The following is a 142,490-nucleotide window of genomic DNA, read 5'->3' as shown; positions in this document are numbered from 1 at the left end:
TAGCCCTGAATTACTTCGTAATTCGACGATCGTAGTTGATCTCTAGCTACAACTCTACGATCCCTAAATCAATCAGACTTGATGATCTTCCACATCAATTGTCCTATCCGACAAATTGTTCGCATTGTCACCTTGATCGAAGGACATCTCCTTCAACTCCTTCATCATCAACATAAAGCAACAAATAAATCATACCCACTGGAGTCGTACGAATAAAAAAAGAGGTATCAGACTTACTAACACGAAAACCAATACGGAGTAGGTAAGAGCTGAATCTGTCATACCATGCCCGAGGAGCCTGCTTCAAACCATAGAAAACTTTGTGAAGACGACAAACATACGATAGATGGGAAGTATCAACATAGCCAGGAGGTTGGGCCATGTAAACCTCCTCAGTTAGATCCCCATGAAGAAAGGCAATTTTTTTACATCTAACTGAAGAATGGACCATCCACGAGAAACTGCGATAGATAAAATAATAAGAATAGTTGTAGGCTTGACCACTGGGCTGAAAGTCTCATCAAAATCAAGTCCAGGTTGCTGGGTAAAACCTTGGGCAACCAAATGGGCTTTATACCTGTCAATAGTGCCATCAGGTTTGAGCTTGGTGCGAAAATTCCATTTAGAACCAACGATGTTCGTAGAGGGCCCAGGGGCACCAGAGACCAAGTACGTTGTTTCGTAAGAGCTTCAATTTCCATAGCACGTTGCCAAGGTATTGATTTACTAGCCATACGATATCCCTGCGGTTAGCAGACAAGGCAACATAAAAGCTGGAACCAGAAGAGCCAAAATTATCAGAATCATGGGGAGAAATAGGGTACCGAGAATATACCTGAGAGGGAGTCATGTCAACTAGTATAGCATCACGCATGATTGAGTCCATCAACCTGTAACCCTGAGGACCACACTTCGAGCTAGAATCTAATGAAATGGTTGGAGCAACCCCTCCCGTAAGCGAATCCGTCAGAGAATGCATGGGAACCGGAGTAATACCTGCCAAAGAACGAGGACCCATACCTAGAGGAGTGGCAGGAGTAGCACTGGAGTAATATCAGCCGCTCGGGTTAAGCCTATAATATCAGTAATTTCCTCTTTGGAGAGAGAACTATAGATGATCGAAAAAATAAGGCGATCTGTAGTTCACCAAGATTCATAGAGAGGATTAACAATTAACGACCTGTAGTGGAAGCAAGTGTGGGTTCCGGTGGAGGGACCGTATTATCAAGATGATGAACCAGACGTTGACTTTCCAATAAAGATAAAACCCGAGGACGCCATAGCAAAAAAATTTATGAATCAAGTTTTAAGTTGATCATAGAGCTAAGATGCGGATAAGATATCATAGTTGGTGTCGAGGGAGATAAAATAGCACTTGAAATAGAAGAACCGGGTGAAGATTCCATAGCAAACAAACTTAACAATAGAATAATGATCTCGGTTGGAGACAACCGGAAAAAAATAACAAGGATCGAACTCGTTAGGGAACGGCTCTAGATACCATAAAAGAATATGAATAGGTTTTGTGTGAGGAAAACCATTAACCTCCCTTGTATATTTATATTGTTAATAGTTTACATAAATATGTAATTGACATAAATAGCTATACATAAGAGAGGAAAGAAAATACATAAGAGAATAAAGAAAATACATAAGGTAGAAAATAGTATATACAATATATTGGAAAGAATCAAGTCCAATCTCATCCAAAATCTTTAGTCAATTATTTCCCGAATCTGATTATTATTACCATATTACTCGACAAGATCGAAGATTAAGAACTTGGAGGTTCTCTTCGAACCCCGTTCCTATTTTCATCAGTCCATTCCTAAAAATGCACCAACTTAGAGCTGCAAGATTCAGAGATTTGAGCCCACCACCATTAACAATGTTTGATATGCCATCTGGTTCAAGTTTACATGATTCAGCCTCAACAATAGCTAGGGTTTCTGAACACCCGCTGAAGCCATCACCATATACCTTTCTGCAATGTGAGATATTGACTTCACGAAGCTGACGACAGCGTTGTGAGAAAAAGTGTATTCCGTGGTCGGTAATGTCTTTACAGTGTGAGAGGTTCACATCTTCTAAGGCTGGACAAGATGTAGCCAATGACTCAACACTAATGTCTGTAATGTGGCACTTGTACAGACTTATGGATTTCAAACCAGAGCATCCAGAAGCCATAATCTCAATTCCGTCATCGGAAATGAGAAAACAACAATCTAGATTTAGTTTTTCAAGTGTTGATTCGATTGACTGCAAGCAGGCTACGCCTAAGTTTGTTAACATGATGCAACCAGATAGAGACACAGATTTAAGGTTCGGAAAACGACTCACTATTTTAACGACATGGAAAGAGTTAGCCACGAAAGGTCTTGGTGGTAGTGAAATGCTGCAACTTGAAATTATCGAACTCTTGAGATCTAGCGATTGACGAGAAACGTTATGAATCTCAAACCACCTCTTGCAAGTGAGACCAAAAGAATTCCGCTCTTCTTCAATTTCAATTCGTTTGAGAATATCAAAAAGGTTATCATCTTGGAGTTCCATGATTGAAGCTTGGTAACCTTTCCCAAAGTCGAGCTACAAGAAAAATACCTTATAATTAAAAAGAATCGCGGATATCACATGGAAACACCAAATTAAGCCCAATGTGAAAGTTTTCCTAGAGAGTCACTTCAAGAAGCCTTCTTTATTTGATAGATTTATTTACAGTATATCTTTTCTATGCGGATAGGAAGAAAAAAACAAAAAAGGAACGACATTGAGATGTATTTTTATTGGCCAATCATAACTGCTTCATAAGATCTATAATAGTCTTCTCAACAAAAAAAAAAAAAAAGATCTGTAATAGTCTCAAAAGGTTCAATTTACATACAGTATTTGACATTTTGAATAAGAGTCAAGAATCTTACGAAAATTAACATTCTGACATAGAAGATGCATAATAGATAATAGACATTCTACAAAAGCACTTCGCAACTAATGTACTAAAGATGCATAATAGATAATAGACATTCACTTTTAAGAATTTGAATATTTGAATTACCATAAAGACGGGGAGAGAGAAACAATAGAAAGAGCAAAAAAAAAGAATTAAGAGAGATACAACTAACCCTAGTAGAGCTTGGACGAAAAAGAAAAAATGAGTCTTCTGGATATTTCGTAAAAAATATAGGGCAAAACGGAAAAAATGACGACTAACTATTTAGACAAGCAAAAAAAATAATTCTATTCTTTGAATCAAAAGAAAAGACCAGTCAAGTTGCAAATAACGTTATATAGTAGTTATACAGTTTAAATCTGACTCATCTGAGTCGATTTTATCTGAATTTAAGTCATTTAGGTCAAAACTTATAATGCCAATGGTCAAAGTAGTCATTTCAGATCTATGAGTTCTTAGTATAGATGACTTATTTTATGTCTGACACGAATATAACAAAACCAATCTCACTGAATCACGAGTCAAATAAAAGTACAAAAAAATGTCTGATGTCCAACCTTAATAAATTCAAATATCAAACACAAACACCTCTTTCATCTTCACAATTAAGAAAATTACTGGCAGCATAACTCTCCTCTAAAAAGATAAAAACTCAAAATAAATACTCTGAACTATAGTGAGAGATATTAGTTACCATTTCGAGCCAATCAGTTTTCCCATTCCACACATTCCTAGATTGTTTCACTTGACCAACATCACTGTTGGCATGACATTTCCATTCTATAAAAAATGTGAAAGAAATTTTAGAAGGAATTTAGATCAAAACATATATTAGAATAAAATTCATTCAAAAGAAAATACATCGAAGAAAAATCAAAATCAGAGAAACTTGCCATCTTGTAACCACTTGGCCTCCTCTTTTTGTCTCTCAAACCATGGTATATGTATCATTTTGGATAGAGAATTTTTTTTTATGATGGCAGAGAAAGTGCTTATATTGTAGCTTTTTATATAGACTTGACGCCCATGGTTATCTCTCCAAACTACGGCGATGAGCCCCTAGTTTTGAAAACCATGGTTTTCAAGAAATATCTCTCGCGTTTGACATGGCTCCTTAGATTCTAGTTTCTAGAAATACCTCTCTTACTCAATGTGCCTATATTTTTATAAAATATTATTCATGTCACGTGACCCCAAGCATGTAGTTTCTAAAACACAATTTTTCAATCCTTGTGGTTGGAGGATCTTACTTAATGGAAAACTCTTCCGTTAAATTTTTTTATTTTGCTAAAATGTAAACTCTTCGTCTCATTCTAATTTTCATTAACCCAAAAAATGAAGTTAATATGTGCACTGATAAAACAAGATATTATATTCTTTTGCGAAAGAGATACGGGTAAGTTCGTTATAATGTGAAAGAGACATGACCTTTTCTTAATTAGGATTAGGGTCATAAATATTATAAGCCAATTAACTCCAACTTATAGCTGTGAGTGAATTCCCCAAATATTAACCCCCAATTAACTCCATGCCCCTTTCACAGATTTATTAAAAGTAATGCAGTTTTTGCATAACCTTAAAGTTATCCCGGCCGGCCGGCCCATTTCTCGAATTAACTGCAAATTATTTATACAAAGCCGAAGGTGTGAGAGTTCAAAATGAACAACTTAAACAAGAAGAGCGTGAGCAAGTATTGTTAGAATATATGAGTGTTAGAATATTTAGTACCACATTGCCCAATAGATAAAACTTCTCTCCTATGTAACTCCTTGTAAAGACTTATGTAATAGCTTAGGAAATTAATACAAATCATTACAATTTCTCTTTTCTTACAAGTATATATCATAGGGAGGACGAAGAAGAGACTGTTAGCAAAGCGTAAGAAAGTAAATGAGCTAGAGTGAAGGAGTGTCGTTAGAATTGAGTGACTAAAGAAGAGAGCCCAACCATTTACAACTGAAATTTTCATATTAGTCTGAACTCACTAAGAATGGAGATGTCAATGTCTTATTCGTCTCCAAGTTTTAATTCAAACGCAAATGTTTCAATATCGAATATCTCTATCTTTATATTAGAAAAGTTAGATGGAGCAAATTACTTCTGTAGAAAGCTCAAACGGAACTATTTTCGTTAGTACCGACCTTCACTCGTCTATATCTTCAGATGTTTTAGGATTCGCTATTGCTAGAGAGATTTGAAAATTCTTAGATGTGATGTACATAGAAGACAATATTAATCTTAGATCTCCTCATTACGAGAACAACTTCGTAACACTAAAAAGGGAGATTCAACAGTCAGTGATTAGCCAACAACCCTTGGCTCAAGTGGTAAGAGGTAAGTCTTCCAACTTAAAGGTCAAGGGTTCGAGGCACACGCTTACCAATTCAAAAAAAAAAAAAACAGTCAGTGATTATCTTAGAAAGATAAAACTATCTCAGATGCACATGTTGTAGTCAATGACAAAATTCCAGAGAAGGAATTATGTAGAATAGCCTTGAAAGGCTAAGGAAAATAATACAATCATCTCATCATAACCAACACATTCACCCTCAACAAAAAAAACAACACATCCAAGTTAATGAGGAGTGTTTATAAAGCAATACATTTATGGATCCATGGGTATATAGCCCAAAATAATGTTCAAAAAGAGTTTATGGTCCAATCTTCTCAAAAAATAAGTTTTTAGTCCTTTTGCACTATGGACCAAAAACCCTTAGTATATTAAACAATATACCGTCCTTGTCCCAAACTGAATTCCCGCGATTTTTTTTAATGCGGGGCCAGACGAAATTTTAAACGACATTTTGTACCATGATTTTTGGTTTTAAAAAGGAAACGAAATCATCGATTTTCTCTCTCATCGAATCTGTTTTGAACATGAAATCAATTTGCATGATTGGAGGAAATTAAATAGGAAATAGCGGATATTTTGAAATCAATTTTCTCTTTATAGATTTGGAAACCAAATCAATTTTCTCTCTTTACAGATTTGGAAACCAAACCAATTTTCTCTCTCTTACTATGTAACTTTTTTTCGATTCAAATCAATTTTCTCTCTTTACAGATTTGGAAATCAAACCAATTTTCTCTCTCTTACTATGTAACTTTTTTTCGATTCAAATCAATTTTCTTTCACTTAACTTTCAGATTTGAAAAGAGAATATTTTCTGGGGTCAATTAAGCGTGATTTGGGGGTTAATGTACAAAATTTATATATCACTTTTTCTCACTTAACTTTAAGATTTGAGAAAGTATATTTTTCTGGGAACATTACAACAACATTTGTTTTCGTTTTTACTCATACATAACCACACAACGAATACAAAATTATGAAACATGTTAGTAAATTATGTGAGGCAACCATCATTTGTCATGTATACAACGAAATTTATCAAATGCATATGCGTCATGTTCAATAAATTACACATAATTTCTATTAAATTACACATCGTTTACATAATTTACAAAAAAAACGTACAAATCTTCTCTAGTTCAGAAATGGTGCTCATTCATGTACTCTCCATTTGCAGTCTTGAACATTGCAAACAGCAGTTACACGTTTTAAATCATTTTTGATGAATTTGAAATCATCCCCTGTGTCTATACTATATTGTCGATGAGCATATCGAATGCTTTTGCATCACCAGGAAACAACTGATCAATTTCAATAAATATTTTATCCCAGTGATCAGATTTTGGTTTCGTGGTCTTACTTAATTGGATGATTCTGTAGGAAATTCCATAAGTAAAAGCAAAACTACAAAAAAAACATATACATTTGTCAACAAAACATATAATTTACTAGAAGCGACATGTATAATGGAGCAAATTATGCATATTGTTTGTTAAACTTCATAATGTGTTGGGAGACAAATAGAACTTTAGCTTGAATCACAAGGTCACTGTTATGTGAAAAAATATGTATAATGTGTAATAAATTACATATAATTTTTGGAACATTACGCAATGTTTACATTCTGTTACAGTATAATTGTACGAATCTTCAGCGGTTCAAATGTGTAAAGCGCGATAAAGTACATATAATTATTTGCACAATACACATTGTTTACATTCTGTTACAGTAACATCGTACGGAATCTTCTATGGTACAAACGTGTGATGATCAATAAATGCACATACTTTCATGCAAATTACACATCGTTTACATTTTGTTACAAAAAAACATACGGAATCTTCTCTGATACAAAATTGTGATGTTCAATAAAGTACACATAATTTCGTATAAATTACACATCGTTTACATTCTGTTACGAAAAACGTACATAATCTTCTCTGGATAAAAAATGGCATCGTTACCGGATCTGATATCAAGAGATGTTTTACACATCAAGATATGTAACTTAAATCTAATGAAAAATAAAATAATACACGGATACAAACATAACATAATCGAAGATAATGAATTAGTAAACAAGGATTTAACATTAACATCATAAATCGGTTATGAAGATCTTATAGAGAGAAAATCCTGAATAATGATGAATATTTGAGAAAATGATACAGAGATGAAATCGATTATAATGAAAATCATAAATATCTTTAAAGATGATGATGAAAAACATTAAAAAGAAATATTAAACTTGTTATTTTAACCTAAGAAGCAATTGTTGATATTAACAATGGTTCAAACCTGAATCTTTGATGATGGAAATCGAAATAAACGATGGAGGTTTCAGCTGCTCTAATGAAGATGAAGAAGATTTCTGAGAGTCAAAAATGATGGTTGATTAGATGATTCAGTTTTAGAGAGAGAAAAGAAACAGGTTTCCGTTATGGGGGATAATGAAGATAATGGTTACTTTGAATAGAAACGTGATTGGAGAGAGAAGGTGGGAGATAAAAATGGAAAAAGATATTTGGGGATTTCGAAGGTAAATCAATTTTTATATATAATGAAGGTTGGTTTAGGTATTATGATATAATATGTATTCTAGGGATTTGTGTTTTCTCTCTAGATGTATACAAATGGAATAGATATCCATTTACATTAATATTTGGGTTTAGAAACCCTTTAAAGGATTAAAGAGGACTAAATGTATGTTTAGGGCCTGTTTTTTGGACTATAAGCCCAAAAATTATACATTTATTACCAAGAAGAATTTTCAAGCATTTCTTTCCAGGACTACGGATTCGTCCCTTCTTGCTCAAACATGAATGTAGTCCATTCGGGGCTCAAGAGACTTCTTATTTTCTTTGCGTTTTTAAAATCGACTTTTATCCTCTATTCGGTCCTCCCTTTTACTTAACCTTTTTATTCCTCAATTTTTTCACTCGATCTGACTTTTTTTTTTTAATTAGATTTGTCTTTTTGGAACTCTTACTCCAAACTAAAACATATCTATTTTGTGAAACTCATATTAAGTATAAAAAAAATGAGATTTGTTAAATTGAATAAATTTTCTTCTCTCTAAATTTTCTATTTTGAGACATTCTTTTATAAGATTGAATAAATTGGAATTCACAAAGGTTGGTATTGAAGGAAGATGAAAATTTTGAATGATTAAAACCTAGGTAATTAAGAGAGAATATGTGGGGGACATGTAAATTTAATAACGAGATACAACATACAATAGTTAAGATTAGATGAGAGATATTGGATGGTGGAGGTTTCTAAATAATTTTGTCCAAGACACTTTCTAACTAAGCATCTAGGAACATTTATTTTGTCCTAGTCACATTGATCTGATTTGTAATATAGATTGAAAGTCTTCAGTTTTTTTTTTTCACAAAGATGTATAAAATAAAATTAGCTTTGAACCTTCAAAATGATCCGTATATTTGGAATAGATCCAGAACTCCACTGAATAGATGTATCTGGAGAACAATCGGTTCAAAGTTAATCCTCCCTAGCTAAATGCTGCAAACATCGTGTGGTTTTTGTTACTCGTGTAGAGTGAAGGTAGCCCCATAATCGCTTCATCCAATAGGTAACAACTACACACTACAAAAACACGTCACATTTGTAACGATCAAAACCGTTACAAATGCGGGAAAAGCCGCTACAAACAGTCATTTGTAACGGCCGCAAGTCGTAATAAAATAATCCAAACCGTTACCAAAAACCCCGTGGCTAATCCATCACCTTCCATGAAGGCCCATAGTTGTTACAGACTAAAAGAATATAGTAATTAGATATATACTAGGAACTTTTTTTTTTTTGATGAAGGGAGATATATACTAGGAACTTAGGCTTATCTAACCCACATGGATATATATTCGATTCCTACTAATGCAAATTTGGATACAAAGCACTTGCCATTTTTTTTTTTCTCTTTCGATTTTTTTAATGATTCCCGTTTTCTTATTTCTCGCAACACATTAAGCTTCAACTATTATTGGTTGGAGTTAACATAAAGTAATGACACCATATGCACTTAGTTAAACTGTTCACACAGTTTGTTTTGATGATTTTAATGATTCTCTTTTAATTGTATTTCTTAAAGACTTAGGGAAGTCTAAGTTAATATTATTAATTGATTTTTCGATCGATCCAACATATAATTCATAAGCCAAGTGGGCATAGTTTGATATTTAAGTAATCAAATATGTTATTTGGCTTGAAAAGAGGATCGAACACAATGCAAAAGCTGATGTGACTGACTTCTATTAGTTCGGACATGTGGAAAGAGAAACACCCAAACCAATGGGAGCCACCCACATAAGCTTTCGGGTTGTAATAGGCTCCTATTTTTAGGCCAAATAGCATTTCTTGTAAGTAATTTCCTTAACTCACAACTAGTATAAAAGGAGACCATGCTATCTCATACAAATCATATCACAAATCCTTCAATTACCGGATATTAAGTAATGGCTCCTACTCAAGTCTCTCGTACTGATTTTGGCCGTAGATTTGTTTTTGGTGTTGGTAGTTCTGCTTATCAGGTAATCTCATATCTACATTCAATTCTATCATCAGTGTCAATACTTGCGTTCCCTTTTTTTCCCAATTATTGTGTCCATATTTGTTTCTAGATCACTTGTATCAAACTCACTAGAACCTTTTTCTAGGTTGAGGGAGCTACAAAGGAAGATGGGAGAGGTGATAGTATTTGGGATGTTTTTCCAAGTTTGCCGGGTACGCTTCTCATTTTTATCGAAATATTATCAGCCACTATCATTTGACAATAATGTCTAAAGTGATTATTGTGGTCTCGTATAGGTGGTACAGGGAAAAGGATAAAAGATGGAACCAATGCAAATATTGCAGCGGATCAATATCATCGCTACAAAGTATTATCAGTTTTCTTCTCGTGCAATTTTACTAAAATGATTTTCCAATAATTTCTTGAACAAGATAGAGCCATGGAGCAATGACTATTTATTCCAATAAGACAATATGGCCATTAATTGCCGTACCTTCTTATTTAGAGATAAACTTGTCTTAAGATCTACCTCAATACACAAACTCATTTTAAAGAGAACTTACATACGTATATTAAAAAAGTAATATTTAGGGCATATTAAAAAGAAAACCCTATAATTGTAGCTATATAAAGACCTGTAAGGCCATTCTAGCATGCCCAAAAGTCATTTTATACTACCTCTATTTTATTTGTTGCTTTAATTACACGAGATAAATCTTAACAATAAACTTCTTCTACTGATATTCAATGCTTTCATTGAGATTCAATCTCCACATCACGCCATAAACCATTACCCATTGTCAAATTATATGAACACACCTTTTTGTGCTATGCAGGAAGATGTAGACCTTATAGCTCAACTTGGATTCAAGGTTTATCACTTTTCCATATCATGGTGCCGTATTTTTCCTGGTATACATACTAAATATCCTCTTAATTTTCTACTTATGTACATACAATTTGTGGTTACTTGAAAAACAACTTTACCCCCACAAATAATATCAAAAGATAAGATAAAAAATATTTGTTGGATTGAAGATCGAGGCTAGAGTAGCACAATAAACTTTAAATTATCCTAATAAAGTTGTATTTACCCAATTCTTAATTAATTTTCGCAGATGGTTCAGGGGACACTGTTAATGAAGCAGGAATTACATACTACAAGAATCTGATTAATGCTATAATAAGCCATGGTTCTTGCTTCTTACTCCTATATAATTCCTAATTTTATTAAAAAGTCGTCGAGTCAATGCGTCAAAAAGCACAAAATATCTTAACCTTTTTCATCATGTATTCACAAGGTCATCATGTCACTCTAATATTATGCAGGAATGACACCATATGTGACATTATACCACTGGGATCTTCCTAACAAGCTTCAAACTTCGATGAATGGATGGTTATGTTCCCAAATTGTGTAAGTATATGAAAAACTGTGAAAGCGGAGTGTTAAGTTTGTGGTCATCTAACTCAAAATCAATTAGCAATGAGTGGAGATGACCTATATATTATATTCTTGGTTGCTAGTTATGTAGGACTATTCTCACACTATGTGGCGTGGTTAGCCTAACACGTGTTTTTTTTTGGATGACGTGGAGCACGTGTGGCTTTTAAGCCTATCACATGTGGGTCTGACACTGATACCATGTTAAATTTGTGGTCATCCGACTCAAAACCAATTGAAAATGAATAGATGTATATTATATGCTTGGTTGCTAGTTACCCCTTCTCCCATGTGGGACTATTCTCAAAGGGAGAGAGGTGGAAAAAGGATGCCGATCAACTATATAAAATATATACATTAATTAATATTAACGCCGCGGACAACTTTATTAATTCATTGACAACTATAGGGATCGCTTTACAAAATATGCCGACACGTGTTTCGCAAGATTTGGGAACAAAGTGAAGCACTGGGTCACATTTAGTGATCCACTTTCAGTTGCAGTAAAAGGATATGGTACTGGAAAGCATGCTCCTGCTAGAACTGAAAAGCCCCTTGAGTACCCTTATAGAGTTGCACACCATATGCTTAAAGCTCATGCTTCAGCTGTTTCCCTATACAAGCAGAAATATAAGGTATTCCATATATATACCCACATTGAATTTTGACGAAAATAGATTTTCAGTTCTTATTTGTATAATTAGCATATAACTGTTATAGATACATAACTATTGTTAATTTCTACAAATTAGGACACTCAAAATGGTGAAATTGGAATCGTACTTCGATTTGAATTGGCGCTACCTAATTCAGATAGTCTCGAGGACGAAGAAGCTGCAGATAGGAGCATGAGTTTTCAACTTGGATGGTATATCCAGTCACTAACTGATTATATATTTTGAAAACATTATGAATCCTCGAGGCTCCGATTCGGAACAAGACTAGTCATTATATATAAATACACATGTTTTTGTAACTTTTGAACTTTGTTTTCGTGAAGGTTTCTGGATCCAATATTTCAAGGGGCGTATCCCAAATCTATGCAAGAGAAACTTGGGGCCCGCCTTCCCACCTTCACTGAGGATGAAAAAGCAAAACTTAAAAATTCCTTGGATTTTGTGGGCATTTATCATTATAAATCGAGATATGTTGAACATGAAAAAAACAGCAGGCACAACAATTTGTTCGTTCGGGAGCAACAAATTAGAAGAATCAGTAAGTAAATTACCAATTCTCGTATTTCTTTCCACTTAACCTAATCCGCAAGTGAGTATTCAAGAAAAAGAATGTTATTTGGTCCGAGCTTCTTGGTTGAGCATAATCCGAAGGATGACGTGGCGTGTTCTGATTTGAAAGGAAGCACGCCACGGATATCCTAATAAATCGTAATTACAGGGCAAATTAAGCCTATTTCCTTGTAAACTAGATTATTTTATTGTGTTTAATTTTTCAGGTTTAAAACGTTTGAAAAAAGAAAAGCGGGACATTTTAGTTCTTGGCGGGACGCAAAAGGTTGTGAAACATGTATCACGTAAATACAGCAAATTGCCGATATATGTCATTAAGAATGGTAGGTATATAGATGAAGCTAGTCTCAAGCCACATTCATGCATTCAACTAAACCATAATATTTTATTTTGTAAACTAGGAGATGAAGATAGTGCACCAAATCCTCTATATTGGATGGATAGAAGGAGAGCTTGCTTGCATGAGCAAGACCTTATTTCATTACTTGGGTTCTTGCAGAAGTAAGTATTCTACAACTATATTGAATTATACAATATCATTTATTTAATTTCTTTAACGAAGAAGCCACAATATTAAAATGAATATACACGTACTTATATGGACAGGAATCCGGCAATAAATGTGAAAGGGTACTTTGTATGGTCATTCTGTGACAGTTTCGAATGGAACTCTGGTTACACCAAGCGTTTGGGTTTGTTTAATGTGGATAGTAAGACTGGATTCGTCCGCCATCCAAAATATTCTGCCATCTTCTGGTACCAGTTTCTCAGCATGGAGCGCCCGCTAGACCCTGACAATGTTAAATACATAGGTAAGAATTTGTAGATCCTAGTTTCACTTTTGATCCATCTTAGAAGTATATATAATTATTAATTTTTCATGTCATTTCTCATTTTAATTAAAATCTAAATTCAATTGAGGCACTTTAGACGTTGAAGATACCAAGGGTTCGGGTATTGGTGAAGATGGGAGTGATGATGAAGACTAAACCTCATAAAAGTCATGGTCATGATGTGGATCGCTTTATAAAGACGTGTTTAACTCGGGATTGTTTTCAATCAGCATTTCTGTTGCTTTTATTTTCGTACTGGAATTGTATTTGGACTTTTATTTTGATGTTTGGTTGCTGTGAACTTACGTTTATTTTGAATTATCAAATGCTTTGTTTTTGTTTGTCTTCGCGGCGATATTCGCGGACCATATGAATGAATTGCATTTCTCGTTTCTCTTCCTTTTTTTGTTGAGAAAGTAGTGTTGATGTTGCTGACTCACAAGCAGTGGCGGACCCAGAAATTTTATACTGTGGCGGCACTTTTAGTTATAATAAAAAAATTAAATTAAATTATCCAAAAATCTAGAAGTAATGTTAAAGCGAGAGCTTTTTATATCTTATAACTACACTGCCGACTAACTCGACGACTGCTAACTTGTGAGTTGCGTAAATTTTAATTCAAAAAGAAAGAGTCCTTTGGTTTTGAAAATGATCACCGCAACTTATGGTTGTAAAAAAGTTAAAAAACAAAAAAACAGTAGACACAATTTAGAAAAAAGATTCAAAATATAATAATAAATTATATATACAAAATATAACAATATATGTACAATTAATCTTACATGTGTTTGAGTTTTATAAAAAAAAAAAATGTGTAAATTTTATTTGAAAATAAAGAAGACCCTTTACGTCTTGAATAATGATTACCACATCTTATGTTTGTAAAAATGTTTTTTTAAGACATTTGACGGAATTTAGAAAAAAAATAGTCAAAATATAATAATTTATTTATATAAATGAATAAAAAAGAAGATATAATACTATATAGAAAAATGACTTTAACAAAGTTAATGGAAGCCAACATCGAATGAACAAAGGAAAAAAATAAATTAAAAAAGAACTGATTTATAAGTAAGGGTTGAAAAGGAAAAGAGCTAAACGCTAACTAATAACAGAAGAAGGGGTCCACCACCCTTTGGTGTAACGGTTGAACACCCCTCTTAAGCCCATGAGATCGAATCTCGATGGAAGCAGTTGCTATCAAGATTTATCCTATGTAATTTTGGCTATAAATACTGTAATAATTTGTCGGGCTTTAGGCCTCTTTGTTTTTGGACTTTAGGCCTCTTTCATTCTTGGTTTAAATTAGGCGGTTATCGTACTTATTACATCTTCATAATGCAGCAATGCCTTAACAACTAACGTAGATCGTAGTCGAGTTCTCATTCAAAAAAAAAAAAAACAAAGCAAAAAACAAAAGGAGCATAAACGAATTTAACCAAGAAAACTAAATAAAAGTGAAGGAGAGGCACTACAACTGCCAATTAAGACATCTTGCGGTCTTAGGGGGCCTGAACTTCTACCTTTACTTTATTAATTGCTTAAATTACATGGGATAAATTTTGATGGCAAACTACTTCCACCGAGACTCGATCCCAGGACCTTAATGGACTTAAGAGGGAGTGTTCAACCACTGTACCAAAAGGTGGTGGACCACTAATGTCCAATTACAAATATCCATTAATTTTATTTGGAAATTAGTGATGCTCTCGTCTTTTCCACTTAAAGTACAAAATAATCCACCCTTATTATATATATTATTTTTTCTATTCCTTTCATATACCTAACCTAACATAACACTCTAACTTCAATCTTCCCTTGAATTCCTAATGAATTTGTAAGTTCAATTAATAATTTCTCTTTACACATTTTGATTGCTCATTCAGTTAATCATTTCAATTTTTATTTGCATTCTTTGAATGTACACGATGTAAATTAATATAAAAAAAATAATAGATATCAAAAGGTCTTCTTCGGAATTTGTTACACTTGGAAATATCAATTTTAACTTAAATAGATAACAATTGAGAAACTAAAAATTGAGGAATTGGGTTAACCATCCAAAATGAGGGAAGAAATAGGTTTCCCATCCTAGGTAGCCAAAAAATGAAAGGCAGGTCCAAAGAGTCAGGTTGAGGGAAAAAATGACGAAATGGCCCTTGGAAAACAAAGTATTTACGGTTCATGCCATCGAAAATTACAAAATTGCCATCGAAATTTTCTCGGGAAACGATTTTTTTTTCTGAAAAAGAATCTGACAACCCTGTCCATCAGAATCTGTACTGTTCAAAAATTTACGGAATTGCCACCAAAAAATTCCCGGGAAACGAAATTTTTTTGAAAATTGTCTGACGCACCGGGAAATTATTTTATCTACTGGAAATTTTCTTTTGTACTAGACACTTTTGTACCGGGAGTTTTTTTGTGAACGGGAAATTATTTTATTTACCGGAAATTTTCTTCTGTACTAGACACTTTTGTATCGGGAATTTGAAATTTCGTTTGAAAATTTCAAATTTTCAAAAAAAAAATTGAATTTTCTTGTGTACGAAAAATTGTTTTATTTACCGGGAAGAGATGGTTTGCTGGGCGGGAATTTGAAATTTCGTTTGAAAATTTCAAATTTTCAAAAAAATTTGAATATTCTTGTGTACGGGAAATTATTTTATTTACCAGGAAGAGATGGTTTGCTAGGCGGAAATTTGAAATTTCGTTTGAATTTTCAAAAAAATTTGAATTTTTTGTGTACGGGAAATTATTTTATTTACCATCCAGTTTTTTTTGTCAGGAAGCGTCAGCATGTCTCGTCCAAGGGAAAGAGGGGGATAAAAAAAAAACCAGGAAACAATGAGTTGTCCTGACATTTCGACTAGAAACTCATTTTTTGGCAAGGTTGGATTTATTTTGGTTTTACCCCCCAAAAATTGGACCTTTCACTCAAAAATCCCTAAAAATTTTACTTAGAATTTTACGATTTTTATTAGACAAAAATGATGGTTATGAAGGAAAAAATGGGTTAATTCCGTTGTAGCCCCTAATTGTGACTAACTTACCGTTTTGGCCCCATAAATATTCAACATTTATTTGGCCCCAAAGATCAATTTTTTTCAGGAATTACCATTAGGGGCCAAAATGGAATTAATTCCAAAACTTTTTAAAAAGCATAAACGCCACCTCATCTCTCTATTTCTCATTCACCTCACCTCCTCTCTCCTCCATCTCATCTCTTCTTCTTCAATTCACTTCTGACAGAAAATCGCCGGTCGGCAACCTCACCTTATAAAAAAAAATTCTTCATCTTCTTCCTTTCTCTCTTTTCTTTTTTCTTTCTCTTCTCTCTATCCTTTCTCTCTCTAAACACTCCAACTAAGGGAACCCCTTCGCCGGAGGTTTTGTTCATCAGACCTTGAAGATCTGACGAACCAGAATTTTGAAGGCTTGGTTCGTCAGATCTGACATACCTTCGAAGGTTTGTTCACCACATCTCGAAAATCTGATGAACCAGACCTCCGGCGAAAGAGTTCCCCTTCGTTAGACAGTTTAGAGAGAGAGAAGAGAGAAACGAACAAGAAGAGAGAGAAAGGAAGAATAATAAGAGAGACAAAGGAAGAAGATGAAGAATTTTTCTTTTTAAGGTGAGGTTGCCGGCCGACGACTTTCCGCCGGAGGTGAGTTGGAGAAGATGAGATGGAGGAGGTGAGGTGGATGAGAAATAGAGAGATGAGGTGGCGTTATGTTTTTTTTAGAAGTTTTGGATTAAATTCCATTTTGGCCCCCAAGGGTAATTACGGAAAAATTTAGTCCTTGGAGGCCAAATCGAAATGTCGGACACTTATGGGGGCCAAAACGGTGAGTTGGTCACATATTGGGGGCCAAAACGAAATTAACCCAAAAAAGATTAGAATTGAAGATTCATTGTCAGAATATCGGTGAAAGTAACATTAGAACAAAGAGATATGAGAAACCGAAAAAAAAAGATATAAAAACAATCGGATATTCCGAGACGTGTGAAAAACAGGCCAGCTAGTTTATAAAGGAGGTGGTACATGAAGTGCGAATCAATCATGGTGTGGAAACAGAGGATAGCTTCGGCTGAAGCCAAAAAAATGTTAAGACCATTGGAATATTTTTGTCCAACGTATCATGAAACCAACAAAGAATTGTAAATGGTAGAGCCTGGAAGCAGGTCAGATACTTATTAACACATGCGGCGCATTAGATGTTACATAAGGTTCAGAGCTATTACGAGGGATTTAAATGGAGACGTCAGTGTAATGGCAGCATCAGTACTTATTCACAATATATATTGGTGCATGAAATGCAATGAGTTAAGCTCAGCCCTCAACCACTACAAAAATATGTCACATTTGTAACGGCGTTTTGTAACGGTTTTCGGTGAGACTGTTACAAAAATATTCTTGTAACGATTTTCCGTTACAAAAAGGCAAATTATGTTGGGGGCGTTCTTGGCGTCTACATTAGTGGTTAACTATTCTGTAACGGCTTTTATAGAATAATTGTTGTAAAAAGCCTATTGTAGCGGCCCTCTATCGTTACAAATACATTTGCCACGGAGTTTTTTTAACGGCTTATGTTTTTGTTGCAACAGCAAGCAGCCGTTACAAATAACTATTTGTAACGGACTTTCTCATATTTGTAACGCTTTTTGCCGTTACAAATGTGCCGTATTTTTGTAGTGAACTTGCACTCAACATAAGTAGGAGACATATTAAAATAACTACTGACTCAACATTAACTGTTGCTCTCTAATAAGAGCCGCAATCCCCTTGGCAGAACACAAGAATTGTCAGAGGAATTAAGTCACTATGGATGCAATCGGGAGATAAATTAGGCAGCCTACTATCTCTCGAAAGTGCGACTCAATTCGGTGACCACTGAAATGTCGTCGGTGGCAGTACCAGAAGACATACAAAAGATACTGAAGGATGATAAAATGGGTTAATTAGAATCTAAAATTGGTAGACTTACTTTTTGTTGTTACAATTTTTTTTCATTTGTGTTATTCTTATCTAGTATTTTCTGCTTTACCTTTTTTCTTTTTTCTGCTTTAACTTTATGTAAAGGGTATGGTCCTTCAACTCATTAACAATTTCATATAGAAAGTGTATATTAAGGGTTTAGGGATAGCTCTAATATACCATTGAATAGATGTATCTAGCAAATAGTTGCTTCAAAATGAATCCTCCTTGGATACATGGGTCTTGGTTTATGAATCTCATGTGAAGTGAATATATGTCAAACAATTAGTTCTTTCATTTTAACAACTATTTCTATGGTGTGATGATTTTAGTAGGATGGTTATAGATCAATGTTTAATTTTAAGGTTGTTTGATTTTTACCATCACGGTTTTCTCGCCGCCGAGCTCAACGTCTCAGATGACAATGATAATCTCCGGCATATTTCTCTTTATGTGGGCGATTTCTTGGACTCTATGCCCCACTTTGAGTTCAAAGTCATGTTGTTCTCTGGTTATTAATCGATAAGTCGATTTCTCTCTGTCTTGGCTTGATTCGGACAGAGTTTCCTTTCTCTAACTTTATAGAGAGATAAACTATTAAAGAATAAAGATAAGTCAATATTCCTTCTTTCGGGCTAACCGAGATAGGTGTTTAATGTAGTCGAGGCAAGAATAAATTCTCTTTCCTTAAGACATTTTACACCCCCGTAACAGTACCAAACGTTAGGGTGAATGCCTTCGGGATACAACGACTAACCTTTCAGAATTTTAAGATGGTACTTCTATATTCTGAAAGCGGGCGAACCTTTGTCAGTATTATGAGCTCTTTGACTGATGCGGATGATCTTCTAGATGCTTTGGAAATTCAGATTTCACTCGAGACTTCTTTCTTCCTTTTCCAGATATTCTAGTCTATCCAGAACCTCTAGAAAATACTTCTTTAATTAGATATTCTAGGCTAACCAGAACCTCTAATTGTTAGAAGGGAAGAGAAGAAGAGAATGAATTGAATTGATGTTCTAGACGACCTATGAAGAACTTCTTTCTTCCTTTTCTAGATATTCTAGTCTATCCAGAACCTCTAGAAAATACTTCTTTAATTAGATATTCTAGGCTAACCAGAACCTCTAATTGTTAGAAGGGAAGAGAAGAAGAGAAGAGAATGAATTGATTGAAAATTGGAGTGGATTTGGTTGGTTTATATAGGAGTTGAATGGATGCATAGTGTCTGTTGGGTTAAAAGACATATGTGTTCGGAATTAGGGACCAAACAGGAAGTATAACTGATTGTTGAAGTCGGTTATAATCTGGGACGTCGGATCTGGGTGAAAATCTCGGGTGGAACGCCCACCGTCAGATCAATACCGAAATGTGCCCACAGATTTGGATGCGCGTGGTATTCGCTCAAACGACCCCTGATCTAACTTGTCCCGTTTGACGTTTCAGACCCTGACTTAACCGTTTTTTCACCCAAACTTCAAACTCGAATTTCTTATTCATCCGGAATCGGATTCGAGTAATTCTTTGCTCTAAATTTAAGAGCTCGACGAGACGAACGCAATGGCGCGTTCGGTTTCTGAATTTGACGAGTCGGGTCGAGCCAAAATTGGCTCCGATTCCAACAATCCCCCACATGAATGAAAATTCGAGGTTTACTATATACAAACATACTATACTGACATACTGACACTAAAAGAGCTCATATGCGGAACTTCGCTGCATCGGAAGAAGGTAGTCTTTCGACTTTGAACCTTTCCTAGTGAATAACTACAAGGTCTACAAGGACGGCAGTGAACTTATCGTCTTGAACTGAGTCCTGGAAATTGTAAACCTGAATAGCTATCACACAGCTAATCCCTTACCGACTTAGGTTCTCGGTTGTGTTCATTTCGGCCCTGAACATTCCCGAATTCATGTGTGCTTTAGAGAAGTCGGCCTAGACGACCTTCCCACGGAACCGGCATCAATTCACACACATATAGGTTATCCGTAATAAGGTATCCTGCTATACCTCACGTTAGAATCAAGTTCTAAGTTTTCGGATTCATTAAAAGCTTAATGCTTAGCCTCTCAATGCAGGCAACACTGTTATCATCCTAGGAATGGGTAAGAGATAGAAATCTCTTACAGTGTTACTGTCGAGTCAGGATATAGCTTCAGTTGCCCTTTGAACCTAGATCGTGGGATCTCCAGTCATCTAGGTAGGGTTTCACCATGCCTTTACTCATTTACTTTAGGCGTTTTTGCCACATTCCCCTTGATGATGCAATTTCAACTCTCTTGTTCACCCTTGTTCTTTACGGATCCGCCAGGTGACGTAGGATTGAGCATAATTAATTTATGCATTCCTTGAGAGCAATTGCTTTACGGTGCTAGTCTATTTATTTTGAATTCTCTAGACTTACCGTATTAGTGCCTACGCAACAACTACTTAGGTTTATTGCGTGCACTGGCTTCAATCACAAACAAATATCCTCCAGGAAGTTCACCTACTTCCTTTGCTTTCTCCAAAACAATGTATCCATCAAGGCCTTTAGGATTACATTATTGATCCAGCTATGCACGTCTGCCTCTGAGGATTTTGTGATATCGTAGCCCTTAGTGGTTTGTCATATCCACTGTTTTGTATCTGAGATTCGAGTGTTGTCCACATATCTTCGTTTTCTTTTATGATATGTACAACCAATTAATACGAGTCTGCTCAGATACCTAAGAACTATTTGTTACTATGATAACTCTTTCTTGAATTTGTTCAAATTCAAGTATTTATGCTTATCGTGGTTTTTGAGTGGTTATTCTACCATTCTCTGTCTAACCTTGCACTTTAGATTATCAATCATGAGTAATGATTCAATCTGGAAAAACATCGAATCATATCTTCTTAAACACTTTCTTATTCCTAACTAGTATTGTCTGTTCTTTTGAACAGATGATTCACGGTTGAATCTCGTTACTTAGTTTAGGATTAGGAAGAGAAGTTCTTTCCATTTGTGTTTTTCCCAGATTTGTTGAGTGAATTTGGACATTCACGTCATCACTTATATTCACACACTTGATTTCCGACTCTTGTCACAACTTAGTGAATATAACTATAGTTCTTAACTCAATTAAACCTTATTGACCAACATTCTTATTGGTTAAATCTGGTTTCCGAGGTACTCTATAATTTCCCTCTTTTCACGTCCATATGATGTTGTATCGTCAGGAGAATATAGAGACTTTTATGCCATTTATAATTGGCATTTTGGTTCCTTTTGGTTCCCCCCACATTTCAAGAGTATTTTCTCTTATTCGTCAATTTGGGTGGAATTTTATAGTATTCCATATAGGGTACTGTTCAGATATGTAACAATATCTGCCCCCACAGTTCTAGGGTAACCATTGGATTCTCCTCTTTAACAAAACTATTTTCGTACACAATTTCTTTAGTGTAGTGTCTTTAGTTTTGTTCTATAACATGATGATTTATGATCATTAAAACCTTGAGATATAATACAAGGCGAGTTTCTCGTTTAACTCTTTCTTAAGTTATATGTCTTAATCATATATACTCGTTTGATAGACTATGATCATCAAAGTTATCATTCATTATTTTGTCCTTTATCGTCTCTAGATTTCGTTCATACTCTTGAATTGAAAATCTTACCAAGACCCTTGAATTTACTATTCGAGTCACGTCTAGACCGAATGATGTAATATTCAACTTTACGTCTTATCAACCTTAATTCTCTTGTCTATCCAAGAAGATTAGGTTGTCATGAGGATTTATAAGGACTATTCTGTAATGATACAAAACTAGGGACCTCCTTACAAAGACTTTAAGGATTTATTTATAATAACTCCTGATCTTGAGATCTTTCAGCCAAGGTCCTTCCATTTAACATATCTGAGGATTCCTTGTAATTCTTAGACAGGCCTAAGGACCTTCTAGAGAATTATTTACCGCCTGAATATGTTATACGAAATAACTTACTTTCTCGAAGACAAGTTTAATTTCAGAATTTTGCATTCTTCGTCAACTTTGTATTCGAGAGTGTTTCACGGAATTTTTCATTATCTCAGACCGATGATTTCTTTCGAACAGTTTATCGTCTCGTAGCTATTTGTATAACGAGAACATTCTGTCATCGACCTTGTCTAACCGTTTAGGTTTTGACATTTGTCTTGACATACTTTTCCGCTAACTTATGCGGTTGTCATCTTCGATTTGTCATCGAATTGAATCTTTAGGATCATGTATTCATCATTGATCGCTCTATGTATTCTCGATATACGGTTTCACACCCAGTATTTATGTCGATACTTGGTGGTCAAGGTGTCGCTTAGTTTTTCGATGTCTCTGTTATCGAGAAGATATTTTAAGAGTCATCAACTAAGTCAACATTTGTGGTCACCATGGGTTGAACCTTATTTCTGTTCTTGGCTAGTAGTAGAATTTTAGTGAAATACTTCACAAAATTCATCGAGATTAGATTGATCATCGATTTTTAATCTCCACTGATCGAGTTTTATCCCTTCTAATGTTCTGTGCTTCCATTGTACCAAAAGAGTCGCCGTTTGATGAACTATGCCATTCTTGGCGTATATCTCGGCGAAGGGAGATTCATACTCTCCATCTCAGTCGTTTCTCAAAGCCTCAATCTTTTTACAAAGTTGAGTTTCTACTTTGATTTTATAAAGCTCGATCTTTTCGATTGCTTTATCCTTACGTGTTAGTAAGTAACAGAACCAAGTGGAGTCATCGATAAAGGTAATGAATTGCCTTTTCCACCTTATGTTTGAACCGTTCTTAGGTTATATGGTTCATTGTGAATTAAGTCTAAAGACTTTGAACAACGTTTTAGTCATTTTTGACTATACACATGTTTGACATGTACGTCTTGAGTAAATTTCGAGTTTCGGTATTTAACTCCAAGCTCATTAATGTCTTTAATGACTTATTATTCACATGTCCTAATCTTTCGTGACAAATATTGGAGGACTCAATAATATACGCATAATTATTAATTTTATTAATAATAGGTGCCTTCGGCATTACATGGGTAACATTTAATTGAAATAACCCCCCACATAAGTGGCCCTTTCCAATATACATCATTTTCTTAAATATGATAACGATATCTGACAGAAAGATTAGTCTGAACCCGTTCTCACTTAAAAGAGAACCAGAAATCAAGTTCTTTTGATTGTCTGGAGCATGAAGTACATCGGTCAAAGTCACCTCTATTTCGGAAGTGAATTTTAACACGATCTTTCCCCTTCCTTTGACTTGGGTGGTCGAGTCGTTTACCTTGAATAAGGTTTCTCCTTCGGCTACCTCTGTATAGGAAGAGAATAGGCTTTTGTCACTACAAACGTGATGATTTGTCTTAGAATCGACCCACCATCTCTGGTTGTTAACCAGGTTATCTTCATGTGCCTCTGCACAGAGGTTCATTTTATGAAGTAGATCAAACGCCTTTTCGAACTCAGTAATCATTAGACGGTGATTCCGATTTTCGGTGTCTTTTGCTAATGAAGCTTGGTTATCGGTTTTTTCCCCTTGACTGTCATATGTGGAGCGACAATCTTTGGCTAGGTGGCCTCGCTTTCTACATTTGTAGCATTCGACAGGCCTTTGCCTTTTCCTCGACTTGCCTCTGTTTTGAGATGGACCCTTCCGCTTCAGAGCGAAGTCAGTTCCTTTGAACATCTCTGGGTTTTCTCCGTATGTGGTGTTAGGCTGAAGAACCCGTAGGGTTGTTCTTGTTCTTGCCATTTTTTCTGAAACACACAGAAAATAACCCAGATCAAAATCTTACAACCAGAGAAATAATTGTTATGTAAAATGTCTTAAGATTGTTGTTCTCTGGTTATTAATCGATAAGTCGATTTCTCTCTGTCTTGGCTTGATTCGGACAGAGTTTCCTTTCTCTAACTTTATAGAGAGATAAACTATTAAAGAATAAAGATAAGTCAATATTCCTTCTTTCGGGCTAACCGAGATAGGTGTTTAATGTAGTCGAGGCAAGAATAAATTCTCTTTCCTTAAGACATTTTACACCCCCGTAACAGTACCAAACGTTAGGGTGAATGCCTTCGGGATACAACGACTAACCTTTCAGAATTTTAAGATGGTACTTCTATATTCTGAAAGCGGGCGAACCTTTGTCAGTATTATGAGCTCTTTGACTGATGCGGATGATCTTCTAGATGCTTTGGAAATTCAGATTTCACTCGAGACTTCTTTCTTCCTTTTCCAGATATTCTAGTCTATCCAGAACCTCTAGAAAATACTTCTTTAATTAGATATTCTAGGCTAACCAGAACCTCTAATTGTTAGAAGGGAAGAGAAGAAGAGAATGAATTGAATTGATGTTCTAGACGACCTATGAAGAACTTCTTTCTTCCTTTTCTAGATATTCTAGTCTATCCAGAACCTCTAGAAAATACTTCTTTAATTAGATATTCTAGGCTAACCAGAACCTCTAATTGTTAGAAGGGAAGAGAAGAAGAGAAGAGAATGAATTGATTGAAAATTGGAGTGGATTTGGTTGGTTTATATAGGAGTTGAATGGATGCATAGTGTCTGTTGGGTTAAAAGACATATCTGTTCGGAATTAGGGACCAAACAGGAAGTATAACTGATTGTTGAAGTCGGTTATAATCTGGGACGTCGGATCTGGGTGAAAATCTCGGGTGGAACGCCCACCGTCAGATCAATACCGAAATGTGCCCACAGATTTGGATGCGCGTGGTATTCGCTCAAACGACCCCTGATCTAACTTGTCCCGTTTGACGTTTCAGACCCTGACTTAACCGTTTTTTCACCCAAACTTCAAACTCGAATTTCTTATTCATCCGGAATCGGATTCGAGTAATTCTTTGCTCTAAATTTAAGATCTCGACGAGACGAACGCAATGGCGCGTTCGGTTTCTGAATTTGACAAGTCGGGTCGAGCCAAAATTGGCTCCGATTCCAACAAGTCATATATCATACTTTCCCTTATTGTCCTTTGAACCAAAGAAGTCCTGAACATTGCTTTTCCGGCCGATCGGAGGGAACGGAGGGGGCTCCGGTGGCCGCCACACATGTCAATTTCATACCTCCCCTTCTTTCTCTGGCTGACACGTATTACTGTGAATGGAATAGTCCCTCGACATGTGTTAGCTCAAAGACGACCTTGGGTCTCGCTTTGGACATCTGTTTGCATTATCTTCTGGGCCCAACTTAATTTCTTATTGGGCTTATATATGTTACTGTTTGGGGCACCCTTTTGACCCTGGGGCATCTAGGCGTGGGCTTTATTCCTGTTAGGCAGGCCGTATGATCCTGGTAAATTGGTTAGATATATTCCTCAAGTTACTATTAGAACTAATTGTTTCTCTAGAGCTGGTTACATCTCTTTAATGGCTCCTGGATATAAACTTGTTCGGTATTTGTCATGGAACACAAATGTATTCACACTCCCTCCACCTTTAGTAGCTTTGCTGCTCCTCTTTGCTGATTCAATCAGGTCTTTCGACTTGATCTGGATTAGCGACCCTAATCACCAGGTATTCAATCTTTCCTCCTCTGGCGGACAATTGGATATTATTTCTCTATCGAGAGAAGTCTGGAGGGTAACCCTGGAATCTGACGATTCCGAAATCTGGAACTTAATTGCCTTCTTTGGAGACATTAATTTCCTTTTTCACCCTATCTGGGAGGTGTTTTTCTTTGTGTTTCCGAGACAAATGTGGGCAGGTTTGCTTGAAAGTTTTATGAAGTGGCACTGGTTTCTTCAGACCTCACGCTTGATGTCGAATGAGCTGCAACTGACTTGGACTCTACTAAACGCTTACTTGTGGGATTCTGTTGCTACTCTTCTTCTTTTCATGAATGGTTGGACTGCTGCTAGATTTAAGACAGTTAGGCCGACGGCTTTTCATGTGGCCATGAGAGTTACAATTAGGAGGATTAATTTTATGTTGAGCTTTACGGTTTCTAGCTCCTTTGTTGTAACTTTTCTTTTCCATCTGTAAACTCCTGGTTTTATAAATAATACGATGTTTATGGTTGTCTCAAACAAAAAAAAAAAAAAAAAAAAAAAGAGGAGGAGCTATATAGTTAGGTAAATATAAAGGAACAATCCCAAGTTGTTTACCCTAAGGTTGATACCTCATCTAGTGACCACCTGGACACCTGGTCTCTTCCAACATCTACACCTTCATGAAAGCCCATAGGTTTGAGGACAAGAAAATACTTAATAATTTGGTGTACTAGGAAACTTGTCTAACCCACATGCATATACTGATATACATATTATATTTGTATGCATGCACCTCAATACAAGCTACTTTTTTTTTTTTTTTTTGTTAAAAATTCAATACAAGCTACTTGTCCATTGATTATTTTCTGCCATTTATATTGCGGTTAATTCTGTTTTGGTCCCTAATTTGTGATCAGCACACCGTTTTGGCCCACATAAGTGTCCGGTTTTTTTACGAAATTATCTTCAGAGGTCAAAATGGAATTATTTCTCAAAAAAGATTAAAGGCATAAAAGCTACATCACCTCTTTCTTTCTCCTCCACTTCACCTTATCTCTCCTCCATCACACCACCTCCTCTCCACCTCCTCTCCACCTCACCTTTCTTCTCGGAGAATGGTCGTTGGCCGGTAAAGAATTTCGACCCGGTCACCTTTAACCTAAAAAAAACTTCCCCTCTCTCTCCTTCTTCTTGCTTTCTCTCTCTTCTTCTTCCTCTCACTTCTCTTTCTTTACTCTCTCTCTCTCTCTACCTACTGTTCGGCGAAGGGGATCCTCCCCTTCGTCAAACCGTAGGTAGAAAGAGAGAGTGGTTAGAGAGAGAGTAAAGAAAGAGAAGTGAGAGGAAGAGGAAGAGAGAGAAAGAAGAAGAAAAAGAAGAAGAAGAGAGAGAGAGAGAAAGAAAGAATGATTTTTTTTATCGTCAGAAAATTCGCCGGTCTGCGACTTTCGTCGGAGAAGATGATGAGATGGACATACGACATGGATGTGAGATAATATGAAGGGAAAATGGTTATTTGGGTTTGAAATATTATCATAATAACTAAAAAAACCTAGATCTTTTCCTGTTAAGTACAAATTATCAAAATATTATGAGTATTAATAGGTCGAGTTTAAAATAATATGAGAAATTACTAATCAGGTCATTTTCAAATTATTTCATTCCTTAAATACCCCTGTTTATTAAAATCTATTCTCTCTCTCTAAAAAATCATATAAATTTTAGGGTTTTATCTCTTCTTCTTCACCGATTCTTCTTATTCTCCCATTCTTATTTGATTCTTGTTCTTCTTCTTTGTCTTCTTTGATTCTTATTCAAATTCTAACTCTCACCGAGTTCGTCAAATTCTTGGAATTCCGACAATTAAGGATCGGCATGAACACACTCTTGAATCCAAACCCTAATATCTCTTTCCCTTTCCCTTCATATGAAACCAGCAAACTCATAAATTTTACGAATTCCCGAAACCAGCAAATCTCTCTTCTGTTATCCACTAAGAAACACTAATCTTCAATTCGATGGAAACGAAGCTCGATACCAAGAGTAGCAATGGAGTCAACAAAGATTGATAAATTAGAGCTTCCTGAATGTAATCTTCGTAACCCTACAATTTCTACTTCATATCGTAATTCCGATTCCCCAAAGAAAATCAAACTCTATTGGAAGCTCAAGCTAGGGTTTGTACTGGACCTACTCAAACAAAGCCTCCAAATGAAGAACAAGCTTAAAAGGTTTTGGATACAATTCTCTGATCAGTTTTTTTTTCAAATTTCAATTAAAGTTATCATCTTTTTAGGTTTTATCTTTGTTTCTTAGTCATTTTGGTTAGTGGGTTCAATTTTGAATGAGTTTTATTTGTATCATTAGCAAGAGGAGAATTGAGAGATGATGAGAAGAGGTTTCTAGGGCTCAACTTGGACCATTTTTTGCTGCAATAACTATTGGATCAAATTGCTTTCCAGAAGCTACATAATGGGGTGAAGGAGAAAGGAATGCAATGAATGTTAGAATCGATTGTTAGTCTCTTACCAAGAGAGAAGAATGCAATGCCAGTTAGCTTCCCCTGTATGTTCCTAAAAGCAGCTATACATCTTGAAACAATGGTTTCCTGTCGACTCGATCTTGAGAAGAGGATAGCCCTGCAACTTGAACAAGCAGTATTGAGTGACATATTGATACCTTTAAATTCTTCTACCTTCACTTTACACCACAAATGAAATGAGTTTTATGAGGAAGAGAGCAAGGAGCAAAAGTAATTTTTCAAGAAGAAAGACATAACCAAGAAGGAATTGCAGTGGGTTCAATGGAGGATTGAAATGCTTGAAGTGCTGAAATATGTGAAGGAAGAGTTAGAACTTGAAGATTAATGAAGAAAGAGAAAGTAAGAAGATATTGAAGAAGGGTATTAGACATAATGAGAATGTGTTTTCTCTCTTTCATTGTGTGTATTTGTATGAGTTGTTTGTTTTATCAAGTTATTTTCCTCATATGAAACTCATTTTAGGGGTCCTTGATGTAGTTTTAAGTGTTTCTTAGATTTTGATTACTATCAATTTTCTTCAAATGAAACTCTCCTTCTTTGGATCGGTAATTTCTTGTTTGATCCCAAAATCCAATCCAACTTTAGGTTGGGGGGGGGGGGGGGGGGGGGGGGTTTCTCTTGTTGTTCAAGTTTGAATTGCGAGAATCTAAGGTCGTCTAAGATCAAATCAAGCGTTTGTCCTAACAAAAAACTTTTTGCAATCTGAGAAACTCAAGATTATATCCTCGATTTTTAAATCGAGTTTGCAAGATTTGCAACTCAAAATTATATTCTACAAAGCTTGCATATCATGTTTGCAATCCATATTTTGAAAATACTGTTTGTAGTTTACATTATGCAAATACACGTTTGCAGTTTATATTATGCAAACACACGTTTGCAGTTTACATTATGCAAACACACGTTTGCATAACAGATTGTTGCAAACACGTTTGCATAGCAGATTGTTGCAAACACGTTTGCATAACAGATTGTTGCAAACACGTTTGCAGAAAATCGTAAGGGAAAAAACGCCGTTTTTTCTGATTTTTTTTTTTGAAAAAAAAAAGTATTGAAAGTGGATCTTGTTAGAAAGCTAATGAAAAATCATTTCTAAATATATAATTTTTATAGAAATCCGACATCTCAAACAAAAGTTATATCGATTTAAAGTTCAAAGAAAAATAAAAGAATTTAGTTACACAAAATGACAAAAAAGAGTATTTTAGTATTTGCACACTTTTTGACCTGAATAATAATTTTCAAATGTTTTGTGTTTTTCTACTCATTTTCAATATTATTTTGACCTTTCTAGAAATTACCCCTAATATGAATTTATGAAGTGGTGGAAATAAGAGGAGGTGAGGTGGCCTTGTGTTTGTACAAAAAAAGTTAGAAATAATTTTATTTTGGCCTCCGAGGATAATTTCAAAACAATTTACCCTTGCGGCTAAATCGAACTGCCACACACTTATGGGGGGCCAAAACGGTGAGTTAGTCACAAATTGGAGGCCAAAACGGAAGTAACCCTTTATATTATTTCTCCCACCACATTGTGCTTAAATTATTGGCACCACATGGCACTTGGTTAAATTGTTCACACCATTTGTTTTGATGGTTTTAATGATTCTCTTTTTAATTGTATTTCTTTTAAAGACTTAAGAAAATCTAAGTCATCTAAGTCATATATTATTAATAGATTCTTAGATCAGGCAATTAATTCATTAGTCAAGTGGGCATAGTGTTGATCTACCAGAACTAATGTTGAGTAATCCGGTCGTTAAATCAGAAGAATAGATCTATACATACGGCGTGTGTCTGCCAACTTGCCAAAATATCAGCCGCCCTATGTGATGTATATAAGCTCCAAATAATATTTTTTTTTCACCAAGGTCAAACCAAGTTGCCACCACAGTAAGTCATTAACCACTCAAATCCGTATTTCCATGAAGTAAACCATTGACAGCAGAATTTCAAACTAGGAAAATGTTATTTAGTTGAGATTCCTGCTGGAACAAAGCCTACATTACAACGCGGTATGTGTGGATTTAATAGTGACCGTATGCGGGCTGCTGGCAAAAATCTCAGGCAAATTGCACCTCTATGAAAATTTAGTTTTGAATCAATATCCTGTCAAGGAAATGAGAAAAATGAAGCTGATGAGAGATAGCTTGTTAAGGGGTTATGGATGAACACATCATCTTTGAAATGCTTAATTTTACTTCCCTAAAAGATAATTTATAAGGCAACTCGAATTTTGCTCCAGCAACCGTGCATCTACTCCAAAATTCGGAAGTCACATGATCGAAAATCAACACACGAAATTATTCTTTTTTTAAAAAAAACATCAGCCAATGGTCTGAAGTTTAGAACTTCAATTATTCTGTTCTTCGAAAAATTTATACCCGAAATTACGATCTATTTCCACATGTTTAGTATGGTCATGTTGAATAGGATAGTATGCAATCTTAATAGCTAACTCACAATATAACTTCATAGATTCCGTACGAAAACAACCTAATTTCTCCATAAGCCTTTTCGACCGCAATAGTTCTTGAATTCTTTTTACTATTGTTCGGTGTTCAGTTTCTCCACAGTCACACAATAGGAAAAGTCCTATAGTTAATTAAACATATAGGAACAATCTCAAGATGTTTATCTTAGGTTGATACCTCATCTAGTAACCACATTGTCTCTTCCAACATCTACACCTTCCATAAAGGCCCATAGATTTGCAGACTAGAAAATACTTAATAATTTGGTTGTACTAGCTAGGAACTTGTCTAACCCACATGCATATACTGATATACTTATTATAGTCTTATGTACGCACCTTTGGATACAAACCCCTTGTCCTTTGACTTTTTCTTTTCCTTTCGGCCGTTATATTATTTCTCGCGACACATTGTGCTTAAATTATTAACACCACATGGCACTTAGTTAAATTGTTCACACAATTTGCTTTGATGATTGTCATGATTCTCCTTTTAGTCATATTTTTTAAAGACTTAGGAAACTCTACGTCATCCGAGTCCTATATTATTAATGGATTCTTAGATCCAACATTTAATTCATCAGTCAAGTGGACATAGTGTTGATCTACCAAAACTATCTAGATGTTGAGTAATCCTGTCGTAAATTCAGATGAGGAGATCTCCACATTCGCCGTGTTTGTCTGTCAACTTGCCAAAATATTAGCTGCCCTATGTGATGTATATAAGTTCCAAAAAAAAAAAAATTTCACCACCGCCAAACTCGAGTTGCCACCACAATAAGTCATTAACCATTCAATTTAGTCTTCCCATGAAGTAGACCATTGACAGCAGAAATTTAAAAAACTAGGAAAATGTTATTTAGTTGAGATTCGAACAAAGCCTGAATTACAACGTGGCATGTCTAGATTTAGTAGTGACCCTAGGCGGGCAAGAATCTCAGGCAAGTCCCACCTCTGTTAAAATTTAGTTTTAAATCAATATCTTGTCAACGAGATGAGAAAATTTTAGTTTAAATCACTTACTCAGAGCATCTCCAATGCAAAACTCAATCTTAGAGCATCTCCAATGCAACACTCAATCTTAGAAATTCTGAGTGCCACCTAGGATTTTTAGAGTTTTTTCTTAAAACTCATCTCCAATGCAACACTTTATTTGGATCTCTAAGATGATGTGTCGAGGATGGAATAGAGATATCTCAAGAGGACACTCCATCTCTAATTGTCCAACTCATCAATATTTGATTTTTAACCAATAGAAATCGAGTCTTCTATATTTTCTAAAATAACTAATTATTTATTGACAAAAATAACTATGTCACATAAGTAAATAAGATAAGTTTAGAGTTTTGCATTGGAGACAAAAAAAAAATTGAGGATCTCTATTAAGGCCACCTAGGAGTGAGAATCTCAAAATGGAACTTGACACATAGGATGAATAGAGATTTTTATGAGTTTTGGATCGGAGATGCTCTTACAAATTCGGAGTGCCACATAAGATTTTCTGAGTTTTCTTAAAAAATCATCTCCAATGCAAAACTCAACTAAGATCTCAAAGATGATGTGTCGAGAGTGGAATAGAGATATCTCAAGAGGACACTCTATTTCCAGAGTGTCCTCTTGAGATATCTCTAATTGTCCAACTCATCAATATTTAAATTTCAACCAATAGAAATCAAGTCTTCGTATATTTCCAAAATAACTCATTATTTTTTTACAAAAATAACCATGGCACGTAAGTAAAATAAAAGAGTTTAGAGTGTTGCACTGGAGACATACAAGAATTAAGGATCTTTTTTTTTTTTTTTTTTTGAATTGGTAAGCGTGTGCCTCGAACCCTTGACCTTTAAGTTGGAAGACTTACCTCTTACCACTTGAATTAAGGATCTTTATTTTCGACACTTAGGGGTGAGAATCTTAATTGGAACTTGACAAATAGGACGAATAGAGATTTTTTTGAGTTTTGCATTGGAGATGCTCTCATACTCACTCTTATCTATCTTCACGCTCGATCTCCCTCGCACACGACTTAAATTATTTGATCTTGTGGTGATCAAGTGAGAAGAAGAGATATATAGCTCTATTTATAACGGTCCTAGGATCATTTTAGAGGGTACAGGCAGATTCAAGATTTTCACTTAGGAGGTGCGGACTTATATACCTAATTTATTTATTTTTTGCAAACAAAATATTCGTTAATTATATTAATACATCAATAATTACAAATGCATTAACCTTTACGAGGGTTCATGTTTTGAAGTATTCTAATAATGGATTCATTGTCAATTTTTGTAAAAATTTCTTTTTCAATAAAGACTACTAAACTATCATTCAACCACAGATCACTCATCTTGTTTCTTAAACGTGTTTTAACTAGCTTCAAAAAAGGTCTTTCAATAGAAGCAGTTGTAGTCGGCAAAGTTAGTGTTAAAGTGATAAACAAATAAACTAAATGATATGCTTTATCTCTCTTAGTTTCCACCAATATTCTAGCAAAAGCTCCAATCCCATCTAAATTTGGAAAATCATCATTCTTTCTCATACCGTAAATGTAATTATCAAGCTCAGAAGTAAGTAGCATAGTATCAAGACCAATGAAGTTTGACGAATAAAATTGAGCAAGACGCATCAAATTAATTTTGTCGAAAAGGAAAAATCCTCTAGATGGACTCAAACATGCCATACAATAGAGCAACTTGGTACTCCTGAAACGAGCATTTAGTTCTTTCAGTTGAATATCAGTAAAGATATTTGGATCGAATGCCTTCAAACATAACATACATAAAAAAATGCCTATAGTGGGACTTGAACCCACAACCTCAAGCTCCCACTCGTTCGGGGAATTTGGCCAAAACTCCCTAAGAAATTATGACTTCGGTTAAAAAAGATACATCAAAGTTTTTTAGGATTCACCTCCCTGATGGCAATTATGTAATTTTCTATTTTAGTGAAAAGACCAACCTAACCCTAGTCTAAGAAAATACCTTGCAAACCCCTTGCACTGCCTTGCAAACACTTTGCACTGCCTTGCAAATATCTTGCAGAGCCTTGCAAACACCTTGCATGGTTTTTGCAAACACCCTTGGATAACCTTGCAAATACCTTGCAGAGCCTTGCAAACACTTTGCAGAGCCTTGCGAGCACCTTATATGACTTTTGCAAACACCTTGGAGTGCCTTGCAAACACCTTGGACAGCCTTGCAAATACCTTGCACTGCCTTGTAAACACTTTGCAGAGCCTTGCAATGAGCTTACAGTGCTTGAAAACAACTTGCACAGCCTTGCTATAATCTTGCAAACACCTTGCAAATAGTTTGCAAATTAGTTTTTGAATTGATTTAACATTGACTTTGTTATAAATTATTATATTTTTTCTAATAGAATGTTGTATTAAAAAACTAGCTAAAACCCCTACAAAATCATAATAGTCATTTTAAGCACCATCTTTTTATATTTCTTCGAAAAACTTCCAAAGCTTTCATGAAATTTTCAATTTGAAAATAAGCACTTATCATGATTGTCCAAGAACAAACATTCTCACGGGCATTTCATCAAACAACTTTATAGCTATTTCAACCAACCTAAATCTTGTATAACTAACTAACATTGCATTCCAAGCAACACGATCTCTTTCAAACATTTTATCAAACACATTCCTTGCATCAACTATACTTCCACAACTTCCATATAAATCCAACAAATAAGTTCGAACATAAACATCCAAACATCATAACTAACATAACAAAAAAATTATTTCAATCCTAAAGATTGAAAACTTGAAAATTGCAACTTTCTCTCTCTAGAATTCTTCACAAAGAACTAACTCAAAACCTTCAAAATCATCTTCAAACAACAATTAAAGAGATCCAATTACAAAAACCTAAAATATATTGATGACAAAAAAAATCAGGAAATCATTTTCGACCTTATAGAATCAACTCGGAAAAATCGTCCAATCCACCACGCTCGTTTGATTTTCTCATTGGTAAAAAACAACTTCGTAGTTTATTAGAAATTTGTTTTTTTGGTATTTTTCATTAGACAAAGGGTATTTCCGACCTTAAAAATGTGAGTGCCTACATGATTGTCCTCCAAGAACATTTCGAAAAGTTATTTGGGGCCTAGCTCTTTAAAAAAATGAGATGTCTTTTTAACCAAAAAAAATCTGAAAATTGGGCCTTCCGCCTAATTTCCTGTATAATATTAATATGCAAATATATCTATATAAAGAAATACTTAAATTGTTTATGGAGGGATCTGATCCCACAACCTTACGCTCATAAATGAAGTTTAACTCACAACATAACCACTATGCCAAGGCCTTCTTCATATCAATATCATACAAAATTAGATAAATATATATACATTTATATAGCCAAAATGGGTGAATGGTCCAAAAAGTACTACCCTAATGTGGGTAAGATCCACAACCATTTGAAAACTAGTTGCAGGTCCAACTAGTTATTAATGGGTGGGCCCAAAGACAAAAAGTACCACTATTTGTCTGTCATGCTTTATTAATACCCTTAATACCCCCATTCCCTTTATATCACCTATCTGTATCTCTCTCTCTCTCTCAGAAAATTTTCAACATCTTCATCTTTCTCTCTCTAAGAGATTTCTACAGGCTACAACATCTCTTTCTTAATGTCCTCTCTCTTAGAAATTTTTACAAACTCTCATTTTTCTCTCTTTCTCTTACATAATCCAAAAAATATCTACATCAAGTAATCCTATTCCAGATCTGTTTGGACTTGAAATTTTGGTGAAGATTCAGATGAAGTATTTTTCGGTTAATGGTGAAGAGTTAGATTGGTGATGTTTTGGTTTATGGAAAAGCAAGATTCGTTGGATGTGTAAGCAGTAAAGTTTGATTTTGTGAAAAAAACCAGATTCGTTGGATGAAAAAAAAACAGATTTCTAAATATATTCTGTGATTTTCTAGATTCATGGATCTTAAAACCCTAAAATCAAAATCTAGGGTTTCTAAAAACTTAAGCGAATAATAACAATCTTAAAACCCTAAATAAATTCTGTGATTTTTCTAGATTCATGGATCTTAAAACCAGATCATTGGGATCTAGAAGCAACAAATCTGGATTTTATATTTAATAATGAAGAAGTTTAGTTTGATTTGTGTGTCTATCTCTCTCTTGTATTTACATAATCTTAATCTAAATGGAAAAACTAAATCCGGATTTGGCGAGATCTAAAGCAACAAATCTGGATTTAAGGTTCAAAGTGCACTGAACATCTCCAGTTCTTTTAGAGATTGTACTAATTTTTGTTATATTTAACGACATAGATATACGTTTACGTATTGAAATGTAGTGTACATTCCTCAGTTCCCGCTACATTTTATCGTTCTCAATCAGTTTCTACGTTTCCTTGTTATGTGGAAGTTTATTGTACCTTTTTTAGTTTCCTTCGCCTTACATTTCTATATTTTTTCCTTATTTGTGAAGGTTGCAACGTGATATCTTAAGTCCTTTATCTTCAACTGTTGCAAGATCATCAGCGACAATGATTCCACAAGAACTGAATCGGCATACTAATTGTTGTATTCCGCATCTTAGAGTGGGAATTAAAAAAAGTGTGGTGCATTACTAGATTTACTGTACATTTTTAAGTTTCTGATTGTTTTTCCTTCTCAACTTTGTTCTAGGAATATGTCAATATTCTTCCCATACAGTTTTGTACAAAATTTCTTTATGTTTTCTGGGATACTACACCAATATTGTTTTGTCTCATAGGTATCCCTTCTCGTGTTCAAATGTATTGTACATTTTATACTTTCCAGCACATCTTACGTTTTGTGCTGAAGTTTACCTTTACACACATTAATTAGTTCCCTTTTACTAAACTTTGTCTCTTTTTGTAGGTCGCAAACTGATTTTTTCTCGAGAGATAATTGAAATTTAAAATTCTCTGTAACATTACTACACATCTTTTGTCTTGGAATTTTTTTTATTACCGCTATTATTGATTTGGGAGAGGATCGGGGGGTGCGGCTGCACCCCCTCGCACCCCCATGGATCCGCCCTGGTACAGGAGACTTGTAGAATTATTATTATTATTATTTTTTTGAGAATTCGACATCGATCTACGTTCGTCGTTACAAGGCATTGATGCATCGTAGAGATGTAATACGCACGATATATAACCGTCTAATTTAAACCCTAGAATGAAAGAGGTCTAAAGCCCGAGAGAGAGAGAGGCAGTGAGAGAGAGAAAATCAATAGAGAGAGAGCCCGAGAGAGAGAGGGGCATTGCTCCATGTCGAGTTACAGTGAGAGAGAGAGGCAGTGAGAGAGAGAAAATCAATAGAGAGAGAGAGATGGAGATAAATGATGATGGTGGTTGCCGGATTTGGTGATTGGAAAAGAAAGGTGAAAGAGAAAGATTTGAAAAAAGAAAAAATTAAGGCCGCCCACAATCGCAGTTTACCGGCAACCCTTCCCAGTATGGAGAATAAATGGTGAACAAAATTTTATTTCCCATAACAATTACAGTACAAAATATATGGGTCAACTTTAGTTGACCAGTTTTTTTTATAAAGTCTTCCCATTCCGGATAATTTTCTTATTTTCCTAAATCAACGGTTTTATTAAATAGATAACATCGGGGAAGGGGACGTAAGCCTTACTCCCCCAAACCCAATACAGAAATTGAAACCCAACATAAAAATTGAAAGGAAATTAACAGCAACTCCATTGGTAATGCAAATACAGCCGTAATAGACTTCCCGGCCACTCTCCCGGGTGAATCCCGACCGGGTGAGGTGGCCGGGATTCACCCGGGAGAGTGGCCGGGAAGTCTACTATTTTCCATGCAAATATTGCATTATAGTTTTAATGTCCTTCACTTCCACTTTTCAAAAGGAAATTTTGGAACCATTTTGCAGAAGATTTTGGGTGACGGGCAAGTCCGTTCTTGTAGTCAACATACACCAAACCGAATCGCTTTGAGTAGCCTCTGTTCCACTCGAAGTTGTCCATGAATGACCATGCAAAATACCCTTTCACATTCACCTTATCCCTGTTTCATTTTACAAATCAAATAAGGTGATGGCAAGGTCCAATTTCGTATTGAATAGAAGAAGAAGACTTACTCATTTATAGCCTTAGCTACCGCAGCAACATGGCCTTTGTAGAATTCAACTCTCCTTTGATCATCAAGGCACTCAATGAGACTATATTCTTCATGATCGTCATCACCCATTCCTATAAAATTAATAACGGCTCTAGAATCAGAACTTTAGTACTAGTATTTGAGGTTAATTAGAGTATTTGTGCTTTATAATATAACTATAAATACCATTTTCAGTGATGAATATCGGAGGGTTTTTATATTTGTTTTTAATGTAGTTGAGACATCCTCGTAGACCCCATGGTACGTCATATAGCCATTCTGGACCAACCTATGTGGATGTGATTGAAAAAGTACAACTTATATCAAATGCATAAAGGCGTAAAACTATTAGCTAGAGAGCTAAGCCAATATATATGTAAAAGATCCTCTGTCGAAAAAAAAAATATATATATATATATATAAGAGATCCAAGAAACACAATACCTGCTCACCGATGACCCCGTGTTCAGGTGATTCAACTGAAAAAAGAAAAACAAAGCTAACAGTAAAAAACACAAGAACCGAAGAAGTTGCATAAAAAGGTGGTAATGAACAAGTCAGCAATCTATCGATCGAGTGGTACCAAGTTGATTTTCACCCTTTTGGTAACAACTTCGAGACACAAACACTTGTTACTTTACCAAAAAAAAACTTACCGAGTCTTTTAATTTGTGTTTCTTTATAGAAAAAGTTAGCCTCCTCGCTTATTCCATGATGAGCAATATATCTTGTCGTATATTGATTAATACCAACGAAGTCTATTGAACCCTTTAACATTTTTTTATCTGCATCTGAGAATTTTGGAAGTCGGTCCCCAAATCTCTCACGCATGCTTAGAGGATATTCTTGAAAAAATAATGGCTCTAAGAACCTACACAAAAAGAAAAAGTTTTGCTAAGTCCGTTTATACCTTAAATAAGATTTTAGATATCTAATTAACATAGGTAAATTGATTATAAATAAAGGGAAACGATCTTTACAATAAGATATTTAACATGGGAAATTCCCCATATCATCTTTATTAAACTTTACTTGAGCTTAAAACTCATTGTGTATATGCAAAAATAAAGATACTGTAAAAAGCGAAGAACAAGTCTGAATGGAAGAAATTACCATCCAAGCTGAAAATCGTTGTGCCTGTCTGCAGCAGCTTTATCCGCAGGTTTATCTGAAATAGGTTTTGCATATTCGCAGTCAGGTGCTATGCCGATTACACCTTTTTGGTAGCCCTAAATAAATATATAACAATCATTTTAGCACAAAGTAACGCCGTTAATAAGGATGTGAAAAACGAAAATATATAGTATAACATTGTATACTCAAAATAGTTTATTTTATTTATTGTATAGTGATTACTTCGAACTCCTTTTTATATATGGAGGCAGCTTTTGCATGAGCCAAGATCAAGTTATGTGCAGCGATGTATGGTTCCGTAAACCTATTCTCCTTCATCCCAGGAGCATGTTCTCCACTACCATATCCTTTTGTGGCGGTCCTGATTGGTTCATTAAATGTGATCCAGTGCTTTACTCTGTCTCCAAACCTTGAAAAGCAAGTACGTGCGTAGATTCCAAAGAAGTCTCTGAATAACAAATGTCAAGCCAAATCGATAAATTTCATGTACAATATTGCAACTAGTACAAGTTTCTAAAATATAATAAACCAATGAACAAGTTAACTCAAAAAAATATGGAAACTTACACAAGTTCACGTCCTAAAAACCCTTTGTAATTTGTTTCAAGATGTTGTGGCAGATCCCAGTGATATAATGTCACAACAGGTTTCATGCCTGCAAATATGATATATATATAAGTTTATGGTCTAATTTCTTTGTAGAAATATAGTGAAGTATAAGAAACGAGCACCATTTGCGTGCAGCTCATTAATGAGATTGTTGTAGTAGCGAATACCCTCCTCATTGGGTTTGGTTCCACACCCATCTGCCAACATTTTGATAGATCATTGTACAATTCATTTAAGAATATCAAGTTCATATATACAAATATACAGAGACCAAGTTTTTATTGCGGGAACTGAACCTTCTTCACTTACCAGGAAAAATGCGAGTCCACGCAATAGAAAATCTATATGCGTCGAATCCTAATTTTGCCATAAGTGCGACATCTTCCTGCATTATTGGAGAAATTATAAAGTTATAAATAAATTAAGGGGAAAACAATTCAATTAGGCCAAAATATGTAAAAGGGAAAATGCTAATAGATAGAAGAGAGGGATCGGAGAGAGAAGATGAAACAGGATCTGAAGATGGTGAAAAGAGGAAGAAGGAGGCAAGAAAATTGGTAGTTTTGTCGTTTAAAATTTATTTGGGACAGTTGAAGAGGGTAGGTCCAATTTCATTTAAAACTTATTTGGGACAGTTGAAGAGGGTAAGTCCAATTTCTAACTAAAAAAAATGCATATTCAACTACCTTGTAGCGATGATATTGATCTACTGCAATATCCCCAGTTGCGTTGTTATGGGTGTTTCCTGATATAACATACAGATATAAAACATAACAGAAATGGTCTCCAATGGAATTATATCAAAATGATGGAGATTTGTATACCAGGTTTGCGTGCGTGAACATCCCAAATACTTTCTCCCTTCCCACCTTCTCTACTCGCCCCTTCAACCTACACTAACCACACTTTTCTCTTTATTTTTGAAGATTTTGTTTCATTTGTTGAAAAATTAAATATCTTAATAATGCATTTTGTTTTAATGTATTAACGGCTAAAAGTACCTGATAAGCTGATGTAGCAACACCAAATACAAAATCTTTAGGAAAACTGCTTCGTTTCATTTCTTTCCATGCCTCTGATGATTTGTAAATATAATAGTTAGTTCGCTTCAAATAATTTTTTGATGCTTTAAAACAATTAGTATAGCAAGAAAAAGAAAAAGTATTTCTCTTATACAATCTAGTTAGTGTTATATGAATATCTCGTTTTTAATAGCTACGATTTTGCAAGTCTTTTTGTAGCTTTCCCAAGTTTTTGTGCTTTTCACTCTTGGCCATTCCGATAGAAATGTCGGAAGTCATGAGATTTTACTCTAAAGAGAAGAAAAGAAAGGGTTAGTCCCCTTTGCAGGGAAAATGAATTCTTAGTCCCAAAAAGTACGGAAATACCAGTGAAGAACACAACAGCTGCTGCGCTGCGTGGACGACGAAGAGGAAAGCTTCCCCTTTGTCGTCTTCAGTAGATCTCAAAGATTTTTTCACCTACTGCAAAAAGAGTGAGAAAGAGGTGAGAAAGAGAAGAAAAAGAGAAGACGAAAAGAAAAGCCAGAAGAAGATAAAAAGAAGGCAGGTTTCTTTTCTCTCATGAAGGTCGCGGTGGCTGACCGACCGACTCGGCCACCGACGACCATTCCGGTGACTAAGAAGAGAGATATAACAGAGAGATTATTTTAAAAGGAAGGATAATAATGAAAATAAAAAAGTCAATTGTTAAAATTGATACTTTTATATAAAAGAAAAGACCGTTTTGAATTTATTGAAATTAGATGGCCAAAAAGAAACTGGTCACAAACTAAGAGTGGGAAGATAAGCCAACTTTAGATATTCGTAACAAAACCATACCAACTTAAGAACTTCTTACCTACTGTTCCAACGCATAAAATCTCCTTATATCTTCCAAATTTCTCAAGTTTTTTTATAGTAGCAGAAATATCAGAGCACCCAGCGATAACAGGGATAATCTGAAAGAAATAAACGACAAGTAAATATACATTATTGTTTATGTATTGTATCATTTCTTAGAGTAGTTTTTCTTACAGATCTCAATCAAATTCGTATATATTGTATACATTGCAAATCTAGAACTTAATTGTTCTCATTATTTAGAACCTAAGTAGTTCGATTGATATGCCCTAAAAACAAGTCAAAAACAGCAATTTAGACCAGTCAAACATCAGTTAGACAACAAAAATACATTTTAAATTTTGATTCTATTCGATCTCGAGCCAGTTCTCATATTTGACCTAGAAAGGAATTCTCTAAATTCTTCGTTTATATATCGAAAATATTCAATAGAGGAAGCAGTTTAACAATTGTAATAATCATGTAAGCAACTCCATGAGAGAATAATGATGCGGGGAGGGGAAGCGGGGCCTTACTTCGATATCATCTTGTGTGATGGGGTATTTCTTGCATAAAATATTGATTGCCGCTTCCAATAACGGATCTGATTGGACCTTCTTGGGCGAGTCTTTGGGCTCTTCAGTGTTATATTCCTTAGTCCCTCCTACTACCTTCAAACACCAAATACATAACGAATGAACATACTTCGTACCAATTAGTTGGAATTAAAAAAAAAACATGACTTGAAAAATTACTTACAATGGCGTATTCGTATTTGGTCCTGCTGGACAATATTTGTTGAGTTGGTGATTTCGCTGTAAACGACGAAAGGTATGGCGGAATATGTTTAACTTCCTGTTCGCACAAGGGGCCATCCAAATTCGTGGTAGTACCTGCTAAATATGTGCCAAGGTGCTGTTAATTACTATTGTATGTAAGGAATATATAAAACATTAGGAGGTTACTAACACATAAGTTGAATGTTATAAAAGTGTGAGGCCATCCCAATTCAAAATAATATATGATGCTTTGATATTTTTTCGGCCGCCATCATTCACTCACATTTCTACTAAGAATTAACAACCTTACTAAGATAAATGAAGTAGGAATAGGCCCAAAATAATCACCCTCACTACAAAACTCGACTTATTGCCTTAAGACGATGGATATTTCTGACGGGTTAATATTTAACCGTCGGAAAAAGTACAGCCGACGGCCATTTAGCCAATTTACTGTCGACACTTTTATGCCGTCGGTAGTAGTCATTTCCTACGCTTTTCTATTGCCAATAAAGAACACTGTCGCCAATAGCTTTTGCTTTTATAGTGTCCTGGATAGATCTATCCTCTTTAGCAACAATATTCATACTAATGCCGTCACCAACAGAAGTAAAATTATAAACTACTTCATATCTTTGGATTATTTCCAGTTTCAGGTAGGTAATAAACTATGGCGGGCGACAAACGTTCCTAACTACTTATTGAGAACCCTACTACCTTACGGAGGAGAAGTTCATAGCGATAGGACTATTGCCTATGATTAAAATCTTCCTTAAACGAGATCAGACTAAACCACCGAAATATTTATTTTGTTCTAACAAAAGCTAGCTAATTTCCGAACTAACTTTGGCTAGACGAATGATTAAAATCAAGTCCGAATCATATCCATTGAATGAATATGATGATACAAATTATGTATGCCTTGTGTGATCCAACAATATTAAAGGTTTTGATGAGTTGTTTAATTCTTCATCTTGTATTTAAGACCTCATATTATAAATATAATTATGCAAAGGCTCTTTTGTGTTGATTACAATTACTAAAAAGTAATCGGAGAGACTAATTACTAAGAAATTCTTTCATTTTTCTATGCAGTTTAGTTCAATGGGTTTATGGGGATTTTACTTTCAATAGTCAGAATATCTTTTTGGTGCACATCACCTTCAATCATCTGAACATCTTTAAACTCCACTACAGGCAAGTTGCTATTGAAACTCTTTGAATCTGCGAAAAAAATGTTGTTTGGTCAGAAAATTTGAGCGCCAACTCCCATTGATCAACCATTTCTCTCGGCATAGCCCGACTAGTAAAAACTGGGGCCACGCACAGGCCAAATGGCGATGTGGTTGGTTCCAATTGGTCAGGCTATTTCTCTTTTGTCATGACCTGACCAATTGGAGTTGCCACATCACCATTAGGTCTGCGATCGGCTCAATTTTCGGGTCATTCAGGATTTTTGCGTAAGTTTAATGAAATCTTATGTGGTTTGATGTGATTCGTGCTTCCAGTTATTTTGATCCATTGCACCACGAATCACAACAAGTCACATATGATTTCTATCTAGAGTCTGCCAGCTGGTTTTTCTTGTTATCTAGTATTACTCAAGTTTTAATAGTAGAAAAGTGAGCACTTCTGATAGAAATTACCTTCAGCCAAAGTAGAAGCAGAAACGCGCAAGAGTGGTTTCACATTAAAGCTGCGCCTTAACTGTGAAAGGCGACGAGGGCCGTTTATCAAATTAAGCTTGGATAAAAGAGACATCCTCTCTCTATCTCTATCAACTATACTCTCTCTATCTCTATCAACTATACTCTCTCAATCACTCTACTCTCTCCCCAGTCGTTATGTTCAAAACACTCATTGTATCAACTTCATTTATAGTACTCTCTTTATGGAGGTATCTAGTGAATGTCACGCTAGGTGACTAGAAAAAAACTATCCAAATCACTTGACTTGCAACCAATTATTATCTTTTTCTTGAGATCAGGATCACATAAGTTAATGAGATCGTTCTCTTTGGCCCTCAATTTGTGATCAATTATGTGTTTTGGTCTCTAATTGTTTTTACCAGTTCATTTTGGTCCTCTTACTTTCTGTGATTTTTTATTTTGTCCTTACAGCTTATGACTTTCATTTCCTTCGTTATTTTCATTTTCATTTATTTCTCTACACCCCTTCGACTCCTCTCTAAAACTTCATCTCTCTCTCTTCAACTTTGGCCGATTGACATTCTACCATCGAAGTTTTCTCTTCTCTTCAGCTCTCCACGATCACCACCACCTCCATCCCAATCTTCATCTTTCTCTCTCTCTCCAAAAATTAGGCAAAACTTTCCACGACTTAATTTTTTTACAACGGAAAATTGTCTCGTTTATCCAAAGCAGTGGCATTTTCCAAGTTTCTTTTCATTTGTGCTAATTTATTTTTGCCCCTACTTTCTGATTAGGTTCTATTTTGATGTTTTTTACCCCTATTTCTAATCAACTTTTTTTTTATCCTCTATTTCTTGTAATTTCATATTCTTACCATCTTTTATTAAGGTTTCTGACTAACGATTGAAAGTGTGTTGAATATAGGTTGATATCTAATCCGGTTTACGATCGCCAACCCGCTTCAATTTCGGCGCGGAATTTTGGACCAGTTAACAGAGATGATTACCGAGGCAGAGCTGGTATGCGATCTCCGAGGCAGAACTGGTATGCGATCTACGAGGCAGAACTACTCTCCGAGACAGCGCTGGATTGCTGAGCAGAGCTTATGGCGGTTATTAGAGTTAGTGTATCCATGTGTATTTTGGATTTAGAAAGAGAGAGTCGGTGAGATTAGGGTTTTAGTGTGGCTATACAAACTAAAACCCTATGAGATATCTGTGTCGAATTCTCACAAATCTCTTGTGTAACTTGTGTGCTTATCATAGTGGAAATCATCGCGTTGTTGTCATCGTGGAGTAAGTCTCACCAACCGAACCACGTAAACATCTCGTGTTCTGTATGATTGTTCTTTATTGTTTTGTTTGGATTACTTGTTTTTTTCATAACACTAATATTAAAGTGATTTTTCAATCATTAAATTATCTCAATGTAACACACTTATCTTTAATGAATATTGATTTAAGTACATATCATTAACATATGAAGTTAATAAATAAAGATCTAGTAAGCAATGAAAATATTAAATGAATAAACGAAAAGTGTTTGTGGAATTTAAATTTGCCTTCACATTTTGTAGAAAAATTGAAGAAATGCTAGAATGACATGATTATCCTTGAAGATGATCTAATGTTCACTTAGTAAGTGTTGCTAGGAAATGACGAAAGAAGAGTAATTAAAGATATTAAAGGAAAAACAATGTTAGTTACTTCCACTTGCTTTTTTTTTTTTTTGTCACAGCCACTTGCTTATTTATAAATTAAATGATGTATAAGCGCAAATAGTTGAAGTGCCATGTGCATATGAATCTTAAAAACTGATTATGAACGGATGCTTAAACTATGGGCGCATCTATAGGCGCCTCCCAAAACTGCTATAGGAGCCTCCCGTCTGTAGGAGCACCCGTACAGCCCAGTAGGCGCCTCCCGAGCACCCCTCTTCTTCTCCTCTTCATCGTGTGTTCTTCTTTCTCTCTCTATTTTTTCTAATATCCGAAATTTCAATGGTGTTATCCCAATTACAATACTGTGTATTTCAACAAAAATTATTACAATACTGTGTTTTCCTAAGCCATGAATCACCTTAATCTCTTCTCCGGGTATAAGTTTAATTTCTTCTTCCCCAAATCTTGAATTCAATTCCTTCATCCAATCTAATATGATGTGCATTCTCAACTAAAATTGATGAAGTTATTAGTTCTTCAACCAATAAAGCTTCATCTTTTTGAAATTTCTTGATCCATGAAATGAAGAACCCTAACGATTATCAAATGATATTTTTGAGTTTTCAATCTTTTGAATTAATGAAACAAAGAACCCTAACCATGAAACAAAGAACCCTCTTTGAAGGAAGAACCCTAACCATTATCAAATGGTATTTTTGACAATTTCATCTTTGAATCCATGAAATAAAGAATCCTGACCATGAATGAAGAACCCCAACTATGAAAACATAGGGAAAAATCCATGAAACCGTAGAGGCGTAGATTGATTATTTGATTAGAGCCTGGGCTCCGACAGTCTCAATCTGAAACCTAAAACAAGGTCTCGGACTGACCCAGCCCGAGACGTCTCGGACTGGATAGTCCGACACTTCTCGGGCTTGCCCACTCCGAAGAAATGCACTGGGCCTCTGACTGGTCAGCCCGAATGGGGGGCGCCTACAGTTGTCGGGAATTGACTGTAGTCAAACACCTCGGGAAAGCTCCTATAGCAGTTTCGGGAGGCGCCTATAGAGGCGCCCTTAAACTATACGTTAGGATTTGTATGCATGTGGGATGTGTGCTAGACATAGCGTCCTAAAAAAAAGGGTCGCGGCTTTGAGGAATAAAGAAAAATCTCCGGGGCATAATGACTTAGTCAATCAAAATTGATTTTGGAGACATTTATTTTTTGGTCCAAACATATTCTGAGTAGTCTTTTACCTCCTAATCTTCATCTTCGTCTCGCTTCCGATCACCGTCGCGACTACCATATTCATCTTTATCGTCCTTTCTCTCTCTCTGGCTTCTTCTTCCCTTCCTCCTCTTCTCTCTCTCAAAACAAATCATCATGTATTAAATTGATAAACCCTAAAAGCTTATGATTATAAAGGAGTTGTTGTTTTCTGAGTTGATACCATACCGAGATCCGCCAGAATGATGAAATCGTTCTCATAGATGCTACCGGAAAATGTCCTTTAAGTGCTCGGATGAAAGGTCAGTAACCTAAATCGCCCCTCTCTCTAGAAAAACTGCACTTGCAACTCTCTTTCTCTCTCTAGAATTCAATATATGAACGACTAACAAAAAAATTAATCAATAAATTCTAACTATTTGTAAAATTAATTAATGGGTATATATCTGATTTCGAATTAGATTACTGGATTCTTTTGAACCATCGAATTAACAGAGTTTTAGATGTTTTTCAGACGCCAAGTCTTCGTCAACGTTGGCAAGGATATCCAGGAGAGAGATTTGAAGGATCAAAATCAATTTTTAGTGTGAGAAGATTATCAATTATTGTAAAATCAAGTGTGATTGTAGAAGTTTTTAACCTAATTGAAAAATACCAAATCGATGATTCATTTTCTCATCGATGTTGCAAATTTAACATCATCTCGAGATTTAAAAGAAATTGTAGGAGAGATAAAGAGAAAATAAATGTGAAGAGGTGAGATCCTCTATGTGACAAACTCGGAAGAAACCGAGTTATGGAGGGAGAGCTCGGGTGAAAACCGAGAGAGATTGAAGCGAGTTAGCTAGCTCTCGGTTGAAGCCGAGGATGATGATGATGAGGGACTCTCGGGTATAGCCGAGGTTGACAGCTTGAATTTCTCGGGTATAACCGAGAGTTGATGATGAAGCTCTCGGTTATAACCGAGAGTCATTGGAGAAGGTCTCGGGTAAAACCGAGAGATGATGATGGTGAAGAGTTGATCGTGAGAGAGAGAGAGAGAGATAGGTAAATACCTTTTGTTTATTAACACTACAACTTGTGTTTACAATATGTATGGGTATGAGTATATATAGGTTTTACATGGTAGAGTTGTGAAAGATTAAAACTTATCTAAATTACAATCCTAATATCTAAGGAATCCTAGTTGTAGTAGGATTCCTATGGGACCAAGTCCACTCGGTTTGGCCGAGTGGAGTGGACCTTCCAACACTCCCCCTCAAGTTAGAGCGGGAATGGAAATAACGCCTAACTTGCCAATTATGTTCTTGAACGGTTCTGCCCCAAGTGGTATTGTGAAGATATCCGCTAACTGATTTTCTGTACTGGTGAAGCGTGTGGCAATGACGTTGTCTTTGATCTTTTCACGAACGATGTGGCAATCTATCTCAATGTGTTTTGTACGTTCGTGGAAGACGGGATTATCAGCCATGTGGAGAGTGGCCCAATTGTCACAGTAAACTGTCATCGGGTCGGAGTGGTCGATTCCAAAATCAAGTAGTAAATACTTGAGCCATTGTAATTCGCATGTGAGGATGGCTAAAGCTCGATATTCTGCTTTTGCCGAAGATTTGGCAACTGTGGGCTGCTTCTTTGATTTCCAGAAGAGAGGGCTGGACCCTATCATTGTGAAGTATCCAGTAGTAGATCTACAAGTTGAAGGGCAGCCAGCCCAATCCGAATCATAGTATCCTGTAATATGGAGGGAGCTGTCTGCGGATAAGAAAACTCCTTTATCAAGGGTACCCTTCAAGTATCGTAGTACGCGATGAGCGGCGTCTAGGTGTACTTGGCTAGGTGTTTGCATGAATTGACTGAGGTTGTTTACGGCGACGGTGATGTCCGGTCGTGTAACCGTCAAGTAAAGTAATCTGCCGATGAGACGGCGGTAAACTGACGGATCTGACAAAGGTGTACCGTCGGTGGGACTGAGACGGAGTTTTTGTTCCATGGGAAACTCAGAAGGACGTGCAGCGGTGAGTCCAGAATCTTTCAAAATATCAAGAGCATATTTCCGTTGACATAGGAAAATGCCTTGTGATGAGCGAGATACTTCGATACCAAGGAAGTACTGTAGACGGCCCAGATCTTTTAGTGAGAAAGCTTTATTTAGAAATATTTTTAACTGGGAGATAGCTTGATCATTATTTCCCGTGATAATTATATCGTCTACATAGACAAGGACATAAATTTGAGTGGAGTGAGAACGAAAGGTGAAAAGGGAATAGTCACTCTTAGATTGAGAAAAACCACGTTCGATGAGAACGGAGGAAAATTTGGAAAACCATTGTCGAGAGGCCTGTTTGAGACCGTAAAGGGATTTATGAAGACGACATACTTTAGACTCCCCCTGAGATGAAAAACCGGGGGGTAATTTCATGTAAACTTCCTCATTAAGGTCACCTTGAAGAAAGACGTTATTAACATCCAGTTGATGGAGACTCCAACCTTTAATGGCGGCAAGAGAAAGAAGGACACGAACGGTTACCAATTTAGCAACTGGAGCAAAAGTGTCACTGTAGTCCAATCCCTCGATTTGAGTGTAGCCTTTGGCTACTAGGCGAGCTTTATATCGCTCGATAGATCCATCGGATTTGAATTTAATTTTATACACCCATTTGCAACCGATGGGCCTTTTGCCGGGTGGTAAACTGGTGATTGTCCAGGTTTTGTTTTCTTCCAAGGCTGAGATTTCCTTGGCCATGGCCTCTTTCCAATGTGAAGACTTCATTGCTTGAGTGAAAGAGGTTGGTTCGGTCGTAGATAAAACCGAAGAGAGAAATTGTTAATGAGAGTTGGAAAACGAGTTAATGGAAAAATAATTTTCAAGAGGATACTTTATAGTACTCGTATTGGAACATATGTAGTCCGCAAGATGGGCTAGTGGCCGGCGAGACCTCTTGGGTCGGCTGGAACTCTCGTCGTCGGAATCCGAAGTGGGAGTGACGTCCGGCGAGGGAGGCGACGAAGAGGCGTCGGTAGGAGATGGAGTGACTGACGTTGAAGGCACTCCTGGACAGGGAGGCTCGTCAGTGGAGTCTGCAGGACCCCCGAAGGGTGGTGGACTATTGAGGACTCGAAGTAGGTCCAGCAGGGGTGTCTGAAGGCACCCCTGTGTCGGTATCTTGTCCAGAACTGACAGGAGCAGCAGCTTCGTCCGAGAAGGTGCTGCTGTCCGTCGTCTGGACGGTGTGTTTTGGTACGTTTGCCGAAAAAGCAAACGTTCAATTGTCGTCAATGGACAGATGTGGCGGAGGACGTTGAGTAGGTGCTGCCGCCGGAGGAGAAGAGGACATTGGAAACCAAGTTTCGACAAACGTGACATCTCTGGAAATAAAAATTCGTCGAGTTGAGATGTCGTAAATAGGGTATCCCTTCTGTCCACTAGGGTAACCAAGAAAAATGCCGGCGGAAGAACGGGCATCCATATCTGTTTTGACCAAAGGAATCCGGCCATAACAAAGGCAACCAAACACACGAAGGTGGGAAAGATTCGGAGGAGAACCGAGTATAATTTCATGAGGAGACTTACCCTTTAAGGTGGGTGTTGGTAATTTGTTTATCAAATAAACGGCGGTTAATACACATTCACCCCAAAAGGAGAGAGGAAGATTCGCTTGAAGGCGTAAAGAACGGGCCACCTCAAGAATGTGGCGATGTTTTCGTTCAACCACCCCGTTTTGTTGGGGTGTGTAAGTACAACTACGTTGGTGTACAATTCCTTTGTCAATGAACCAATTTTGTAAATATGAGTTCATGAATTCGGATCCATTGTCCGATCTTAATGTTTTGATTTTGCAATTGAATTGCGTGGAGACATAATCGAAGAAATTAGCTATGAATTTGCTAGCATTCGATTTGGAACTCATAAGAAAAATCCAAGTACAACGTGAAAAATCGTCGACAAGGGTTAAAAAATATCTACACCCGGAGGTGGATGGGACCGGAAAGGGTCCCCATACATCCGCATGGACTAACTCAAATATATGAGAGGAAGAAGAAGTACTTAGTGGGAAAGGTAACCTAGATTGTTTAGAAAGTGGACAAATATCGCACGGTACTTTATTAGATAAAAATTTAAAATTCAAACATGGAAGTTTAGAATTAAAAAATTGAAAACGACTAAAAGATGGATGTCCCAAACGGGAATGCCATAAAGAAAAAGACTCATGACTAGAACTATCTAAACTTGAAACTGAAAGGATGGGACGCTCCGTGCGAAGGAAGTAAAGGTCATCATGAAGACTACCATGCCCAATCTCCGTCCTCGTTGTTCGGTCCTGAAAAACACACAAATTGCGGTCAAAAAGGACGGTACAACAAAGTGAATTAGATATTTGAGAAATAGATATGAGATTAAATTGGAAAGATGGAATATGAAGCACATCTTGTAAATAAAATCTATTTGTAAAATAGACGGTACCAATGTGATCAACCTTGACTCGGAAAACATCTGGTAATCGAACATATAAGTCCGGTGGTGCAAGGGAATAAGAAGAAAATCGTGAAAGATTTGAACAAATATGTTTAGCGGCTCCCCAAATCAATGACCCATGGAGGATGAAAAGAAGAAGAATACTTACCCGTTAGGTTGATAAGAGGATCTTTGTTGGTGCCGTTAGAATGAGTGGTTGTCGGTTGTAGGGTTCGTTCCAAGAGAGCAAGGACGTTTTGATATTGTTCATTGGTTAATGAAGTTGCTGTAGGCACCCCCGTCCCTTGATCCAAAACCGAGTTGGCCATAGGGTCTTGTCGGTTGCGGTTTCGATTGTGTTGATCGTAATTGGGTGGATAACCATGTATCTTATAACAAGAAGTAACATCATGACCATGAATCTTGCAATTGTCACAAAAGGGTCGAGGTCTTTTTGTACGTTGCCTCTCCGAACCGTTGTATTATACTCATTAGTCCCAACGGCAAGGGCAGCGTTGTTGGAGTCGATATTCATAAGAGTAATGAGATTTTGTCGAACCTCTTCTTGTTTAATAAGGGAATGAATACGTAGGATTGATGGGAAGGGTTCAATCAACAAAATTTGACTCCGGATAGATGAAAATCTATCGTTAAGTCCTTGGAGAAACTCCATGGCTCTATCTTGGTTAGTTCTTTCTACCAAGGAACGACCATGACCACATGTACAAGGCTCGGTGAATAACAAGGAATTGAGTTCGTCTTGAAGAACCTTGAGATTAGTAAAATACGTTGAAACGTCGGAATTGTCTTGTTTAAGACAAGAAATTGCTCTCTTGAGTTGGAAAATTTTTGGAGCATTACTTTGATGGAATCGGTCATAGAGATTATGCCATATATCGGATGCCGTCTCATCGTATAAGATGGATGATCGAAGAGGTAGGTCTACCGAATTGATAAGCCAACTAGAAACGAGATCGTTACATCGTCCCCATTGTTCTAATTTATTAGGATCGGTGGGTTTGTTGATGCTTCCATCTACGAAACCTAGTTTGCCTTTTGCTCTTAAAGCTTTTGACATTCCTCGAGACCATGAGGAGTAATTATCACCGGTTAGAAGTGGTGTAATGAGAATAGTAGTGGGGGAATCCGAATGGTGAACATAAAACGGCCCACTATTGATGTTACTGTGAACTTGAGAAGTTTCCGAAGTTTCGAGAGTAGTCATGATTCAAGAAAAAAAAAATTTAGGCTCTTATACCATGTGAAGAGGTGAGATCCTCTATGTGACAAACTCGGATGAAACCGAGTTATGGAGGGAGAGCTCGGGTGAAAACCGAGAGAGATTGAAGCGAGTTAGCTAGTTCTCGGTTGAAGCCGAGGATGATGATGATGAGGGACTCTCGGGTATAGCCGAGGTTGACAGCTTGAATTTTTCGGGTATAACCGAGAGTTGATGATGAAGCTCTCGGTTATAACCGAGAGTAATTGGAGAAGGTCTCGGGTAAAACCGAGAGATGATGATGGTGAAGAGTTGATCGTGAGAGAGAGTGGGAGAGAGATAGGTAAATACCTTTTGTTTATTAACACTACAACTTGTGTTTACAATATGTATAGGTATGAGTATATATAGGTTTTACATGATAGAGTTGTGAAAGATTAAAACTTATCTAAATTACAATCCTAATATCTAAGGAATCCTAGTTGTAGTAGGATTCCTATGGGACCAAGTCCACTCGGTTTGGTCGAGGGAGTGGACCTTCCAACAATAAAGACGTCTTTCTCTCTCTAAAAGATAGAAGAAGATGAATCCCCCCAAGGACAATAATCCTAATATGGTGGTGCATCAACAAACATTTCTTATTTATATTTGAAAATAATTAATGGGATTAGTGGAATATTCATCTTAGTTTTCATGCTGCTTTATGGGTTTTCATTGTTTCTTCAATTCTTTTGGTGTTATTTCAGTTTTAAAACATCAGTACAGTTCTATCGATGAATATGAAGAAGGAAGAGAGTGGAAGAGAAAAATGGGTATGGTGGTGGTGATGGTGGGCGAAAATTGTAGTTGAAGGTGTGAGTGGAAGTGAAGATGAAGATGAAGATTATGGGGTAAAAGACAACTTAATAAATATTTGGGCCGAAACGTAAATATGCTCATCAAGTCAAACTCAGTTGACTAAGTCTTTATTCTTCTGAGATTTTTCTTTATTCCAAGATGTCTCAATAAGAAACTCAATATTTGAGATTTCCAATCATCTCCAATGCAAAATTGGAAAGAAAAAGATATTCGAGTTATTGTATTTGTAAGTCTCAATTGAGATTCTTTTTCGTGGATGACACTATATATCAAGATCTTGAACTCTTCGAAAGACATTTTTAGTGCAACACTCTAAAAGCTTAAAAATTATTTACATGTCATTTTCAAGTCGGGTAGTTTTGCTTTTAATATTGAGTAGAATATTAAAATCCTGAAGAGAAATATCAAATATTAAGTTACTTTTGAGATGTCGTGCAAGTAACCAAAATTTAATTTGAGAAACTTTTTTTGTAAAACAACACAATCATTGGTGATACTATGAATCTTTAAATTTGAATCTTGCATGGGACATGCTCTTATTGAGGACATCAATTGCCCACGCAATATCTAGAAAATGACACATTATAAATAATTTTAAAATTTTTAGTGTATAGCAGGTTTCTCTTGAGTTGAAGGTCTCAATAATGAAGAAATCACAATTAAGACCACACATCAACCAATTGGATATTTTTTCTTTTTGAATTTCGTATGGAGTATTTTTTTTCTCAATGACTACATTTGATAAATTTAATTCCTTAGAGGAAAACATGACAATCATTTTAAATACTCCATATATATGTTAGAATCTTTATCCAGACCATTCCGAATACATATCATATTGGATGTAGTGGGAAAACAACAACCGCGTTAGTATTTGAGAATGAGAGATTTTATAGGCAATGCCTTTTGTTGTTAAAGGCAATGCATTCAGCAAGCTTGACTTGGTCAATTTATAATGACCAATTTTTGTTAAAGGCAATGCTTCTTTTGAAGGTTAATTTCAACCACCAAGGCAAAAATTGTTGGCCATCCAAAAAAGTTTTCTCCCGTTTAAAATTCTTCATCATCAGTAACTTCTTATGAATACTCGAAAACTTCTTCATCTTTCCCATCTTCACATAAATCATGAGTAACTCTACAACAAAATGATGAACTTGGTATAAATTTTCTGTGAAGCATGTCTTCTCCATACTTTCTCCATAATAAGCTTCAACCATAACACTAATAATCTTTATAGCTTCCATTAATCTTCCTTGTTTAAAAAATCCATTGATCAAAACTGTGTAATTAGTTGAATCTAAAGTCCACATCTAAAATCTCACTAAAAATCTTTCTTGCTTTATCAAATCGTAATAAAAGTACCCACCTAAAATTATACTTTAGTGTAAGTAACTAAATTAGGAACCAAACCCATTGGTGAAATTTCTTCAAAAACTGTAGTTGCAGAATCCAAATCCAACTTCTTAATCAAAGCTTTAATCAAAATATTACAAGTGATAACATTAGGGTTTATCCCAAATTTTCTCTTACAATTCTTAAACAATAGATGAACTAAATCAAATCTTCTATTTTGAACCAATACATTCAACATTGTATTCAATAATTTATAGAAGGCTCAAACCTGTTTGCATTTTAACCCTAACAAACATCAATAGAGCTAATTTGGGTTTACAAGCAATACCATAATTTCAAATTTGATTTGGGAATTTTTCAATCGTGAAATCAGGATTTCCCTTTGTTGAAGAAGATGGAAGGAGAAGAAGACAGAAAAAGAAGAGAGAAAAAAAAAATCAGTCAAGGTCCCCGCTGGTTGGTGCAGTTAGGTCAAACCTTCGTTGAGGCATTGCCTCTTAAGCACACATTGCCTTTAACCAATATTGAAATTGCCTTTAGCGAGATTGCCTATAACAACTTTAGACATTGCCTTAAAAATCTCTCTTTGAGAATATCATATTTCAAATCAAACTATATATCTTCAACAAAAAGAAAAAAACAATCTAACTATATATCTGACATCATTTTTGTTTATTTAACTTCCAAGCAGACCCTTTAAAGTATATCCACGTGAAGTGTCATCTCATTAGTTTTAGTACAAGATAATTTATTCATTTTCTTGTGCTATATTTATTCTGGGAATAATTTAATGTGGGTATTTTGATTCCTTAAACTAATTATGAACCTAAGTATCCAACAATTATAGTTTTATATCTTGTTCTTAGTTTCAATTGGCTATTGAGGTAAAGTAAAAAAACTCTTAATGATGTAGAACGCAGCGGAATTAAAAGTAGACAATAAAATAAACGAAGAACGATAAAACAACGATAAAAGAAAGATAAAATAACTATAACTCGATTAAACTTGATTGGGTTTTCTCTTCAACATGAAAATATAAAGACAGACTGGACATCCTTTTATAGGATATTAGACTTTCCTAGATAGACTCAAACTGGACTTTCCTAAATAATAGAAATACTAAAATAATGAAACTTCCTAAACATAGATTCATTATGAATCCTTCTAAACTAGGACTCTCCTAAACTTCTAGAATGGCCGACTAAGCCACGCGTGCGCGGGTTTGTGGGCCCAACCCGTATGCGCCTGCATCAGCTCCCCGTTCCCCAGAAGGTTCGTCCCGAACTGATTGACTAAGGAAAATTGGGTGTATCCGCATAAGAAGAAGACCAACAAGGCGATTCGTAACATCCACTTCGAACGAAGGTTGCATTGGTAGTTAAGGAAATTAATTTGTAAGAAATTGCAAACTTCATTCCCAATCACATATGTTGCTGATTCTTGCAAGACTGACTTTAGAGAATCAAGAACAATCATCCCGTCATCTTCCCAAAATTTGTTGTGAAGAGCTAAAGTATAAACGTGGTCAACATCGATTATAGTGTCGAGGTTGATACGTGCAGTGCTGATATCAAAATCTACCTTCCCATATTCATCTTCATGAAGTTTATAGACTATAACTCCATCATAATATGTCAACCTATGAAATCCCCGAGTTAACACATCATACTGTCGGCGAACCGAAGTTGACAAGTCCGTGCATGGAAACTTAGGGTCGATCTTGTATTCACCAAGGATACCTCCAACACAGTTTTTAATAAGCCCTCGCCAGATATCGTTCTCTAAATAAATCTCCTTCATCGTATAATTAAATTTGGTGGCGTCTGTGAACAGATTACTATCCACCCATTGAATTTCTTCTTCAATGGCATATGCAATTATCTTCTTATCATCTGCTCCAAGTTTAGCACCAAACTTCTCAATCTCTTCTTTTGATAACCGTCCTTTGCCGTTAGTAGTGGAAATCATGTTCTTCTGTCCCGTTGTTTTGTCCTCGGCCGAAACGGTTAAGATACCATTTGCATTGATATCAAAACAGACTGTAATTTGAGGGACACCTCGAGGAGTTTCGACAAGTAAAGCCATTCTCCCAGCAGACTTAGCATAAGGATTAATTCGAAGAAGAGTGTTGGAAGTCTTCAATGGGTTCTTGTTCATTGGTGGCCTCTTAGTATCCTTCTTAATTGGTCTCACAACAGATTGAACCTCATCAGAGTTAATGATTCTAGATAAATCAACATGAACCAATTTCGATTTATGTAAAACGTAACCTCTCGTCGTCTCAGAAGGGTTATCAAATGTTCCATAAACTGAATCAATCTCTTCAAAAGAAGATTTAGTCCAAATTACAAATCTACCTAAATGGCCACCAGGAGTAAGTTTAAGAAAATTAAGATGATCAACATGAGCAATTTCAACACCAGGTAGATTACGAAAAGCTCTAACAATCTTGGATCCTTCATTACCACAAACAATCAATGTACCAGGACGAATTTGATGACTATCTTTAGCCTTTTCAACATCTGGGTAAGTTCCAATCTGCTTCAATACTTTGATTTCAGCTGAAGTGTTTTCAATGCTTTCAGCCGAATCACCAATGACAAGAGTTAGTTCGGGTACGTTTTCAATTCGATGACCACGAGCAAGAACAAGTGAAGGAACGACACCAACAACTAAACAAGAAGCTATAACATATCTTTTCTGGTTAAGATTGATCTTCCGGTGCAACTTACGCCAGCTCCTGGTCGGTGCAAACATACGCCCACTACGACACATAGTATCGAAAGCAGCTTGACTGGCACGGCGAGTACCACTATTTTTTGACATATTCATGTGAACGAATTTGACGATATCAGGTCGGATTGGTGCTTTCATGGCGTCCGGGACAGGAAGTGAGTTTCTTCCGTCAGTTGCCATATTGCCCTCTACCGGCTGAACGGATACCAGAGGTCGAGCTGCGACGACCATTGATGATGAGTATAACGGGGAAACTAGGATTTTAGGACCAGTAATTTCTCCATCATCTTCTTTAGCTTTAACTTCTTTGTGATCTTCATGTTTAATATCAATGAAATCATCCTCTGTTAGTACTTCTTTATAGTTGGAATCATCTTTTTCAACTTCTTGTTCTTCTTCTTCTTTAACTACAACTACTTTGTAATCATCTTCGTCCACTTGTTCAAACTCTTCTTTTTCTTCTTTTATTGCTTCTTCATGGTTGATGGAAATAAGAGGCTTCTCCAATCTAACCAGAGATTGACTAGATTGAAACATCCAACCATCATTATCCAAGTATTGAGACGAGAGGTTAATCGAGTATGGAGGTAAACCGTTTGGATTACTTGTATCCAACTGGAGTGCATCAATTTGATGTTGATGGAGGGTTGGTTGTGTTGGTGGTGTAGAATAATAAAGAGAAGATGGTGGTAATGGTGGTGGCGGTGTCGAAGATGGTATAAGAGTTTGTGAATATGGTGGTGGTGTATAATAAGAAGATGGAGGTGATGGTGTATACGGTGGTGAGTACGGTGGTGGTGTATACGGGGACGGAGGTGGTGTATAAGAGTACAGAGGTGGTGTGTAAGAGTACGGAGGTGGTGGTGATGGTGGTGGTGCGGTTTTGGTCGGATAATAAGAGGATGGAGGTTGTGATGAGTTTTCTCGTATAGTTTCTCCTGGATTCCAATGATAATCGTACGAATCCTTATTCGCATACAAACATGATGCGCATAAGCATCGATTCGTTATCCCTTGATGAGTATAATCTGATTGAATATAATCATCTTGACGAATAGAATACGATTGATATGGATCTAACTGGTCTGGAAAAAAATTTCTAGAATCATTAGCCCAAAATTTTGGTGGCTCTGAATACCACATGATGTAGAACGCAGCGGAATTAAAAGTTGACAATAAAATAAACGAAGAACGATAAAACAACGATAAAAGAAAGATAAAATAACTATAACTCGATTAAACTTGATTGGGTTTTCTCTTCAACATGAAAATATAAAGACAGACTGGACATCCTTTTCTAGGATATTAGACTTTCCTAGATAGACTCAAACTGGACTTTCCTAAATAATCTTCCTAAACATAGATTCATTATGAATCCTTCTAAACTAGGACTCTCCTAAACTTCTAGAATGGCCGACTAAGCCACGCGTGCGCGGGTTTGTGGGCCCAACCCGTATGCGCCTGCATCACTTAAAATTATAGTTTTGAATCAATATCCTATCAAAGAAATGGGAAAAATGAAGCGGGGGAATAGCTTGTGAAGAGGTTGGAGCCAACACTCAATCTTAAAAATTTTGAGTGCCACGGAAAACTTTTAATACTCAAAATTTTTAATTTTTCTTTCAAAATTGTGTTTAATGCAAAATTTAATTTGGAGTATTTTTAGAGTTTTTCTTCTCTAATGCAAAACTCAATTTAGTTATCTAAGATGATGTGGTGGTAGTTAAATAGAGATATCTCAAAAAGACTCTATTTCTAGAGTGTCTCTTTTAAATATCTCTAATTGTCCGATTCATCATTTTTTATATTGATACCAATAAAAATCAAGTCTTCGTAGATCTTCAAAATAACTAAATATTTTTTTACAAAAATTATAATGTCACATAAATTAACAAAACAACTTTGGAGAGTTGCAGTGGAGAGGAGGAAAATTTGGAGTATCATTATTTTTGGGATGAAATGGAAGTTTGAGTCACATTACAATTATAGACATAAATTTTTTTGTGACATAACCTATTCTTCATTCCAATCTAAAATTTTGGTGATTCCAATGTATAATTCTCGAAAAGGTTATATCAATTAATGGAGTACAAATCAAGTTAACCTTCAAATCAATTAGAGGGAGTTAGTCAATGATGACTTTGGATGACATTGCAAAGTCCGCGAAGTCAGTGGCATTTAATCATGAATATTTCAAAATCCGCAATTGACTAGGGCATCCAATCACAAACATTTTAAAGTCCGAAACATGGAAAGCTGAAAGCGTGCCTCACACCTACCAACTTAATTCTGAATCTTATCACAGATCTCAGTTGTCGGTGAGGATCTCGAGTATTTAACTAACTTGGGCTTCAAAAGTCCTAAAGGAGGAAACATCTCTTGGAAAATCTATCAACTCAGAAGGATATCAATCAAGGATCCTAAAATACAGGAACTCCAAAATATCCACGATACGAGATAACTCCAAAGGGAAACCCTAAATCTCCTTGAAAGAGTAGTCTAAATCGAAGACGATATATCTCAACCGCCTCATCATCACCGTTTATCAACAATCAGTCAAAGCAACCTATAAAGGGGTACCAAATAACCTCGAAGAAGGTACGTTCATAACGAGCTTCAAGGTTCATTCAATACTCAATCTTTTAACTACAAAGGCAATTTGACTGTCTTGAGTGTCGGAGAGGTTTTCGAGCTCTTTGTAGGTTTTCCCCACAGGTTCTCAGGAGCAGACGCGGGAGTCAACGAAGCAGACTCATTCATACAGTGAGATCCAACATCGAGTCTTATTTATTCTGACTGATACCGGATTGACAAATTTTGACACCTTGAATATCATCAATTATTTGAAGGACCCTAAAACAATCATTCCATGACAAACTATATCGACAATCAATTTTGACTCATTCAGCAATTGACATCGAGAGTGACAACTTGAATATCATCAATTATTTGAAGGACCCTAAAACAATCATTCCATGACAAACTATATCGACAATCAAAAAGATGATACAACTAAATAAGTATTTCACTGGCATCTGATTCTCTCATATCAAAATCGAAATCAATGTTCAAGCAGATAAATTAGCAAAATGGGCGCGAACTCATCAGGATGACAATATACGGAACTTGGTTCCAGTTGTTATTTCTAAGATGTATTAATATACTTTACGTTATTAATGTCAGTATGCTCCATTCGACAACAACAAAAAAGTAGATGCAATCATATTTATAGAGGAGAGCTCGTCTTTTTCAGAGAAAATAAGAGAGAGATGGAGTTTGTTACAATCGGTTTAAGAGAGAAAGAAATCTTAACCAACTTCCAATCTTAACACTATTCTATAGGCGTCTAACATTCTAAAAAGACACTTCCAAATATCCTCTCTTTATAATGTAAATCGGTGCGGGAGCGTTAAAGTAATGGAACCGACCATTAAAATTATGATAAAATAATTAAATAAACTGATAAACTAACGATAAACTTGAATAATAATAAACTTGATCAATAATATTCCAAAATTATCAAATAAAGATAGACTCAACTCCCTTTTATAGGATTTAGATATTTCTAGATAATCTTGAACTTAGAAATAAAAAACTTCTAAACTCGTCATGATTACTATTAACTTAAATAGAATTCTAAAATAAGGAAACTTCCTAAAATTTGGACTCTACAGAAACCTGATAAATAATCTCACTTGGGCTTGGCCGTGTATTCGAGTAGCCCATTAGGTGGACGGTCTCCATCACTTTAGCTTGAGCATCGGATCAGTTCTATCAAGTCGGTTCTGCTACCATCTTAATAGGAGAAAAACTTCGAATTATGATTGATGGTGGGAGAAGAGCGTTGAACAAGGCGTTTATGGCTCTCTTTAACTAATTATAGATTTAATTGCTATGTCCTATTTTTTCATGTTCTTTTTAAATCTAGACAATTAAAGATAAATGGAGGAAAAAGCATCTAGACCATAAGTTGGTTATGGATAATTCTAATCAAATCCGAATTGTCAATTACCAAAGGTAAAAAGGAAACCAAAGTACTTTATTAAATAGATAAAATAGGGGAAGGGGACATAGAGCCTTCCTCCCCGATCCCAACAAAGAAATTGGAACCCAACTAAAGAGCAATTCGCTTAACTATTCACCAAATAAGAAAAGCAAAAGGAAATCAACAGCAACTCCATTGGTAATGCAATTGTTGCATTATGGTTTTAATGTCCTACAATTCCACCTTTGGAAAGGAAATTTTGGAACCATTTTGCAGAAGATTTTGTGTGACGGGCAAGTCCATTCTTGTAGTCAACATACACCAAACCGAAGCGCTTTGAGTAGCCTCTGTTCCACTCAAAGTTGTCCATGAATGACCATGCAAAATACCCTTTCACATTCACCTTATCCCTGATTCATTTTACAAAGCAAAAAAGATGATGGCGGAGATTCAATTTTGTATAGAAAAGAAGAAGAAAAGAAAAGAAAAGAAAAAACTAACTCATTTATAGCTTTAGCTACTGCAGCAATATGGCCCTTATAGTAATCAACTCTCCTTTGATCATCGAGGCACTCGACGAGACTAGATTTATCGTCATCACCCATTCCTAACAAAATTAACACCCGAGAATCAAAACTGTACCAGTAGTATTTGAGATTAAAGTATTTGAGGTCTATAATAGAAATACCATTCTCAGTGATGAATATCGGTGGATTACTATATCTGTTTTTAATGTAGTTGAGAGATCCTCGTAGACCCCATGGTACGTCGTACAGCCATTCCGGACCAACCTATGTGGATGTGGTTGAAAAGGACCAACTTATATCAAATTAATGCATGAGGGTATATACATATATATACAAGAGATCCAAGATAACATTACCTGCTCACCGATAACCCCGTGTTCAGGTGATTCAACTGAAAAGCACACAAGAATAGAAAAAGTTGCATGAGAAGGTGGTAGTAAATGGATCAACAATCTTTGAATTTGAGTGGTTACCAAGTTGGTTTCCACCCTTTAGATCACAGCTTCTAGACGGCTACATTTTATGTTTAAAAAAAAAAAACTTACCAAGTCTTTTAATTTGTGTTTCTTTATAGAAAAAGTTAGCCTCCTCACTTATTGCATGATGAGCAACATATCTTGTCGTATATTGATTAATACCAACGAAGTCTATCGAGTCCTTTAACATTTTTTTCTCTGTATCTGAGAAAGTTGGAAGTCGGTCTCCAAATCTCTCGCGCATGCTTACAGGATACTCTTGAAAAAATAATGGATCTAAAAACCTTCACGAAAAGGAATGTTAGTTAGCTAATTCCGTTTGCAACATGAATTAGATTTTAGATATCTAATTAACATATATTATATATAGCTAGATTGATTTCAAACGAGAACCATATATCGATCTTCACAATAAAAAGAGACGCAAAAATTTGAACGGAAATGCTACATTCACGGACAAAAATTACGAAATTTCTTTACGGAATTACGTGGCATTCACTTTTTGAAGATTTGACCAAATCTGGGCCGTTACATATGAACGGCCCAGATTCAATTATTTTTGACAGTGATGCTTTGAGAGAGAGAGAGAATACCGGAGGGAGAGAAGGGATTTTTCTTCTAACGTCTCTCTTACTTTCTCTCTCTAAAACTCCATTAAAACACCTTGAAGCTTGGATTAGCTTCTTGAAACTCATTGAACAACAAATATATAAATCAATGTTACACATTTCTTTCTCTTCCAATCTCATATATTACTAATTTATATCTCTGCCAACTTAGATGAACTGAACAATGAGATCTAACAAGATCAACTTGAAACAATCTTAATTTGTAAACTAATTCTTCAAGATGGGTTATGGGTTTCAATTGGAAAACCCTTAAATCAGTAACAAAAAACCCTAAACTCTAAAATCAGTAGAAAAAAGATCCCAAAATCAATAACACAAAACCCTAATTTGTTTAACCCTAATTTGTTTAAATCAGTGGGGAAAAGCCCTAAAATCAGTTTGAAAAGATCATAAAATCAGTAGAAATCTCATCAGTAGAAATCTCATCAGAAAAACTTTAATCTTCCATTCTTTTCCTCCCTCCCGTACTCTCTCTCTCTCTCTCTCTCTCGAAAGTAGGTGAAAGAGTAAGTGGGGATGACGTGGTATCCCAAGAGAACTGAATCTGGGCCGTTAACAGATGAACGGCTCAGATTTTGGTCAAATCTTCAAACATGATTGCCACGTCATTTCGTAAAGGAATTTCGTCATTTTTGTCCGTGAACGTAGCATTTCCGAAATTTGAATGGAAGAAATTACCATCCAAGTTGAAAAACATTGTGTCTCTCAGCAGCTGCTTTATCCTCAGGTTTATCTGAGATAGGTTTCCCATATTCCAAGTCAGGTGCTATGCCGATTACACCATTTTGGTAGCCCTAAATAAGTAGTACAATTAATAACAACACCATTTTCAGCACAGAGCAATACGGATAATAATGCTGTCAAAAACGAAAATACAATAACAATATTGTATACTCAAACCAATGAACTAGTATAAATAGTTTACTTTTTGTATAGTGATTAATTACCAGAAACTCTGTTTTATATATAGATGCAGCTTTTGCATGAGACAAGATCAAATTATGTGCAGCGATGTATGGTTCGCTAAACCTATTTTCCTTCATACCAGGAGCATGATCTCCACTACCATATCCTTTTGTGGCGGTCCTGATTGGTTCATTAAATGTGATCCAGTGCTTTACTCGGTCTCCAAAATGTGAAAAGCAAGTACGGGCATAGAGTCCAAAGAAGTCTCTGTATAACAAATGTCAACCCAAACCGATAAATTTCAAGCCAAGTCTCTGAATAAAAACTAGTTAACTCATAAAAATATGTAAACTTACATAAGTTCACGTCCTAAAAACCCTTTGTATCTTGTATGAAGATTTTGTGGGAGATCCCAATGATATAATGTCACAACAGGTTTCATGCCTGCAAATATAACACACACACACACACACATATATGTTAATGATCTAATTTCTTTGTAGAAATACAGAAGTGAAGTATATAAGAAACGAGCACCATTCGCGAGAAGTTCATTAATGAGATTGTTGTAGTAACGAATTCCGGCTTCATTGGGCCTGGTTCCAGTCCCATCTGCCAACATTTCAATAGATCAATATATAATTCATTTATGAATATCAAGTTCATATATACAATTATATAGAGGGTAAGGTATGTCAAGTTTTTATTAATTGAGAGAACTGAACGTTCGGTTACCAGGAAAAATACGAGTCCACGCAATAGAAAATCTATACGCGTCGAATCCTAATTTCGCCATAAGTGCGACATCTTCCTGCATTATTGGAAAAATTATAAAATTATAAATAAGTTAGGCCGCGACTTTATTTAAAGATTTCAATTGTAACTACCTTGTACCGATGGTATTGATCTACGGCAATATCCCCCGTTGCATTTTGATGGGTGTTTCCTGAACAAAAGATATAAACAAAACATAAATGGTTTGCAATGGAAAAGAAATGGTTTCCAGTGGAATATATATATATATATATATATATATATATATATATGTGGAAAGGATGGAGATTGTATACCTGGTTTTCGCGCGTGGACATCCCAAATACTTTCTCCCTTCCCGCCTTCTCTACTAGCCCCTTCAACCTATAACAACCACACTTTTTTCTTTATTTTGTGAAGAATTTGTTTCATTCTTTCAAAAATGAAATATTTTAATTGATGCATTATGTTGTAATATATTGATGGTTACAAGTACCTGATAAGCAGATGTAGCAACACCAAATAAGAAATCTCTAGGGAAAGTGTTGCGTTTCATTTCTTTGGATGCTTCTGATTTGTTAAATAATAATGGTTAGTTTGCCTCAGATGTTGGAGATACTTTTTATGCTATAAAACGATCATTATAATGGGACAAAAGTATCTCTTGTACAATATAGTTTCTATCAATGAAGAATCTCCGTTGTTTTTTTTTTTTTGAGAAATCGACTACGATCTACGTTAGTCGTTACAAGGCATTGATACGTGATGAAGATGTGATGAGCACGATAACCCGGTTGTTAAGTAAACCCCACAACTGCTTTAACATGTTATTGAACAATTTTTATATATATTTAATATAAAAAGTGATTAAAAAAAGAGACGGTTCATTTTTAATAGCTACAATTTTGCAAGTTATTTTTGTAGCATTGCCATGTTTTTGTGTTTTCCAACTATGGCCATTCGATATAAATATTAATTTTGAGTTCCTAGTCCAAAAATCTACACCTAAACACACACTTAGTTCACCCTAATATTAATATAGGATTTTAGGCCCAAATAATAATTATTATGGATATTTAGTCCAAATTGACCCGTCTCTATAGAAAAAACAGATCTCTATCATTTCTACGTAATCATAATACCCATTATAACCTTTTTTTATAAGAAAAAAAAAATCACTTTTGTAAACCAATCCCGAAATTCTCTTACTTTTTTTCCTCAGATTTTTTCGATTGATTTCGAACTCACAAATTCTCTTACTTTTTTTTTTCTCAGATTTTTTCGATTGATTTCAAACTTACTATCTGTTTCGCAATATACACGTTATTTAGTATCAGTTACGTATATTTCTACAACAAAACACATTTAGTATAGTTAAAGTATGTCTAGATGTCAAAGTTACAGTGTTTTTCTGTTAATTGATTCTTGTTTTGTTTCAAAAATAACGTGCTATCTTGTTTTGCTTCATAAAGCTACAGTGTATTTCATTTTTTTTATATGTGTCATACATAACACATTGTGTATCAACAATGTTTCTTCCAAAAGAGAAAATGACTAAAATCCTATTTTCTGAGACGATTGGACCTTAATTCCTTTTTTGATTTTATTTTTGGGCTTAAAACCCGTGGACCCTATAAATATTCCAAGTCATGAATTTTTACTCCGTAAAGGAGGAAAGATAAGGGATAGTCCCCCTTCCCGGTAAAATGAATTCTTAGAGCACAAGGGTAGCAAATAGTTGTTGTTTCGTGGACGACGAAGCAAAGAGCTTCCCCTTTGTCGTCAACATCAGACCTCAGAGATTTTCTTACATATCTGCTGCAGAGAGAGAGAGAGAGGTGGAAAAGAATAAGAAGAAAAAGTTTATTTTTCTATTGAAGATTTTCGGGCGGTGGGTTGGCCGGCCAATCGGCCATTGACGACCTTTTTTGGCGAGGGAGAAGAGAGAAGTAAGAGATAGAGAGATTATTTTTAAAATGAAGGGTAATAAGGAAAAAAATCAATTGTTAAAATTGTCTGACGATTATAAAAATAAAAACCCATTTTAAATTTATGAATCAGCGGGGAAAAAAGAAATCTGATCACAAATTAGGGGTAAAAAAAAAACCAACTTGCCAACAACTTGTAGCCTAGTTGGTGGTGCATCTACTTTGCAATACGGTAGTCCAACGAACAGGGATGGATCCAGGATTTCGACCTAGGGGTGTAAAATTATATACCCAAATAATTTTTTATTGTTTTTGCAAACGCATGTTACAGCATAAAACATTGTCGTCAAAACTTGGTTGCCCAAGTGGTTGATAGTGTTGACATAAACCTCAAAATCTTAGAGGTCCCAAGTTTGATTCCCAAATAAGGTGGAATACATAGTTATTGAATTTGAGTTATGAACGGTAGGGACAGACAAAAACTACTGCCCCTAAAAAGGTAAAAACCTTACGTCCCTGCCCAGGAATATAGAGTAGTTGAGGTTTAGGCTAGTTTCTGTAAAGGTTTAAATTCGGCAGTTATCGTACTTGTCACATCTTAATGATGTATCAATGCTTTTGTAATGCCTATCACATAAAACTACTGAGCAAAAAAAAAGTAAACTAACTTATGATATTCGGCATTGGAAACCAACTTTTTACCTACTGTTCCGACGCATAAAATCTCTTTATATGTTCCAAGTTTCTCAAGTTTTTTTATAGTAGCAGAAATATCTGAGCACCCGGCGACAGCAGGGACAATCTGAAAGTGAGTAAACTCAACAAGTAAATATATGATTGTTCGTGTGTTTTATCATTTCTGAAGTATTCTTTTTTACATATCTCAATCAAATTTGGATACATAGCAAATTTAAAACTAGATTATTCTCCTTATCTAAATCTAAATATACATAATTGTTTGTGTGTTGTATCATTTCTTAAGTAGTTTTTATTATGGATCTCAATCAAATTCATATTGGATACATAGCACAAATTTAACGCTAGAGTCTAGATTATTCTAGTTATCTGAATCTAAATAGTTCGATATTAGACCTAAAAGCAATTCAAATCAGTCATCTAGACCAGTGAAATATTACTTAGCCAATAAAAATACATTTTCGTCATCGAGCCAAATTTCATATCTGACCTAGAAACATACAAAATAAAGATAAATTTTCTGGCTATATATCTGAAATATTTAATAGAAGTAGTTTAACAATAATAATATTAATAATCATGTAAGCAACTCTAGGCTAGAATCATAATGTGGGGAGGGAAAGAGAGGCCTCACTTCAATATCATCTTGTGTGATGGGGTATTTTTCGCACAATATATTGATTGCGGATTTCAGTAAAGGATCTGATTCGACCTTCTTGGGCAAGTTGTTGGGCTCTTCAGTGTTATAGTCCTTAGACCCTCCGACTACCTTCAATACAATAAATACATTATAAATAAATCGACTTCCAACCAATTAGTTCAAATTCAAAAAGAGCCAGGACTTAATAAATTACTTACAATGGAGTATTCGTATTTTGTCCTGGTTGATTTCACCTCCCGCTCCGACAAGCCACTATCCAAATTAGCGGTACCTGTTCCTATATATGTGCCAATAAAAGGACGGCGGGGGACCGAGGTTCCTAATTAGTTATTGAGAACCCGACTACCTTATATTTCAGACGAGAACTTCATAGCAGTCGCATGAACCATCCCTATTACTTATGTTTAAATTATTTCTTAAACAAGATGGGATTACACCATCACTTTCTAAAGTATTTTACCCTAATCTCATATGAATGTAAATACAATAGACAGATAGTCATCTGTTGAATAATAAATTTGCTCTCTGAATAAGCATATATCAAATTGTTAGGATCGTGTATCTCAAAAAAAAGAAATTGTTAGGATCGTCAACTAATCACAATCTGAAAAGAAGGGTTCCATTTCATTCTCACTGTACATGATTTCTTTTCTTTGTTACCCCATAAGGCCGAAATTGAAACTTTTATTTTCTCCTAAGAAAAGTTAATTCCAGAGCCGACTCAAACATTTGAGAGATTCCAAACCAAGTTAAAAGTTAACGCCCTATATAATGTATGTTACATAAAAAGAAATTGTAGTATGCACCGAGGCGAGGATTTCAATCCTTTACTTCATGTATATAATTTTAACTCTTAAGTACTGGAGTATATATTAGGTTACAACTTAAAATATATTTGAAATTTGTTTGAAGTATAATTCCACCACCACTTGGGTTAATGATTGGACACCCACTCTATATATTGGATGTTGGATTCCAATGAAAATGTAAATTCATAATATAAATAATATAAAATAGGAATAAATGGACTCTCATGCTCTATAGGATAGTCTTAAAGGTCTTTAAACGACCCTTAGGTTCCAAGATCTGGAATGGTACTTATTGAATTTATTCACCACATCATTTAATGATGTAATGACTCTTGGGTGTACATAAAAAAAGTTATTTCAAATATATATATATATACGCAAAATCCAAAGTAGGAGGTCCTTAATTACGTACATCGATACAAAAGACAGATAATAGATGTTAATTGTTTTATTCCTGATCTTGTACTTAAGACCTCATATTATATAGGGAAATGCTAAAATCACAAAGGATTTCGACAAAAAAAGTTGTTCAGCTAATGTTACGGTTGTGATTTTAAATTTTTGACTAACTATAGGCCGTTGAGAGATAAATACCACAACTGCCACATCATTCGGGCAACTTCTTTATCCAAAATCTTCGTGATTCTAGCATTTCCGTGTTATACAATACAATTATGCAAAGCGATCTTTTGGTGTTTATTACAATTAATAGATAATCACGAAATATTATTACTTAAAAAATTCTTCTATTTTTCATCATCGTATATAGTTTAGTTCAATGGGTTTACGGATTGAAGCTCTTATGGATATTACCTTCAATCGTCACAGTATCTTTTTGTGGATATCACAGTCGATCATCTGAATATCTTTAAACTCTTTAGGTGAAACTCTTACCGTTTGTGAAAAAATACTTATGGAAGCTACTTACTACGAGCATCTCCAATGTTAAATTTAAAAAGATGTTTTATTTGTCTCATGGTTCAATTGAAATTGACCACGGCTTTGGGGAATAAAGAAAAATCTCTGGGGAATAAAGACTTATGAGACATATTTTCTTTGTAGACCAAAAATTGACATGATTGTTATTAACCCCTTAATCTTCATCTCCTCACATCTTCATATCAAGTCCCAAGAACAATCTTCAACAAAAAAAAAAAAGTCCCAAGAACAACAAAGTAAATCAACCCACCAAATGCTCAAATTCTAACCAACAAAAGATAAATAATATAAGAATTTTTTTTCACAAATCTCATTTAAAAGCTTCAACCAATCCACATGCTCTTCTAAAATCTAAAATTCCTCATAGAGAGGGGGGGAGAGAGAACGACATAGAGAGGGGAAGAGAGAGAGAGGAGAGTTTGTGAGATTTAGTGGGAGAAATAGGAAGAAAGGAGGGATAATGAAGAATGAATATTAGGGAGTTAATAACAATCATGTCAATTTTTGGTCCAAAAATAAAATATGTCTCTAAGTCTTCATTCCCCGGAGATTTTTCTTTATTCCCCAAAAAGCCGCGGCCTTAAGATTTTCATACTTGGGTAGCAAAAAGTTAGAAGAGAGGGAAAAAGTTAACGAGAGAGATTGAGATTTATTTGTAGAGAGATAAATTTTATGAGACAGGCAACTTAAAAGAGATTAGAGATAGCTATGGGAGATTTCGATTTAGACTTAGAAGAGAGAGAGATGGATGGGAGATGCCAGAGTGCCCAGTTTTTAGCCCATTAAAATGCCCAGCTGATGTGGAATCACTAAAAGACAAGGTTTTTTCAAAGTTTGACTACGGTGGGGACCGCTTTTATTTCCAAATGAGGAAATTTGGGCATTTTAATGGGCAAAATTGCTGGGCACTCTATCATTTCCCGAGATGGAGATAGAGAGAAAAAATTATTTGTTTGAAGAAGTTGATAAAAGAATAATTATGATGAGTTTTAAACAATAAAAACTTGTAGAAGACAAATATAAATGTATATGATATATAAAATGCTCTATATATAAATTGTCAAAAAATATCTATACAGATCCTTTAATTGTTTCTAAAGCATATTTGATACGAAATTGAAGCCAACAATAGGCATAAGGCTCGTTTAGCGTAACTACCATCAGTCAGGTCAATTGTCTCTCTGCATGGCAGGGCCAATAAGAATCGGTCACATCAACCTTTGACGTGTAATCAGTCCAATATATAGACTTGAGTAACATTATCGACTTTGGAAGATGGTATGACAATAATAAGTAACATGGCCAATAGATCTGTTGGTAAATAGGTGTTGAAAAAGAGTGGGGGTAAAAAGTTACAAGCAATTTTGACTATGCTTAAAATTTACCTTCAGCCAGAGTAGAAGAATAAACGCACAAGAGTGGTTTCACATTAAAACTGCGTCGTAACTGTGAAAGACCTTGAGACCTGTTTATCAAGATAAGCTTGGATAAGAGAGCCATCCTCCCTTCTCTCTCTCTCTCTCTCTCTCTCTATATATATATATATCTATCTACTCACTCTCTCTACTATACTGCACTCTCTCTCTCTCTACACTCTCCCTCTCTCTCTACACTCTCCCCAAACACTCATTCAACTTCATTTATAGTACCATATGCAGATACCTAGTGAAGGTCACGATAGATGAATATAATAAACTATCCCAATTAATTGACTTCATCTATTGAGTCTTGGCTATGAATTATTATCTTCTCTCTTCCCATCACGATAACTTAAGTTAATTGAGATACCAAATCTTATTCACCATGATCAACTCGGCGTTTTAGTCTCTGATATTATTTTTTGCCAGCTCACTTTTATTCTCTACGTTGTGTAATTCTTTAATTCGATCTTTACTTTTATTTCTTTTATTATTTTCAATCTCATTTATATATTTTTCTCTTCCACTTCATCTCCACTCTCCAACGTCATCCCCCTCTTTCACTCTAGCCCTTGTTGGCAAAGAGTGTGTTAGCTGATTGGCATTCAGTCAGAAACTCTTTCTGTAATTCCTTTCTGCTCTCCACGATTGGCACCACCCCCATCCTCAATCTTCACCTTCAAACTGGATCCACGAGCAACGCCCACCATGAATGCGCAATCAGTACCTGAAAAACAAAATAGATGAGTTAAAATCCAACTGCAGTAGATTTCCACAAACCTAAGTTTCGGGTAGGTAAGTTCAATCCTCAATCAAAGAAGCATTGCATTCATATTTATTATTGGCATTATCTGAAATTCAACGGTGACAACTAACACAACACAACGAGATTTACCTCACGCTTGTAGAAACTAATGATTTATGTTTTGTATTATTAGGTTTTCAAGGTTCTCGTATTCTAATCTAATACTAACCCTCATATTACAACGATGTTTCCTCTTTTTCCAATAGATATAAAATTTAATTCCTTTAACTAAGGTAAACCTTTATAGCATCCAATCTTATTTGACACGTGAGTCAACACAAATTTATGTCAAAAGGCAAAATCATCAAACACTCACATGGTGTCTCAGACCTATACACAACAGACAGTGGCGCTCATAATGAAATTATAAATAAGTTCACTAAACATACCAAACCGACGAAACATGACAAGTCAAAAAGAGATAATGCTCTTAGTAGGTCCTCACGTAGATCACAACCTCAAACTAGCAATAACAATAATAATTAAAAAATATAAACTCACCAAGAAAAAGTATCTACCTAGGAGATACATTGCCTAAAGGACATAAACCATGTGAATTATCTAAATAAATTCATTCATTGGAGACTGTCTTGACACCTTACACAAAAACTATTATAACTCCTCACTCGAAACCCCGATTAATATACCGTTCGAATAATTGTAAAATAGAATAACACACCTTTCCAACCATATAAGAAACACAACCAAATTCATCACCTATGAATACTAAATCCAATTTTAAACTAGATCGAAATACAGTGGAGACTGTTCTGACACCTTGTACGAAAGCTATCTTAACTCCTCGCTCGAAACTCTGATTAATGCACCGTTTGAAGCATCGAAAAGTAAACACACAGAAATTTCCAGTCCTATAAGAAACACACAAAAATTAGTCACCTATCAATACCCGATCCAATTTTAAGCTAGACCGAAATACAGTGGAGATTGTTCTCACACTTTAAAGAAAATTATCGTAACTCCTCACTCAGAACTCCGATTAATGGACCGTTTGAAGAATTAGAAAGTAGACACAGAGAAATTTCCAAACATATAAGAAACACACCAAAATTCGTCACCTATCGATATCGGATCCAATTTATACTAGACCGAAATAATATCCTCTATTGATGTTTTATGAAAATCTAGATAAAACTAATGTCTAAACCATTTAATTGTCCTTGTTAGAAACTATTGGATTAGTAATACTAAACCTATAATGGAATAAATTGAAAGAGCCTACAAAAGAATTATGAGAAAGGAAATCTATCTCTTTTCGCCTTAGACGTCTTTAAGACCACAATCATGTCGCGTTCTCTCTCTACAGAACTTTATCTCTATCTATTTTCTTTTTTATTATCATTCTTTCTTTAAGGAGCGGTTGCACCATCTCTCTTTTCAATATATTTTTGTTCAAAAGTGAAGAATTTTGAAACCCACTAGTGTTTCTTCTAAACCAAACTGACCTAGACTCTTGTTACTTCCACCTAATTTGCTATATAACAAAAATAGGGGTGTTACAATTTCCCTGAAACCTCTCTATTAGAGCAATTACATGACATTTAATTAGAATGAAGGTCGAAGATCAATTGGTATTAAGGGAACACTTTATACAACTCATGGAAAGGATATAAATATGTAAGACAGAGGGAACTGATCGGTTTGCGCTAGTAACAAGAGTAACAAAAAAGAGATAGCGATTCTAAAGAGAGAGAAACTAAGGCCAATAAAAAACACAAAAACTTGAACCCCGTCATTGACATCCGAGTATGTTTAAGCCCATGGACTCCCACTCAAGAAACAGTTTCAACCTAACCTGGCGGATGAAATATAAGGGTCGTGCTCGTATTTTGAAGTAGTGATATCCGACATCCTGCCTTATTAGTATTTGTCAGACTGTGCCCGATTGTTAATTAGAAGAATTATATCACATGTATTTATGAAACGAATGAGAAAAACTATATTATAAATCAAAAGTGAGAGGAGATTCTTCAAGTTGCAAAGCATGACAGGATGAGGGAACAACCCGCAGTCACCCGACCCAACCTGATTTTCCACCGCTAACAGAAACTCAACTCCCTAGAGAAGCCATTCGGAGACCAATGATTCAGTAAGAATCTCTCCTAGAATCACCAATCCATTTCACTTCTCCATTAGCCAGAATATCGAGTCTACTAAACTCATTTCCTCCATTGTACTTATTATCTTCTAGTAAATCATTCCAGACGACGATATTCTATCTTCACGGTTCAACAAACTCGAAGTTCTGTTAGAACCTCTGATCGAGTCGACCTCTCGACCTGCTCCAAGAGACCAACCTGACCAACTTTCCCGTAGAGTCGAAGTTTCGGCCACTCTACGAGCAAGCCACCCTCCGACGATATAACACGGTGATATCCTACAACTCCCATGAGTATTAGTTGGGTTGCTGATGGGTCATGAAAATGTCCCATCTGAGTCGTTTAATTTAGTCGAATTAGTTTGTTTCGAGCCTTTATTGTAATAAAATGGTTGGTTTTCTTGATTAGGTGTCTTTTGTAGAGTTATGTGTGAAAAGCGATTAAAAACGGGAGGAAGTTACTTGAAGGGCATTTTGGTCTATTAAAAACGGGAGGAAGTGATTAGGTGTCTTTTGTAGAGTTATGTGTGAATAGACCTATTTTAGGCCTATCAGTTGCCTTTAGCAACCCAACCTCATGACCCAAACACTACCGTGAGAATACTGTGTTGGTGGGATTTATTTTCATCCCTTCCATTTTGCCCCAAACTTGGTACTAGTTGTATCATACATGTTCAATTTGTTATAGCAATGACTCATACGAGTAGAGCCAAAAATGCCGAAGAAAGCGAAACAAAATCCATCCTACACTCATGTGGAAAGTGACAATAAGACGATTATAAATCATCTAAAAAACGCAAGGAAAATTATTCGATGGCAATCTCAATCTCACAACACCAACATCAGGAAGCTTCTACCTCATTTCCACAACATCAAACTCACAGATATTCCAAGAAGGTGCAGCGCTCTAGAAGTTAGATGGCGAAATGGGCTAGAAATCACAAGTGTAATAATGTTATTCTTCATTTTCTAATACAACTATATTGTAGTAATAATCTTCTATATTAATATATTAGTACTTGCAACAAAAAAAAAAAGTTATCCTACAATGACAGATAAATTTTACGATCTTTAGGGTCTTTTCATTGTCGATCTTGATGATATTTTTATTGTCCGATCTTTAAGGTCTTTTCATTTAGTTTTGTCTTGTTATTTATTTTCCTTCTTGAAGCACTTTACATTCGAAAGTTCTGTGTGGTACTTTACTTATGTAACTCTCGTGTATTTCTTAAAGAAATTAAAATTCTCAAACCATGTAATGTTGTGGATCAATTTCATTTGTGAATGTAATTCTGTTTTTACTCAAAAAAAAACAAAACAAAAAAATCAGGGTTTATTAATGATAAAGTTCCCTCCCACCTTACTCCCTTGTACACCATCTTGCCTATGTGGCACATAAAAGTAGGGGTGTTCTTAAAAGTTGAAACACTTGCAGGGACTGAAAATGAAAAAACACTCCCTTGTCTAATTCTAATACGGTAGACAAGGGAGTGAGGTGGGGAGTTACCCCATCACGGTTGTATTTTAATATCTAGATCTGAGCAGGTATGTTCTTTCTGGTTAAATGAGCACTCCTTTACTAACTGCCAACTGCAATAGATCTGAGCAGGTATTTTCTTTTTGGTTAAATGAGCACTCCTTTACTAACTACCAGCTGCAATATCTCCAGTGCTCAATTGCTTCCTATTAATGTGCCCATGATATATAGTTCCACAAGTTCTTTTTTTTTTTACAATAATTCCACAAGTTGACCACGTTTATTTTTGTAAAGAAAACAATATATAAACGTTAAACAAATAAAAAGATTAAAGAGAGGTGCTGAGAAGGTCCAGAAAAGCTAAAAGATGGGTAAATTCGTTTTTGGCAGTTCGTTGACCAAGTGGTCATTTTGACTTCTAAAGGTGTCTCACACTTCATTTTAATGCCTTAAGTGTATATAAATTCATTTTAACCCATACTCACTCTCTTAGTTTTGTCAATTTGGTAAGTGCATTTACTTCGCAATTCAGATATTCGAGTTCAATTCTGTGTATGTGTAAATTCAGAAATACTATTAAACTTGGGTATAAATAAAGTAATATCTTTGGATTTTAGGTCATTAATTTCGTCGACCTTTAAGCCACTAATTTTGTTGGGCTTTATGCAGTAGTAATTTGAAAGTTATCGTGCTTATCACACCGTATTGATGTATCAATTAATGCCTTTGTAATAACCACTGTATTCAGTATTCAAAAAAAAAAAATCTTCAACATTCAACCAAGATATAATTGTGTTCTATATAGTGACAGATATCCCTTGATCTCTGAAATAAAAAAGTCAAGGGTTTTTTGGGCTTACCCCCTCGTCAGTAATTGGTAATTGAGTTTACCCTCCTCAATAATGGATAATTGAGCTTACCCCCTTGGACTTACTATTAGTGACAAAAACACAAAGGCTATGTTTGGCGTACATGAAATAATTGTCACTACCAAGAAGATCTGTTCTTCAATATGATTTATATTAGGGATTCTACCTCATTTTATTGTTTGATTTGGTCAAGAATATGATTAGTAAAGATTGATTTTGTTTATATATTATTTACTTTCTGATTTTCTGATCACATACCAAACATATCCTTACTAGTTTTGACAAAAAATCTAAATTCAAGGGGGTAAGCTCAATTACCAATTACTGAAGGGGGTAAACTCAATTACCAATTAATTGTGAGGGGGTAAGCTCAAAAAACCCAAAAGTCAATCTCAGTTGATCCCGGCTTAAATAAAACCCTTTTGTTTAGGGCTAGTTTTGTGTTTCTTTTTCCATATTTTTTTGACTGAGCTAGCTCTTAAAAGTATCATAAATCTTTGTTCTTCTATTTGGTATAGTACGTCAACACTTAGGTTGCTCAAGTGATTAATGTTTTCTTTCCATCTTTTTGACAAAGGTGACTCTTGGTGGATACTTATTATTTTAATATTATTATTGTTTAATCACATGAAATAATATATTTGTACTAACATTTAAAAATATATTTTTCGACTTTCGTAGACATCGTTGAATATTTGTGGACATTGATGGACATTTGGTAGACATTTATTATTTTAATATTATTATTATTGTTTAATCACATTAATTAAATAATATATTTGTATGAACATTTCAAATATATATTTTTCGACTTTCGTAGACATTTGTGAATATTTTTGAACATTGATGGACATTTGGTAGACATTTATTATTTTAATATTATTATTATTATTGTTTAATCACATGAAATAATGTATTTGTATGAACATTTCAAAAATATTTTTTTTGACTTTCGTAGACATCTATGAGTATTTGTGGACATTGATGGACATTTCGTAGGCATTTATTATTTTAATACTCCATTATTATTATTGTTTAATCATATGAAATAATATATTTGTATGAATGTTTCAACATTATATTTTTCGACTTTCGTAGACATCTGTAAATATTTGTGGACATTGATGGATATTTGGTGGTCATTTATTATTTCAATATTATTATCGTTGTTTAATCACATGATGAACTCCAAAGGTCACTTGTTTTTGTAAAGACATTTTGGGCTCCAAACTAGACCCAAATCCTTTACAAAATCCATGAAACTATGAAGTCTACCAAAGTTCGCGGATTTTTTGTCCATAATTGAATACCATAGACACTCGAGGATTTGTAAATGTGTAGATTTGAATACCTCAGACATTTCAGGATTCTCAAATGTCTAAATTTGAATGCCGCAGACATTTCAGGATCCTGAAATAGAAGTAAACTCAACAACATGCATAGAGAAAAGCAACATCACCTACAAAGGAAAAGTTTCTTTGGCTATTTCTTCCTTGGGGGGTTAAACTTTCACAAGGACTCCTAACAAAATTTCCAATAAAAGGTGGGTCAAGAGATTCGCACAATCGCACTCTTTAAGAAAAGTTTGAGAATTAAAATTATCTTTTTGGTCTTCTCATTTTGTCAATCAAACATGTGGAAAGTTTTATTTTAGAGAAAGAAATTATTTTCTCTAGATAATTGCCTATCAATTAAACAGATCCTAGATCCAAAATTTCTGGAGGAAAAAAGAAGTGATAATTTGACTTTTTTTAAATTGATGCTTCATCTAAAACCTTGATGTGATCATGTGAAGAAGTCAATGCTCCTTTAGAACCTTAATATCATGTGATGAATTAATTTTTCCTTCAACATGCTTAAATCCTTGAGTCCTACAATACGAGAGAGCTACAAACTTCACAAATTTGAAAGGAAGAAAGAGTAGACTTGTTTTGCGGAAAGGGTGGGCGGGGCATGAGGGAGGGCCAAAGGTGCGACCGCACAACCTTCACAGTTCAAACCCTTTTTAGTAACTGCAAGCAACTATTATCTATAAAGCTTGCATCTATAAAGTTGATCCTCATGACATAAGTTTTTCGTCATGTCATAACTTGCATCTATAAAGCTCGGACATTCATTTTTAGTGTGCTTCTAAAGGCACCAGGGCAAAAGGCTGTTAGCATCCGGAAATTTTATTGATTCGGGTCAATAGTCATTGACCCGAGTTCTCTATAAGCACTAGTTTTTAATGTGGGTGACATTCACCTTCATTTGCTTCTTCCATCTTCTTCTTCCAAAATAAAAGAATATCAATTCATTTTTTTCCAAAACAAAAATCATGGGTGCTCATCTAGATAGTGTAAGTAAAAAATCTTTCATTTTTTCTTATTTACTTTCTATTCCCGTTAGTAAATATACAAAATGAAAAGAATGAGTCCACTCTCTTCTTTCTTCTTCACCAAATTACATTCACAAAATAAACTCATTTTCTCTCCTCTTCCTTCTCACGTTCATCTTCATCTCTTCTATATCCCCTATGTAAATGTAAAAGAAAGATTGAAAGATTCAACACCAAAACCTTCTTCTTCCCAAAAACAAAACCCAAAACCCAATTCAGTAAATTCATCACCATTGGAGAGAACCAAAATTGCAAGAAATCCCCAAGAGATCTATCAAGAAGGGATTCTTCATTTTCACTTCCATTAGATAGAACAAAAATTACAGGAAATCCCATGAGGATTGGGATGTTTTTTAAGCCCCAGATCAGCTGATCCGTTTGGTCCTCTTAGGTCCCGGATCAGCTGATCTGTTTGGTCTTCTTAGGTCCCGGATCAGCTGATCCGTTTGGTCGGCTCGGACTGGTTCAGACTTTAGAAGCACCCTCATTTTTATTTATGAATCTTAACCATTCTTTTTAAAGAGTTTTACATAGATAGATATTTAAAAGTCAAAATAACTATCCACTTCTTACAACTTTTCAAATTATTTCTCTCTCTTGAAAAAACAATTATAATTCTTTCTCTTCCCTCTTTTCTCTCTTCAAACAACCAATGTAATCCCTGTTATTATCCTTCTAGAAATTCCAATTTGTTATTTAATATATTTTTACTACTTGAATATCCGCAAATAATCAAAGTATTTGTCGATAGCCGCGTAACATGTATATAAAAAATTTCGTGTCCTACGAACACGGACTATACCCTAGTATATGTATAAGTTAGAACTTCGGTATGTTGGTGTCAAGTTGGTACGGAGTTGCAAAGGGTGTGCACGAGGTTCCCACTTCAAATCCCCTTACCAACATTTACTGGGAAAATTTAAATACAATCACCATTTTTGTTATATACACTCATATGAAAAGTATTTCTTGTTCAAGTCGAAGGAAATGTACTGCGTATAAAAGAGATGGTGAGTGTATTTAACATTTCCCACATTTACTTTTTGTATGGCATTTTAAAAGATATTCATTTGCCCAAGGGGCCGGGGCCGGGGCCAGAGCCAGATGCATACCCTAAGGCAACTTTCTAAGGCAGCTCTTTCAAATCAAGGTTATTTTTTTGAGCAATTCTTTTTTTCGAGCAATCAAATCAAGGTTATTAAACGCAGATTATAAAGGTACTCTTTACAAATCAAGGAGTATCCATTTCTCATATCAATATCAGTCCTTTATGTTAGTTTAACAAAAAAAAAATATCAATCCTTTATGAATTTTTTTTAATAACTTACAAATTTTTTTTGATAACTTACGAGTTGATTATTAGGTCCATGAGTTTTAGGCCCAAAATAAAATCCTAAAAGAGAATAGAGTCCTATCTTTCTAGAAAAAAGAATTTTAGTCTTTTTTTCCTTTTAGACCCTAGTACTCTCTTATAGATGAAACATGTTCCATCGAAATTCTTCCTCAATTTCCAACTAAATTTCGTGGGACACGGACTTGAAAATTTTACAACACAACAAAATCGGCCATTTAACTTTCAAAATCAGAAAATATCTTTTAATATTCTCTCTCTCTTTAAAAAACAAGAAAGTTTTTTCCACTTTCTCCCTCTTCAGAAACCAATCGTCCCTAACCCTCAAAATCTTAAAATCTCTTCAATCCAGCTCGCTCTCTTAACTCGAATTATTACACTCTCTCTAAAATAGTTTACATTGTAAAGCACAACTGGAGTCCTAAAAGTCAGAAACAAAACGTCATGAATGATTCATCATCTTCAAGCTTCTTCTTCGTCTTCATGCTCCATTAACGATTGGTAATGTTTTATTAAGGTTTGGTAATGCTCATGAGAAGCTCTGGATAATCTTGAAGCTTCATCTTCTTGCTTTTTTTATGCTTTCATTTGTACTGATTTATCTTCAAGGTTATGTTTCGTCATCTTCTTTTTTTTAGGGTTTTATCTTCAAACTTATGTTTCAGCGTCTATACCATTTCACAAATTGTTTAATACAAAAAACATTTTGTATCATCCATTTCATATATTTTCAGTTCATAAACATGTTGTTTCATATTATGTTTTGTATTATGATTTTTCTTATTATGATTTACAAAATGAAATTCTCACTCACAATAATGCGCAATTTGATGTGTTGTTATCCAGTTAAAATTATATTTTTGTAATACGTAACAAAATACATTTTTTACGCAAAATGATGTGTTATTATCCAGTAAAAATATCAAAAAACGAAAATGAAAGATTATTATTAAAACAATATGTGTGTTTTATCAGTCATTTTCTATTTTGGTAGATAATATTAGTTGTTGATTGCATAATCTTGATTTCAGAGAGCCAAATCAATTTTTTTTTGGGTTATTTCCCTAATAGCCCCCAACTTTGTGATCGGTTTCCTGCTTAGCCCCTACTTTATAAAAAATACCCAAATGGTCCCCTTTTCCAGATTCCGTTATAACACCGTTAACCAGTCATCATTTCTCTCTCCTTCATCTCATCACCTCTCTCTGCCACCTAACCTTCTCGCCACCTCATCATCTTCACTGGCGAAGGTCGCCGGTCGGCCAATTTTTCAACCGGCGACCTTTAAACATTAAAAAAAAAAAAAAATTCCTCTCTCCTCTTTTTTCTCTCTAAAAAAAATTAGTTTTTTTTTTCAAAATCCCTTCTCTCTCTCTAGATCTGGTGGACCAGATCTGGTTCACCTGATTTAGATGGTATGTGAACAAACCTTGTTGAAGGTCTGCGAACACACCTTCAAAGGTCTGATTGTAGGCCTTTAATGGTCTGTGAACAGACCTTTGAAGGTTTGTTCACAAACCATCTAGATCTGGTTCTGGTGAACCAGATCTAGAGAAAGGGGAGGGATTTTGATAAAAAAAAAAAAAAAAATTTTAGAGAGAGAAAGAGGAGAGAGGAAAAAAGATAAATCATTTTGTTTTATGTTTGAAGGTATGCCTGACCGGCGACCTTCGCCGGTGAAGATGATGAAGTGGCGAGAAGGTTAGGTGGCAAGAAGGTTAGGTGGCAGAGAGAGGTGATGAGATAGAGAGAGAAATGATGATTGGTTGACGGTGTTATAACGGAATCTGAAAAAGGAGGCCATCTGGATATTTTTGATAAAGTAGGGGGCTAGGCAGGAAACCGGTCACAAAGATGGGGGCTATTAGGGAAATAATCCTTTTTTTCTGCAAATTATTAGAACAAGTTCTAAAAACCAAAAAGATAAAGGGAAGTCAATGGGAGGTTGCATGGTTGATGCGGTTGGAGAGCCTAAATTTATACCAGATAGCAAATCAATTTATACCAGATTGCGAATCAAAAATGGAAAATCTTTTGATAATTTTTCACTAACAACGACCGATAAACTTATATTTTCAACCAACGACCGATAAACTTAAAGTTGAAAAATATAAATTTTGTTGGCAGCAAAATGATTATTTTCATCTGCCAAACATATATTTATTACTGAAATTTATATAAAACATACACAATAATGAGAATAAGTTGGAACATAATGTGTTTTACTATAACAATAAAAAAAATCATTTGCATTTCAATGGTGCCCAACCATGGATTTTCATTGCAACGGTGCCCAACCATGAACTTGTCAATTGTAATCTTCTATTAGATAAACTGCAGCGACACACTTTAAATCATTCTTCACAAACTTGAGATCGTGACCCGTGGTTATACTTCATTGATGAAGGACAAACCCAAATACCTTCGCACCCTCAGAGAATAGCTGACCAACGTGAGTGAAAATTTTATCGCAACCCTCATGTTTGAAAGTCGTCTTCTCTACTGAATTTGATGATTGTGTGGGATCATCCATGAGCACTATTATACCTGCCAATATAAAAATGAATTATTGTGATAACGGAAAGCATTATGGTGAATACAAAATGAGTTATGTATCTTACAATATGGGAAATGTTGAATGAATCGTCCAATGTTTATGGTACATAAATTATTTTCTGCTAAACAAAAAGAATTGTGTTAATTGCTTGTAATACAATGTTTGTGAATACAAAATATATAATAGTGTTAATACAAAATGCATTGATACATTAAAATGTTAGCCAAAAATGATATTTGAGAACAAATAAGTTGTTCTTTTATGAAAACAAAATGAGTTTTGTTTTATACAAAATATGTTGTGTATCATATATTTGTTAACAAGTGTAATCTGTTTGTAGATCTGACATCAATAGTTATCATAAAAATCTAAACAGAGACGTAACAAGATGATGGAGAACAAAATGTGTTTTGTAATATACAAAATGCTTGTGTTATACATACAAACAACAATATATGTGTTTTGATCTATACAAAACATGTTATGTTTTATGAAAATCTTGTTTTTCAGAATCTATTAGAACCTAATAGTACGGAATGAAACTTACCAGAGATAAACTGATGGTGAATATATTGATGAAAATGAAGATTTATTTAAGATTTTAATCAAATAATCTTAATCAAAAGTGAGAAGATGATGCAACGGTTTGGAAATCGAGGATGCGTTTTAGAGAGAGATAATATGACTAATAAAAACTTACCTGATGAAGGAATAAAGATACTTGATGAAGATGTTGAAGAAAAACGATGAAGATAATTCCCAAACGACTTCTCTACTCAGTTGGAGTTGGTTTAATAGATGAGATTCCGTTTTAGAGAGATAAAGATGAAAAGTTCTTTGAAGATGATTCGAGTCATCTCCTCAACTCGGTTATGGAATAAGATGATGAAGAAAGACGATGAGGAAGAAAAACGATGAAACTGAAAATCGGATCTGGAAGAGGGTTTTTAGTTTTAGAGAGAGAAAGTAAGAGGGTTTCGGTTATGGCTTATGGGAGAGAATATTGGAGAGAGAAAATCAGGAAAAAAAAAAGGAAAGAGCATTTTTGGGATTGGTTTTCAAAATTAGGTTTTATCTTATATGAATAAGGTTATAAAGGGTATTATAAAAAAATATACATCATAAAGATTTGTGTTTTCTATGGAGACTGATTCATTTGGACTAGATTTCCATTAAAATTTTTATTTTGGTTTACAAACCTATGTTAATATTAGGGTGGCCTAAATGTGGATTTAGGTCTTGTTTTTTGAACTATAACCCCAAAAATTATTGATTACTTCTTATGTGAATATACAGATTATTCCTTTGTTTCATTATGATTGAATATTTATCATGTGAAACTCATATGATTAAATATTCAATTAAATAAACAATAACTCCTCTGTCTCTATAGGAGGCGATTTTTGAGAAGAAGATCTTCTCGCCGGAATCCATTACTTGGAAATGGAAGATCGGCACAAAAATACTATGGAATCTACAGAAGATGATTACGAATCTATGGTTTCATTAATGGGTGCTCTAATGGGGAAAGAAGACAATAGTATATTGAAACTCTCGGACAAGGATGCCGAATCTGAAGATGAAGCTAGAAAGAGTCTGGCCATTAAACTTATCTCTGGTAAAACAATGAGTCTGTATGTGTTGAAGGAAATCTTGTTGGGTACATGGAAACCGATAGGAAAGCTTTGGCTGAAAGAATTTCATGGAAACTCATATCTGGTGACATTCGAACTAACGTCGGATCGAGAGAAGGTAGAAGTCGGGTCTCCGTGGTACATTAATGATGATCTTTTGATCTGGGAACGATGTGAGAGGAATAAAATTCCATTGGAGTGTTGTTTCGATAAAGCCGAGTTCTATATCCAAATTCATGGTTTACCTATAGAGTACTTAACTGAAGAAACAGTAAACAAGATTGGTAATTTAATTGGTGAGGCTAAACCATTCCAAGATGGGGAGAAGAAGAAATGGGGAAAATATGCTCGAGTACGGGTAAATATCGATATTACTAAATCTTTGAAAACTGAAATTTCTATTGAGTTATCTGACAAACGACTAACCACTCTTCAAATCAAATATGAAAAACTGGTGAAGTGTTGTTATTTTTGCGGAAAGATTGGCCATCTCATGGCAGATTGTGGAACGCGAGCTGCAATTCGTGAGAAGATATCTGATAAATGGTCTTTAGATACCCAAGAGAAAGCAAAAAAGTTATTATCTCCAAGATTCAATGACTCCATGAAAGCAGAATTCAGAAGCAATATGAAAATTCATGCTCGATCCAGAGAGACCGGCGGCGAACAGGTTGGCCGGAATAGAGAACGGAGATCCGACGAGGATCCGAGGAAATTCAATAATCAGGTCACAGAATCGAGCAATACAAGCAACTTACCTAACTTAGCAGCTAACGCTTCCCATAATAATTCTCATTCCATAGAGGGCGAGCAGCAATCAAGGCAATTGAATGTCGTCACTTGTGAAACGGTTGTGGGAAATAATAATGTACAAAATACCAAAATCAAGGAAGTTGCTAAAATCTTCTCCAAATCAAATCAAGATGGAGTTGCCAAAGTTAATGGGAAACCAGTAACAGCTAATATGGATGTGGATGTGGGGCAATTAATTGAGGAAGGGGGACCCATCAAATCTAAATTGGCTGAAGTTGTAGAACCCGTTAATTACATGGAGGTAGTGAATACATGTAATTTTGAGGAGGTTATGTGGAAAGGTGCCACGTCCAAGACCCAAACAAGGTCCTTGGAGTTGCCAGGAAATTGTTTGGAGGATAATGTAGTCCTCTTTGATGGAAATATACCGAATGATCAAAGAGTGAGGAAGACCCAAACCAACTCGTTATGTGTTGATCTAGTACAGATGAAGGTAAATAATGCTCCATTGAAAAGAAAGGAGAAAGTCGTGGGAGTTGCCAAAAAACAGAAACAAGGCTACTGGAAAAGAAGTGCAAGGGAAAGGCAAATTACTACGAGCTCAGGGGTCATTACAAAAAATAATAAGCGTGGCAGGTCTCTCAATTTGGTGGACGAAGAGTCGGATGAAGAAGTTAGCAAGAAAGGTAAATATGATGGTGATCACTTAGTGAATATTCGGGTAGAGGCGGCCAGCCCTTCAAGGCCGCTAACTCGATGATTATACAAAGTTGGAATTGTCGGGGAATGGGGAATGCTCCGACTATTCTGTCCGTGAATTCATTCCTCCGGGCAATTAAACCTTCTATAGTTTTCTTGTCTGAAACTAAGTTATCACAGAAATCTTCAGATATGTGGATCCAAAAATTAATTTATAAGAATTACTTTATTGTGCCGGCAGTTGGTCTTAGTGGGGGCCTGTGGTTATTATAGGACGATGTAGTAAACATTGAAATCATCTCTTCTTCTTCAAATCACATTCATGTCAGAATAAGTGATATTGGTCAATTACAAAAATGGAGCATATTATTAGTTTACGGACCTCCTTGTGTCAATGATAGAGGTAAGTTCTGGGATTTTATGCGTACTTTCAGTGCACAAATTTGTTAGCCTTGGTGTGCTATGGGTGATTTTAATGCTGTAACTTCAGATGCTGAAAAATGGGGAGGTTCAGGGTTTAATAGGAAAGCTGCAGAACAATTCCGTAACATGATTATTGATTGTAACCTATTAGACGTTGGGTATTCGGGTCCGGCGTATACTTGGGCAAATGGTAGAGGGCTTCAACAACATATCAGAGAGAGGCTAGATAGAGTCATCGCTAGTCCAGATTGGAGGGTTAGATTCTCGGATGCTCAGGTTAAACACCTACCACGATTCAATAGTGATCACGCTCCAATTATTCTTAATACTACAAAGCCGAAAATCAGAGGAGCATTACCTTTTCGCTTCGAAGCCCATTGGGTTATACATGACGAGTTTGAGAATATGATGAAGGACTGTTGGACTCAGACACGTGGGGGATTTATAAAAAAATTACCAACGATTGCAAAAAGACTTAAAGAATGGAGCAAAAGTCGAGTCGGACATCTATTCGAGCAAATTAAAGAGGCGGAAGGTCAACTATTAGAAGTTCAACATCGACCACCAAGTGAGGAAAATATAAATGAAGAAAAAATAGTTGCGGATAAACTGTCAACTCTAAGGAAATTGGAAGAGAGTTTTTGGCACCAAAGGGCAAAGAAACACTGGATACTTGATAATGACAGAAACACCAAATTTTTTCACTTATCGGTTCTGAATCGAAGAAGGAAAAATAGTATCAATGCAGTAAAATTACCAAATCACACATGGTCTGGTGACCCGAAAAAAATTGCTAACACCTTCATTGATCATTTTTTCATGGCTTCTAGAGTGGAACCGATCTCGGAGTTCCCAGAAGCAATTTCTCTTACAGATAATCCTCTTTCAGCTGTGGAAAATATGATGATTTCGACACCCCCTACCAAGGACGAAGTCTGGGAAATATTGAAAGGAATGAAGGCGTGTAAAGCTCCGGGACCTGATGGCTTTTCGGCAATATTTTATAAGAAGTGTTGGAATTTGATTGGTGATGATGTAACTAATCAGATTCAACAAATCTTCATAACGGGTAAACTGCCAAGTTCTTTAAATCATACATTTATTACTCTAATACCAAAGATGCAGGTTCCAGAAACTCCTATCGACTACAGGCCAATTTCTCTATGCAATGTTCTATATAGAGTGGTTACAAAGATCCTGACTTGTAGATTACGTCCATTCCTGGAAAAACTCATATCACCTGTTCAGAATGCATTTGTCCCAGGACGTCAAATATCAGATAATATCATCGTGGCACAAGAAGTATTTCATTCTATTGCTCAAACCTCGGCAAAAGATGGATCCTTCGCCTTGAAAGTGGATATGGCAAAAGCTTATGACCGGGTGAACTGGAAATTCTTAAGCGATGTTCTCAGAAGGTACGGAATTATTGCTAATACCCATTTATTAATCATGAATTGTGTGTCGACTGCGTCCTTCTCTATTTTGTTGAATGGTAGACCAAAGGGTTATTTTCGAAGTGAGAGGGGACTTAGACAAGGATGCCCACTCAGCCCTTATCTATTCATTCTATGCTCTGAAACGCTCACAAAGTTGGTTGTACAAGCTGAACATATTGGGTTATATAATGGGCTCAAGGTTAATCGGTTAGCTCCGAGCATTAGTCATCTTATGTTCGCAGATGATCTCTTCTTCTTTGGGAAAGCATCAGAAGCTAATATTAGTCAACTAAAAAATATTTTGGATGTATATGCTAATTGCTCAGGACAGTTAATTAATTATCATAAATCTTCAGTTCAGCTTAGTGCTAATTGTGATGAAGACAGAAAACATATGGTGTTAAATATCTTGGGGGTTAAAGAGATGAAGAAGGATGACACATATTTGGGAACTTATTTGTTGAAACCCAAACACAAAATCTCATCGTATGATTTCCTTCTACAGAAGATTGAGAAAAAGTTGTCGGGTTGGAAGAGAAATACTCTTTCCCATGCGGGAAGAACGATTTTATTAAAAAGTGAATTGGCATCTATACCGATCTATTTTCTGTCAACTAATTTGGCTCCTAAAGGGGTTGTTGATAAAATAGGAAAACATCAAAGAAATTTCTGGTGGGGGCATGATACAGACAATCCTAAAATGCACTATATAAATTGGAAGAAATTGCAAGCTAGTCAAAAAGAAGGTAGATTGGGTATTCGAAATATGGGTATGGTCAATAAATCTCTGGTGGGTAAGCTAGTTTGGCGTTTCCATACGGAGCCCGAGGCACTATGGGTGAAACTTCTAAAAGCGAAATATCTCAAAAATACAAACTTTTGGACTTATGCAGCTAAGTCGCCCATGACTTTTACTTGGAGAAGTATGTTAGAAATGAGGAATGTCATGAAAAAAGGCATGTGTTTCTCGGTTGGTGACGGGACAAGCATTCGAATTTGGGAGGACCCATGGTTGCCAAACCTTATGGGTTTTAAACCTGGTCCAAAACATGAAGAACAGGAGGCTTCAGATTTGAAGATGGTAAATGAGCTTATTGATGAGGATTACAGGTGGAAGAAGGAGTTGATTGAAACTACATTTGATGAACTTTCAGTTCGGGCCATTATGCAGACTCCATTGAATGGAGTAATTACTGAAGATAAATTATTGTGGATACATACGGAAAATGGGTCGTTCTCCTCAAAATCACTTTATAAGTCTATTGAGAAGGACTTGCCTTCTTCATCACAGACTTCCATATTGCCTAATGGTCTAACTTGGCATAGATTTTGGAAGAAATTGAAGGTGGCTCCCCGGGTAAAATTCTTCCTTTGGCGATTACTACATAAGGCTCTGCCCACTAAACTAAGGGCCCTTAGATTTAATGATGAAGCTTCAAAGGTATGCTCTACTTGTAATGAAGAAGGAGAAGATATTGAACACATCTTTAGAAGTTGTAAATTTGCTAAGGAGGTATGGAGTTGTCCTCAATTATCACTTAACATGGAAGGACCGATGTGTTTAATTGACATAATTAGTGGGTGGTTAACAGGAGAGGACACTGACGGCTCGATTAAGACAAGGATATATACCTTGTGGTCTTTGTGGAAAGCCAGGAATAAGAAGGTATTTGAAGGGATTAATCCATGTAAATCAATGGTTGTCCGGGAAGCTATTAACATGATAAATGACTTCTCCATGAATGAGACTGAACATGATGATGCAATGGAGACAGAAACAAATGAGAGACATGACGTATGGACTCCTCCCATGGTTGACGTGACGAAATTCAACTTTGATGCGGCTTTCAAAGATGGTAAAGCAGCAATAGTCGCGGTTGGAAGAAATCATGATGGGTCATTCACAGCAACCACATCTAGAGTGGTGATGGCGATGAATGCATTAGAGGCGGAGGCAATGGCGGCAAGATTAGCCTTACATCTAGCTAATCAAAGGGGTTGTCGGAAGTGTATTATTGAAGGTGATGCAAAGCTTGTGGTTGATGCTTGCTCGGATAAAAGTAAGACCCCTCCTTGGAAGATACGAAACATTGTTGCAGATATCAAAATCGCAAGTACCTTCTTCGACACTTTGCAAGTTTCATTTTCCCCGAGAAAAGTGAACCAAGTAGCTCATATACTTGCAAAATCTGCGTTCGATTTAAAGTTAAATGAGACTTGGGAATTACCTAATATCCCTAATTGCATTGTAAATCAGTTGGCGATGGACAAAGCTAACATTGTGTTAAATCCTAATTCTTAATAAATATTAGGCACATGCCTACATTCATCAAAAAAAAAAATATTCAATTAAATCATTGTGAATGTTCAGGGTAGCAGAGAAGTGTTGCATTATTAGATTTCAATTTCTTTTTTAGTAAAGTAGTAATGCAAATAGTATGTTCGTGCATAAATTTGTGCATTATAACTTTTTGTATCATGCCATTTCCAAAAAAAAAAAAAAAACTTTTTGTGTGATGCCGCTAGAAGTAGGAGGGATAATTTAAAAACTCAAATGTTGGGGAATAACAGGTAATTAAGTCCAAAACTGAATAATATTTGGAAAAAGAAACTCATTTCGCAAAAGTACAATTTTATCTCTAAAATGAAATTTTCCGCTCAAATCTGTTAGAGAATAGAGTGTTAGAGAATAGAGTGTCATATGAGTCATGTTAAATAGTCCCACATTGGATGGGCTATTATTAGTGTTGGTTCCTTGAGCCTATATAAAGGCTTCATATGTAATAGCTAATATATCATCCAACTATCAATACAACTCTTCTCTCCCTCTTATATTTATTTTATTTTACATGGTATCAGAGCTAGGCCCACACGTGATAGGCTTAAAAGCCACACGTGCTCCACGTCACCCGTAAAGAAAAAAACACACGTGTTAGGCTCAAAGAACGTCACACGTGAGGGGGCGTGTGAGAATAGTAGCAACCATGAATATAAAGTATAGGTCCTCTCCACTCATTGCCAATTGGTTTTGAGTTGGATGGCCACAAACTTAACATGGTATCAGAGCTTATAAACTCTAAAGAGTTAGATCCTTGGGTTTCCGATTAACCGGCGGCGGTAGTCCGTCAATGGCTACCGTCCGCCGGAGTATTGCCGGAATATTATCTAGTTTTCTTTTTCTATGAAATAAATTAGATTTTTTTTTTAGTAGTCAATTTTAATTTCAAAGAATGTTGATTCTTCATGTAAGTCTTCAACAATATATGGTTTTCACCATTAAAAGTTTGAAGGTTTGAAGACAACCTCTAACTCTTAGATTTATCCCTACTTATTAATAGTAGGAGATGATGATTTAAAAGAGTATAAAGCAAACAACTATATTTGTTCAACTTTCATGGTGGCCTTCCTTTCAAACCCACAATCTTAAAAATCAATCTCTGCCCATGACCATGAACATCTTCTTCTTGGTAGTTGTTTTCCCAAATGTTGTTCTTCTTAAAACTCAAAAAAAAAAAAAAAAATGAAACAATGTTCAAACTCATGTTGGCTTCTTTCTCTTTCATTCTCTACTTTAAATTTCTAAACCCTTTTTCCCTCTAAAACCCCCATTCTAAAGTTCTTCTCCATGTTCATTCCATTAAAATCAAGTTCTAAGAAAATATTGTATTCAGTTTTCTCACACTTGAATAGTTCTTGTTCTTAGTAAGGGTTTCTTCCATAACAGTATTTGTTTATCATCAGCAAATAGAAATGGTTTCATATTTCATTTCTCCTTAGTCTCATCTATTTCTTAACTTTTCATTTCTCTCATTTTTTCTTATAATCTCTCTTGTCTCTCTTTTTATCAATCTAAACATCACACTTGCTTTCCTTAACCTAACTCATCTCTTTCTTCATAATGAACTACTCTTTTAATGTTCAGATTTCTTCTTAACTTGTTTTGTTTTACAATCGAACTTCATAGATTCGAAGTTCGAAAATCCATAGATTCGAAACTCTACAATCGTTAGATCAAGAGATGTTGTGGAGGAATGAAGAACTTGTGTTCATTTTTACTCAAAAACCGGTTTGAAATATACTTGCAAGAAAACCGGTTTGAAATTGTCGGATTGGTTAGAACATGAAGCCATGATTTTATTGAGTTTTTAGATAGAGAAAGTGAGGGTAGAAGAAGGCTCTCCTTGAACCAGGAAAAACAAAAGAATGGGGGAGGAGATTTAGGGTTTCAACTTCTAATTACGTGGGTGCCGATAAACTCGGTTGACTAAGTTTCAAATTGTTTGGCGTCTTCCCCGGTGTGCTCTCAAGAATTATGCTAGAACTTTTTGGTGCTTTCAAAAAAAAAAAAAAAAAAAAGACCATAAGTATTGTGGTGCCTATATGTGTCTTGTTGTGTGGTTATGTCTTCAAGTGTGCCTCTAAAATCCATTTTCATACTTTAGTTTTCTCACATATCTTTCTTCTTCGAACCCAAGTGGGTCAACCATTCAATGTTTTTTGTTCTCAATTTCTCATGCCCAAGTGGGCCAAGCTATTTAGCTTTTCTTTTCTCTCTCAAGCCCAATTGGGCCAAGCTTTTAAGCTTCTCTCTTTTCTCTTTCAAGCCCAAGTGGGCCAATCTATTATGTTTTTCTCTTTTCTCTTTTAAGCCCAAGTAGGCTAAGCTTTTCTCTCTTTTCTTCTTTCTTTCTCATTCTCAAGTGGGCCTAGCTATCATGCTTCTTCTTTCTTGTTTAAAGCCCAAGTGGGCCAAAACTACAACTAATCTACATCTTATTTACCTCAAGCACACACATTAAAGCAACACCAACATTAGTAGTAAGAATTTGAAGCATCATCAAGGAAAATCTATTCAAACTCACGGTCTTCCACACTTGCAAGTCCCATAAGTTTGAGGGGGAGTATTATGGAGGAAGCCTATGGAGGAAGCCAAATCATCATTGATTCAAGAGAAGAACAAAAGTTGTTTTGCCTTTTTTATTAAATGTTAATGTAATGAGTGAAGTTTTATTGTATCAAACCATTGCACTTATCAATCTTGATAAGTACATTGGTTTGAGGGGGAGTGTTAGAGAATAGAGTGTTAGAGAATAGAGTGTCATATGAGTCATGTTAAATAGTCCCACATTGGATGGGCTATTATTAGTGTTGGTTCCTTGAGCCTATATAAAGGCTTCATATGTAATAGCTAATATATCATCCAACTATCAATACAACTCTTCTCTCCCTCTTATATTTATTTTATCTTACAAAATCAACGTGAAAAACATTTTTGAGAATTTCTAAACAAACCTCAGTTTGCTCTAAACAATTTAGTAGATTTATGTACAAACTCGTTTTTGCCCAAAAATTGTTTTGCAAAAATATTTGCATTTGACAAACACATTGACTTGCACTAACATTTTAGCTAAAACATGTTTCGATTTGTCTTGCGAACAAAGAAGTGGTTTTCGCATTTTTCGTTATGTTTTCGACAGAAACGTTTAGACTAATGCATTTTTTAATTTATTTTTTGCTACAATTGAAATGTTATGGATATTATCCTTTGTATTTGACAAACTCATTGACTGAAAAATAATGGTTTGGCCAATGTATTATATATGTGGTTAACAACATAATTATGTGTTGTCAACATAGAAAGGCAAAAAGAGAATTATGAAAATATGAATGTCTTCTTAACAACATAATTATACATGTCGTGTACAGCTTAAACGGAATTAACCCTTTATTTTTTACATTAATTTTTTTCAGGATAATTTTTTTTTCCTATTTGGGCTCAAATTTTGAGATTTTCATGCATTTTCAAAAATATGTTGTGGTCAAACTGTTGCATACTTTTTTTTTCATGCATTCATTAAAAAATATTGTGGACTTATTTTATGTTTAATTAAGTAGACTCAAAATCAGGTTGAGACCGCTATTTAATCGAGTAAGCATCACGAGTCAAACAATATATATTTTAGAATCTTTTATGCAGGCCTTTCAAAACTTAGGGTCTGTTGGGTCGTGGAAAAATAGGATTGAGAAAGTTGTTTTCATAAGAAAATCGATTTATTACTGTTTGGTTTGATCAATAGAGTGAAAGTCGACTTCCTTTGAGAATTTTTTTTGGGAAAATGTCTTATGAGTTTTCCCACAAATAACATGGTAAAGTGGTTTTTTCATCTTTAACAAAAAAAAACATGCTCTCTATCCCCCTGTATTTACCTCTCCCTCTGCATATTTTGTTTCATCTCTCTCGATCACAATTCTCTTAATTCATGATCTCTTTGAATAAATACTCATCTCTTAATCTTTAATTTCTCTGAGTAAATACTCATCTCTAATGATCCAAAAAATGATCATCAATTGACTGCAGTGTATAAGTTAAGAAAAAAAAAAATCAAAAGTCCACCGAGTCAACCCATATCAAGTCAATAGGGAGCTTGAATCCGAAAGAGGTATGGCACTTCAACTGGTAATTGGGGGGGTCGGTATGATCGTCATAAGCGCCTAAGCCCTGCCTTGCTCAAATACAACGGCAACAAGGAGAATCATCCACAATAGTAAGATAATAGCAACAACCAAATTTAGAAGGAATAGAGAATGATCCCCATAAGTTGGCACGGACAAGTTCAAAAGGTCGAGAAGAAACAGGAGTGTTAGACGAAAAAAGTCAACTCGTTTGTTTGGATAAAGGACAAATATCACACTATTAATTAAAATAAACTTCATACAAGGAATGTTCGAAATGAAATACTTACAACGCAAAATAGAGGGGTGGCCTAATCGCCAATGCCATACATTGAAAGTATCACTACTAAAATTATTGCGAGGGAAAATATATAAAAAACAAATTCTAGGGTCCCTGCAAAAAAAGTAGAGTCCTTCGTGGGGATCACCAAGTCGATACCTCGTTCTCGTCGCTTGGTCCTGAAAGACACAGGAGATATTATCAAAAGTTACTCCACATTGAAGTGAAGAAGTAATCTCAGAAATTGATATTAAGTTCATTTTAAATTATAGAATGTGTAAAACATTATTAAGATAAAAAAGGTTGTTGAAAAGGAAACTGAGCCAATATGAACCCGTATGTGAGACCCTTCAAGTAGTCGGGTTAAGTAGTCAGGCGGGGCAAGAATATAGTTAGATAAGCCCGAGAGAGAACAACAAATGTGTTTTGAAATTACCTAATCGATTACCCAAGGTGAAGAGTAAAAATTCATATCGGTTAAGTTGATGCTAGGATCGTTGGTGCCATGAAGGGGAGTTGTGGTACCTATAGCGTTACGTTGTAGAGAGAAAGAGGGATTTTGGTGATGAGAGGAAGGGAGAGCCAAAGAGTTAGAGAGAGAAAGCGGGGAGAAAGGATAAGAGGTTATTTTTTTAATACATGATGGCCTCCGACCGACGGCCGGCCAGAAGAAGTGACTTAGGATAGAGAGGGACAGAGTTTTGTATACAGGGAATCTGAGATTCATTCGTTTAGAAAGGGAAGATCTTGATGACTTAAGTGTTGAAGTTGTAGAGAGGGAAAGAGGGATCTTGGATCTTGATGATGAGAGGAAGGGAGAGACAAAAAGTTAGAGAGAGAAAACGGGGAGAAAAGATAAGATATTATTTTATTTTTTTTAATCGATGATTGCCTCCGACCGGCGGCGGCAAGAAGAAGTGACTTAGGATAGAGAGGGAAAGAATTTTGTATACAGGGAATCTGAGATTCATTCGTTTGGAAAGGGAAGATCTTAATGACTTCAGTGTTGAAGTTGTAGAGAGAGAAAGAGGGAACTTGGATGTTGGTGATGAGAAGGGAGAGACAAAAAGTTAGAGAGAGAAAGCGCGGAGAAAGGATGAGATTATTTTTTTAATAGATGATGGCCTCCGACCGGCGACCGGCCAGAAGAAGTGACTTAGGATAGAGAGGGAAAGAATTTTGTATACAGGAAATCTGAGATTCATTCGTTTAGAAAGGGAAGATCTTGGTGACTTAAGTGTTAAAATTGTAGAGAGAAAAAGAGGGATCTTGGATGTTGGTGATAAGAGGAAGGGAGAGACAAAAAGTTAGAGAGAGAAAGCGGGGTGAAAGGGTAAGAGATTATTATTTTTAATAGATGATGGCCTCCGACCGGCGGCCGGCCATAAGAAGTGCCTTTGGATAGAGATGGAAAGAATTTTGTATACAGGGAATCTGAGATTCATTCGTTTAGAAAGGGAAGATCTTGATGACTTAAGTGTGGAAGTTGTAGAGAGAGAGAGGGACCTTGGATGTTGGTGATGAGAGGAAGGGAGAGACAAAAAGTTAGAGAGAGAAAGCGGGGAGAAAGGATAAGAGATTATTTTTTTAATAGATGATGGCCGCCTCCGACCAGCGGCCGGCCAGAAGAAGTGACTTAGGATAGAGAGGGAAAGATTTTGTATACAGAGAATCTGAGATTCATTCGTTTAGAAAGGGAAAATCTTGATGACTTAAGTGTTGAAGTTGTAGAGAGAGAAAGAGGGATCTTGGATGTTGGTGATGAGAGGAAGGGAGAGACAAAAAGTTAGAGAGAGACAACGGGGAGAAAGGATAAGAGATTATTTTTAATAGATGTTGGCCTCCGACAGGCGGCCAGCCAGAAGAAGTGACTTAGCATAGAGAGGAAAAGAACTTTGTATACAGGGGCAAGAAAATGAAAAGGCGAGCCAGCATTTAAAATTGACTGACGGAAATATGAAAAAGAGGGCTAAAATAGAAGATGGTCATCTTTAGGGTGCCATTTTGCTGAGTTGGTCATCTTTAGGGGGCCAAAATGAAATTAATCCATATTTTTATTTTTTAAGTTTTACTAGATTCCAGTTTCTATAAGCGCCCATGTCATTTTGAAGTTCTGTTAGAGTCCAGTTTCTGTAAGCGTCCCATATACAAAATAAAAAGTCCACTTCAATAATCTCATAACCTTATAAATATTCTAAAGGCTACCAAGTCTCTTCTAATTTCTACTTCAAATTTTTATTGACGGCCGACGCCATTTTAAAGTTTAACCGCGTTCCAGCCTCTATAGGAGTATAGGTACCCAATCGGCCATACTCAAGATACAAAATTCACTTAAAAATATTATTCAAGACCTTAATTGACATCCAGGGGCGGAACCAAGATGTTATACTAGAGAGGGCAAGCCAAAATTCTATAAAGTAAACTTCTACCTGAGAGTATACCCAAGAAAAAAACTAAGATTTTATATAGCAATTGGTCAATTAACTTAGAGTCCCTTACTACTTTGAAACTAAAATAAAAGTTCAAAAAGAGAACATGAGGTAGGTAGAGGGTTTTGAACCCAGGTCTTTGGATTGGAAGCATGTATGATCCACCACAAGAGCCAAAGTAGACTTCGTTAATTGTAGTAGGTTGGCTTGTATATGTGGAGACCAGGCCAGGCAACTGCCCAGCCTGGTCTCCACATAGTTCCGCCCCTGTTGACATCATAAAAAACACTCTAGTATATACTTTCTAGTCCACCAGTCTTTGGTGCATTGGTCGGACGCCCTAAGTCCATGAGGTCGTAGGATCGAGTTTCGGTGGAAGCAGTTTGCCATCAAGATTTATCCTAAGTAATTTAGGTAATAAATAATGTAATAATTTGTCGGTCTTTAAGCAACAAAGATGTTGGACTTTAGGTCTCTTTCATTCTTGGTTTAAATTAGACAGTTATCGTGCTTATTACATCTTCATGATGCATCAATGCCATGTAATGACTAACATATACCGCAGTCGAATTTAAAAAAGAAATATATATATATATATATATATATATATATATATATATATATATATATGCTTTCTAGTTTACCTCTCACTATCTAGTATGTAATAGGGTTCCACGTCTTCTCTCCCTAATATGCATACCTTCCATGTTTTCGTGATAATTTTTCTTAAGAAATACCATATTGTTTTCTATTTGTTGCATCCAACTTTTATATCATACTAATTTTATGTGAATATTTATTTTAAGGGTTATTTCTCTAATAGCCCCCAACTTTGTGACCAGCTTCCCGCCTGGCCCCCTAAATTAGCAAAAATGCCCATATGGTCCCCTTTTTCAGTTATCTTTAACTTTCCGTTACTCTCTCTCCTCCATCTCTTTTTCTCTCTCTGTCAAGTCACGCCACATCATCTATCACGCCACATCATCATCTTCTCCGGCATAAGTCGCCGGCCGGCCAAATTTCCGGCCGGCGACCTTTAATTTTTTTTTTTTTATTCTCTCTCTCTAAAAAAAAAAATTCTCTCACATCTCTCTCTCTCAGACCTCCGGCGAAGGGGGTTTCCGTCTGTTCGTGATGAACAGACCTCCGGCGAAGGGGGTTTCCGTCTGTTCGTGATGAACAGACCTCCGGCGAAGGGGGTTTCCGTCTGTTCGTGATGAACAAACCTCCGGTGAAGGGGTTTCCCTTCGCCGGAGTTTAGAGAAAGAGAAAGATGTGAGAGAAAAAAAAAATTTAGAGAGAGAGAATTTAAAAAAAAAAAAATTAAAGGTCGCCGGTCGGAAATTTGGCCGGCCGGCGATTTATGCCGGAGAAGATGATGATGTGGCGTGATAGATGATGTGGCGTGACTTGGCAGAGAGAGAAAAAGAGATGGAGGAGAGAGAGTAACGGAAAGTTAAAGATAACTGAAAAAGGGGGCCATATGGATATTTTTGCTAATTTAGGGGCCATGCGGGAAGCTGGTCACAAAGTTGGGGGCTTTTAGGGAAATAACCCTTATTTTAATTAATAAATTTGCAACATTCAAATAGTGAGTTAATTTGTTTTCTTAGACTTACATAATTATAACATTTAATATAGTTTAAATAGTTTTAAAATTACGTCATCATTGAGATATTTCTACTTCTAATTTTCACATTAACATATGTATTTCATCATAGTTTATGATAAAAAATTATTTTAACACAAATTATTCAAATATCCATCTATTACATTACATTTAATTTATTTCATTCTCGTACCATTGTAAGAAGGGTCCTAGCTAGATAAAATTTCACACCGGTCCTGAAAATCTCGACCAAACCACTTGATGGCTTAGGTACAGAATTTAATGGAGGTTGAACTAATGTTTATTTTACTGGTAGGAGTATGGAGAAGCTTCTTCTTTTGAATGGGTCCGTGGATTTGAAGAAATTTATAAAGATGATGAGAGAGAGTTTAGAGAGCGATAGAGTCGATTTAATTAAAACAAGGGTAAATTTGAAATAGAAAATCCGACTTTAACGATCTTGTGACTGTAACGGCAGAAAGGAGATCACCGAGTATTTTTGATAAACTAGGGTATAGGCGGCAAGCAGGTCATGGAGCCGTTTAAAAAATAATCCAAATATTGACAACCTTGATCTAGTCAAACTAGATTTTCATGACTACTGGGGTGGCCAACATATCCATAAGTCCGGCAGTCTTGGGTCGCCTAGCCAGATCGTGTAGATCCGGTTGGATTGCCCCAAATATAAGCCCTACTCGATTTTTTTTTCTTGTTGAAAGAGCCCTACTCAAGTTTTTTTTTTTTTTGAACAGAAATATCATTAAAACTCAAAAGATTACAATGAAGTCCATAAAGTAATGAAGAAAAATAAGAGGACTACAGAGTAACAAGTTAACTTCTAGGGACCCGAGACGGATAACCAAATTAAGGAGGATTGAACCAAGATGAAGCTAAATTATGCGCCAGTTGATTCTGAGAACGTGGACAGTAGGTTATCTCCACGCGGCATGAATATATTCTTTCACGTAACTCATTTATGACCGTCCACAGACGCCAAGGTATCGAAGGATCAATGGTTGTGATCAAATCAACCATAACCCTAGAATCTGTCTCCAATATAAACCCTCCTATCTCCAAATCAGTCGCTAACTCCAACCCTAGAGAAATGGCGAGCATCTCACTTTCTAGGGCAGTTTGTGGCTCGATCAGTCTAGTTTTTTCTCCGATGATGGTTCCTGAACTATTTCTAGCAACCGCAGCACATGATCCTCCATTAGATCTAAACGAACCATCACAGTTAATCTTCACTTTACCCATTAGAGGTGGGATCCAGTCGTGTTCCTGCATGCGATTATCAGAAAAAATAGGATTAAAATTAACATACCTCAGTGACTCCTTGGTTCGTCGCCAACATCGATCTATATCAACCGGTGTTTGGTTGAAGATTAGATCATTCCTCATCTTCCAATGATTCCATATCAGATAAGTTGCTTCATACCAAATATGGGAACCTATATTATCCTTTACAAGCATATCTTTTAGGGTTCCTATTAAATCGATAGTAAGTGGTTGAAGGTCCGGATGATTAGTATGATTAATAAGATCTCTGAACACCTTGCAGGTACTGAAAAGATGATCTCTGGTTTCGAGTTCTTGTCTATTACAAAGAATGCAGAAATTAGGTATGTTCGGAACCTTGCTACTAATATTTGTTAGATTAGGTAACCCATCATGGATCAACTTCCATATAAATATTTGAATGTTAGGATCCATATATTGCTGCTTCCAAAATTTCTTCCAAGGGAAGTTGTATGCTTGATCTGACAGTATTGGATTAACCTTGATCTGTTGATAATATGACTTTGAAGAAAATTTCCCATTTTCTACACATGTCCACATGAGTTTATCTTTCTGTTGTTGTTGCGGAATGTGTATACTTGATATGGCTTGAACAGTGGACTCATCAAAATATGTTTGTAATAGGTCCTGATTCCATTGGTATGATGATGAATCCCTCTTAATAAGATCAGCCACCCAAAAAATGTTGGATGGTAGTTCTCGAATGATATGTGGTTGGTGTCCTTGAATGTTAGGGATCCATGGGTCCTGTTGTATTTTGGTACTGGAACCATCCCCAATAATCCAGAGACAATTATTACGAATGGTGACCTTCGTAGTTATAATAGCCTTCCAGAAATTCGAAATTGATGAGGGACTTTCCGAAGTCCAAAAGTCATCTTCCTTAATGTATTTGGACTTAACTAACTTGACCCATATACTGTTAGGATTGGTGAGGAGCTTCCATGTAAGTTTAGCTATAAGTGATTCATTGACCTCCTTTAAGGATCTTATACCAAGTCCACCCTTATGCTTAGGACTACACAGTATATCCCATCGAAGGAAATGTAATTTCCTATCAGTGATCTCATGACCCCACCAAAAGGTCCTTTCTGCTTTCTCTAGTTTCTTTAGTACTGTCTGAGGCAAAATCTGAAAACTAAAGGGGTAAGTACAAAAAGAGGATAGAATAGTTTTAATGAGTACCGTTCTTCCTGCTTGAGTGATAAACTTTAGTTTCCAATTTGAGAGTGATTTGACAAATTTCTCTTCTAACCATTGGTGACTTTTGACTCTGTTACTTGGCTTGAGGAGGAAAGAACCCAGATATTTGGACTGATCAGTCATCAAAGGTGCCTGGAGTTGTGAGATGTAGATATTCTTGATGTTGGTGGGAACCCCTCTGCTAAAATGGATGGAAGACTTGTTGAAGTTGACACTCTGCCCTGAAAATTTAGCATAAATGTCCATTAATTGTATAACAGAGCTTAAATTTTCTGTTGTAGCTTTACCAAATATAATCAGGTCGTCCGCAAATAAAAATGTGAAATACTAGGTGCGGCCTGATTAATTTGGTACCCTGTAAATTTCCCTATTTGTTCATAATGAGAAATTAAGAGGGAGAGTGACTGCGAGGCTAGGATGAAAAGATATGGAGAAAGTGGGCAGCCTTGCCTAAGGCCTCTAGAGGCCGTGAAATCTCCAACCAGACTACCATTCAATTGAATGTTAAAATGGGTAGTGGTGATACAAGATAAAATAAGGGATAGAATGTTTCCATCTATGCCAGTGGCCCGTAATACTGCCTCGATAAAACTCCAGCTTACCCGATCATAGGCTTTGGCCATATCCATTTTAAGAGAAAAGTGGCCCTTCTTAGCATTAGATTTATTCATTGAATGCAGTAGTTCCTGAGTAATAACAATGTTTTCCATGATTTGTCTGCCTGGGACAAAGGCATTTTGTGTCCACATCACACAGTCACTCAAAAAAGGGCCCAAACGATTGGCGATAATTTTTGTGATGAATTTGTAGACCGAGTTACACAAGGAAATTGGACGATAGTCAGAGGCCATACTCGGGTTCCTGATCTTAGGAATTAAAGCAATTGTAGTATAATTAAGAGCTGGAGGGATACAACCTGATTCAAATGTTGACTGGATGAAGGTGATTAGCTCGGCTCCAATTGTGTCCCAATTATGTTGGAAGAAAAAATGTGGAAGCCCATCAGGTCCCGGGCTTTTAATTGCCCCCATATCCATAACTACTTGCTTAATTTCCTCGGGAGAAGGAACTCTTGAGATGTAGCTCAACTGTTCGGCCGAGAGTATCTTGTATGAGTTAAGAATCTCGGTCGGAGGGAGATCAATTGTATCTGCCTTGAACAAATTCTGAAAATAGCCAATGAATTCTGATTCTATTTCTTCCCTGTTTACTGTTCGAACGCCACTGGTTAGAGTGATATGCTGAATGCTATTCTTTTGTCTTCGAGCTGACATAGCCATGTGAAATGCTTTAGTATTACGATCACCATTATGTGCCCATTTAGATTTTGCCCTTTGTTCTGCCTTCAAACGTTGTAATTCTTCAAGATGTAGAATCTGTTCTTGAAGTTCACTTTCAATTCTTAGGGAATCCTCAGTGGGAGCGATAGCTTGAATATCAGTGAGTCGCTTTCTGAGAATCAGAAGTCTATTCTTAATTATACCAAATGCCGCTTTACTCCAAGTTCGGATACTTTCCTTAACTTGACCAAGTTTTTCTGGGAGGGATCCTCGACTTTGTAACCACGCTGTCTCGAAAATAGTATTATAATCCCGATGTTTAGTCCAGTAAGTTTCAAATTTATCAATAGTGCTTAGAATCTGACCCCGGACCTTTAATTTGAGGAGAATGGGAGCGTGATCACTGTTGTATCTAGGTAAATGGAAAACACCCGCTTCCGGAAATTGCAATAGCCAATTAGAGTCACACAGAACCCTGTCCAATCTTTCCCTTGTGAGATGATGAATCGATTGGTTATTAGTCCAAGTAAAGCCAGGCCCATTGAATCCTAAATCAATCAATTGAGCATTTTGAATAAATTGCTGAAAATGGGACAAGAAAGGAATATTAGTGGTACCTCCCCATTTATCATTCCTAGAGGATAAGGCGTTTAAATCGCCAATACAAATTAGAGGGTTATTAATACTACGGATCCTGGTTAATATGTTATTCCAAAACGATAATCTATCTTGTACCCTAGGGGGACCATAAATACACAAAATGTCCCAATGGACATGGTCCTCGGGACGTTTTACCCTAAGGTGAATTAAATTATCATTCGAAAAAACAACATTAACATCGATAGAATTGGTCCAATTGACAAGAAGGCCTCCACTTCTGCCATTAGCAGGAACATGGTGGTAATTATACAGACTAAATTTATTAAAGAAATGAAAATACTGATAATTAATAATACGAGTTTCAGAGAGGAAAACCAAATCCGGTTTGATTGAAATTAGGAACTGATTTAGTGTCTCCTTTGTCGGGGTGTTCCTTAAGCCCCGACAATTCCATGCAAAAATACTCATTGTTGGGGCGGCATTTGGGATGCCGGCACCCTTTCCTCATTACTATCTGCACCCGGTTGTCTGATAGACCTCTTATATTGACGTTTAGGTCTTTCTTCCTTACTCTCCAACATAATATGATCCACATCTTGACGACTTGTTACGTGAGAGGATGAAACAGTGATACCGGTCGGAACTGCTGTTGTAGTAACTCCTTGTGTCATTAACGGCCCCGTTCCTGATGTTGATGTGGTTTTGCATCGTTTTACCTGAGAAATACTAGAAATTACATCAGTAAAGTTAGAATTAAATGGATGTTTACCTTTTGTTTTCCCTAAAAAGTAAGACTGATTAGAATCTTCGGATCCATCAAAATCCAAAATAATAGGATGATCAAGTCCATAGGATCCAATTTCTTTGCCCTGATTACGCATATTAAACGGAACCTTGTACTGTTCTTTATATTTTGGAGCCATCGCCTTGATTAATTTCGATCTTTGTTCGTCTGACATCCTATGTTTGAGAAGATCGGCCAGTGCAAGCATGGTGGGGCAGAACTTAATCGTATGACCCAAAAAACCACAATTAATACAAAATCTCGGTAATTTCTCAACTCTAATTTCAATTGAGATAAGTTGGGTATTTGAGAGTTTGAGATTTACTCTAGGAGTCATTCTTTCAGTGAGGGAGTGTTCAATTCGAACTCTACCAAATGTACTCCATTTCATTGCATCTTCCATGTTAGTAGGGACATATCTTCCTATAGTAGACGCAAGTCGGTTTACTGTTGTACTATTCAAATGCCCAAGTGGAATACCATGAAACTGAGTCCAAAACCAGGCTGATTCAAATGTATGATCAGCGGGAGACACATCTCGCTGACAGGATTGAAAAACGACTAACTCTTCTTGAATTACCCAAGGCGAACTCTCTAGAGCCAATTCCAGTTCCGATGCAGTTAAAAATTTCAGGAGGAAGACATTGTCTTTAACCTCTGTCAAAGTGAATTTGTTCGGGCCATGCAAGACTTTAGAAAATCTTAACATTGCCTGTCCAACATCAACCTTTTTGGCACTTTGTATCCAAGCAACACCACTCTTAATGACATCTCCTCCCCACAATGGAAGGTCTTCCCCATCAACCGTGATAGGATCATGATCCTCTGTCATTAGGGAAGCAAATTGTCGAAGAAAGCTTTCATCAGTAGAATCCATAGGACTAAGAAAAGAAACAATGACTAGGGAAGAGATTAACTCTTGACAGAAAGTATCCCTAAAGGATCGTGGAAGGAGATAACCGTCCCCACAGGGACTTTATCTGTGAAATCTCAAAAAATTTTGAAAAAGAACAACAATAACCGTGTGAAACCGCCAATAACCGTATGAAGAAAGCCCTACTCAAGTTGATGCACTTCTTATCAACAAAAAAAAAACAGTTGATGCACTTTATGTAAATTTTGTTTAGATACGTAACCCTTCATCATAAATTTAGCTCGGATAGGTCAACTATCCAACGTTCTCTTTCCATGTGGAATATATATTTCTAGGAAAATTGATCGAAAATAACATACCAAAAGATTTACTTTATCGGTAACAAACTACATCATCTTTCATAACAATCTCAAATATAACATTGCAAAAATTCACTTGGTTACTAGAGAAAAAAGAGCCCAATCAAAGCAAGAAGATCAACACGCGGTTTTTTGGGTTGATTCTAAATTTTCGAATACAAGAAGGGTTTATAATTAATATAAAATTTCCCAGTAGGTAGATTATCAGGTGGTAGCAAGACAATTTTGGCAGCAATTTCAGCTGCTGAATCGGCCGAGTGATTCCCTTTTCCCCGAGTCATTGCAGTCTGAGTGAATCCGGGGCAAAAACAATTAACACTTAATCCATTTCCTTCGAAGCGTTTAGCTAGTACTCTTGAATAAGCATTTAACCCGATTTTTGAAACTGAATAATCTGTCCATACTTTAGGCCATCCTTCTTCCTCCCAAACACCACTTTTTACGTCTTCGAGAAATCTATTTACCACGAATTCGATACATTCTTCTGATAATTTTTCTTCATCTTCTAATATCTCTTTCACCATAGGGTTGCTAATTTTCTACATATACTTTAATTAGTTAGGCACTATTAACACTAATAGACATGAGATAGAAAGACGATTTTGATTCGTTTTAATTTACAAGAATAAGTGGAATACTTACATTTAATAATCCTAGACGTGAACTGACATTAAAAATCCGACTGATTGAATTAGACCGCCGGAAAAGAGGTAGAAGTGATTCAGTTAAGAATTTGGGTCCGTAATAGTTTGTGTTGATAACTGTCTCAGCGTGCTCAACTGAATTCTCGTTTATATCGTTGAATGATACTGCCGCGTTGTTTACCTACAAAATATGGTTTATAATACTTAATTTTGATACTATACCTTATACTCGTTTGTAGTTTCTTCTATCATTTTTCAAAATAAAATCGATAAATTGGAGAAAGTAATTCGCATGACTGCATGAGTTGAGCATGAATTTATAGGTTTAGGTGCAAGGAAGGTACATAGTACTTACTAGGATATCAAGGCCACCAAATATTTCTTTCAACCATGACACAAAATCCTTGATAGAATTAGGATCGATAATGTCTAATCGACAAAATTGAACATTTTCAAGTCCTTGAGATTTGAGTGATTCAATTGCTTCTTGTCCCTTTGATTCATCTCTGCAGGTCAGGACCACTGTTAGTCCGAATTCGGCGAGTTTCTTTACTAGGGCGAATCCGATTCCTCTGTTTCCTCCTGTCACCACCGCCACCGTCTTCTCCGACCACCACCTATATATATACTCAACGCCCCAAAGTCACCATATTAGTCCATAGAGAGGGTTAACAGATATTCAGAGAGAGAGAGGGAGAGGGAGAATTCACCTTTGAGAAGGAGAAGGTTCAGCTGCAGCTGGCTCACTGGATGCCATTAACAAGTAGAAGAAAGAAGAATGAGTAGGCTCCTCTGGTGGGGGGAGTAAGAAGAAATTCCAAGCAAGTGAATGCAATGAAACGGAAAGGGCTACATATATAATGTTTTGTATTCACATCATTTAAAACTCATCTTCTTTTGCTTCTTATTTAATGTTTTGTATTCAAATCATAGACCCGAAAGACTGTCCCAGTGGTACCGAAAATTTATAGTAGGTTAGGCCGTTAGGGTAAGAATCAAAATGGCAAAATGTCATACAGACATACTAGAGGAAGAGTTGAAGTAGCATTGAAGTTGTTTACTTTTTCTCCTTAGAATACAATTGATATGATTTTTTTTTGTGTGTTGCAATGTACAAATGATATGATAGACTAGGCAATGAGATCTTCTCCTTAAAAAATGTATACATAAATTGAGACCTATGAATCTAAATTATTTTATCAAAACAACTTTCCTTTTCATTTAGTTACTTAAAAAATGGGTGTAATGGGAAACTTGAAGTTAAAATATTGTTCACACTTCTCATGTGATTGATTTTTATAATCATAGGTGGTGTCTGAAACTAGACGTTTGATTCAAATAGTCTGAAATCAACCGTTCATAGGAGTCAACCAAAACTTTTTAATAAGTGACGTAATATTCTTGGAATTAGCTGAATACTTCATTTTGGATCTACATATATCTTATGTACAAGGTAACTCGTTGTGTTATGAAGACTTATTCATCGATAGTTATGTGCATTAGTTGAGGAAGAGTATTGTCTAAGTAGTAGTAGTGTATCACGACTGTAAAATTATTATTATTTATTTACTCATCTAATTGTTTTTCATTTCTAACGAGCAAATTTACATCCTAATCAATCACCATTTTGGTTTTTCTGATGTTATTTTTTTCAGAGAAATTCTATTCATTCTTTCGTTTGGTGTGTCCCCGAACCCTCCACCTGATGTGATGACATATCCCTTGAGCGTGAACCAGATGGAGAGAGAATATGTTTAAGTGATATGTCGTCACGTCAAGTAGAAGGCTAGGAGAGGGACCAAATGGCAGGATGTATAGAAGTTTTGTATTTTTTTTAATGTCTGTTTCTAAACGTGCTTAATTTGGACCTAATATATATTTAGTATATCAATCCTATTAGGTGATTAAAAAGTCATAATTTGATTTAAAAACTACATTACCTTTTTCTTAATTAATATGGAAGTCACGGTCGATTAATAGTCAATGTCTACGCCTAACCGCTAAAGAACCGTCCAAGACATATTATTCATTATTTTATCCAATTAAACCATGAAATAAACAAGTGGTGCACTAAATAATCATTTCTGATTATTTTACAATAAGTGATTAATTAAGGTTTATGTTTAACCTTGCATACTAACCACATATCTTTTTGGTTACAGAAAAAGTCATGCTTTAAAAGGTTGAAGCTTTTCTAATATCAACCAATGATCGACCAATACACAAGTCATGGTTATACTTTCTTTTTGTTTTGTCTAATGAATATAAATACTATAGGTTATATCGATCTTAGTTGTTAAAAAATACGGAAGTGCTAGAATCACAAAAAAAAATTGACAAAATAAATTACCCAGCTGATGTGGCGGTTGAGATATTCATCTCTCAACGGCCTAGATTTGGTCAAACTTTCAAACCACACCCGCCACGTCAGCTGGGTACCTTCTTTTGTCAACTTTTTTTGTGATTTTAGCATTTCCCTTAAAAATATTTGACGATGACAATCAAGAATGATTTCTTTACCTTCATTAATCTTTAATATCAAAGACCACAATACTCCAAGCAATACCAACATAAATCTCAAGAATGATAACATGTTCGACTCTAAAGAAAAAGATTAACACTCGTACCCATTTGCACACGAACATCAACAATAACAGGAGAGATAATCTGACTTTAGTGCACAGACGAGGTCTTCTAGGGACCAAGTTCGCCGATTCATGGAAAATAAAAATAAAATTAAAGGAGTGATCGTTTTCATGGTTGAGGCTGCATATTCTCACATTCTTCTCTGATCGACTGGAAGAGGACAGACGATAGATATCTCTCTCCGAAGCTCGGAAACATGACCTGCAATCATACAAGAATGATATGGAGCAATAATGAGAAACGATAATTATATCAAAATCAAACATATTTTAGCAACTTTGCATCCAATGGCGACCCAAGTGATAATTCTTATTTTAACTTCGTATGATCGATTTTTTAACGCTTTTACGCATTCAGGATTACTTTTTCGTAACTCAAGAGTTCCCCATTGACTATACAAAATAAAGTAAGGTAGTAAACACAGGCAAGAAAATCTGGAATGATTGTATATGTAATTTTAGTTGTTTTGCATGTTTTTGTCTTACGATCTTGAAGAAGACTTTTCTATCCAATGCATATGTTTTCAACTTTCAAAACAAGTCTTCTTCTCTAATCGGACTTTGGACTATTTGTTTTTGCCGATTCCGGATATCTTACTAGACAGGGGTTTGGGTTGATTTGGGCCCTTTGATTCAGACAGTTCAAATTCGGAAACAGAGAAACACACACACAGCCTAAAAGAGGCAAATATACTTACTGATATAAGCTTTCCCGCATTCTCTGGTCTCTTTCCGATCCTAATAGCAGCGGCTGCAGCAGCACCTGAAGAAATGCCCACCTGTACAAACATATAAATATTTTGGGATTCTGGCTTAGCTCTGCAATTATGCATATATATACCCATTTTTCGTTAACGTGTGAAATGACTTTTACTATATAATGTGAAATAGGTAAGTGCTACAAACCAGCAAGCCTTCTTGGAGTGCTAATTTCTTCGCTGTCTCAACAGCTTCGTCACTGGATACCTGTTACGTGAAAAACAATAGATATGGTGACTTCATCGTGAAGCAAATAATATAACCACGGGAAGATAAGATATGGACCTCTAAAATTTCATCAACTACGCCAAGATCTAAATTTCCCGGTACAAAACCTGCTCCAATTCCTTGAATTTTGTGAGGACCTGCATACACGATATTGACCTCAGTTATTAGTGGAGTGCTGGGACAATTCCAAGATTTCAAAATAACTTCTTGTTTTCCCAAACCATCAAAAATGCTAATCTGTTGATTTACCAGGATTTCCACCCGAAAGTATGTTACTTTCTGTAGGCTCTACACCAATGACCTAACATACACCGTAAAGGGAATTAGAAATTATGTTAATAAAAACGGAAACCCCCCTCTATAATAATAAAGGTGTAACTATGGGCACGGGTACGTGATAAACCTTGTTAGTATCAAGTTCCCAAATCCCAAGTTAACGAAAATGTAACTTTGGATAAAAGAAAGTTACTTACCTTTACGCTGGGATTTTGCTTCTTCAAGAACCGGCCAACACCTGTAATAGTTCCACCAGTTCCAATCCCCGCGACAAAGATATCCACCTTGCCCTTTGTATCTTCCCAGATCTCAGGACCGGTTGTTTCATAGTGTATCTGCATGCAGCACAATGACGAAAATTCAAGTATATGAAACGGGTTTCTCTCTTTCTATGATGGCCACTCAATTAAGTACCTAATGATGGTAAACAGGTCATGTAACAGGACATTCATAATATTTTTTCCGTGTTCGGATTCAGATACTTGCATCTGAATACTTGTCAGATACTCATAGTCGGAGACACTTCCTAGGATGAAATATGAGATTTAGTACATTCATCTCGTGTCCTCGAGTTAGATCCATAAAATACAACTCTAGTTATTTCTGTATAGCTTAAGTTGATCCAAACGTTAAAACATTGTAATCAGATACAAAAGACCTAATACCTAAAGACAAAAAGAATAGCACCCCATACTAGTGCCTGATACCAATACCCATATCAGTGTTCAAAACTTCATGTTACATAGTAACTAGGCAATCCTCCTGTGCACTTAAAACCATCGCCTGGAAGTTGGAACGTCCTAAATAGGTAACCCTAACCATCTGATCTTAGTGTGGAACTTCGGAGTGTTCACCGATAAGTTAATGATCAATGTAAGAATGCCATAACAAAGTTGGCATGAAAGTTACATTAGATAGGTAGCTAAATCATGTTGGCAATGTGTGCAGAAAATCTACTAAGACGCTTTTACTAACTGCTTTGAGCAACACTTTTATGTGGTGGGCATGCTCCATAATATTAAGATGGAACAAATATTATTACCTTTGGATTTGCAGCATTATCAAACTGTTGAAGCATGTAAGCATTTGGTGTGTTTTTCAGAATTTCTTCCGCTTTCTGAACAGCTCCAGTCATGCCCTTGGCTGGATCAGTTAGAACCAACTCGGCTCCAAATGCTTTCAGAAGGACTCGTCTTTCCATACTCATAGATGCAGGCATGGTTAAGATAAGTTTATATCCTCTTGCTGCAGCAATAAAAGCAAGACCTATGCCCGTGTTTCCACTGGTTGGTTCCACCAACACACTCTTCAAAACAAAATGGGAGGGAAAATGTTTTGGCAGAATGATTAGCACGAGAGCTACACTATGAGTACAAATTAGTTGTCAATGTGATCTAATGAGTATATGAGATGCGTGTGAAAGAGATAATCACTTCCTCGAATTGGATTTTGGAATTGTTTTGTTGCTTTCACTAGAATCAGAAAATTATATAATCTTTTTCTCACCTTTCCAGGAGTTATTAGTCCCTTTTCTTCTGCATCAGCAATCATACTATAACCTATTCTGGAAACACAGATCGAGAGAAAATTCATCAGAAATCGTCTATTATCTGTATATATCAATCTTGTATGTTTGTGCTCATTACCTGTCCTTGACACTGCAACAAGGCTCCATTATCTCAAGCTTAGCAGAAATCTTTGCAACAGAACCGTTAACAACGTTTTTCAGGTAAACCATTGGTGTTCTCCCTATAAGCTGGTACAAAACCAAGATATTAACATATTTTTTTATTTAAATTTGTCAGCGGGTTGAAGGGACCCTACCCTTTACACAGAAACATTAAACCAAGAAATAAACCAACTACCCAGAAAAGGGAAACAAAAAAAATCGAGAACAAGTAAACAAGAAATTCAATGACGCCTAACTCTTATTATACCCTGTTTGTCTTCCCTCACAATCTTTTCTAATTCTTCCGGTAACACATTTGAACTCATTTCCTTATAGCCCGAATCTGGTTTCAGTTTAGAAAGGTAATCGGCCGCTTGATTTATTTCGCGATACACGTGTATAATTGTGCAATCATCCATACTACTCCCTGTTTGTCTTCCCTCATATATTAAGTAACCTAAAAAGTACTTCCCTTTTTTATATCTACCCACTTTTCACAATTGAAAAATGAAAAACAAAGAGATTAGATTAAACTGAAACTCGGTATTTTGGAATTGTAGTAGTTAATTTGGCTAGTCCTCGACTTGGATATAACCCAACAAGCACTTCTATTTAAAATTTGAAAGCCCCTATGTTCCTGATAGTTTTAACTAAGAATTTTTTGCATAATCAAGTTTGTATTGCCGTCTCCTATTAGTTGTCAGTACTCCACAATGCATTATCTTAAGCACCCCTCACTCTAAGAGTCTTAAATTGACCATTTGACAGCCTAACTTAAGCAAGCATAATATGATATCGACATGATAACAGGTGTGGATTGATCAGATGTTTGTCCCCGTCGGACTGGCCCTTCTCTAGTGGAGGTCCCTTCTAGCTAAGGAGAGATTGATTTTTGGTAACAGAAACTATATTTCAATAAACGAAAGTATGTGTAATTCTGTCCTAATTGACGTGTTGTCATGATAAACTCAGGTACTTTACGGTTAGATGAATTTATCATAAAGCATGCATATATAATGTACAGACAATGGTACTTAAATTCCCCAAACTAGCTCACCAACCAATGTGGCAGCTAAAATGCAGAAAAAATTGAAGAAAAATAGTTAAATGTGCTGGTCCATTTCCGGTTATATTAGCTTGTTCTTTTACTTTTCTTTCCTTGTGCTCAAGCTAGTAGGTTTCATAATTCTCCTGCACCCGTGAGAGATGAAGACTATACTCTCAACATTAATATGACTTTTCGTATTTCCGTGACCAACCTATGGGCTTACGACCCGATACAAGACTGCTCCTGGTAGGCAGAGATCTTTATAGTGTATAGCTTCGAATTTTTCGAACATCTCTAATCGATTTTCTCATGAAAGTTCAATTTTGGATAACATGACAAACTTACACACCAAGTCTAAATTTTTCTCAACAAAAAATGAATTTCTTCGTGTATACTCTAGTTGACAGATCTATAAAGTGAATCTATCCACATTTAAGCAAATAGATTAGATGATCAAATATCAAATAAATGTCTATGGTAAATGATTAACTAATACGTAAATGGGTAACTCATGGATCATCATTTGAATTGAAAAAAAAACCTAGACTAATAACAGAGACAATAAAATTCAAATGAACTAAGCAAAAAAAATCAGGGAATTGAACAAACAATGATGATAAGAATCCAAAGTTATCCTATTTCAATCAAATTAAACAAAACCTAGTTGAAAGATGCACCTGAGAAACATCTTCAGCAATGTTAAGACCTTCACTGTCAGTTTGTGAGTTCACAGAGAAAGCTTTACATAGAAATGGTAATGAATTGTGTGACCCAATTTGGGAAATTTTGTTTTGGTTAAGATATGAAGGAGATCGAGATAATTGAAGAAGTGGATTATGAGAAGAAAACCCTAATCTTAATTTGGGGATTGAAGTCAATGATCTAGTGAGAGAAGCCATTGTTGTTTGCTGAAGAACTCTCTCTCTCTCTTTGCTACCACAATTCTCAAGTATTTTTAGAGTGGGTTATTATTACAAGGATTAGTACTAATACAACCAAAATCTGATTAATTAGCTTAACCTCCATGGAAGATGTATGGTTGCACATGGCATTCCTGAAAAAATTTTAATCAGGGCTGTCATATTCTAATTGTCAATTACTAATGGTGGCCAATACGTGGATAACCAGTTTTCTTATGCGGACAACCATTTTCGAGTCCGATACATGTTAGTTATATTTGACTCTGTTGACTTTGATTTGATAAGGGGACAACTTCATAAGACCTTAAATATTAATAGTTACTATTTGTGGATCATTAACAAAAATAAAAACAATAATTAAAAATAAAAACCTAATTTCTTCTCCCTTATATTCAGTTCATGTTATTATATAAACCCTAGTTTAATTTTTTATTCTTCCATAAACAACCATTAGCCATCTATCTATCTACCTCTCTCTAAACTACCATCTATCTCTCTCTCTCTCTAAAACAACATGACTAATTTGATAATCCATGAACAACCATTACCCAGCTATCTCTCACAACTCTCAGTTGTAGAATTTGGGTATCCATATAAACGTGCATTGAGAATGATTGTGCCCAAAAACTAATCTAACCAATGATAGTAAAGGATACTAGAATGATTGCTTGATTTGAAGGAAATCCCCTCAAACAGTAGGATATTACTGCTGCTGTTTTGTGGGAAACTCACGACTGTTAGTGAGTGAATACAATATGAACACAAGCAGTTTCTACCCATCTTTCATAGGTGTTTCACGAAATACGCATATTTGCTTGTTGTTTGATCCAAATATACAGTCTTTTAGACTTTTTATTTCAAAGAGTTCAAGGGTTCATGAAAAAACAAATTTAGAAGAAAAGATATGTAGTTTTTGATTCAAAAATACAATCTCTCTCCAAATTTGTGGTGATGAAGAAGAAGAAGTAAATAAAGTTTAGGGTTTATGGAAGAAAAGAAAAAAGACTTAAAATAAAATGTTTAATTTTAGAGGACAAGAGTAAAAAATGATAGAGTGATGTCCACTTAAAGATTGTTATCCATATAAAAAATTTAATTTTTTTAATTGTCCATATAAAATAGTTGTCCATATAAAAAAAGTGGTTGTCCATATATTGGCCACCTTACTAATAGTCAATGATTTTTGGTGGGTTTAATTAAAATTGAAGGGTTATACTACATAATACCCAAATCTATTTGTGTAGGTCTCAGACTCAGAATTATTGAGCTCCTCGAATTATGGCTCAAACGGTGTTTCAAAGTTGGGAAGTTTTATAAGGTCTCCCCAATTTTGTTAAAAGGCCTCCCCATAAACCATTTTACTTGATGAGGGGACCCTATAAAACCATTTAACAAAAATGAGGGGGCCCTATAAAATCTCCCTTCAAAGTTTTACTTGGAATATGATACAAAATTATATTATGAATATTGCTTATTCCCTGCCAAAATAATTATTTGATTTACTAGAGTAGGAGTGATATCTGCATAAGGTGGGTGATTTAGGAAAAAATAGGATTAGGATATACAACGGATTGTATTATTATAAGCGGACGGATAAATCCTATGACTCGGGCCAATCTAGCTTGAGCAGAAGGCTCTATTTTAGCACCTAAGGATGATCCTAACCGTTTCAAATTAGTTCCTCTTTTGTTTGCCCGTACACTCACTACCTCTTATTCTCTTCACTTCGACACTCACCGCCTCTTATTCTCTTCACTTCGGCAAGGTCTTCGATAAACTTTCATCACTGCGACATATAAAAAATTCTTCCTCTTCCTCTCCTCCCACCATCACTACACGACAACAACAACACCTTCAATTCTCTCTCTGGCTTGCCAGTGATGGTGGTAGTGGGAGGAGGAGATGAAGAAGATCATAAGAAAAAAAAAAGGTTATTGGCGATCCTGACCGGCTTGCAAGAGACGAGTTTGTAGGAAATCGGATTTTCTTACTCAAATATTCTTGTTTCCCATATTACCCACCTTGCATAAACCCCATAGGTTAAATTTTGAATACGATAGGAAGGACTTCATTGTAATTTTCTTCAAACATGGAAGTAATTTGATATTTGATCTCATATTTGAAAGGGCAAGTTTTGTTAGCCCCTAATTCTTAACCAGTAATGTCATTTTTTTTACTTTTTTTTTTTTATGAGAAGTCATTTTTTTTACTTTATATCCTTTAGTTTTTTGTTGCAATACTTCATTTTCTCTCGACTTTCAAGCTATATATCTTGAAAATCATCATATGCCAAAATGATAAAATTTCTTTTAAACCGAAAATATATTAAGCTATTTTTCTTTGCTCAAACGATTTTTCTAATAAATATGTCTATAGGCAGGGGTGGCCCTGAGTCAAAGCGAACAAAGCGTCGCTTCGGGCCACTGACTTTTAGGGGCCACCGAGACATTAATTTCTGTAAGAAATATATAAGAAGTCCAACTCTCTAAGAAAATTATAAGGCCCCTATTTAAAAAATATTAAGTAAAAAAGGCCACCAAATTTGATGATCTTTAAATGAATGATGGGCCCAACAGTTTGTTTGATTTATATGAAAGTAAAGTAGAAAGTGTTGATTCAAAAACTGGTGGAGACAAGTGATGATTACGAGAAGCTTAATCCATTTAAAAAATGTGAAGTAAAAAGGACCACCAAGACATTAGGTTTCAAGCTCCACAATTACGAGAAGCTTTAGAAGAATTGGTGGAGACAAGTGATGATTCAAAAATAGTATACGATGCCGAAAATATATTAAAACAAGACTTTGAAAATTTTGAATTCCTTTTGAGCATGGTTATTTGGCATAATATATTGTTTGCGGTAAACTCTGTTAGCAAACTACTTCAAACTGAAGATATAGATATTGATGTTGTATTAAAGAAATAAATTGGACTCATTCGTTATCTTGAAGATTATAGAGAAGTGAGATTTGAAGAAGGCATGGTAGAGAATGCCATTAAAATGGGAGTTGAAACAACATTTTGGGAAAAACATATTATTCGAAGAAATAAACAGTTTGACGAGAATGCGTCTGAAGATCCATCAATGTCACCTAAAGAAGCATTTAGAGTTAATTATTACATATGCATTTTAGATCAGACTCTTTCTTCATTTACGAGCAGATTCGAGCAAACTAGAAATACAAAGAAATATTTAGTTTTCTGTTTGAGTTAAAAAAAAAAAAAAGTCAAACTCCCAAGATGATGGTGATTTGAGATATTCATGTGTTCGCCTTGAAACCTTTTTTAAGCATATTGAGTCATATGACATAGACGGACTGGACTTATTTTCTGAACTAAAAGTGTTGAAGCGTCTTTTACCAAATGAGATCAAAAGACCAACTAAAGTGCTAGATTTTTTGAAAGATATGAAAGGTTGTTAACCGAACACATGGGTTTCCTATAGAATTATGTTAACGATACCAGTTATTGTTGCATCTGCAGAAAAAGTTTTTCTAAGTTGAAGTTGATTAAGTCTTATATTCGACCTACTATGTCAGAAGAAAGGTTAAACGAGTTAGCTATATTATCTATTGAGAAGGATATGGTTGACAGTCTTGATTATTCGACGATTATTAGTGTCTTTGCATTGAAAAATTTAAGAAGAACAAAATTTCAGTGATTCTAATTATCAAAAAAGTTATTTTGTTATATAAATATGATGCAGATATTTTGCGGTACTTATTGTTTCCATGTAAATACATTTATACGTTTTACAATTTGATAGAAAGGCTGAAAGGGCCACATTTTCAGACCTCGCTTCGGGCCACCGAAAAGTCAGGGCCGCCCCTGTCTATAGGAGAATAGCAAGCCAAGAGAAGAAATAGGTTTTGCTCCTCTTACTGATGAAAGAATCTCACTCTCAAACAAAACTTTTTTTTTTTCTTCAATCATCTAAAAAACTTTTCAGAATTATTTCAAAACTCTGAAGTAGCTATCTAGGTCTTAAATTTGATACTACAAAACAAGCTCTATATAAGTTGTCTATTCAACTTAACAAAAAAAAAAGTTGTCTATTCCATCCAAGTAATGAAAATGGCATATATATACATGGGATTCTTCATTCTCTAGAACCTAAAATAAGATCGATCACTTCTTAAATAATGTTCGAAACCATGTGAAAAATCATGCGTATATCGTGGATAATATATTTATTCATAAAATATGGTGCATTGATTCACATGATTATATTGATTTCACTATTCACTTATTTGAATGAAAGAGTTGTCCATAGTCATAGATATAATTAATTGATCAGCAAGGAAATTGTGACAAATTCTTTATCATACTCTATTCAAGTTTAATGCATGTAATTTCAACAAAAAAAAAAGTTTAATGCATGTAATTTCAACAAAAAAAAGTTTAATGCATGTAATTTCAACAAAAAAAAGTTTAATGCATGTATTATATTGAAACACAACTAAATCTATGTTTCCAAGCAATTGAAACATAATTTAATGTATCATATTGAAATGGGTGCCCTAGGTAGATTTCTTTGCAGCAATCCAATCAAAGAAATCAATTTCTCTATAACATCATTAGTCATTGGATGCTTATTTTGAAACACAAGTAAATCTATGTTTCCAAACATATGGGAGCATTATCATTATTTTAGATGCAAGACTTTGCTCATTATGAGGCAAATTAGAATCCAAGTTCTTGTTCTTCAAGAATCACTCTTTGACAAAGCACAACAACAAGTAAAAGGACGGCGAAAGAGGAAATTATTCAAAAGGTTTTGTATGTGATTGACATTAGGGACAAGCAAACTTGCTAGTAGTAACAAATTCCATAAAACAGAGCAAAAATGCACAATGTCATTACTCGTTTTCGGTAGAATCAATTTCACTCTAGGTGTCACCCATAAGTTCCATAAATACTTTAGTAAGAAGCATCATTTAGTTCATAATTTGATGGCTGGCTAGTTAAGTGCTTATACATAGAAGAAACTATAAAATCACCCTTTATAAAGTTGTGATATTTACCATAGGGTCACCGAGAAATTTGATTCCAGTCACCGTATTTTTGCTCAGACTCTTTTCTTTATTTGGGAGCTAATCCCAAATGAACAGGTGTGGAAGCTTCACCCTCTAAGGATGAAGATCAAATGAATGTACATTCTCTATTTTCCGAATGAAGATATATGTCTAGCTTCTCTTTAGGTAATAATTAGGTAAACCATAAATTGTTCAGTTCAGAGTCTTCAGGTAAGGACCACATTTGAATGAGTCACACATTGATACACAGTCCTCTGCTTTACCAACCAACCTATCCCGACCATTACGAGGCTGCACCTCTGACCTACTATATTAGAAAGTGTGGGTCAATGTCAATTCAGAATGTCAACTCACGAGAATAAAAAACATTACAAAGTCGTCCCAAGTCCAAGTATAGTGATATACACAAGATATAGTTGTGCTACCAAATGGTTTCGTGGTGTAGTTGGTTATCACGTCAGTCTAACACACTAAAGCTCTTCGGGTGAAGGCAATTCTTTTTTTATTTCCGTTGATTTATGCAACAAAAAATAAATCAATACTTATAGTTATGCCTCTAGAGGTCTCGCCATGTAACCATGGTCAAAATAGTTGTGCCCCTAAAGCTTTCCTTTCTCACTGGGTCGGTAGCCAGTCTTTCGTTTTTGGTCCGCAGCTCAATGTCCACGATCCTAGCCCATACAAATTTCTTAACGACGCTAACATCCTTGGTTGCCCTAGTTCAAAACCCTAAAAACCAAATGATTTTGTACCGTCGATTTCCATCTCTCATTTGACTCTAGGGTTTTATATTGAACTTGTTATACCGAGTTTTAGGTTTCTCTTAGCATCTCGAAGGAGAGACGAGTTTAGCAGGTAGAAGGAGCGCAGCTTGATAATCAACAATGGTGAGAATAACATTAACTCTCAATCTCTTTATCTCAGTCTCAATTTCCTATATAGAAGCTAATCAACATATAATTGTTTTCCGTCACCTCATTTTTTAGGGTTTCATTAGATCTCTTTCGAATTAGTTGGTTAACTACTGATTTTGGTCTTCAATTACATTCTTTAAATAATGGTCGATCTAAGTAGTCATGGTCATTTTCCAGTTATTATGAGCTCAATAAGGCGTAGATTTCCCTTCTTTGAGACTTCTTAATATCTTAGAAAAATTGCATTTTATGTTTGGGTTTGATTAGGGTTTGCTTTTCTGTGTTTGGTTAGGGTTTGCTTTTTGGGGTTTGATTTCCTGGGTTTGTTAGGGGTTGCTTTCCTGGGTTTGTTTAGGGTTTGCTTTTGCTTATGAAATTTTTTGTTTTTCCTTGATTAATGTGATTTGCATTTGTTATTGGTTTGATGAATTGGAAAAACTTTGAGATGTATTGTCTAATTTAGATCTTTCAATCCAAGATATAGAAAGTTAGACTCCACTTAGACTTCGCCACCCAAAATATAGAAAGTTAGAAATCTCTTTGATATATATACCTAATCTCTATGATCTATGTACTTAATGCATTTGAAATGTTTGGTATTAGTTTGGGTATTACTTATTAGTAAGTCTAATAATTAACATTTTGGGTTTTATGTAAAACAGCCGAAGCAAATTCACGAGATTAAGGATTTCCTTCTAACAGCAAGAAGGAAAGATGCACGATCCGTGAGAATTAAGAGGAGTAAGGATGTTGTTAAGTTCAAGGTTCGTTGCTCCAAGTACTTGTACACTCTCTGTGTTTTCGACACTGAGAAGGCCGATAAGTTGAAGCAATCTCTTCCCCCAGGTTGGCGTTTTTCTTGAAACATTTTAACGAACTTAAACCCCAAGTCTTGTATATGTTGTTGGAATCATGTCGAGCTAATGCATTTCTGTTGTTTTACTTTTTGTACAGGTTTGAATGTTCAAGACCTGTAGAAAGATATATTGATGCAGGAAGAATGAGGAAGACGATAGAGATGTTCGGTTTATATTTACTGATTATTTGTTGTTTCGGGTTTATGGATTTCTAGTTTTATTCTTCTCTTAAACTTGTTTAGAGGATTATCTGCTTTTTGGTAGTGAACTAGTATGGTGTTGCTTGAGTTTTGTTAAGAAATGAAATTCTAGGACCAAGTTTTGTGGTTGTTATTTTCATGATTATTATTTACTCGATACTTCACTGTTATCTATCATTTATTACTAGAACACTCGAGAGCATAAACTACACAGTGCTGTTATAGTGCTATCTCATTCTTGTGGGAGGGAGATGTGTTGCTTCTTTGTACATGTGCACCTTTACCACATGAGATGTGGCTCTGGCAGGTTTGGCTTGAAACAGTTTGCTGCAACCAATCACCTGCACCTCTTTGATAAGAGTCGTTTCACCGTGTACCCACTTATATTTGTAAGTGTACGCCTCTCTGGTTAGTTATGGTATCATTTGTGGGATTAGTTCATCATTGGGTGAGGTTCACTGTAAGATGCATTTCCTGTTGGGTCATGTTTGATGTGGGGAAAAAATAGCGATTACATGTAGTCCCCATCACAAAATTTTTTGAAACTTAAATTGGTGGAACTTCAACCGTGGAAGCAACATGAGAGAATGGAGGCCTTTCACCGTCTTTCTAGTGATTCTGAGTAATCAATTATATCTTTATTTGCATATGAGAAGTAAATTATGTGAAGATAAAGCTTCCGGCTTTGTGAAAGTCTACCACTACCTTTCCTTTGAGAAGTAAATTAGGTGAAGATGAAACATCCCCCTTTGTGGAAGTCTAATATAAGTTTTTCATTTCATTGTCATCTTCATCTTCATCCTAAGTTACCAACGCCATCACCTTTGTCATCAATGGGCATCGCTATCCCCTCTTGTTCTTCTCTTCTCACTGTCGAGAAAGAGGAAAACTTTGTCGTCTCTTTTGTCTCGGAAGAAGTGGCAGATGCCCTTCGTCTTCTTTACATACTCCTCACCACAACACCTCCACGCTCCACCTTCATCATTTACTCCACCCAGTGGTTAACCACCACTCTCCACAAGAACCTCATCATCATCACTGAAGCCACCATGACCGCCATCACCAACCACCAATTCTGTCACACCATCACCAAACCAATCTGGTACATCCACCAAACCATAATGTGATGACCAAAACCAACACCACCCCTCACCACCACTCCCTGAAACCACCACACAGTATCCACCAATAACACCACCAGGACCCGCCAACATGGCAACACACCAGCATCATTACCCCTGCCAACACCACCACGTCCCCAATTGTCATTAGGTAACCCAGCACCACCTACATTAAAGCCCCGAGTCGACAACCGCATCCCCTCTAGGGATGGATTCAAGGTGGGCGGATGCCCCACTTTGTCGTCGTGATGAAAAAAACGAAAAATACTACTCGTTACCTTGAAAAGTAAGGAATTTTTTTTTTTTTTTTATCTCGTAAAGGATGGATAGTAGATAGAAAGTTGTGTTCAGCTGAGATGCCTTGGTGATGGGTTGAATCTTTCGATTAATGTTAGCTCGAGAAGGTCTGGCTCACGCTCTCTAATTGATACAAGTCCGACACCATTCAGAATTTCGGATCTGATAATTATTAATTACAAATCACTCAAAATCCATTTGAAATCAACGCAAATATGATGATAAATATTTTTCAAGGATTTAACCACTTCAAAAACTTTTTAAACATAAAAAATAAAACTTTTTAAACACCAGATTAAAAGAAAAAGTTATCAAAAAAAATTACAGACTTTAAGAATTGTTTTCGAGTTAGAAATTGAGTTCTTTTGAACTTTCTCCATAATCTCTTTCTTCCTTAGAGCATCTCCAATGGGAGCTCTATCCCTCCAAAAAGTACAACTTTTGGAGGGATGGAGCTCCAATCCTTCTCCCATGGTTCTCCAAAGATTTGAAGAACCTTGAACAGTGCTTCTTCAAACATGAAGGGGCACTGTTCACCTTCTCCATATGAGATGAGACTTTTTATTTGGTCATTTTGTTTTTATGTGTTTAGTTTAAGTCCTTTAAATATTTTTTTTAGTCTTAATTTATTATATAAATTCTTACTTATTCATTTTAAGTCCCTGCTTTAATTTTTTTTTGTACTAATGAAGTTTCATTACAATATGTTGGGGTGGGATTTTGACCCGGAAACCCGCCCGTGACCGTCCGATGTCCGAATCGGTCCGTACCCGCCCGACCGAAAGATCTTAAGCGGACGGACGCGGGCATAGGTCTTTACCCGGTGGTCCGACCGAGTCCGCCCGCTTATATCGTCCGCCCGCTTATATCGTCCGCCCGACCGAACCCGTCCACATCCGTCCGTTTATCCTACCTGTTATACCCGCCCGCCTATATGATTGATTTTAAGCCTTTAGATTTGTAGAGTTAGCTACAACCATTAGATTTCAAGAGTAAAAATAAATAACCCTAGAAATCACTTTTCTTAATTTTGTCTTCGTCGTTCTACTTCTCTAGTCTCTATCTCCTCTAAAATCTCAGTTTCTCATCAATAACCCGAGAATCCAAAATAAACCGGTCGTAATCCATGAGAAGAAGCATAGAAACCGATCATAATCCATGAGAAATCTCAATGCTTATCTTGCGATTTTGAATTCATTTACTTTTTAGAATTGTAAAGTGGGAGTTTTAGAAAGTTGTATTTAGCGACTAAACATTTTAAATTTCGAATAAAAGTTTCTTTATTTGTTCATTAGTGGCCGGTGTCCGCCCGACCGATACCCGGTTTGCCCGACTATCAAAACGGTCACGGACCGGCACTTTGTTGGAGAAAAATCCGAAATGTCCGCCCGTTTTGTCCGGATGTCCGAGTGGACACTTAGAACTCGTGTCCGTTCCGTCTAAGGGTGGGAATTTAGCCCGTGAGCCCGAGACCCGGCCCGGAACGCCCGAGTCCGATGGGCTATCAAGCTGCCCGAAACCCGGGGCGGGCTCTACCCGCCCAACCCGTTTAAAATTGATGGGCGGGGTTGGGCTCCATCCTAAAAACACGTACCCGAGCATTTAACCCGAGTATTGTGCCCGACTATTAAGCCCGACACTTTGGCACCTTTAGACTTATAAACAAGATTAGATTGAAGAGGCTTTTAAGTTACTACCCAAACCCTAGAGCTAACCTTTTATTACAACTTCATCCTTTCCATTTCCTGCCGCCCTACTTTGAGAGAGAAAGTGTGAGTCTTTCTTTTTGTTGGATCTGAGAACAAAATCGAAGAATCATCTTATCAGTGTCACTGCAAAAACGAAGCTCGTTTCCATATGAAATTATCAAGAATCGGAACTCGTTAGATAATGTTTAAGGCAAAAACGAAGTGATACCCATCCATATAGATTTATGATGATGCTTCTTTTTCATTTTAGTTCTGATTTTTCTTGTGTAACATTTTATTGTTGTCTTTATTGTGTTTACCCAGATTTGATGTCTTCATATCACTCTAAGTTTTGTTTTCATATGATTTGTGAATCTTTCAACAGAAGAAAAAAAAATGATTTGTGAATGAAGTATATACTCTTCTTATCTTTGTTTGTATTGATATATAAACTAGATTTAAAGATTACACTTCACCTATCTCTCTCTAATTTATACATCTATATCCATAGATCTGAGTGCAAACCTATATTGTCTTACTTTCTTGAGAAGTTAAGATTTTTTTTAAGAGAACATATTTGTTTATTTTTCCAAGCGGCGATGCCCGGTACCCGACACGCCCGACACCCATTAAGCCCGACACGAGCCACTACCCATGGCGGGCTTTGTGCAAAAGAACTGAGATTTTACCCGGCCCGAGCCCGCCCGCTTACCTAACTAGGCATTGACTAGAGTAGCCCGGAACGCCCGAGCCCGGATCATTGGACATGGGCGCCCGAGCCCGGCCCGTTTCCCACCCCTAGTTCCGCCCGGATCGGTTGAGTTAGTGTCCGTTTCCCGCCCGTCCGGACCGATTCCCACCCCTAACAATATGTAGTTTAAGTTTAAGTAGTGCAATGTATTTTTTTTTTTATCTATTTTGAGTTTAATTTTCTTTTCATGCAATCTTTTTTGTATTTTTTTTTCTAATATATTTGTGATTTTTAATATAATTATTACGTCTTTTTTAATTTACTATATATGTAGTAAATGAGTTTTTGTTTAAATGTTAGATTAAAATAATGTAGTAAATGTTTTGGAGGGGTGGATAGAGTTGGAACCATTGGAGAGCCCCTCAAAAATGACCCCAAATTTGGAGGAGATGCTCATTTGGAGAGACATTTGAAGGGGAACCATTGGAGATGCTCTTAGAACCAAAAGAAAAATTGAAACAAAAAGTCAGAAACATTGGGGCGTCTACAGACAAAATAAGAAAGTTGTTCCGCCTATAGCATAGCCCGCGCAAAACAAATAACTGGGCGCCCATAAATATTTTAATGACGAAAATATCCTTGGATGCCTTAACTTCAAAACCCTAAAGCAGAATGAATCCTAACCGTCGATCCCCATCCTTCATTTCACTCTAGGGTTTATATTGAGCTTGTTATATCGAGTTTTAGTTTTCTCTTGGTATCTCGAAGGAGAGACGAGTTTAGGTGGTAGAAGGAGGAGCGCAGCTTGATATTCAACAATGGTGAGAATAACAATCACTCTCAATCCATTTGTTTCAGCGTTTGATCTTCTTGTTTCTCTTCTTCTTCTTCTTCTTCTTCTTCTTCCTTGAAAAGCTCACACCTTTTTTTCTAGTCTTTATACATGTTTGTTTGTAGTTTATACAGCAGATAATTCACATATAACTGATCGACCTTAATCTTTTCTTTCGAATTTCATTAGATCTATTTCGTTTTAATTTCTTAATTACTTGTCTGGGTATACAATTATTTCTGAAAATAATGGCTGAACTAAGTATTGATGGTCACTTTTCTCTTTTTGTTATTAGCTCATTAAGGTTAAGATCTATTTTGAGATGATTTAATTGTATCAAATAAACCATGGTTGTCTATTTCATAAAGTTCTAATCTTGTTACTGGTTCTCATTTTGCTGAATTCGTTATCTTCACTAGTGATTACTATAGGTTTTCCAGACATTGTTTGTTGAGTTTGAAGTGAAACCCTAATAGATCTGATATTCTTTGTCTTCTGTTTGATGTTTTCTTCTTCAAAGATCTAATTTTGTTAACTGTAAAATTTATATATTAGGGTTGCGGTCACATAAATGGTTACTTTTTAGAACATTTATGATTGTGTTTACTGAAAGACCTAATTGATGCATTTTAGGCCTTTGTAGTCAGACTATACTTTGTTTTGAGTTTGCTAACTTTTAAGCTTTATTGTCATGTACATTTTAGGCCTTTGTCAAAGCTCAGAAGTCGAGGGCTTACTTCAAGCGTTTTCAAGTCAAGTTCAAGAGAAGGAGAGGTAAACTCACTTCACCCCAACTATGCAAGTTATTATTAATATATTACAATATTCCTCTGTCTATATTGTGTCTGACTAATTTGTTTCCGTAATAACATAGAGGGAAAGACTGATTACAGAGCAAGGATTCGTCTCATCAACCAGGACAAGAACAAGTACAACACACCCAAGTACCGTTTTGTTGTTCGATTTGTAAGTATTTTTGTAGTCATACTTTTTACTGGTGCTTTAATAACAGCTTTACTGTATCGTTTATTAACTACTAAAACTGAGTTGTCTTATTACTTTGTCTGATTTGGTCAGACCAACAAAGACATCATTGCACAAATCATATCTGCAACCATTACTGGTGATATGGTTCTTGCAGCAGCTTATGCACATGAGCTTCCCCGATACGGACTTGAAGTTGGGCTTACAAACTACGCCGCAGGTACGGATTGTATTTAATGAAGTTGTTTGCTCTGATTACTGTATTCATTCTAACAAACCTTTATTTATTTCCAGCTTACTGTACTGGTCTTCTTTTGGCTCGTCGTGTCCTAAAAACACTTGAGATGGATGACGAGTATGAAGGAAATGTTGAGGTAACCCTTCTTCTTGCAAAGTTCTATTCGTTTAGTTATATTATGTTACTTGGCAATGAGGGTTTACATTTAAATCTGTCTTTTGTCGTTTGTAGGCCACTGGTGAAGATTTCTCTGTTGAACCCACAGAGAGCAGAAGGCCCTTCCGTGCTCTCCTTGATGTTGGTCTTCTCCGAACAACTACAGGAAACCGCATTTTTGGTGCTCTTAAGGTAATTGCAATCTAAACATTCACTTCTAAGTTCTTGCTGTGCGTTTGTTTGTTTTAATATATTCTTTGCATTTTGTTTGTTTACTTGTTTCGCTAAGAAGGTTATTGTGTTTAATGTTGTTAAAATCTGGAGAAACTTGAAACTACCAGTTAGAAATTTATCTACCTAGTCTCTTGAAGATAGGCTTTCTTCGAACTATTCATGAAGTGAATATTTCTTAACTAGGGAGGCTCACTCTTTATCAATAACTTGTATTATTTCAGGGAGCTCTTGATGGTGGACTTGACATTCCCCACAGTGAGAAGAGGTTTGCTGGGTTCAAGAAGGATGACAAGCAATTGGATGCTGAGGTTCACCGAAAGTACATCTATGGTGGCCACGTTGCTACATACATGAACGTAAGTAAGATTGTCCTTTCTATTTTATCTGTGTTACTTCCTTGCATGATATAGAAATTTTTGATAAGTTTCTTGGTTGGAAATTCGTTCAGACTTTGGCAGAGGATGAGCCCGAAAAGTACCAAAGCCAATTCAGCGAGTATGTCAAAAAAGGAGTTGTCGCAGATAGTATTGAGGAACTTTACAAGAAAGTTCACGCTGCAATTCGTGCTGATCCAACAGCAAAGAAATCTGAGAAGGCACAGCCCAAACAGCACAAGAGGTACATATAGTCATATTTAGCTGCAATCTCTTATGTTATATGTTTGTGCATACTTGACTAGACAATGGTTCGTTCTGCCATTTGAGTTTAATTCTTGAATTCAATCGGTTTTATGCTCATTGTGGATCATTCTATGATTGATTAGGTACAACTTGAAGAAGCTGACTTATGATGAGAGAAAGAACAAGTTGATCGAGCGATTGAACGCTTTGAACTCAGCGGCTGGAGGCGCAGATGACTCTGACGATGAAGATGACGAGTGAAGTTAATAACCACCTTACTAGCTAGAACTAAAATTTTGGGTGCCATCTTCACTAAAAATCTTCATTGCTCTTTTGTCATACTCTTTTTTTCACTGTCAGACATCTATTAATGCTTAGTTTGTATGGTTTGGTCATTAGACAATTAGTTTTTTTTGGAGACTTACAAGCTGAGAATCAAATGAAACAACTTGAGTTTAAATTATTTGTGGCAAAATAACTTGTTATTTATGGGTGTTTGATGTTTTTTGAAAAGAATGAAGTAGTTGGGACACAATTCAAGTGGCTTTGAGTAAGTTGAAGTAGGAATGGGAAAAAGCAGATTTTGAGTAAGTTGAAGTAGGAATGGGAAAAAGGAGGGGAATGGATGAAGAATCATGAAGGTGAAGAAAGGTAATTGGGGTTCGGTTGAAAATGTGAAATCATACTTGGAAAGAGAAGCATTTGATAGATGATTACATCCATGGAGTTAGAGAAATTTTTCACATTATTTGTCCTGAATCCTGTCTTCATCGTTACAACAAGTCCCTTTCTTTCTGTTCTCAAGAAAGTGTTATCCTAATTATCGCACAACTGGATCCTATATGGATCATCAATTCTATAACAATAAGGCCCTTTTGAAGACGCTCATACAAAACATGTGGAATTCATACTTGGGTGATTACATTGTCGTTACAATAGGCATTGAATACATCAAAGATGTGATAAGCTTGCTATCAGTCCACTCAAACTTTAACATGACCTGGCCTATAGTCCACTCAAACTCTAACATAACCTGTGGCTTATATCCCAACTAGATAATAGCCTAAAGCCCAACTACTACACTACATTATTTATACCCTGATAATCCCAATTCAAATAACCAAAGATTCCACCTTCTCTGGGATTGGAACCTGCGACCTTCAGTGGTTTCTTGAGTTTATGTCAACACCTTGGAACACGTGGGCTACCAACTGTTGACACTTGGGTGATTTAATTAAACGAGGGTTGGAAGTTGAAATTTCATTGAAGGCGTTCTTTTGAAACCTTTAACTCCATCACAATTTTATGCAGATTGTAACTGCTGGCAATTTTTGAATGAAAATTTCTAAATTAATAACATTTTCTTAAAACAGCCCTTCCATCTTCGTTCCTTTTCCATCTTTTTCACAATCGTCACCACTATCCGACCACCATAATCATGTCGTCTGTGGCAACTCCCATATCTCTTCCGTTGCATGATGGAGTAGTTACGCTACTAGCGCGTGTTTTACCATGCACTCCCTTCAAATTACAAAAAACACCTTCCTTGTACAACCACAAAATTTGGTCCGAACTGAATGGAACCAAACAACTAAGCTCTGGAAATTTAGATTAAAACAAATTTCGAGTAACACAATGTATTGCGAAAGTCTAAATTTTGCAAGGAACATTCACTGTGAAGCTCTGAACTGACCAAGCTGAGTAATATTGGTTTGCGTCACTAGTAACCTTATAGAAGTCTAATTCCCTCAGAGCCATGACTTTCTTATTAGTATTTTTTTTCTTATTCTCATTGAATCACGAATCGAATAGAAATCGATGAATTAGAAATCCCAAAATCGATTTAGAATGGACAAAGTGAAACCCTACTTGAACTTAGATCTTGTTCTTTCTATTGATATGATGAGTTGATGACCAGGATTCCAATTGTACTTAGACTTCTTTTTCCTAAGAGAGTCGCCTCACATGTGTTTGGCTAGTTGTCCACCAAAGATGCTTCTGTGTCGAAGAAATATAGACAGGAAGGGTAGAAGGGCAAAGAAGAGATCGAGAGTTCAACGAAAAACTGAAAAAGTGGTCCATTTTCAAAGCTCGTTATCTTTAAGGGATTATATTGGATAGTTAGTCATCTTATTGGGCCAAAATGGAATTAACCTTAGTCAAAAGTCGTTTGACCCAGTCGAGAGCATTGGGCTGGTGCTGCATGGGTTAAAACCCGCGGTGCTCGTATAAATTCCTTGCACAAAATCAGAGCAAAATCCTTCTTCCACCTTCCATCGCTACCTTCTTCCTTTGTTAAACTTTCAGCTAAACAAACCCTAATTCGCTCTTCAATGTCCAGGAACTGATATCGAATCTTACTAAGACATAGACCTAGGTCCTTCCCATTTCTATATGGATTCAGGTACGTTACAATGTTATATGATGCCCTAATTTTATGAACAGACGAGTTCTTATATTACTTTCGAGTACCTTTATTTTACATATTTTAACTGTTTCGTTGATTCATATTATTTTCATTTCTGTAATTGTTGTTGTTCTCCTATTTTCGGATCAAGATTTTAGGTTTGATGACTACAGGTGAAATTCTGCAAGTATGGATATTTTTCATCACAAATATTTATCCTGTTTTTAATGATATCACTCTTACTAGATATTTAACGACACGTTCATGCTTAATATGCCATACCTAATGCTTTCCTTAAGAGGATTCAATGGCTAGTAGCGGTTTCTTCCATGGCTAGTTGCTACTGGTTTCAATCAGACCAGTGAATGTAGTAGCTTAGTAAATTAACCAGAGTCTTTTTACCGATTTAGTTTTTAGTTGTCTTTTATAATTAAAAGAACAATGAGTAGTTTTCCTTTTTGTAGGTGTACAGAAGAACGGTGGACTGATGAGTTCTGAAACTGTTTCCGAAGTAGGGTGGTACATTCTTGCCGAGAATCAAGAACACGTCGGGCCATATGCTTTTTCAGAATTGCAAGGTAAGATGCGTTTATGGGAGATGTAAAGTTATTGTTCTCTTTTGTTTAGTAAAGTTGTTTTTGTATGTATATTGTATTGACGAAAATGGTGTTTTAAGTGGGTGATCTTCCCTCTTAGGATGGTTGACTGAGTCGATTAGTGATGTCGTGAGTGCGAGTTGTGAATAAAGTCCCTACATCTCTCGGTCTGCATTACCTCATTTATGCCTTGTTAATCATTCGCCTCTTAAAATTTACAGGCTTTATTTCTCTTTTCTTGACTTTCAGTTACGTCAGTAAACTATCCCGCTTTCTGGACAATTGTTACATCTGTATCATGTACAAATGGTCTATTGAGCTATTGAACCATCTACTTAGCTGTATTTACTTCACCTGAGCAGAGCATTTCCAGAATGGATACATATCTGAGAATACACTATTATGGGCTGAAGGAAGAAGCAGTTGGCTACCTTTATCATCAATTCCGGAATTATTTACAGAAATATCTCTGCGAAGATCCAATCACTCTACTGCAGGTAAACATTTTCACTAACTTCATCGCATTTTGAGGTTGCCTAACTTACTGAATGGTTTATTATTGCAGATGCTTCTGATAATAATGATGAGTTCGCAAGATGGCAGAAAGAAGTCAAAGAGGCCGAGGCTGCAGCGGAGGCACTGAAGCATGGTACGACATCCAATGACATTGGCGGTTCGGAACACTTGGAAGGTTTTGAAGGAAACGCTGATGACAGACCTTCTACACCACCCGATGGAGAGGAAGAATTCGTTGATGATGATGGAACTTCATATAAGTGGGACCGAGGTCTTAGAGCATGGGTTCCTCAAGTATGTCCTTGCTTTGTTCCTATTTTTTTGGTAAACCAGTTCTTATCTTGTGGAAATAATTTTGCTCTTTTTTGTGATGAGTATGTTCCAGCCTCTCTTAGAGAATTTCATTCGTCTCTAGGCGTTTTTGTGTTTATCTCAATTGCAACCTGTGAAAACATTGTTGTAACCTACCCTTTTAACATTTACTATCAACTGTTGTGCTTTGTATCAGAAAAGGTTCTGTTGCATTGTGTATTGGTTAAAAATCTCCTCATCACGGATTTATATACAATCAAGCTACAAAGTAGCAGTATTTGAGATTGATATACCTCACACTGCTGACAGAAAGATTACATGGGAATTTAGATTTTTTCTGTTCTTCCTCCCAAGTCTTTTATCACTTGTCCTCATTTTCTATTCGTAGATGGTAATCATTGCATCTGTCTTTGTTCCTGGTCACATTGTTGTAAAAATTAGGCCATCTAGATCTAGTGCAAACAGAAACATTATTGGAGATAGGATGCAGGTAAGCCTGTGGACTCAGGCTAGGTTCCCAAATATTGGAGAGGTGTCAAGTGTCTGTCGCTAGCCTATGCTTTTATTAGCAATTTTCTTTCAAATCTCGTTCAACTTTCTATCGTTAAATTATAGAGTCTCATCTTCAACAAAAAAATAATTATAGGGTCTCATGATGATGTTACTTTGTGTGCTTTTGTTGATTGATCAGTCGTCTTATGCTGTTATAATGGATTAACTGGATTATGTCCTCCAGGAGAATTTGGTTTCTAAAAGTGATAACTATGAAGTGGAACAAATGACTTACCCACAAGAAGAGGAAGTATTCGCAACAGCAGCGAGTGCTGAGATCTCTTTAATTGGCGAAGTGAAGGATACAGCCGAAGTGGTAGAAGCAAAACCTGATCAGAAGCGTAAATTGTCCGAGCAGGAAGAAAAGAAGGTTTTTCTTTTTCCTATTGTTTATTAATCACTAGGATTTCTTAGTTTTCAACTGCGAAGATACATGTTATTTCTTATTCTTGGTTAAGCTTATGTAAGTAGTTGATGTTGGATATTAGACCATAGAATAACGACAATAAGTGATATGACCCATATGTCTTATTGCAAACTATTGGAGATAAATTAAGAAGACCCAGAAACCTTCTTTTTTAGTCCAAGGGATAATATTGTCCACATGATCAATGTTCTGGAGAGGTTATCGGCTAGACCAATATCAGTGTGCTTTGCTCTATAGTATCATGGTAGAAGCAGCAATCTGATATCTGCTCCATATCCTGATCGAGATATGGGCTACTTAGAATTGGATAATCTTTCTATATGTATATAGCTTGATTATCTTAGTTATAGAACATACAATAAAGCTTTCAGTTTCAATATTGTTCTCCCTGTAAGCTACTAATAATGGTACATAAGAATAGTTCCTGTATTGAATTTTAGGAGTTATTTCTCTATTTCTAATGTTGCGGGAATATTAAAAGCGATATGCGATCATCGTGTTTGTACTGTTACAGGAGCCTAATAAACCTCCTGAGAGTTGGTTTGATTTAAAAGTCAACACACATGTTTATGTGTCAGGGTTGCCTGATGATGTTACTGTGGAGGAGGTAAGTACTTTTTTTTGCTCTACTGTACATTTTGTCTTATTAGGTTCCACAGATGACACAATGTTAGTGCTTGTTATAGTTTATAATTCAACATCCACACCCCGCATTCTACACTACAATTTTTGTTTTGTTTATTTTGCTGGATATATCTAATTTGGCAATTTCTTGCAGCTGGTGGAAGTGTTCTCCAAGTGTGGTGTCATAAAAGAGGTGCGTAGGCTCATTTACTTTTGGTCTTTTACCTAAACTGAATTCTAGGTCAGTCCGTCGAATCTGCTTTCTTTGACCATTCCTATCAAATCCATCCAGGTGAGGCCTGGACATACACTATTTACCCATTGAACCGACCAACTGACCTATCAAATCCTGAGCATGCCCATTTTCTCCCCGCTTCCTGATGATTTTTGAACTTAATTATCACCTTCACTTGTGAATATTGGACAAGTTTGCATTTCGAATGGTTGCTAAATTCTTTGGACCATCATGTTCTTATGACTTATGAGGTGTTCAAGACTTCCATGTGTACTTGTCGGACCATTAACACTGAAACAGCTTATTTGTTTCTGCTTCTTAGAAGTTAGAACCCAATGAATCTATAGTATTGAAAGAAAACTCAAAACTTCTTTAAGAGAAAGAGCAAATCAAAACAGTATAGCATAGTGATGCCTAAGTATTGTGAATTCGGGTGTTATGCTTAAGATATTTTCCTCTTGCCTATCTAAGTAGCATTCATTATAACATTTTAGGACCCCGAGACTAAAAAGCCTCGCATCAAGATCTACGTTGACAGAGAAACAGGAGCGAAGAAGGGGGATGCACTTGTATCTTATTTAAAGGTAGTTGTTTAGTTCTTAAAAGTTACAAGTTTTACTGGAAACGGGAAACTATTGAATATTCATTTTCAGTTGATTTTTATGTTGAACTAGGAGCCTTCTGTTGCTCTGGCAATCCAAATTTTGGATGGGGCACCTCTTCGCCCTGGTGGAAGCATTCCTATGTCTGTCAGCCAAGCAAAGTTTGAGCAGAAAGGTACATTGAGTTTAGCATGATATTCCTTTGTTAGTTTAAAGGTGATCAAATTCTTCAAGATCATGTGTATTTGTTTAGTCTTTTCTTTTTGTTTCTCTCCAAGGAGCTGTTATTTAATTTCAATTATTATCTAACCTGTAAGTATCATGTCATAAGCTTTAACATGTTGTGCAGGGGAAAGATTTATTACTAAACAAGTAGATAAGAGAAAGAAGAAGAAACTAAAGAAGGTCGAAGAAAAGCTACTTGGCTGGGGTAAAGTCTGAGTTCACACTGTTTTATTGATTCTTTTTGCTCAGTGTATGGCAATTTTATTTCGTATTTTCATCATTTGATGATTGTTCTTATGTAATACCTGACATTCTTATAATATTTGCAGTATCATGAAGAGCTTTCTGGATATAGCCTATTGAGAATTTAATATGTTGTCTTTTGTGGTCTAGGTGGTCGTGATGATGCCAAGGTGTTGATTCCAGCAACAGTTATTCTGCGGCATATGTTTTCTCCTGCTGAAATGAGGGTAAGCATTGGCTCAGTGTTGCGAAGCTATGCTCGAATAATTTGTATGAGTTTGAGCTGACTTAGTTGGATTTATTGCGAGAAGAAAACCAAATTCTGGTTTTACCATTGGTTGAAATACTGATGTTTGTCCATTTATTTTTCTGAATTCTTCACTTTTGCAGTCTGATCCAAATTTACGTTCGGAATTGAAAGATGATGTTGATGAGGAATGTGGGAAGCTTGGTCCGCTGGATTCGGTCAAGGTACGAACACTTCCTCTTATGCTAGTACCATCTTTTAAGAACAATTCGATATGTGAGAAGAGAAAGTGTTGTAACTCATAAACACTAACTGAATGCTTATTGTAGATTATTTTGACATAAAGGGTGATGAAGAAATTGACAATTTTTATGAGATGGAGTCATGTAAAGACCTAAATCACAAGAGTTAAAAAAAATTTACTATCTTTTCTATAATTTGGATAAATTGTGCACCATATGCCAGTCTTTGAACTTTCTTGTCATTTCCTACTCCCGTATCTCTTTGCTCGGCATCTAAATGCAGTTATTTTCCTGGAGTTTCAGTTGTTTCTTACTAACCCAGTAAACTGAATTTCATGATCTTATCATGTAAAAAAGAGAAAGAAACATTAATGGTTGCTATACTCTTTTAACTCTTTTTGGGTTGTAGGTATGCGAGAATCATCCACAGGGAGTTGTTTTGGTGAGATTCAAAGACAAAAAGGATGCGCACAAGTGTATAGATTTGATGAATGGAAGATGGTAAGCTTATGGTCTCTCTTCCATTTTGTTCACGTTACAGGCAACTAGAAATTCATGAAGCGATACAACCCTAACGAACTTGCAAATAGGACATGACAAGCATATTAGGTAAAACCGTCAATTGTCTAGATTCCATTTAACCTTAGCTTATTTGTAAATTGGAGGCCAAATTGGAATCAACCCTAATTTCTATCTTCAGATTAACATAACCAATCTAAGCCTTTGATTATTATGAATGTATCACATCTGTATTTGAAATAGAGATATGGGATTGGATAATGTCATGTCCGGCCCAGAATCCGACAAGGACTGTATTTTGTAACAATATCTGAATCCAAACCGACTTCCAAAAACTTTGGATAACTTTCTACTAGTTACAAGGTATTCAGTTACACCCAGCTTGTCCTCAAAAGATCTGATCCCAAAGTTGTTTTTCTTTTCGTTCCTGCTCTGGTTGCTTGAACTGCCATTAAGATTTCCGCATTGATCAAATTACACATATGTTTTCAGGTTTGGAGGTAAACAGATACATGCAAGCATAGATGATGGTACTGTGAACCATGCTGCGGTTAGAGATCTAGAGTATGATGAAGCTCGTTTAGCTCAATTTGGCGCTGAACTTGAAGCCGACGACTGAGTTGATTTCTATTCAAACAAATTGTTGAACCGTCTTTTGGTTTATAAATATCAAACTGTAAAATCGTAGTTACAGAGGCATTACAAAGTTTAAAGAATGCTCTACTTATTACCTCATAATACTCGTGTTCGGAGAATTGGTACATGATTCCATGTTATTAAGTTTTAGGTTGATATCTAAATCCATGTTCACTTTGCCTTTTTTGTTAAGGAGTGGCTGAACCTGTTTTCTCACATGTTTGTTACAGGAAGAATCCCATCTTCCTTGTCCTCTCAGTTTTCTCATAATGAGCTAGCGCTTTCATTCTTGTGGCTTGTACAGGTGAGATCCAGGATGATCTCAACAAGGGTTTGTATGAACCTGGAGTCTGAAGGCTCCCCAAACCCCCAAAAGTTTTGTTTAGAACTTTGGCTTATGACTTGTATATTACCCGACAGACCTCTTTAGCACCACTTCACTTGTATTATTTACATATCATAAAAAAGGACAAGATACCAACAAAGTACAAACATCTTTGCACGGCTTCTTTAGATAAGGTCATCATGGCGGTTTTCGCAGTATGTACTACTGGTGGATTTGGGATAGTATGATCGAAAAATATACTCACCGGAAATTTGAAAATATCTTGAACGTTCTATATGATTGTCTTTCTCAGATGTTTTACCAATACTGTTTCCTTTTGCTCTTTTGGATTGTCATGGCTAATCGACAAAGTAATGTCGCTTAACGGGCCGAGGCAGGTCCAGTCTGGCCTCGGCCAACCCGGGTTCAAGAAGTACAATTTTTAAGCCTAAAATCCTAGTCCGGGCTAGGACTAGGACTGCTAAACTCAGAGGCCGGGTCAAGTACAATTTTTAAGCCTAAAATCCTAATCCTTGCAAGGACTGGGACTGCTAAACTCAGAGGCCGGGCTAATCTGTATGTGATTTCGAAGTCAACATAGTTTGGTTAGATTAACAACATGATCTTCAAAACATTCTTAACTTTATATTTGGTATATATCATATATGTAAGTGGATGTCGATATATTTTTTATACAATTCCGTTTGCCTAGCCGGATTAACTAAAAATCCTATTAAATTTTCTTTTGCATAGATAAAAAAGAAAAATTGAAACATGTTGGGGCGGGGCAGCCCAACGGACTTTGTCCCAACTCAAGCTCACTACGACAAAGTACCAAACGTAGACAAGGCCTTTTTACCACCATGTAGTACTCCAAAGACGCGTGATAAACCTCTCATTTTTTTTTCTAGGTCAGAAATCTTAGAATGGAGACAATCAGATAAGTAGTTGACAACCTACATATCGAACATTAATGTTTAAAGAGAAATGATAGAGAACAAGAAAATCCAGACATACTCTAGACATACATCCTATGTGGTTTGCTGTAATTCGTGTTTTTGATGATTCTAATTCACATACTCTAGACATACTATCATTTCTCATGTTTAAAAAGTCCTTGTTTGGATTCCAAATTTCTAAGTGCATCACAATGAAGTGTAAGATGGATGTAAGAATAAGATGATAGTATCATATAACATTGGTTGAAAATAGACTCAGTTTGGTCGAACTCCGCTTCTGCTTCTCTCTGAGTCTCTTCCTGGCTCGCACACTTATTTGTCTGGTGGTTTTAAAAAGGATTGAAGTGAAAAACTCCTCACTCCTCACCCCTCACCCCTCACCCCTCACCGCCCAGAAGAAAATTTTATAATTTTCCGGAGGAAGAGAGAGAGAAAAAAAAACCCTCTTTTGGATTACCATCCCCGAATCTAGGTAATAAAAATTATCCCTCTTATTGATTTTTAGCTTCTATTTGATTCATTATTTCGTAATGGGTAGCTCCCAAAACCAATAATTTTATGTTATCTTTCTAATTCTTCAATTTGAACCAACTTCAATGGATTCTGCTCCACAATTTGGGCAATTGTTAAATTATGTTCTCTTTTTTCTTACCCAGAGGGTTAAAGTTCATATCTTGTTTGTGGTATGAAAGGGTAGTTTGAATTTGGTTGATAATCAAAGAATATTTATATGTTTCTTACTTAGTTTGATGATGTAGCTGCAGAGTTGTTTTCGTGTCGAAGAAAATGGTTCAGTTGTTCTTATCAGAACCCTTGGGGATGGAAGATGATGATGAGGATGGAGTGGAGAAGTTTATATCCCTATTACAGAGACTAGAATCTGTGATTTGGTCAGTGTTAACGTCTGCTGGTCGATCCGAGTCTCGTTTGTGGTTGTGCAGTACGATATCATGTTTAAATTCAGTTTCTCCACAAGTACAATGTGAGTTATTTATGAGTTTATTGAAGTCTAAACCATTCAAGATGGAGTTAGCTGCCCAAGTTTTACAAATGATTTTTGAGAGAAGACCTAGTAAAATTGGTCCCATCATAGCCAAGAAAAGTTACATGCTTGAGAAATTCTTTGAAGGTAAGCGTGTTTTCACATTATGCATTGGTTGATATTTGATCTTTAATCAAATCTCTTTATATTCTCAAACCCGTATTCGAAGGTTTAGAATTGTGAACAATTACGGTTTAGTGAAATCCTATACTGTTAGCTCATTTTCGATTTTATTAAGTAGACATGTAATTTTTCATGTTGCAGGAAACCCACGACGTATATTACAGTGGTTTGATAATTTTGGTGAATCTGAACATAGAAACGGTGCTAGAGCGATATCTCAGTTTGCGTTTGTTAACCGAGACATTTGTTGGGAGGAACTCGAGTGGAAGGGTAAACACGGGCAATCACCAGCAGTAGTTGCTACAAAGCCTCACTACTTTCTCGATTTGGACGTACAACGGACAGTGGAGAATTTTCTTGAGAATGTGCCTGATTTTTGGTCATCTGATGAACTTGCCAACTCTATAAAGGATGGCGAGATATTGCTCATTGATACGAAATTCTTTGTAGATTCTTTTGTTAAGTTGATGTATCAGGAGAACTCGAAAGATGTGTGGGAAGTCATAAATGACTTCTTGTTAGAGGAGTCATTTCCTCTACTATGCAATCACCTTCTCATACTTCTGGAAGAACGAGACCTTCTTGTTTTCTTGAATTCACTCCATAAACTTCTCGCTCTGAAAATGGACTCGAAGTGGTTTGCCCACCAATCTCATTCTTTTGAGACTATACTGTTTATGCTCGGTGACGGTTCATCCCTTGATGAGCTACTATTATTAAATTCTGTTGTAAATCAAAGTCGCCAGCTTCTACGTCTTTTACGTGACGATGAACACAAAGATCAACAGCGGAAAATTGAAGACCTTACGTCAGAGATCAGCTTGACCTCAAAGATTGCAAATGCCCCGTTCATGAAAAACTGTATCAAGAGAAGGAAGGCAGATGTAGTGAAATTACTTGGGCTTCATTCTTGGGTTCTTCACTATAAAATGTCGGAGGAATGCGACAGTCCTGATTCATGGGAAGACTTATTCACCAAGAACGGTATACGTTTCCGTAAATTTCATAATTATGATTTATTACCTTCTGATAGATTCTCAGAAGGAAGTGGGCCTGACTCGGATGATAGAAGTTCAAGTAAATCCAAGAGGAAGAGAAAAGAAAAATCTAGAAAGAAGAGGAGAAGGAAATCTCGTTCTTATGTCAACGAAGACGATGACCTTGAGAACTTGGATATGCCAATCATCTCCCGGGAATTGAAGTCAAGAGATAGAAGCTGGTTGCTTTCGTCTGATGGTTATTCTTCTCCGTGGAACAAGGTATGATTCTCTTCACTTTGACAAATCTTTAATTGAACATTGGCATTACTGTTGGCCTAATGTAGATCTTTTTTTAAAATTTGAAATTAGGAGTAAGTTTTTATGTAGTTTATTTGTTAATAACGAGAATTTTCATTCTTTCATTAATCTAATGGATTTGGATTTTACTATAAAAGTCTCCATCTCAAATGCGTGAGGTTTCAGCTATGTCTGAATTTCAGGAGAAAACTTGTTCTAAATTTTATTTTATTCAAGAGAGAAAAGGAACATACTTCGAATTATTTTAAATGTGTAAGGTATCCAAATGTATGTCATACTTAGAAGTGTAGAAAACAAACACTACCTAATAGCATATTATTTCCACTACGCAAATATCACATGCCTCTTGTGTCATAAGCAATTGTTAACTATTTGACCACTCAATGATATCACTTGGTTGTCGGTATAGGTAGCTTGCTGTCAAATTGTGATATAGTTATTAGTTTAGTATCTACAGAGAATTAAAATAAGTGGACCACATTGCATCTTCTTAAAACTTCAGCCGTACCGCTCATCCAGTTGAATCCACTATTACTTTTCGAAGAACCAAACGTTTTGGGTCTTTTCATTGGGGAAGGGAGAGAACAAGTGGCGGGTGAGAGTGAGAGATATGATGCCATTGATAAGTTTATGTGTAGTTTATGTGTACATAAGGAAACACCCAATTAGTTTTCTCTCCAATATCAACTTGAAACGGGTTGGTCCGACTAGCATTTCCCTTTGAATCATGTTCTCTTTAAAGAATTATTACTTTGTGATCAATTAGTAGGGCATTTTCATTTAGCTAAAAGTTCTATATGTATCTTGTCGAAAGTATCAACTAGTTTCTAGTTGTAGTTGAACTACACGTATTATACTTATATGTAGGTATATATGGGTGTGTTCTCTGATTTTTGTCATTTCAAATTTTGCAGGTGGATTTACCTGAATACCTGGCTAAACACTGTTTGTCAACATGGATGAAGTGGGTTTGTTCTAGATGGAGGTCTATCACTTAACAAATGTAGATATGGAACCAATATGTATGTTCGTGATACAAAGCTATTTGTCTCTTTCTTTAACCGCCACGCTCAAAGGAGAATTCTTCAAGGTATAAATCTTTTTGAAATGTAATGGCAGCCCACCATACTATATGCCAGGAAGGACAAATATATATATATATACATGAACATAAGTTTTCATCGATGACTATAGAACATAAGTTTTCATCGATGACTATAGAAATTAGAGATATCTCTTTGCTGTGTACGGTGGGCATGGAGAATTCTTGTTTGCTGAATTATTTGCTTATTTTCATCATTTTGAAAACAATATTGATACAAGTTTTTTTTTTGAAGGAGATACAAGTTTTCTTAAAACACTGAATCTCACAGTTCATCTGACCACTTCTTTTGCTGTTTTTGATATATGAAGATGCACTGAATCTCACAGTTCATCTGACCACTTCTTTTGCTGTTTTTGAATAATTTGATTTAATTGAAAGGGGAAAAGGATACAAAGAAAAGCCCCGCGAAGCTAGGGCGGGCCAAACGGCCAACAAAGCAAAGCAAAACAGAAAAACAAAAGAAACAAAACGAAAACCAAGAAATGGTTACAAAAGGGCAATGAAAGAGTTCCAAGAGACCACCATGTCCGTAAACGAAAGAACGTCAGCCCAAGGAACTTTTTGCTCCACAGGTAAATGAGAGATTTAGCCGCGAAGAAAATGTTGTCTGAGGATGAGTTCTTGTTGTTGAAAATGGTGTCATTTCTACTCTTCCAGACCAACTAAACCTTAGCCCTAGTACTGTCCTTTTCACGATGTTGTTTCTGTACAAGCTTGGTAGTTTGACCATCCATACTGTGACTCAAAAACTATGTTATATGTATGTGTAATATATCTGATCCTCTGCATTTTAAATCTAACCGCAAATTCATGAATGTTCATCTGCAATCATAGGTTTGAGATGCAAAGGTTCAGGTTCTTCTTCCTTCAAGTAGTCAAGTCTAGTTATTCGATGAGAACCTTTTAGCTTCATTTATGTTGATTTTCTGTTGTCTTCATCCAACATTTGTTGGAGAAAAGTATAAAACACAAAATCTTACTCCGGTCACATTTCAAATATAAACTTACTGTCAAATGAGGCTCTGACAGTCAAATATAAACTTTATGTTGATTTCCGGTCATGTCTCTTCAGCTAATTTTTTTTGCAGGACTTACTGTCGAATGAGGCTCTGACAGTCACGTTTCAAATATAAACTTCACTGATTGGACGACGCTTTATAAATTGGTTCCGTGCTATAATGGATTCCAAGAACAAGAACGCAGTATATCATTTGGCTGGAGATCATTGAAGCAAGGTTCATGATTTGTGGGTGCTCCTCGTCGAAGATCATCATGTATTAAATAAATATGAATCATTTCAACAACACAAGCAGGGGGCATGGTTGTGGTTTCATCACCACCTACAAGTTCACATGAAACCATAGAAAGAACAGGATGAACTAGCTTACTGCCGGTGAGAAGAGAGTATCTGATGGACTCATGAATCTTAATTGAGTCTTGTAGGGTAACAACATTTTCTAGGGACTAGATTTACAGAGTTCTCTTTTTGAACCATGTAAAATTTGAAATTGAAAGTAGAAATTAGTTCTTTATGAGTTTCATATGTTAGGGTTTGTTCATCTACTTCAAACTTATCTTCTTTAGAGAGATGAACAACAGATGTAGAAGAATAAGAAGACACCCTCGACCCTTTTCTGGGTACTGGATAAAACTAGGTTTTTCTAAAAGGGTTTAAAATTACCAAACATGGGAAACAAATCTACCTGCATAGTTTGAAGTAGATGGAATCATGAATCCCGGGTTCATGAGTCCTTCGGTCATTATTCCACGGATTCATGAATCAAAGTAATATTTTTTGGTTTGTTTGACAACTAATAAGAATCCTATGATTAATTATTATTTGAGTAATTTTAAATGCGTCTTTAAAAAAATGTTGGAAAAACCTTGTTTTCGAAACTAGTTTTTTCAAATATCGTTTCATTCGAAAACCTTCCGTTTTCTTTATAATTTTTTTTTTTCGAAAACCGCTTCTCCAATTTTTTTCATAAACAAATTTATTTTTTTTCAAAACTAGTTTTCTCCGAAAGCCGTTTTTTCCTTGAAAATCTCTTTTCCCAAGTGATTTTTTTTCGAAATTTTTCTTTTTTCTGAAAACCGATTTTTTTCTTTTGTAAAACGGTCTGAGTAAAAAAAGTCATTATGTCCAAGAGAACTTTAACCTCTTCTTTTTCATTTTTTCCCCTTCTCTTGTGTGTTTTTTATTTGTAACACTTTCTTATTTTAGTAACTTTTTTTTCCTCCATTTTTTGTGCTTTTTTTTGTTTGTTTTATTTGTTACACACCTTTCAG

At 35.8% G+C, this 142,490-nt stretch overlaps 11 protein-coding genes and 1 pseudogene across 20 annotated transcripts; 5 read left to right on the top strand and 7 right to left on the bottom strand.

The window, feature by feature from the left end:
* Positions 1 to 1,513: 1,513 nt before the first annotated feature.
* Positions 1,514 to 3,922, bottom strand: LOC147559743 (F-box/LRR-repeat protein 12-like). The gene is made up of 3 exons (XM_086661654.1): positions 3,841 to 3,922; positions 3,642 to 3,727; positions 1,514 to 2,586 (listed from the first exon to the last, which is right to left on the bottom strand). The coding sequence occupies exons 1-3, from the start codon at positions 3,896 to 3,898 to the stop codon at positions 1,747 to 1,749; spliced, it is 984 nt and encodes a 327-aa protein (XP_086517780.1). The 5' UTR covers positions 3,899 to 3,922; the 3' UTR covers positions 1,514 to 1,746.
* A 5,815-nt stretch (positions 3,923 to 9,737) lies between these two features.
* LOC147559742 (beta-glucosidase 42-like) lies at positions 9,738 to 13,754 on the top strand. The gene is made up of 13 exons (XM_086657868.1): positions 9,738 to 9,850; positions 9,977 to 10,043; positions 10,128 to 10,198; positions 10,668 to 10,743; positions 10,950 to 11,024; positions 11,161 to 11,248; positions 11,685 to 11,910; positions 12,028 to 12,143; positions 12,276 to 12,490; positions 12,729 to 12,845; positions 12,924 to 13,023; positions 13,129 to 13,334; positions 13,453 to 13,754. The coding sequence occupies exons 1-13, from the start codon at positions 9,776 to 9,778 to the stop codon at positions 13,509 to 13,511; spliced, it is 1,491 nt and encodes a 496-aa protein (XP_086513994.1). The 5' UTR covers positions 9,738 to 9,775; the 3' UTR covers positions 13,512 to 13,754.
* A 23,609-nt stretch (positions 13,755 to 37,363) lies between these two features.
* Positions 37,364 to 44,201, bottom strand: LOC147559741 (beta-glucosidase 42-like). 2 transcript variants are annotated; one of them, XM_086661652.1, is made up of 19 exons: positions 43,998 to 44,201; positions 43,513 to 43,575; positions 42,332 to 42,465; positions 42,109 to 42,243; positions 41,592 to 41,691; positions 40,733 to 40,806; positions 40,556 to 40,622; positions 40,418 to 40,476; positions 40,041 to 40,116; positions 39,854 to 39,928; positions 39,690 to 39,777; positions 39,345 to 39,570; positions 39,102 to 39,217; positions 38,645 to 38,859; positions 38,433 to 38,467; positions 38,175 to 38,277; positions 37,969 to 38,080; positions 37,679 to 37,895; positions 37,364 to 37,598 (listed from the first exon to the last, which is right to left on the bottom strand). In XM_086661652.1, the coding sequence occupies exons 1-18, from the start codon at positions 44,110 to 44,112 to the stop codon at positions 37,709 to 37,711; spliced, it is 1,980 nt and encodes a 659-aa protein (XP_086517778.1). In that variant the 5' UTR covers positions 44,113 to 44,201; the 3' UTR covers positions 37,364 to 37,598; positions 37,679 to 37,708. The 2 variants fall into 2 exon arrangements, with proteins under 2 accessions (XP_086517778.1, XP_086517777.1); XM_086661651.1 differs by having other exon boundaries at positions 37,723 to 37,895.
* Positions 44,202 to 49,998: 5,797 nt separating this feature from the next.
* LOC147559740 (large ribosomal subunit protein uL4 pseudogene) lies at positions 49,999 to 57,860 on the bottom strand (annotated as a pseudogene). The gene is made up of 2 exons (XR_015234154.1): positions 56,188 to 57,860; positions 49,999 to 50,115 (listed from the first exon to the last, which is right to left on the bottom strand). The product of XR_015234154.1 is annotated as a large ribosomal subunit protein uL4 pseudogene (transcript).
* A 3,671-nt stretch (positions 57,861 to 61,531) lies between these two features.
* LOC147559739 (beta-glucosidase 4-like) lies at positions 61,532 to 71,444 on the bottom strand. Its single transcript, XM_086661653.1, has 17 exons — positions 71,208 to 71,444; positions 68,272 to 68,351; positions 68,048 to 68,182; positions 67,420 to 67,519; positions 65,286 to 65,359; positions 65,107 to 65,173; positions 64,924 to 64,982; positions 64,772 to 64,847; positions 64,574 to 64,648; positions 64,393 to 64,480; positions 64,078 to 64,303; positions 63,809 to 63,924; positions 62,571 to 62,785; positions 62,382 to 62,416; positions 62,187 to 62,289; positions 62,000 to 62,105; positions 61,532 to 61,908 (listed from the first exon to the last, which is right to left on the bottom strand). Exons 1-17 carry the CDS (start codon positions 71,320 to 71,322, stop codon positions 61,722 to 61,724), a joined length of 1,857 nt encoding a protein of 618 aa, XP_086517779.1. The 5' UTR covers positions 71,323 to 71,444; the 3' UTR covers positions 61,532 to 61,721.
* Positions 71,445 to 99,375: 27,931 nt separating this feature from the next.
* On the bottom strand, positions 99,376 to 103,361 carry LOC147559738 (uncharacterized). Its single transcript, XM_086659211.1, has 4 exons — positions 101,616 to 103,361; positions 101,368 to 101,380; positions 100,996 to 101,234; positions 99,376 to 100,941 (listed from the first exon to the last, which is right to left on the bottom strand). Exons 1-4 carry the CDS (start codon positions 103,359 to 103,361, stop codon positions 99,376 to 99,378), a joined length of 3,564 nt encoding a protein of 1,187 aa, XP_086515337.1.
* Positions 103,362 to 104,911: 1,550 nt separating this feature from the next.
* LOC147559737 (salutaridine reductase-like) lies at positions 104,912 to 106,491 on the bottom strand. Its single transcript, XM_086657865.1, has 4 exons — positions 106,265 to 106,491; positions 105,910 to 106,171; positions 105,553 to 105,735; positions 104,912 to 105,449 (listed from the first exon to the last, which is right to left on the bottom strand). Exons 1-4 carry the CDS (start codon positions 106,309 to 106,311, stop codon positions 105,054 to 105,056), a joined length of 888 nt encoding a protein of 295 aa, XP_086513991.1. The 5' UTR covers positions 106,312 to 106,491; the 3' UTR covers positions 104,912 to 105,053.
* A 1,558-nt stretch (positions 106,492 to 108,049) lies between these two features.
* On the bottom strand, positions 108,050 to 113,286 carry LOC147559736 (cysteine synthase-like). Its single transcript, XM_086661649.1, has 10 exons — positions 112,857 to 113,286; positions 111,109 to 111,218; positions 110,969 to 111,026; positions 110,505 to 110,768; positions 109,660 to 109,797; positions 109,436 to 109,487; positions 109,244 to 109,323; positions 109,106 to 109,165; positions 108,898 to 108,978; positions 108,050 to 108,401 (listed from the first exon to the last, which is right to left on the bottom strand). Exons 1-10 carry the CDS (start codon positions 113,076 to 113,078, stop codon positions 108,309 to 108,311), a joined length of 1,158 nt encoding a protein of 385 aa, XP_086517775.1. The 5' UTR covers positions 113,079 to 113,286; the 3' UTR covers positions 108,050 to 108,308.
* Positions 113,287 to 118,891: 5,605 nt separating this feature from the next.
* On the top strand, positions 118,892 to 120,223 carry LOC147559735 (large ribosomal subunit protein eL38z/eL38y-like). The gene is made up of 3 exons (XM_086661650.1): positions 118,892 to 119,021; positions 119,711 to 119,894; positions 120,003 to 120,223. Exons 1-3 carry the CDS (start codon positions 119,019 to 119,021, stop codon positions 120,023 to 120,025), a joined length of 210 nt encoding a protein of 69 aa, XP_086517776.1. The 5' UTR covers positions 118,892 to 119,018; the 3' UTR covers positions 120,026 to 120,223.
* Positions 120,224 to 124,506: 4,283 nt separating this feature from the next.
* On the top strand, positions 124,507 to 127,426 carry LOC147559734 (large ribosomal subunit protein uL18-like). The gene is made up of 9 exons (XM_086661648.1): positions 124,507 to 124,723; positions 125,439 to 125,508; positions 125,609 to 125,700; positions 125,812 to 125,938; positions 126,013 to 126,092; positions 126,188 to 126,304; positions 126,568 to 126,702; positions 126,795 to 126,964; positions 127,110 to 127,426. The coding sequence occupies exons 1-9, from the start codon at positions 124,721 to 124,723 to the stop codon at positions 127,225 to 127,227; spliced, it is 912 nt and encodes a 303-aa protein (XP_086517774.1). The 5' UTR covers positions 124,507 to 124,720; the 3' UTR covers positions 127,228 to 127,426.
* A 1,730-nt stretch (positions 127,427 to 129,156) lies between these two features.
* Positions 129,157 to 135,513, top strand: ELF9 (RNA binding (RRM/RBD/RNP motifs) family protein). The gene is made up of 14 exons (XM_086661647.1): positions 129,157 to 129,370; positions 129,838 to 129,951; positions 130,332 to 130,466; positions 130,535 to 130,779; positions 131,534 to 131,719; positions 132,291 to 132,383; positions 132,555 to 132,593; positions 133,130 to 133,219; positions 133,310 to 133,412; positions 133,587 to 133,667; positions 133,856 to 133,932; positions 134,096 to 134,176; positions 134,604 to 134,695; positions 135,206 to 135,513. The coding sequence occupies exons 1-14, from the start codon at positions 129,361 to 129,363 to the stop codon at positions 135,330 to 135,332; spliced, it is 1,473 nt and encodes a 490-aa protein (XP_086517773.1). The 5' UTR covers positions 129,157 to 129,360; the 3' UTR covers positions 135,333 to 135,513.
* A 1,300-nt stretch (positions 135,514 to 136,813) lies between these two features.
* LOC147559732 (uncharacterized) lies at positions 136,814 to 141,742 on the top strand. 8 transcript variants are annotated; one of them, XM_086661639.1, is made up of 6 exons: positions 136,814 to 137,105; positions 137,392 to 137,762; positions 137,940 to 139,057; positions 140,011 to 140,186; positions 140,580 to 140,773; positions 141,290 to 141,742. In XM_086661639.1, exons 2-4 carry the CDS (start codon positions 137,420 to 137,422, stop codon positions 140,092 to 140,094), a joined length of 1,545 nt encoding a protein of 514 aa, XP_086517765.1. In that variant the 5' UTR covers positions 136,814 to 137,105; positions 137,392 to 137,419; the 3' UTR covers positions 140,095 to 140,186; positions 140,580 to 140,773; positions 141,290 to 141,742. The 8 variants fall into 8 exon arrangements, with proteins under 8 accessions (XP_086517765.1, XP_086517768.1, XP_086517769.1 ...); XM_086661642.1 differs by having other exon boundaries at positions 136,875 to 137,105; positions 137,398 to 137,762; XM_086661643.1 differs by lacking the exon at positions 140,580 to 140,773 and having other exon boundaries at positions 136,879 to 137,105.
* The last annotated feature ends 748 nt before the right edge of the window (positions 141,743 to 142,490 follow it).

This window comes from Eschscholzia californica, unplaced genomic scaffold, assembly GCF_041429995.1.
Source record: "Eschscholzia californica isolate CP2 unplaced genomic scaffold, dmEscCali1.0.p SCAF_2, whole genome shotgun sequence".
NCBI classification, from domain to species: Eukaryota; Viridiplantae; Streptophyta; class Magnoliopsida; order Ranunculales; family Papaveraceae; genus Eschscholzia; species Eschscholzia californica.
The sequence above is the reverse complement of the archived record's forward strand: the minus strand, read 5'-3'. Positions and strand labels throughout refer to the sequence as shown.

What these genes read in the sequence shown, in the direction of transcription:
- LOC147559743 (XM_086661654.1), bottom strand. Translation starts at nt 3,898, where the DNA reads ATGATACATATACCATGGTTTGAGAGACAAAAAGAGGAGGCCAAGTGG. An exon ending in GGCCAAGTGGTTACAAGATG is followed by an intron (nt 3,728 to 3,840) that starts GCAAGTTTCTCT and finishes CATTTTTTATAG; the next exon opens with AATGGAAATGTCATGCCAAC. An exon ending in AAACTGATTGGCTCGAAATG is followed by an intron (nt 2,587 to 3,641) that starts GTAACTAATATC and finishes TTTTTCTTGTAG; the next exon opens with CTCGACTTTGGGAAAGGTTA.
- LOC147559742 (XM_086657868.1), top strand. Translation starts at nt 9,776, where the DNA reads ATGGCTCCTACTCAAGTCTCTCGTACTGATTTTGGCCGTAGATTTGTT. An exon ending in ATGAGTTTTCAACTTGGATG is followed by an intron (nt 12,144 to 12,275) that starts GTATATCCAGTC and finishes GTTTTCGTGAAG; the next exon opens with GTTTCTGGATCCAATATTTC. An exon ending in TGACAATGTTAAATACATAG is followed by an intron (nt 13,335 to 13,452) that starts GTAAGAATTTGT and finishes GAGGCACTTTAG; the next exon opens with ACGTTGAAGATACCAAGGGT.
- LOC147559741 (XM_086661651.1), bottom strand. Translation starts at nt 44,112, where the DNA reads ATGTCTCTTTTATCCAAGCTTAATTTGATAAACGGCCCTCGTCGCCTT. An exon ending in GTGGACTCGCATTTTTCCTG is followed by an intron (nt 39,929 to 40,040) that starts GTAAGTGAAGAA and finishes AAATGTTGGCAG; the next exon opens with ATGGGTGTGGAACCAAACCC. An exon ending in ACGGGGTCATCGGTGAGCAG is followed by an intron (nt 38,278 to 38,432) that starts GTATTGTGTTTC and finishes ACATCCACATAG; the next exon opens with GTTGGTCCAGAATGGCTATA.
- LOC147559739 (XM_086661653.1), bottom strand. Translation starts at nt 71,322, where the DNA reads ATGGCTCTCTTATCCAAGCTTATCTTGATAAACAGGTCTCAAGGTCTT. An exon ending in TTCTTCTACTCTGGCTGAAG is followed by an intron (nt 68,352 to 71,207) that starts GTAAATTTTAAG and finishes GCACATATATAG; the next exon opens with GAACAGGTACCGCTAATTTG. An exon ending in CAAAATACGAATACTCCATT is followed by an intron (nt 68,183 to 68,271) that starts GTAAGTAATTTA and finishes ATTGTATTGAAG; the next exon opens with GTAGTCGGAGGGTCTAAGGA.
- LOC147559738 (XM_086659211.1), bottom strand. Translation starts at nt 103,361, where the DNA reads ATGAGTATTTTTGCATGGAATTGTCGGGGCTTAAGGAACACCCCGACA. An exon ending in TCACTCAAGCAGGAAGAACG is followed by an intron (nt 100,942 to 100,995) that starts GTACTCATTAAA and finishes TTTAGTTTTCAG; the next exon opens with ATTTTGCCTCAGACAGTACT.
- LOC147559737 (XM_086657865.1), bottom strand. Translation starts at nt 106,311, where the DNA reads ATGGCATCCAGTGAGCCAGCTGCAGCTGAACCTTCTCCTTCTCAAAG. An exon ending in TTGGTGGCCTTGATATCCTA is followed by an intron (nt 105,736 to 105,909) that starts GTAAGTACTATG and finishes CATATTTTGTAG; the next exon opens with GTAAACAACGCGGCAGTATC. An exon ending in CACGTCTAGGATTATTAAAT is followed by an intron (nt 105,450 to 105,552) that starts GTAAGTATTCCA and finishes AAGTATATGTAG; the next exon opens with AAAATTAGCAACCCTATGGT.
- LOC147559736 (XM_086661649.1), bottom strand. Translation starts at nt 113,078, where the DNA reads ATGGCTTCTCTCACTAGATCATTGACTTCAATCCCCAAATTAAGATTA. An exon ending in TTGCTGAAGATGTTTCTCAG is followed by an intron (nt 111,219 to 112,856) that starts GTGCATCTTTCA and finishes GTTTTGTACCAG; the next exon opens with CTTATAGGGAGAACACCAAT. An exon ending in GACTAATAACTCCTGGAAAG is followed by an intron (nt 110,769 to 110,968) that starts GTGAGAAAAAGA and finishes TTTGTTTTGAAG; the next exon opens with AGTGTGTTGGTGGAACCAAC.
- LOC147559735 (XM_086661650.1), top strand. An exon ending in GAAGCAATCTCTTCCCCCAG is followed by an intron (nt 119,895 to 120,002) that starts GTTGGCGTTTTT and finishes CTTTTTGTACAG; the next exon opens with GTTTGAATGTTCAAGACCTG.
- LOC147559734 (XM_086661648.1), top strand. An exon ending in ACCGTTTTGTTGTTCGATTT is followed by an intron (nt 125,701 to 125,811) that starts GTAAGTATTTTT and finishes TGATTTGGTCAG; the next exon opens with ACCAACAAAGACATCATTGC. An exon ending in CAGCCCAAACAGCACAAGAG is followed by an intron (nt 126,965 to 127,109) that starts GTACATATAGTC and finishes ATGATTGATTAG; the next exon opens with GTACAACTTGAAGAAGCTGA.
- ELF9 (XM_086661647.1), top strand. An exon ending in ATGATGTTACTGTGGAGGAG is followed by an intron (nt 132,384 to 132,554) that starts GTAAGTACTTTT and finishes AATTTCTTGCAG; the next exon opens with CTGGTGGAAGTGTTCTCCAA. An exon ending in GATTTGATGAATGGAAGATG is followed by an intron (nt 134,696 to 135,205) that starts GTAAGCTTATGG and finishes ATATGTTTTCAG; the next exon opens with GTTTGGAGGTAAACAGATAC.
- LOC147559732 (XM_086661639.1), top strand. Translation starts at nt 137,420, where the DNA reads ATGGTTCAGTTGTTCTTATCAGAACCCTTGGGGATGGAAGATGATGAT. An exon ending in GCTTGAGAAATTCTTTGAAG is followed by an intron (nt 137,763 to 137,939) that starts GTAAGCGTGTTT and finishes TTCATGTTGCAG; the next exon opens with GAAACCCACGACGTATATTA. An exon ending in ATTCTTCTCCGTGGAACAAG is followed by an intron (nt 139,058 to 140,010) that starts GTATGATTCTCT and finishes CAAATTTTGCAG; the next exon opens with GTGGATTTACCTGAATACCT.